At 45.9% G+C, this 144,179-nt stretch overlaps 4 protein-coding genes and 1 long non-coding RNA gene across 5 annotated transcripts; 1 reads left to right on the top strand and 4 right to left on the bottom strand.

Moving 5' to 3' along the window:
• Positions 1 to 4,489: 4,489 nt before the first annotated feature.
• Positions 4,490 to 6,486, bottom strand: LOC140120980 (uncharacterized). The gene is made up of 3 exons (XR_011854007.1): positions 6,407 to 6,486; positions 5,854 to 5,970; positions 4,490 to 4,531 (listed from the first exon to the last, which is right to left on the bottom strand). It is a non-coding gene; the product is annotated as an uncharacterized lncRNA (long non-coding RNA).
• A 3,276-nt stretch (positions 6,487 to 9,762) lies between these two features.
• On the bottom strand, positions 9,763 to 20,541 carry LOC140120803 (calpain-8-like). The gene is made up of 10 exons (XM_072139744.1): positions 20,507 to 20,541; positions 19,688 to 19,762; positions 17,390 to 17,583; positions 17,165 to 17,340; positions 15,535 to 15,546; positions 13,675 to 13,880; positions 12,450 to 12,486; positions 12,085 to 12,147; positions 10,057 to 10,114; positions 9,763 to 9,851 (listed from the first exon to the last, which is right to left on the bottom strand). The coding sequence occupies exons 1-10, from the start codon at positions 20,539 to 20,541 to the stop codon at positions 9,763 to 9,765; spliced, it is 945 nt and encodes a 314-aa protein (XP_071995845.1).
• Positions 20,542 to 23,672: 3,131 nt separating this feature from the next.
• Positions 23,673 to 27,444, bottom strand: LOC140120979 (calpain-8-like). The gene is made up of 4 exons (XM_072140067.1): positions 27,193 to 27,444; positions 25,772 to 25,841; positions 25,059 to 25,177; positions 23,673 to 23,810 (listed from the first exon to the last, which is right to left on the bottom strand). Exons 1-4 carry the CDS (start codon positions 27,427 to 27,429, stop codon positions 23,673 to 23,675), a joined length of 564 nt encoding a protein of 187 aa, XP_071996168.1. The 5' UTR covers positions 27,430 to 27,444.
• A 20,340-nt stretch (positions 27,445 to 47,784) lies between these two features.
• Positions 47,785 to 68,783, bottom strand: LOC140120802 (calpain-8-like). The gene is made up of 21 exons (XM_072139743.1): positions 68,442 to 68,783; positions 67,640 to 67,709; positions 66,903 to 67,021; positions 66,087 to 66,220; positions 63,770 to 63,935; positions 63,306 to 63,386; positions 63,134 to 63,219; positions 62,857 to 62,931; positions 61,188 to 61,345; positions 60,926 to 61,101; positions 59,364 to 59,375; positions 58,434 to 58,639; positions 57,274 to 57,310; positions 56,919 to 56,981; positions 52,824 to 52,881; positions 51,592 to 51,656; positions 50,780 to 50,848; positions 49,887 to 49,965; positions 49,314 to 49,430; positions 48,788 to 48,846; positions 47,785 to 48,582 (listed from the first exon to the last, which is right to left on the bottom strand). Exons 1-21 carry the CDS (start codon positions 68,676 to 68,678, stop codon positions 48,559 to 48,561), a joined length of 2,091 nt encoding a protein of 696 aa, XP_071995844.1. The 5' UTR covers positions 68,679 to 68,783; the 3' UTR covers positions 47,785 to 48,558.
• A 43,533-nt stretch (positions 68,784 to 112,316) lies between these two features.
• On the top strand, positions 112,317 to 134,916 carry LOC140120800 (calpain-8-like). The gene is made up of 21 exons (XM_072139742.1): positions 112,317 to 112,702; positions 113,284 to 113,353; positions 113,977 to 114,095; positions 116,100 to 116,233; positions 117,137 to 117,302; positions 119,801 to 119,881; positions 119,969 to 120,054; positions 122,022 to 122,096; positions 123,858 to 124,015; positions 124,101 to 124,273; positions 124,777 to 124,788; positions 125,659 to 125,864; positions 128,007 to 128,043; positions 128,329 to 128,391; positions 128,887 to 128,944; positions 130,480 to 130,544; positions 131,358 to 131,426; positions 132,626 to 132,704; positions 133,137 to 133,253; positions 134,255 to 134,313; positions 134,451 to 134,916. The coding sequence occupies exons 1-21, from the start codon at positions 112,466 to 112,468 to the stop codon at positions 134,472 to 134,474; spliced, it is 2,088 nt and encodes a 695-aa protein (XP_071995843.1). The 5' UTR covers positions 112,317 to 112,465; the 3' UTR covers positions 134,475 to 134,916.
• Positions 134,917 to 144,179: the final 9,263 nt, after the last annotated feature.

The raw sequence follows: 144,179 nt of genomic DNA, 5'->3' as shown, positions 1-144,179 counted from the left end.
AATTCACCTGCCTGATTCCATGTAGATTTGCTGTTCAGTGCACCCACCCTACAACATACACATTACCCTACACACCCCCTCCCGAATTCAAAAATCCTTCATATTGCCCCTGGATGGGGGTAGTGATCCTCTCTGGATGGGGGTAGTGTTCCTCACTGGATGGGGGTAGTGATCCTCACTGGATGGAGGTAGTGATCCTCTCTGGATGGGGGTAGTGTTCCTCACTGGATGGGGGTAGTGCTCCTCACTGGATGGGGGTAGTGCTCCTCACTGGATGGGGGTAGTGCTCCTCACTGGATGGGGGTAGTGCTCCTCACTGGATGGGGGTAGTGCTCCTCACCGGATGGGGGTAGTGTTCCTCTCTGGATGGGGGTAGTGTTCCTCTCTGGATGGGGGTAGTGTTCCTCGCTGGATGGGGGTAGTGTTCCTCTCTGGATGGGGGTAGTGTTCCCCGCTGGATGGGGGTAGTGTTCCTCGCTGGATGGGGGTAGTGCCCCTCACTGGATGGGGGTAGTGCCCCTCACTGGATGGGGGTAGTGCCCCTCACTGTATGGGGGTAGTGTCCCTCACTGGATGGGGGTAGTGTTCCTCACTGGATGGGGGTAGTGTTCCTCAGTGGATGGGGGTAGTATTCTCCGCTGTACTTGCTCCTGCTTTGTGATATAGTTGCTGATGTTGGTCTTTCTATGGTGGTCTGTTCATTATCAGTATGGTGGTATTTATCTTGTTGTACTGGTAATGGTCATCATGTAGCAGTATTATATGTCCCTTATAGAGTGGTATGGTGTGATTTTAGGCTAAATAGACATGTTGGCACTTTGCGATGATTACATGGACTTTGGTTTGGAGTTTGGGCACTCGGTCTCTAAAAGGTTCGCCATCACTGTTCTAGAGGCTTCCCCAGGAAGCCTGGCTTAGAGAAGGTCATGTGACCACAACTCTTACACCTATACAATTATGCCAGTAGGTGGCAGCATAGAGCAAACATTAACTGAATCACATAATACAAATCCTCAACCACCCGACAACTATATTATCTAGTAGCTGGGATGAGGTACTGGGACGCTACACCAGGGGCGGGATGAGGGGTAGGCGGGGGAAGACAGTTGCGCTACCCTCGCCTCCCATCCTGGGACACTGTCCCGGCCCCCAGTAGCAATCAGCAATATGTGTATCCATAAGATACACATATAGCTGGTTGTTTTGCCCAACCGACACCCTCTATGAACCAGATGCACGGCTGCCAATCATTGCTCAGGCCGAAGCCACCTGGGTCATAGAGTGAGAGGATGCAGGCGCAGTGTGACAAACAATGCTATATACAATACAGGGGTGGCAGGCTGGCTATATAAACTACAGGGGAGGCGGCTTGGTTATATACATCACTAGCCCCAAATCAAATAGAGAAGGGGCGGGGGACTGTAGGGGGATTTTATTTAATTTTAATGAATGCAGAAGGAGGCGATTGGCCCCTCTTTTTGGGCAGTAACTAAAGGAGGTGGGGGGCCGGCTTGCAGAGCCCACCCCATGGTTTTAAAAGCATTGGGGGCACGTGGGGGGGTCCTCTTTCCTTCTGCCTGGACCAAGCGGCGAGAAGTCAGGACCCTCCTAGCAGTGCGCTCTTTTTGCCTACCCTCAAGATGGCATCTTTGGAGGCCCAGGTGCTGGAAAGAGTGGATTCGGAGGGGTATGCATGGCTGGATGCCCTGCTTCAGAAACGCGCGGCTGCATCAGCCCCTCTCCTGCAGCGCGCCCCAGAAGACCACGCATCCGATATGCCGGCCGCTACCCTGTCCATCCAGCCCACCCAGTGCTCCTCACCTCACACCATAGAAGAATCTCCGGCTGAAGATGAAGAAGTGATCCCATGCAGTGTGCCAGCCCTTGGAGAAGAAGAGGAGCAGCTGGATGCCGAGCGCGGGAGGCCCGTGCGAAGAATCCGAGCACCAGACCGTCTCAGCCCAGGATCTCCTCCATCCAGCAGGCGGCGCGGCCCGGCACAGAAGAAGAAGACTGCAACCCCGGCGCTGAGCCCAGCAACAAGGCCGAAGACCACAAGGGATCAGCGTGGGACGGACCCCGATGCTTCCCCAGGTAAGCGGCGCAGGATGGTCTTACAGACAGTTGATCCCCAACGTCTTACAGACCTCACTCCAAAAACTCACAGATGCAAATTAGACCCCTTGATCTAAACATTGGGGCAGATTTACTTACCCGGTCCATTCGCGATCCAGCGGCGCGTTCTCTGCGGTGGATTCGGGTCCGGCCGGGATTCACAAAGGTAGTTCCTCCGACATCCACCAGGTGATGCTGCTGCGCTGAAGTTCCCCGAGGCCCGCCTAAATGCACTCAAGTTCACCGGCCTATTCCTAGTGAAGGTAAGTGCAAGTTCCGCAACACTTTTTTTTTTTAATGTGGCGGTTTTTACGAATCCGTCGAGTTTTCGTTCGGGCACGTCCCCCGATTTCCGTCGTGTGCATGCCAGCGCCTTTGGCGCCACAATCCGATCACATGCCCAAAATACCGGGGCAATTCAGGGAAAATCGGCGCAAATCGAAAATATTCGGGTAACACGAATCGGGCCCTTAGTAAATGACCCCCATTGTCAACGAAAAGAGTGGACACTTCCTTGGCATTCGGTAACTTATCCAGCGGAAAGAAATGACACATTATAGAGATGAGGTCAACGACCTCGCAAATTAATGTCACTCAGAAGGAGAAGAAGGAGGCAGATTTGGGACAAAATTCATACATACCCATGTCCATGGCTCAGACTGAATGGGCAAGGGGTCAGATGATTTCACAGATTCAGAATTTTTGCAAGTGGCATAAACCATGACGGACGGACTTGATGTCAGTAACCAGCACCCGGTGTCTTGTATTGCAATATAAGACACCGGGTGCTGGTTACAGAACACATGCCTTTTCGTAGAAATGCATTTAGATTGCGTTTAGAGTACAAATGCCACTTGATGAAAGTAGGTCTGATGACATATGAGTTTCCATTGAGCCTCATGCTGTAGAATGCAACCTAACTAGGGGTATTAGATGCAATTAAAGGGATCCTGAGTGTGAATGAGGCTCTAAATATCTGGATTACCTTGAGTTGGGAATTTTGTGTAACACAAAACAGGCATTTTCTGACAATTCCTTTAGATAAATGTGTAATGATGGGTTTTATAGGATTATTTCAGCCCAATACCCAGACACACAATATACAGGATAAGGCTTTTTTATTGAAATAATACATAATACATAATACAAGCATAACGTGCGCCCTCCCCACCCTCTCCTGTAATGTACCGCCCTCTCTCATAAAATTCTATAACACAATATTGAAGAAGTAGAGAAAATACATGTGTGAGATGTTGTACTACACATGAACATATAACACATAAATATTTTTGGGGTGCGGAGTGAGTCTTCTGTCTTTCAGTGATAACCTATGGAAAAATTACTTTGATAAGCGAATGATTTTGATTACAAGCAATGGCGAATCTTCATATAGGTGGAATAGATTGGGCCTTCAGCTCTATGAAGATTACCAGGTTAAAAATAACCTGCTATACTCACTCCCGTCTTCTTCTCCCCACAGCTCAGTCTTCTCCTCTTCCGGACCAGGCACGTACACTATGATGTGGTGGGGTGGCGGCGCGTGATGTCATAGTGTTGCACGCGGGCCAGAAGAGGAGAACACGGAGCCGTGGGAAGAAGAAGCCTGAGGTGAGTATAGCGTTATTTTTCAAGGGGGATCAATGTGGACATTTCTGTAAAAGGAGGGCCCCTTCTGTGGAAATTTCATAAAATGGGGGCTCTGCTATGGCCATTTCATTTAAGGGGGCTCTGCTATGGACATTTCTGTAAAGGGGGGCTCTGCTGAAGGACATTTCTGTAAAGGGGGGCTCTGCTGTGGACATTCCGTAAGGGAATTAGGCCTCGGGGCACAAGGTTAGTTTGGACGTTGGAGGGGCCCTAATCCTGTGAACAGCCCAGGGCCCAGGGGACACTTAATCCGCCACTGATTACAAGCATGTCCCTGGAGCGATTGTGCTTGTGATCCAACGTCTCCTTGTCCTTGGGCTCTGTTTCACAGGAGTGTGAATGGAGCGTAGATGAGCGTGGATCCCTGTCGCTACATTTAAAGTCTATAGCTCTGATGCAGAAAGCCAGGTCTGGGCTCCAAATCTTCTCCAAATTTCTTTCTCCTCTAAATCAATCCGGCACAGACCCACTACAGAGAGAGGAGAGAAGATCACATCACAAGGCTGGACAAAGACCATTAGCAGTGTCTTGGTACCATATGGCACAGGTTCTCCTGTAACTGTGTCCCGGAAGTCCAATCACCAGCAATCACATATTTATCCCCCATTGTGTCGATAAAAGTTACATTAACCTCTTATAGATTCCAAAACCCCTCTGGCCATCATGGTATATGACCCCGGTGTGACACTACCCTATAGGCAGATACTTACATCTGCTAATGTTAGAGAGATTTTTCCATCTTTATCCATATCCAGAATGTTAAACATTTCTGCAGAGAGAAGGAAATGATTACAGCGACACATAGTAACAATGTGACACATACTCAATGCCAGTCTGCAGCTGCCTGGTGTAAAGCCATCATACACATTCAACTAAAGCCGGTGGCACATTTTGACTTTATTCACTGAATCCTGTTTTTTTTTAAATTTCTTTAAGCATTTTTTCAGCAAATTAGCTTTGCCCATCACTTACTCCAAATCTCATTTATATTACAGACATTTTTTCCAAAAATTTACATATGGCCTTATTACTGCTGCATAGCTCCCATCCATCCCGGATTCGGCGGGACAGTCCATTTTTTTAGGTGATATCCCACCGTCCCGGACTGTGGGAAGATTGTCCTGTGCTGCCCCTCACTCTCCTGGGTTTTCCCGCCTCCTGGTCCCCGCCCCAGCTCACCAGAGCTGCAGAAACGGGACCAGGACACAGCATCAGCTGCTGAAGCCTCCACAAGTATCTGTGTGGTGGCAGCTCCTCCCCTGGCTGGCCCCTCCCCACTCCTCTAAGAGCTGCTGGGACTGCAGAGGAGGAAGCAGGACTGTGGTGAAATGAGGAAAATGTAAAGCAAAGTTTTTTTTTTAATTTAATACCCAGGAACAGGGGACAACAGGAGGCCACTATATGGAGGGAAGATGGAGGAGGACAGGAGGTCACTATATGGGGGGTCGGAGGAGGACAGAAGGCCACAAAAGCAAAGGGAAAATAAAATTAGGGGGTATTATATGTTGCATTAGGGAGCATTATATGGGTCCTCAAGTGGGGTAGGGGGTTAAGCCATTATATTATGTGGGGGCTTTTAAGGTCAATATTATACCATGTTTGGGCGGGACAATGGGTGTGGTTTTTGAAAAAGGGAGGGGCTTTTTGTCCCTCTTTCTCTATCCCAAAAGTTGGTAGGTATCCTGCTGTGAAAATTGGTAATATAAGTTTCAGCACAAATATTTTGGCATTTCCTTATTCAGCAGTAGCCTTTCTTTTTTAAAAGTGAAAACAGGAAGTGCAGCCATATTGGTTCTTATCTATAAATAGTTAGATAATTAAAAGGTTCTACTTTAACAAAGAACATTGTTGTTTGGGGCAACAGGAAACTACCTGATTTAGAGGCTACTTGGGTGTATTTCCTTAGGGTTAGTGGAGGATGAGCCCATTAGACTAACGCAGATACATTACCATCTGTAGCTGAATAAATAGCACCAGAGTCATAACCAAAAAGGTTTTAGAAACTGTTTTTAAAAGCTCAACCAAAACCATAAAGTCACTGGTCTAGTGCCCCCAAGATCTGTGGTCCATGTAGTTTTGTTTAGTACTTACTGAACAGGGTCTCCAATCGCATCATACATGCAATGAAATCCTCAAAGTTAATAGCCCGGTTACCAGTGATGTATCGCCGGATAATGACATCGTGAATCCGGTTACCAAGGCAAAAACCTGAAAAACAAACAAACAGGTAAATCGTCAATGTATCTGCCAATCCCCTAGAATCAGTGGAACATTGTAATTTTCTCTTTCTATATTAAGTCAAATTACATATTTCCTTCATTAGTGAAATCTTAAATCCAGACCAATGGGATCTTCAAGCAATAAAAGTCATGTGACTGCCCCTTTTAAAGGCCCTCCCCTATCCCTACATAGAGCGAGAAAGGACATTAGTGTTAAATAAGTTTCTTTATGATATTAATTAAGTTTAAAATCTTTAACGTTTATTTATCTGTTAAAAAGCATTCCGTTTTAGGGGGAGGAGCTCTTGTGTCATGCTCCGCCTCCTCCATATCTGCACTATATAGTAAGAGTTGCAGTAGTATTGCTTGCTCTGTAGATAGTAATCACACAGCTAGAACCATCACACACTCATCGGTTCGGTCACCTGCTTTGTGTAGGGCATTTCGCATTTCATGGGCATCAATGTTTCCGGAGACGTTGGTGTCGACTTCCACAAAAAGTCTCTGTAGAGAACATCACAGAGTAACCAGATTTACTACAAGAACACATCAGGTATTATAACACAGGTATTATAACACAGCCTGGGTGGACCCGCTCTGCTACTCAACTAGTTTGTATCAGAGATATTACCCAAGGACCCTCTTGCTCAGGCACCTGAGCATTAGGGTAAGGTACCTTGAATAAAACTTGGTTACATGGGACGCACAATATAAAGTGGAGATAATGGGGACCCACAGGATGAGGGGTCCACAATATGGGAGATAGATAAGGGACCACAATATGAGGGGAAGATGAGAGGAGCCACACTATGAGGGTGAGATTAGAGGCCACAATATGAGGGGGAAATGAGAGGAGCCACAATATGAGGGGAAGATGAGAGGCCACAATATAAGGGGGAGATGAGGAGCCACAATATGAGGGAGAGATGAGAGGCCACAATATGAGGGTGAGATGAGAGGCCACAATATGAGGGGAAGATGAGAGGAGCCACACTATGAGGGTGAGATGAGAGGAGCCACACTATGAGGGTGAGATGAGAGGAGCCACACTATGAGGGTGAGATTAGAGGCCACAATAAGAGGGTGAGATGAGAGGCCACAATATGAGGGGAAGATGAGAGGAGCCACAATATGAGGGTGAGATGAGAGGCCACAATATGAGGGTGAGATGAGAGGCCACAATATGAGGGTGAGATGAGAGGAGCCACACTATGAGGGTGAGATGAGAGGCCACAATATGAGGGGGAAATGAGAGGAGCCACACTATGAGGGGAAAACGATAGGCCACAATATGAGGGTGAGATGAGAGGCCACAATATGAGGGAGAGATGAGAGGCCACAATATGAGGGGGAGACGAGAGGCCACAATATGAGGGGGAGATGAGAGGCCACAATATGAGGGGGAGATGAGAGGCCACAATATGAGGGGGAGATGACAGGCCACAATATGAGGGAGAGATGAGAGGCCACAATATGAGGGAGAGGTGAGGGGCCACAATATGAGGGAGAGATGAGAGGAGCCACAAAATGAGGGGAAGATGAGAGGCCACAATATGAGGGGGACATGAGAAGAGCCACACTATGAGGGGAAAACGATAGGCCACAATATGAGGGTGAGATGAGAGGCCACAATATGAGGGAGAGATGAGAGGCCACAATATGAGGGGGAGACGAGAGGCCACAATATGAGGGGGAGACGAGAGGCCACAATATGAGGGGGAGATGAGAGGCCACAATATGAGGGGGAGATGACAGGCCACAATATGAGGGAGAGATGAGAGGCCACAATATGAGGGAGAGGTGAGGGGCCACAATATGAGGGAGAGATGAGAGGAGCCACAAAATGAGGGGAAGATGAGAGGCCACAATATGAGGGAGAGATGAGAGGCCACAATATGAGGGAGAGGTGAGGGGCCACAATATGAGGGAGAGATGAGAGGAGCCACAAAATGAGGGGAAGATGAGAGGCCACAATATGAGGGGGACATGAGAAGAGCCACACTATGAGGGGAAGATGAGAGGCCACAATATGAGGGAGAGGTGAGGGGCCACAATATGAGGGAGAGATGAGAGGAGCCACAAAATGAGGGGAAGGTGAGAGGCCACAATATGAGGGGGAGATGAAGGGCCACAATATGAGGGTGAGATGAGAAGAGCCACCCTATGAGGGGAAGATGAGAGGCCACAATATAAGGGGCAAACCGCAAGTGCATGTTCACATGAGGGTTTTAAATTAACTTCAAGTGCATCTAGAGAATCTCCTCCCAGAGCGTATAAGTGATTAGACCTAAATACTAGAAAGAAAGTTATGCTTTAAACACAGAGGGGAGATTCTCTAGTGGATTTTAAAATGCAATTCAATATTATCTTGTGAACATGGTCATAGATAGCGTCCTCCCTCTGGGCCAGATGTATAAAAAGTGCTGCTATCGTCCTATGGGCAGTTTGCCTCATTCAATACTGGTGGATGCCAGTAGTTGGTGGACCCCAGGAACTATTGCACTGGTGAGCTCTAGGACCCCCTGACCGCCACTGCTTTTCCGCTTGGGCTCCATGAGCCGGTCCAAGTCATGTCAGAGGTGGCCCTTAAATAGACAAGGTATCAGCAGGTCTCATAGTATAAATATAGCCCTACCCCATAGAACTGCAGCTTGTCGCAGAGTTTCTTAAAAGTTGCTTTCCTCAGTGTCCCAGTGTTGTCGTCCTGTGAGGTTGTGGTTAAGGTGATTGCAGTTTTATATCGCTATCAGAAATTTCCACTTTAGGGAACATCAGTGATCTCTCCGAGCTTTCAAGAACTTTCTATTGTGAGACACTATGGGGCTCATTTACTAATTTACTCATTTACTGACGATTTCCAATTTGCGCTGAATTGCTGCAGGATTTTGGCGCACGTGATTGAATTTTGGCGCATTGGTGCCGGCTTGCACGCAAGTGTGTGGCAAGATCAAGCACTTACATGCACCAGGAAGAAGAAGGTGAACTCCGGCGGACCTCGGCCCAGCAGCGACACCTGCAGGAACTCGGGAGCACGATCTTAGTGAATCGCGCCGGACCCGAATCCTCATCGGACAACGTAGCGCGGGATCACGATGGGACCGGGTAAGTAAATCTGTCCCTATATGTATCATTATGCACCAGCATATGATCCAAACACTTTCCGTCGTACTTATATACGGCAGCATAGCCGGTTGTCGAATGGATAGTCTATAATCCTGCCTGGCGTAGAACTGACCTTTAGTCTGTGCCCAAATTTGGTGTAGGCTATAGCTAGTGTGTAGTCTCCACTGCACAGTCTATCACCATCCCCACCCCACCCCAACCAGCATCGGGAGAAGAGTAGTCCCCATTTCTGGCCCTGTGGCGGAAATTTCCGCTAAATAACATATTTTACACCGTTATACAGGTCTACAAACCGTGATATTCATATCCATTTTCAACTACTTTTGAAATACCCACTTAATACTGAGTTGATTTTCACTTCAAAATTCTGCCCAATATATGTAATAAGGAAGCACCAAGAGCATTTTCATGAATGACAAAATTCTATCTTCTAACATCAACCACTAGGGGGAGCTCTCACAGTGTATATATATATATACAGCTAGTAATGAAGTGAATAGGAGCCATATAAATCAGTGTGCAGTGACAGCCCCCATCACCTCTATAGTAGATACATGATTGGTTCTAAAGGAAGACAAGCGAAAAACAATAGTCAGCAAATAGGGAATTCCTTCCACAGTTGGAAGACACAAAAGTTTAACTCTTCACTTAATGAATATCAGGGACATTTATAAAAGGATACATCCAGGGAATCAATCATTTCTTTACATGTTTTCAGACAGAATCCGTCTGACTTTACATTTTTACCTGGAAACACAGGAAAGAAATATGGAGAGATATAAATAGGCAACAAATAAAATTTATATCATATTTGTAATAGACATTAGATAATTACGTAAATATTTAAGAGGTGTCCAAAATACATGAACAACATATATAGATAGACATTTGATATGAACAAATAAGGTATGAGATGTATGTGATAGATATGAGATAGATAAATCGCTCTTACATTTGGATAACAACTTATTTAGGACATCTCTTAGATCCTCAGCATTGTATTCATCTTTCTAGAAAAAAATGTAAATAAATATTATGATTATTATTGTGAAGTTTCTAATTACATCCACCACCGTTGTCTATATTACAGCCAAATATGTCACTGGATTGTCATCCGCGCATGGACCTAGTACCATGTGCAATGTCCTCGCACCAGGGCCTGAAGTTTCGGTGTGGGGTCAGCTGTATTTCCCTGGTACCTGCGTGGCTGCCTTTAGCACAGCCTAGCCCTAGACTGGTCACGGGTAGGTTGGTCCAGGTGGACCACACCGGGCAGGGCCAGCAAGGAGATAGAGGCTGCGATAAGATGGAAGGTTCCCCCTGGGCCACTCCTGTCGTACATGATGGTAGATGGTAGATGTGAGGCCTGTGATGTTAGCAGCAGCCAGGGATCACATGTGGAGATAGGGTGAAGAACATAAACTCACAGAATAAACTCACAGTTTATTCCAATATTCTGGAAGCAGAAATGATTACAAGCTGATGAGGTGTCCTATCTGCCAGGTCCGAGGTTGATGCAGTCTGTTAGAATCTCACAGCCCAGGTCCTATAGGCTAGGGGCTACAGAAAAAGTAGAAGGCTGCTGGGCAACAAGTTGGGCAGGCTCTGTTGGGATGCATTGCTGCAGGCCTGAAGGAGGGGATAGTCCTCAGTTAGCAGGCAGGCCATGTGTCTGGTTAGGACTTTCAGAAGCAACTCACTGGAACTCCAGCCAGAGGTAGTATATATCACCTCCAACTCCCAGGGGAACTCCAGCCAGAGGTAGTATATATCACCTCCAACTCCCAGGGGAACTCCAGCCAGAGGTAGTATATATCACCTCCAACTCCCAGGGGAACTCCAGCCAGAGGTAGTATATATCACCTCCAACTCCCAGGGGAACTCCAGCCAGAGGTAGTATATATCACCTCCAACTCCCAGGGGAACTCCAGCCAGAGGTAGTATACATCACCTCCAACTCCCAGGGGAACTCCAGCCAGAGGTAGTATATATCACCTCCAACTCACTGGGGAACTCCAGCCAGAGGTAGTATACATCACCTCCAACTCCCAGGGGAACTCCAGCCAGAGGTAGTATATATCACCTCCAACTCCCAGGCGAACTCCAGCCAGAGGTAGTATATATCACCTCCAACTCCCAGGGGAACTCCAGCCAGAGGTAGTATATATCACCTCCAACTCCCAGGGGAACTCCAGCCAGAGGTAGTAAATATCACCTCCAACTCCCAGGGGAACTCCAGCCAGAGGTAGTATATATCACCTCCAACTCACAGGGGAACTCCAGCCAGAGGTAGTATATATCACCTCCAACTCCCAGGGGAACTCCAGCCAGAGGTAGTATATATCACCTCCAACTCCCAGGGGAACTCCAGCCAGAGGTAGTATATATCACCTCCAACTCCCAGGGGAACTCCAGCCAGAGGTAGTATATATCACCTCCAACTCCCAGGGGAACTCCAGCCAGAGGTAGTATATATCACCTCCAACTCCCAGGGGAACTCCAGCCAGAGGTAGTATATATCACCTCCAACTCCCAGGGGAACTCCAGCCAGAGGTAGTATATATCACCTCCAACTCCCAGGGGAACTCCAGCCAGAGGTAGTATATATCACCTCCAACTCACAGGGGAACTCCAGCCAGAGGTAGTATATATCACCTCCAACTCCCAGGGGAACTCCAGCCAGAGGTAGTATATATCACCTCCAACTCACAGGGGAACTCCAGGCATCGAACCAATGACGGACCCTGGTGCAGAAAAGGTCTAACAATAATAAAACTTTGCTTGCAATTGGTGAACAAATTAAATCCTCCTCTTCCAGGCAGATAAAATATACAGCCGCATTCCCAGTTATGGGCAGTAGATGGAATTGCCCCATAGAGGTGATCAGACTCTGTGTGGAGCATGAATAAGACCTATTGAGAGGTCCATTACACATGGATGTGTCCTTATGATACCCGCCCATACAGGACATATCAATTACCTCCTCATCCAATGGCTCTGACCCATAAAGAATGACTGTATCCGGCTTTCCATTCACTGAAGGCTACAAGGGGTAAAAGAAGAAGAAGAATCAGCACAAACATTCCTTAATACACAAATGTAATAGACACTAGACGGGGGGTAGGTATAGGGGGCGCTAGTGGCCTTAGGAGCCCAAACACCCCCCTGCCACGTAAGATGACAAAAATATTATACATTAGATGAATAGTACATGGCAGGTGGTGGGGTGGGGGCTGGGTTTGATTTACACCCCCACTTGTTGTTCTTATTGTATCACTTTTCTTTCTTTCATCGTTAAATATTCTAGAATAGATGGGTTGATGATCCCCAATATTCATGCCTTACCTCATAAACAGCAGCGTACACCGCGTACCCCAGTTCTCTACAATACAAAAAAATAACAAATATTATAATAATAATAATAATATTTATTTATATGGCACCATCATATTCTGTAGCAATGTACAGGTTCTGGATATATCCAAATAAAATAAGACATTACAGAGTAAAAAACATAGTCATATGGAACAATAAGAGTGAGGGTCCTGCTCACAAGGGCTTATAGTCTATGAGGATGAAGCGGGGGATGGCAAAAGAGCCTGGAGCCTGGTATCTATCTGGTGTTTGCTGGATAACAGATAGGAGGAGGTCATAGGATGGATAAGTAAAAAGAGAGTTGTAGAATCATGTAGTTATGGAATGTGATAGGCTACCTAAAGAGATGGGTTTTAAGAGCATGTTTGAAGATTTGTAGGTTAGGTGTTAGCCTGATAGAACGGGGTAGGGCATTCCAGAGAATTGGAGCACCTCTGGAGAAGTCCTGGAGACATGAATGGGAATAATCTAAGGTCACTGGCAGATGGAAGAACCCAGTTTGATGATAGACTGATGTGAGAGAGGAGAGGTAGGAAGGTGCGGCATTGTGCAGAGCTTTGTGGATGAGGGTGATTATTTTAAACTGTATTTGGGAGGAGACTGGCAACCAGTGCAGTGATTGGCACAGACTGGAGGCATCTTTGTAGCATATGGTGAAAGATGAGCCTTGCTTCTGCATTAAGAATAGATTGTAGAGGAGAGAGTTTAGTGAGTGGAAGACGATTAGTAGGGAGCTCCGGATGTCTGGAGGATTAGCATTTCGGAGGTTTTAATTGTAAGAAATGGGTGGATTCTGGAAATGTTTTTGAGATTTGATTGGCAGGAGAGAGCAAGTAATTGAATATGTGGTGCAAAGTAGAGGTCGGAGTCCAGCACAACCACAAGACATCGGCCTGCTGCCTCGGGGTAATGGTGATCCCACAGACTGAGATGGAGAAGTCAGGGTTGGGTCGGTTAGTAGATGATGGAAAGACAAGAAGTTCCGCTTTGGAAAGATCAATTTTCGAGAAGATAGATGCCATGATGTTAGCGACGGCAGAGAGACAGTCACTAGTTTCCTGGAGTAAGGCAGAGGTATATAGCTGGGTATCATCAGCATATTATACATATATAAACCATAATATACACAAACACAGGGAACAGTCGCCCCGGACAACCGCAGCCCAAGCAGCCGACTTCCAAAACTCTTACTTACAGAGCTTGAGCTTTCTTCTCCGTGTATACACGTAGCAAGAAATCAGCCTCTTCAAAAGGAGCAAAAGTCGAAGGGACAATCACGTAGTTTCCAACCGGAAGCTGGAAACGTCCAAACACTTCGCGTAGGTTTATGAAGGCGCCTGCACGAGCAACTGCTCTGTATTTCATGAAGAAATCGTGGCCCAGGTGAACATTAGGTGGCATCTTAAAAAGAGAGAAATGGTAATTCATATTGAACGTGCGGTGCCGCTCCCTATTTCTTGAATGTGACGCTTCCCCGCTCAGGTCCGCCGGAGTTCACCTTCTTCTTCCCTGTGCATGTGAGTGCTGATCTTGCGACACAATGGGGGTCATTTACTAAGGGCCCGATTTGCGTTTTCCCGACGTATTACACGAATATTTCCGATTTGCGCCGATTGTACCTGAATTGCCCCGGGATTTTGGCGCATGCGATCGGATTGTGGCGCATCGGCGCCGGCATGCGCGCGACAGAAATCGGGGGGCGTGGCCGAACGAAAACCCGACGTATTCGGAAAAACCGCCGCATTTAAAAACCGAAAAAGTGTCGCTTAGGAAGCGCTTACCTTCACCTGGTCCGAGGTGGTGTATTCCGGCGCATTGAGATGATTTTCAGCGCAGCAGCGCCACCTGGTGGACGGCGGAGGAACTACCTTCATAAGTCCCGTCCGGACCCGAATCCTGTGCAGAGAACGCGCCGCTGGATCGCGAATGGGCCGGGTAAGTAAATCTGCCCCAATGTGAATTGTACGAATCAGTCGGGTTGACCGACGGCCACGCCCTCCGATTTGTGTCGCATGAAATCCGATCGCGTGCGCCAAAAACTCGGGGCAATTCAGGGCAAATCGGAAATATTCATCCATGCTGTAAGTGAATCGTTAGACATTCTGGATTGGCAGCGTCAAAGGGACGGGTCAGTAAATGTGCCCCATTGAGTGAGAAGAAGGTTGGATAGGAGGTCCGTTTTATTTTTGGCACTGGATATGTTAAAGGGATTATCCCACCAATGTTACTTGAGAGATGGACCAAAATCCCTAGGGAATGGCCATCGCTGTGCCAAATTCAGTTACCTTCTGCGGCTCTTCCAAGAGTCTTTCACAGTCATAGGCATAAATGGAGAATTGATCACTGGCACTTCAATTACATAGAGGCTTATGATCCGAATTTCTCCTGGGATCCAATAGTTGTGTTATATCAGTGGACCTTTTACCATCTCACACATGTAGATATTAACTACACAGCTACACAGATTCAGGGGTACTTGGAATTTTCCTTCTAGCCCCCAAGGTTGTTGAGATATCTGTCCCACTATTTGGCCATTATAATCCTCAACGCTGAGGAGGAGCTGGGGCGGAGGAAGGGGTGTGTGTTATGCTAACATTCTCTAAAAGTGACACGCTGAGAAGATCATATCACATGACCCCTCCTCCTCCTCTGCTCCAGCTCCTTCTTTCTGATAGTGGAGAGGATTAAAATGGTCAGATATTGGGACTGATATCTCAGCAACAGTGTGGGCTAGAAAGCAAATTCAAAGTGCACTTGAATCTGTACAGCAGTCCCTACATTATATGTAGTTAATGTAGTTAATAACTACATGTGTGAAGTGGTGAAAGGTCTTTCAGCTGAGAACTTAAATTAGTAAAAAGAAATCGAACAATCCTCTGTGCCTGTGCAGAGTATTTGGAATACAATGGCCCAGATACTGTCCCTATTGTGGCCAAGGTGTAATGGCATAGTACAGTACAGATACACAAGTCATTGCTATATAGGAACCATTACACATCATATAATAGTAGAGAATGAGGGAGGAGCCTCCAGGGTCTTCATTAAGCCTACGTACCTCTTTGGGGGCCTGCAAAAGAGAAAAGTAGAATAGTTATATAACCTGATATCAGTCTCCAGTAAGTATCCCCCTACCACTGCCCTATATGTATCATCTGGCAGCCACCATTATAAGGAGTCTATAGAGGACGGATATACACTCACCGGCCACTTTATTAGGTACACCTGCTCATTAACACTTAATTTCTAATCAGCCAAGCACATGGTGGCAACTCAGTGCATTTAGGCATGTAGACATGGTCAAGACAATCTCCTGCAGTTCAAACCGAGCATCAGTATGGGGAAGAAAGGTGATTTGTGGCCTTTGAACGTGGCATGGTTGTTGGTGCCAGAAGGGCTGGTCTGAGTATTTCAGAAACTGCTGATCTACTGGGATTTTCACGCACAACCATCTCTAGGGTTTACAGAGAATGGTCCGAAAAAGAAAAAAAAATCCAGTAAGCGGCAGTTCTGTGGGCGGAAATGCCTTGTTGATGCTAGAGGTCAGAGGAGAATGGGCAGACTGGTTCGAGCTGATAGAAAGGCAACAGTGACTCAAATCGCCCCCCGTTACAACCAAGGTAGGCAGAAGAGCATCTCTGAACGCACAGTACGTAAAACTTTGAGGCAGATGGGCTACAGCAGCAGAAGACCACACCGGGTGCCACTCCTTTCAGCTAAGAACAGGAAACTGAGGCTCCAATTTGCACAAGCTCATCGAAATTGTACAGTAGAAGATTGGGAAAACGTTGCCTGGTCTGATGAGTCTCGATTTCTGCTGCGACATTCGGATGGTAGGGTCAGAATTTGGCGTCAGCAACATGAAAGCATGGATCCATCCTGCCTTGTATCAGCGGGTCAGGCTGGTGCTGGTGGTGTCATGGATCCATCCTGCCTTGTATCAGCGGGTCAGGCTGGTGGTGGTGGTGTCATGGTGTCTTTGGGCCCCTTGGTACAACGCCACAGCCTACCTGAGTGTTGTTGCTGACCATGTCCATCCCTTTATGAGCACAATGTACCCTGTAACATCTGATGGCTACTTTCAGCAGGATAATGCGCCATGTCATAAAGCTGGAATCATCTCAGACTGGTTTCTTGAACATGACAATGAGGTCACTGGACACAAATGGCTCCACAGTCACCAGATCTCAATCCAATAGAGCATCTTTGGGATGTGGTGGAACGGGAGATTTGCATCATGGATGTGCAGCCGACAAATCTGCGGCAACTGTGTGATACCATCATGTCAATATGGAACAAAATCTCTGAGGAGCTTCCAGCACCTTGTTGTATCTATGCCACGAAGAATTGAGGCAGTTCTGAAGGCAAAAGGGGGTCCAACCCGTTACTAGCATGGTGGACCTAATAAAGTGGCCGGTGAGTGTATATTGTCAGGGGTGTAACAGGAACACGTACACAATGGATCATCATTATCTTATCAATGGGGTCCGATACTTAGCACCTTTACCAATCAGCTCATTCCAGATGCCCCGAGCACAAGAATTAACAAATAGAATAGAGTCAGTGTAGTGGACAGTCTGTGTAACTGCAGTAACAAATAAATAGTATAGTCTATATTCACTATGTGATGTGAATATGATTCCACCTCTTGGCTGTGTATATACATTATACATCATTCTGATTCTTACCTCGTAGATAGTGAAGCCAATGCTTAATAACTGCCCTCCATCGATCTTCTTTCTTCTATGATGTTTCTGCATTAGGCAGACAATGACTGTGGACAGAGGTGTCTCAGCGTTCTCCGGTTGGTCCACATCAGGTTCCTCTAGTTTGATCCAGAACTGAGGATTGGTCCAGAATGTCGCTAATTTTGAAACAAAGAAATTACAAGTTGAAATTTTTACATAATTCACCAGGATTCCTCGACTCCAGAATACGGCTTCTCTTACGGTAGTTTGTGCAGCCTCCAGCAGTGGATCCGGAGGTCCAAGAACCTGAGAATTCGGACAGGCACCAGGTTAGATCTTCTCTGCTGTGGACGTAGTCTGGATTCAGATGACATATATCCACTCGACAATATTCAACCAAAAAGGAAGAAAATGGTATCCTAAAGAAAATAGAGGATAGAAAGAAACTTCTTAGTGGATCCCATTCAGTCGCTAAATCTTTGCCTCCCTTCAGCAGGACCTACAGCAGGAATCCTCATTGCCTTGAATGTCATACAAGAACCTTCTCTCTTTCCCACTATTCCATAAAGAGCTCCCTGCTATTCCCACTGAAGCTTCGCTCTTTCTTGGTACTCCCAATGAGAAACCTCTTTACTGGTGCTCTACACTATAGTTGTCAGGAGCAAAGCCTCAGCTTTGGGAATTGGGGCCAATAAATATCCAAGAAAATACTTGAACCAAGAAAATACTTGTCCTCAAACAAGGTGCTTGGCCTCGGGGACCTTGTTTGAGGATCTCACGTTTCCTGCTACTCAGTCTGCTCTAGGGACAAAATGTCTGCGACCCAGATCTGAGGAAGTAAAAGGACATTGGGCATTCCCAGTCATATCTGGGCTAGTTCCCAATCTGCTCCCAACGAGGCTTTTCGCTCCATCCTTCTCAGTACTCCCAATGGGATGTCCCTGCTCCTCAAAATGAGGCTTTTTCTCCCCTCTTGATAGGATTGTTTTACTAATATTTGATAGAACATTATACTCGCAGATAAAAATGTTACAGCCCTGGGGCTTCCAACTTTCCTGTAATTGCAGTGGAGTGTATGTCTTTCCTGGTGCTCACTATGGAGTGCCCCTCTTTCCTGGTGGTCACTATGGAGTGTCCCTCTATCCTGGTGGTCACTATGGAGTGTTCCTATTTTCTGGTGGTCACTATGAAGTGTCCCGCTTTCCTGGTGGTCACTATGGAGTGTTCCTATTTCCTGGTGGTCACTATGGAGTGTCCCTCTATCCTGGTGGTCACTATGGAGTGTTCCTATTTCCTGTTGGTCACTACGAGGTGTCCGTCTTTCCTGGTGGTCACTATGAAGTATCCGTCTTTCCTGTTTTCCTGGTGGTCACTATGGAGTGTCCGTCTTTCCTGGTGCTCACTATGGAGTGCCCCTCTTTCCTGGTGGTCACTATGGAGTGTCCGTCTTTCTTGGTGGTCAATATGGAGTGTCCCTCTTTCCTGGTGGTCACTATGGAGTGTCCCTCTTTCCTGGTGGTCACTATGGAGTGTCCCTCTTTCCTGGTGCTCACTATGGAGTGTCCCTCTTTCCTGGTGGTCACTATGGAGTGTCCCTCTTTCCTGGTGCTCACTATGGAGTGTCCCTCTTTCCTGGTGGTCACTATGGAGTGTCCCTCTTTCCTGGTGGTCACTATGGAGTGTCCGTCTTTCCTGTTTTCCTGGTGGTCACTATGGAGTGTCCCTCTTTCCTGGTGCTCACTATGGAGTGTCCCTCTTTCCTGGTGCTCACTATGGAGTGTCCCTCTTTCCTGGTGGTCACTATGGAGTGTCCGTCTTTCCTGGTGCTCACTATGGAGTGTTCATCTTTCTGAATACTCAAACAAGGCTTCATTCTTTCTTGATACTTCTAATGGGGCTTTTCCCTCCCTCTTGACCATGATCTTTTTACTAGCCTATGTCACTATATTTCACCAGCTCATAGAATCATATACAATGTTACAGCCCTGGGGAATTTTATGTGTTCTGAGGCTTTTTTGACCAATCCCACCAATCCTGATACCGGAGGAGACCATGTTATTACAGGGAGAAGCCATTAGATAAAGTTTGGCGCACAAGACACAATGGGGCAGATTTACTTACCCGGCCCATTCTCGATCCAGCGGCGCGTTCTCTGAACAGGATTCGGGTCCGGACGGGATTTATGAAGGTAGTTCCTCCGCCGTCCACCAGGTGGCGCTGCTGCGCTGAAAATCAACTGAACGCGCCGGAATACACCGAGCTGGACCAGGTGAAGGTAAGCGCGTCCCAAGCGACACAATTTCGGTTTTTAAATGCGGCGGTTTTTCCGAATAACGTTTTCGTTCGGCCACGCCCCCCGATTTCCGTCGCGTGCATGGCAGCGCCGATGCGCCACAATCCATCCCCCGCGTGCGCCAAAATCCCGGGGCAATTCAGGTACAATCGGCGCAAATCGGAAATATTCGGGTAACACGTCGGGAAAACGCGAATCGGCCCTTAGTAAATGACCCCCAATGTACTCACCAGGTTTCACCGTCCTCAGAAACAACTCTAAGACTTTCTCTTACTGTATTGTCCACTTCATCCCATTCTGGTGCCCTGTGGGAGGGGAAATAATACCAAAGAATACAAATGATTATAGAACTGGCCACCGCAAACAGATCGTACAGAGACTGCACATGTGCCATCACTTTTTTTAACTGAACTGATGCAAACAAGCAATTTTGATGTAAAACAATTCATCAGATAAAATGCGGCAATAGTTTACTGATAAAAATCCTTCAAAATATAGCAAACAACTAAATTTATCTCAGATTGGTAAAAAGGAGTTCTGTATATGCTGCCTGCAGATAGGACACTATGTACAATTTACTCAGCTCCTCCTTCTGTATATGCTGCCTGCAGATAGGACAGTATGTAAAATGTGCTCAGCTCCTCCTGCTCTATAACCTGCTGCCTGCAGATATGACACTATGTAAAATGTGCTCAGCTCCTCCTGCTCTATAACATGCTGCCTGCAGATAGGACACTATGAATAATCTGCTCAGCTCCTCCTGCTCTATAACATGCTGCCTGCAGATAGGACACTATGTACAATCTGCTCAGCTCCTCCTTCTGTATATGCTGCCTGCAGATAGGACACTATGTACAATCTGCTCTGCTCCTCCTGCTCTATAACTTGCTGCCTGCAGATAGGACACTATGAATAATCTGCTCAGCTCCTCCTGCTCTATAACATTGGACAAGCAACAAATAAGAGACATGGAAGTCTCACCGGAGAGGCACGGATACAGGAACAACGAGGAAGAAATTCTACGGCATTGAGCAATTCACTATCGTCACAGACTGGCGCTGGCGCGTTTCCAGCTATCTGCCATGACTATGATTAAGAGCAAATAGCTCAAAACGCGTCTGTATGTGACTTTTTTTTTGCTTTAATAATGTTTTGAATTTTTACTTAATAGACTCAGTGCCGGGGGATCTTTTTCCTTGTTGTTCAAAACATCGGATTAAGATGTTAACGGAAGTGTTGCAGTGATTGAGCTTACAACCACTAACATGACAACAAAATGCCCAAATGCAGCTCTAACACCCAAATCCTTCCCAATTTACCGTATATACTCGAGTATAAGCCGACCCAAGTATAAGCCGAGGGCCCTAATTTTACCACAAAAACCTGGTAAAACCTATATTTTTTTTTACTCGAGTATAAGCCGAGTTTGGGTTTTCAGCACATTTTTTTGTGCTGAAAAACTAGGCTTATACTCGAGTATATATATGGTATTACCAAATTATTACCACTCTCATAGATGCACCTAAGGAAACTATCCAAGCGACGCTTCCTTAAGTAGACTCGGACAACTCTGGGTCCATGTACGATGCATCATACAAGTAGAGAGAAATTTACCCTCATTCCAAGACATTTGCTATAATAACACAACAAGGGATTTAGTAGAGGATATAAAGGGATATTACTATTATTTCCTTCATTCCAATTAGGGACATCAAAATGCATTGACCGCCAGGAGATAAAAAGGAAATGATTGTATCTTTGATATTTCACACTTTATTGGCTGCTAAAAATGTACCCACAAAGATCCAACCTTTACTGGAGAAGAGGCACCGAGAGAGGTCCTCTGTTCCATGTTTGGTGGAAGTGTAAACTTATTCAATGACAATGGAATCTACTATATACTATATAAGTATCACCTTACAAATTCAAGTATAAGCCGACCCGAGTATAAGCCAAAGCACCTAATTTTACCACAAAAGATTGAGAAAAGCTATTGACTCGAGTATAAGCCTAGGGTGGGAAATGCATTGGTCACAGCCTCTCCCCGGGCTCAATGGCCAGTCAGCGATCGAGAACAATACACAACTACAATCCGCCTCTCTCTTCTGTCCAATCACAGGATCCCTAGTAATGGCTATTGCGCCGATCCCTAGCTGTCACGATAACCCTGGCTCGCATCCAGTCAGGAGCCATTCATCTCATGCAGCACATGAAGGTATTGCATTCTAACTATATCTTGTTTCTAGCCTCGCATGGTACTGCACCGCATATAAACAATCCCAGAAAAACAGGAAAAACAGGTTCTTTGACACATTTACTGTTAAGAGGCAGTACGCTATATGTAACCCATTTTCTTATATTAGTTTTACCAGTGAGCTCCTGGTAGAATATAGCCAGACAGCGCTTTGTAGTATATAACCAGCCCCTGTAGTATATTGCCAACCCCCTGTAGTATATAGCCAGCCCCCTGTAGTATATAACCAGCCAGCATCCTGTAGTATATAGATAGCCCACATTAGTATATAGCCAGCTCCCTGTAGTATATAGCCAGCCAGCCCCTTGTAGAATATAGCCAGCCAACTAGATAGTACATAGACAGCCCCCTGTAGTATTTAGCCAGTGAGCCCCCTCCAAATATAGCCATAATATATAGCCAGCCCCATAGTATATTACCAGCTATCCCCCCGTAGTATATAGTCAGCCCCCTGTAGGATATAGCCTGCCTTTCCCTTGTAGTATATAGCTAGCCCTCTGTAGTATATAGCCAGCCCCCTGTAGTACATAGTCAGCCTTCCCCCTGTAGTATATAGCCATCCAACCCCCAGTATGCCCAGCACATAAAATAATAAACTGATAATAAAATAATAAACCTTTCCAACATTTCATATTGTTTCAAAGAGATCTTATGTGACTTTAAGATCAATATTCTAATTTCTGATGTACAACCAGTGATTTTTCCCTAGGGCAATGTATGTTCACTAGATACTTTATTCCAGAGAGGGGTAAGAACTCAGTGCCCCCAGGACATTCCATGATTAACTTATGTTCCATAGGTTTAAAAGTTATATAACTTGAAATGATTGAAGAAACTGTTATAAATTTCTATATTTGAGATTACAACAAAGACTAGTTAGCCTTTCCAAGGTTATAAACATGGAGAAGCACTGGCTCTATGCTAAGGACAGGACAGGAAACGATGGACGGTTCTACACTGGATATGCAGTGGTCAGTGGCACATAAGAGGCTGTGAAAGCAGAACCACTCCCTTCACACATTTCAGAAGAGGAGGTTGTGTTGATGCCACTTATTGGGGCACTAAAATTGGGAACCGATAAAAGAGAGTCAACATCTACAACGACTCTAGGTATGCCTTTGGGTTGGCACGTTACTATGGCCCCATGTGGCAGGGGAACTCATGAACTGTCTGTTATTACCCCAAGAAATGGGTATAATTTCAGTAGAGGAGGTTGAGTTGATGGCACTTATTGGAGCACTAAAATTGGCAACCGATAAGAGTGTCAACATCTACATTGACTCTAGGTATGCCTTTGGGTTGGTACATTACTATGGTTCCATGTGGCAGGGGAACTCATGCACGGTCTCCATTTATCCAAAGAAATGGGTGTCACTTTAGTAGAGGAGGTTGAGTTGAGGGCACTTATTGAAGCACTAAAATTGACAACCAATAAGAGAGTCAACATCTACAACGACTCTAGGTATGCCTTTGGGTTGGCACATTACTATGGTCTCATGTAGCAGGGGAACTCATGCACTTTCTCTATTTACTGAAAGAAATGGGTGTCACAAAAGTTAAAGCACACCCAGGCCTCAGTCTACATCAATCACGACAGGAACAACTACTCATTTAAAAAGAGGTTCTCCTCATAAGGAGACCTCCACCTCAACATAGGTAGAGATAGAACAGACTCCTTATAGATACTCCTTTAAGATACTATGGTCTTCCCGTTTGTTCAAGTAAATCACATGTTTACAGATAGTACTACCTCCTAGTCTTCACCAACATGAAGATAGAATATTATTGCTTCCGCAAATACCTCTCCTAACAGGGTCAGTACAGACAGTACTACCTCCTCCACTCTACTTGGAAATAATCTTACATAGGACTGGACATCTGCTATGGTGGACACGAATAGCTTTCCAATTTTACATGAGATCATTGGGTGATCCGAGACATAGATCTGAACATGTTATTACTCACTTGGCGTAGGCCTTCTCCAGCAGGGCGCTCCAGAACTCATTCGCAGCTGTAGACTTGACAAATACCAGCTTCCCTCTCTTATAAGGCAGGCGATCATCCACTACGACATCCACCCACTCTCCGTACTGCCAGAACTGGGGGCGACAGATTGTAGGTCAACACAAAGGTGAAGGTGCTATTTTTACACCCAACATATGAGACATGTATCTTGTCATAGATATCGATGATAACCTTCTACGTTGTCTTGTCATGGTAACAAGCATTTGCTAATGGGTTCGTTTACTATGACTAAACATCTCATCTGCAATTTACATCCAATGCAGAACCTGCTGTCATCATCCATACAATTCTTAAACACCCCCTGCAGCCACCAGAGGGAGCTTAACCGCTTTATGTTTCATTGGTGGGGTCCACCAGCTGAGATCCCCAAGTGCCTTAGATTGATGGTGGTCTTAGCTCTTAACGAGCACAGATGGCTTTCCCCTTTTACATGAGATCATTGGGCGATCCTAGACTTGGATCTGATCATGTGGTCACCCTTGCCAGGGTACAGAATTTGCTTAAAGAGTCCATAATTTTTATAGATTTAATAACTTGAAATAATATAGGATTGAAGCATTAGTTTGCAGATAAGAACAGCAACCCACAGTTACGTGAGTTTTGGTCCACCATGGACCTTCTTCAGACACCGATTGCTGGAGGGAGAATAGCCTAGAATGAAAGGCTGCACGACATGAAGATTATATGAAGCCGGAAGAAAAAGCTCCTTTTCTACTAGTGGTATATACACCGCCGTACACCAGAGGAAGACGAGAAGATAAAAGCTGCTCTTTAATTCAGTTGAAACAAAAAAAGGAAGAAGAAAGGGGTCCACTGTGTAAAGTGGAGATGGAAACCCAAATCTGGAAGTGCTGGAGCATTTTACAAATTAAGTGATTGCAAGGTCAAGGATTCAAAGGGGACCCAATAGAAAATCTAAAAATACATATTAAAAAAATGTGCCTATTAAATTGCTTTATTATGTGAGATATCTATCCCAAATAAAAAGTAGATAAAAATGTTAAAAACTTTAAAAAGCAGCTGCTTGAAAATGTTACCACCAAAAATATCAAATCAGACAAAAAACAAGCCCCAAGTACAGCTGCATTGTCTCAAAATTAAGGTATGAATAAAATGTGGGCGTTTCAAAAGTCAAAATGGGTTCTTTTTGGCTTAGTTTCTTTTAAATTACAATATTTAAGCTAACTTTGTCCACCACTAGGGGGAGCTCAATCACTGTGTGCAATAAGCTCCCCCTAGTGGTGATAAACTTTTCTTTTTTAAATTAATTAAAGTATTTGGAGTCCAGTCTAATTTTAGACTTCTCCAAAACTTTGTATTACCTTAAAGTGAAAGATTCCGGCATAATCGGTGTCAAAATGCTGTTCTATAGGGACAACACGGAAGAGACATTCTTCATTCAGGGTCAGAGATGCTACAGAACATAGAAACCAGCAGTTACCTGTGGAAAACATAACCTGCTGTTACTGGGAAGTCATAAAATAAACGACTATTAGAATCAGAGACTCTCCATCCATTGATCACCATTGTCTTTAGGAGACTCGTTATATATCGAGTGACCAAAAAGTGCACACGAGAATTGGCTAAGGAGTCAACAAGGCAAAGGCTGGTAATGGTAGATGTGAGGAGGTGTCCATTCATATCCTATTGTCGCATCACCAGCAATAATATCTGTATGGAAGGTATGAGACAATAGGAACAGGTTTTAGATTTACTTGTCAGCTTTACTGTATAGACTGGGACAGATTGAGCAGAGCCAGGGAGCAGCAAAGATCCCCTATTCATCCCCCTTAACCATAATAAAAAATTTTGCAGCATAAAGCTGTTCCATGACCTTAACAACATAGAAGTACTCAGTTACTTAGTTTAGGCCAAATGTAATTTTTTTATTATAAAACTTTCACACTCACAGGGGTCATCATTGGAAAGTCTCTTGACAGGTCTCCAACACTTGTATATCCAATACACATTTATACAATATAATGGTCATAAGAAGTTTGGATTAGGGGCAAGAAGGGCGAATGTGACCACTTACCCAGCATTCCTTGCAGAACATCATCACGGCACGCCCCTTCTGTAATAAATTGGGGATTTGGATTTATCTCCTGTAAGATAAGGGCAGATACATTGTAACACTTGAAATAAGCATTGACAATCAATATCCATTAATGCCCCTTGCCCAGGGCCACATCTGCCATGAGGCAAGATGGAAATCTTGCTTCAGGCGGCAGATAACAGCTCCCGGAGGGAGGCGGCACTACAGTGTACAGGCTAACCATCTCAGCCAAACGTACACTCTCCGCCCTCTCTATTTCTGGAGTTTGAGTAAATGCTGAACTGGGTCTGAACTAAGATCCTCGTCCTGCCTCCCCCACATTATGCTTCCACCAACTGCAGGAGCGCCGTGTATGGGGTAAGCAGTATTGCCCTCCACTATGAGCTCTTGCTGCCCTGACTGCTCCTGACATGAAAGCTGGATCCTAAGTATCCGCTGCTACTTATTACGTTCCCTTTCACTCAATACCAGACACTTTTGTCTTTCCCCCTATTCAGAATCCTAGTACCCCCTTAGGGTACAGTCACACCAGGTGTAGGGAACCTATGGCTCGGGAGCCAGATTTGGCTCTTCTAATGGCTGCGCTGCATCTGGCTCGCAGACAGATCATTGATTAATAGCAATGGCCTTGCTTAGGTGACAGCACCTGTGTCATAGAGTAGAGCGGTATCCACTCCTCTATATTACCAAGGCGCCATTGCCTAAGCAACACCGTCACTACCTATCTACTGCAAGGCATGTGTTTTGACTACCTATCTACTGGGGCCTGTGGGCATGTCATGGGGCTACCTGTCTACTGGGAGGTATTTACTGTGGCTACCTCTCTACTGGGGGCATGTGCTATGACTACCTATCTACCTTGAGCATGTGCTGTGGCTACCTATTTACTGGGGGGCATGTGCTGTGGCTACCTATCTACTCATGGCTTGTGTCTGAGCTACCTTTCTACTGGGGGCATGTGCCATGGCTACCTATTTACTGGGGGCCGTGTGATGTGGCTACCTAATTACTGGGGGCATGTGCTGGGGCTACCTATCTACTGTGGGCAATGTACTGGGGCTACCTATCTACTGGGGGCATGTGCATTTTAAATTATGTGCAGTTCATGGCTCTCTCAGCCAAAAAGGTTCCCGACCCCTAAGTTACAAGGTGTGTTTTTGGTCTGTTATTGATTCCTTTTTAAATGCACTGATAACATATGTGTTTTTGCAGGTTTCCCATGCTGTCTGGTTTGAATCTGTTTTCCTCATTTTTGGAAGTGTAAGCAGTTGTATTAACATTTTCACAGCAGCTTACACTTCCAAAAACGGAAGAAAAACAGATTCAAACCTGCAAACGCAGGAACCCAGATGTGAATTGGTCGTCAAATATATTTTTCCATATACATACATTTTCCTCACCTTGGGTCTCTTCCAGACGAGTCCTTGCACGATGTCGGAATCGGGTCCTAGTTCATTATTTCCTAGAGACGACTGAGCAGCAGGAAATGTTGGGTCCTCAAACAAGGTCCCCGAGGCCAAGCAATGTGCCCTCAGCTCCTCAAAGTCTTGGTTCAAGTATTTTTTTGGGTTGTCATGGGTTCCATAACCAAGAGGACCAGCTTGGTTCCTGGCCACGATAGCAGCTACACTCGCCATGGTGCTGAACTTGTATCTGCAGGAGCTGAAGGCTACAGCTTCTTATATAATCAGAAGAACAGGTGTGAGGACTGACCCGAGGACAAAGAGTGGGAGAAACGATGGAGGAATTCCTGAAGAGCCGGATGTAGAGCAGGTAACCGTGCGCCTCACTCGTAACAACAGTCTCGTACCTGCATGTAAAAAACTGAGAAAATTTCCCCTAAAGGTTTTTTCTTCTTCCTTAATCAAGACATCCATCTGATAAGCCTCCCAGCTAGTGTGTAGGTGGTAGAGGATATAAACACAGAGGGGACGAGGCTAAAAAATATACAAAAACTTTTCTTACACAAGGGTCACATTCAGCTCCTTCAGAAGGTCTAAGGGTGATAAAAAGCTGAGGTCCGCTGGGGGTCCCTAAAGAGAGAATCACAAATCACATCCCATACACTATTAGTTACAGGGGCCCCTCTCTTATCAGATAAATGGAGCTCATTGACTAATAGGCGCCCCTCTTTTATCAACTACTAGGACTTCTTTGATCCCCCAGACATCAGCAACTGAGGGTCTTCTCCCTTATTTTTTACAGTCTCTTCCTGTTCAGTTTGTCTGTCTTAACTGGAGGAGGACCCTGCAACACCCTGATGAATTTCTTGGGTTGAAGCTGGTCACCCAACAAAAGAAATGACTATTGGCTACTGTAGGCCACCGTACTATTGACTGGTGGACCCCAGATAACGTTGATAACCGCACATGGAAGCCCTTCCCTTCCCCCCCTTATGATAAAGTGGTGATGCAGTGAATATGGACTCTATGTACTATTGCATGATAATGGATGATGGTGTCGGTGGAGTAAGGTTATCTCACTATCACACTCCTCCCTATCTGCCCTTCAAAGGGCAATTGTGAAAACTGGTGAATTATTTCCTTCACCAGATTCAGCCTGACCTAGCTCTCTCCAGGCAAGGTGACACAGGGCTGGATTATTAGAAGGTCTCCAGGGGCGCCCACCCCGGGGCCACCACCAGAGCTGCAGTTTTGGATTAAAAATCCTGCCGAACATGTAGCATCCAGGGACCTGAGGTTGAAATAGGTCCTACTACAGCATAACAGACCGGATGGTTACAGTCCACCATGTTATCTTGTGTATGAGTTTGGGGATATGGTAGCAGGTGTTGGAACATTCCTATAATTATCATAATTAACACAAGGCTTCTGCTCCCCATCAAGTCAGTGATTATGGATTATGTTGTCTGTGGGAGCGTGGGCCTGGAATCCAAGCAGCTCCAGTATGAGTCCATTTTAATTTACCCACATAACCCCTGCACCCAGTAACTCCCAACCAGTAACTCCCACATACACCGATGTCACCTCCTGTACCCTTCATCTACAAGCCAACCACCGGTAACTAAGCTCCTACAAGTAAAGTGTCCCTTAGTGACTTGTGACGTACTGTATTAGTATGTAACGAGTCCTTAATGGGAGGGTGTAGAGGGTTCCCAGGCTGATCCCTCTACATACAAGCCACGTGTTTGCTGCATATTGCAGTAAACACCCACCGATAACTTCCGTGATTGGAGCTTGTTAAGGAGCAGGCATAAACGGGAAAACAGTCGCAATTCCTGGCTTGTACATCAGGTTTCAGGAGTACAAGCCCTAATAAAATTGTCCCTATATCAGGTACATTTTATATTTTCAATCAACTCCTTATTTTGGGCCCTATGTTTATGTGACCGTTTGGTGTCTGAGGAGCGAGGTGGTTGCAGACAGATATGCAGTTTAGGGAGACACAGTAACCACAGCTGAAAAAAATATTAACATTATGGAGGCCTCCACCAGATTTTGTGCCCAGAGGCCTCCATCGACCTTAATCCAGCCCCGGGGTCACATGTCCATCCTGGCCAATCACATTCAAGTACAGGACAATAGGGCTGAAAACTGCTCAGTTGTCAATCAACCAGCCTCCCATGTTTTCCCAATCACAAACCCCAAACATCTGACTGACATTCCAATGTTTGGTATGGGCTCCAATTTGGGTCTTCATGTTTACTTCAAATGCACCTACCACCAGAAAGAAGGACTGTATGCAAATCAGCCTGGGGGCCTCCAGGTGTTAATGGAGCCCCTGGAGCCCCTCAGGCTCATTTGCATACAGTCATTTATTTTGGTGGTACAAATATTAGGTAATATCATTTAAAAACTTCATTCTCTTCATCTGGTCATCTATCCTCCTACACACATTCTACTGTCATGTCCTGAAGTTATATATCTTCCCGCTTTTTCCCTGCAGAGCAACTCAAACCAAAATTCATACCTCCCACTCACCTCCCACTCTCATTGCCTCTGGTGCTTAGTCTTCTCCACCATCCAGGTCCTTATCTACTATTACACTTCCTTGCTTTGGTTAGATACATGTGTGCATCTTGTGTCATCATTCCTAGTAGTTTGTTGTCCATTGCTTCCTCAAGTTTGTAGATGGAGATAAAACAGGCCTCAATTCAAAACATAAAATGTAATAACGACATATAAAACATAAAAGTACAATAAAAGATGACAGTAAACATAGTCCCACATTGAGGAGATTTCGGAACCTTTTCCTGCTACCACCTCGGATATAGACAACGGCCTAAGGCCGAAGACTCCCTTCATTGACCAATGGACAAAAACGAGTGCTTGGGCTTGGGCAGACGCTCTTCTCTGTACACTGCTTTTCCTTTGATTATGAGAGAAGTCTTATGGTCATCTACTGCCGAGTAGTGAGGAGCAGGTCCGAACTCTCATATTCAGGTCTGTACCGAATTTCATCCGCATCATGGTAGATGTCCTGTGATGGTCCGCTGTCCATATCCTCCAGCCCAAGTTATGCTTAGAGCTGGAGGGGTTTCACACTCGTTGTCGGAGGATATCCGATTTGTGCGTGGTGGTGGGAAAGAAGAGAAGAAACAGCGCTACCTCGTAAAGAACGTAATGTCACGGGGGAAAGGGTATGGGTCACTCACCAATTCACTCACCAAGGTCACTCACCAATTCACATATGCAATTAGCACATGTAGGATGCAATTCCAGCAGCCAGTGGTCTCCTGTAGATCGACAGTGCCCAGGCCAGATCCTGGGGCTGAAGAGAATCAATGTGCAAAACCCAAGGGAGGACAGGAGTATCGGCGCTCAGAAAATCCTCAAGGATCCAATGGAGTTAGCTCATTCAGAGCGATGAATTTATTTCTTACAAGTTTTAAAAATTTTACATTTTTAACTGTTTTTTGTTTTTTAAAACTTGTAAGAAATAAATTCATCGCTCTGAATGAGCTAACTCCATTGGATCCTTGAGGATTTTCTGAGAGCTGATACTCCTGTCCTCTCTTGGATTTTGCACATCCAACCCAAGTTAGGCATCTGGGAACTCTATGTGGCACATTTACTTACCTGGTCCAGTCGCGATCCCGCTGCGCATTTTCCGACGCTGATTCGGGTCTGCCGGGATTCACTAAGGTCCGTGCGCCCGATATCCACCAGATGTCGCTGCTGCGCTGAGGTCCGCCGGAGTTCACCTTCTTCTTCCCGGTGCATGTGAGTGCTGATCTTGCGACACAAATTCTTTTTAAAATTCCTCGTTTTTTCCGAATCCGTCGGGTTGTCCGACGGCCACGCCGATTTCTGTGGCGTGAAAGCCAACGCCAATGCGCCACAATCCGATCATGTGCGGCAAAATCCCAGGGCAATTCAGGGCAAAACAGAAATATTCGGGAATCCCGACGAAAGTGCGCCACTCGGTCCATTAGTAAACGATCCCCTATGTCCGCAACTGGGGCAGGTGGACGCCCATGAAATCCCAGCAAGGTGAGTTATCATAGAGTATTAGTGACTGCTCTATGACTTGAAGCTTGAGACGTTCTTCCTCTTATGAATGGGGGGTGAGGGCTCACAAATAGGTGGTGCGGGTTGAAGACAAACCAATGGAACTTGAGGGACTCTTTGCGATGTAATCTACCAATGCCTCAACTTTGTCTGGTTGCTCCATTCTGCGAGCGTTTTTGTGGCCTACAAGAATAAACTGCAAACCCTGATGCCTACCACAGGACGGTGTAACAGGCACAATGTAACAGGTCCTCCTGCAGCACCAGAACCTCCACCACCACCAACAGCACCACCACCACCACGTCCCTGTCCCTTATTCCTTCATTTTAATACACTCCCAGTTCTTGTAAGATGTTCCGAGTACACACCCTCAGTGGCTGCTCTATAAGAAGGTCTGGCAGTGCACACTCAGTACTTACCTTGAAAACTCCAATTATTTAAAGTTTATAGCTGCCCTCCCTGTCATTGTAGCTGCCTCCTTTTCGATGAACAGTGCTCGTGGGTCTCCTCATCTCTACCCATACAGCATTTCATTTTTTTAACTAATTTTTTAAATTATTATTTAGTTTAAAAAAATTTTTTTTTATCATATGTTATTATGCTAAGTACTTTCCCTAGGGCAACTACCCAGTTACTACCCACATTTTACCCCCCAGAGCTAAATAAGATGATGGTGCAGAGAGCTATCCGCATCAGAACCTCAGCATGTGATCACAATTCAAGCCATTTGAATGCGTCAAAAACGCAGCTAAAAATGTGACGTAACGCATTGTGGGGCACATTTACTAAGGGTCCGAATCGCGCATTTCCGATTCCCGAAAACCCGACGGATTCTGAAAAAAACGCAGAATTTAAAACCTCGGCGCAGTAGCGACACCTGGTGGAAGTCGGACGAACGAGCTTGCTGAATCGCCGGAAGACCCGAATCCTTGTCGGAGAACGCGTCGCTGGATCGTGACAGGACCGGGTAAGTAAATGAGTCCCAATGTGTGAACTTGGCTCCAGTTACGGTCACACATGACATTTGTGCTGTTTTCACTTCCAGCAATGTAGAACAAAGCTTTCCAACCAGCCAGCATAGTAAGATGTAAAACGCATTGCAAACGCCACGTCTGACCGCACCCTTAAGAGTCGCCATCTTCCTGGGGTGTGGCTACAGTGCTTAAAAATGCAGGCCACGGCTTCAAATACATATGTCCAAAATTTAGAGTAGTTGTCCACAAGAGCGGATAAGACCACCATGGGCCCTGGGCTGTAGGAATATTATAGGCACTACAAGTCTGGAGTAACTTCCTACATCTGGTACTAGAATCAGCTTCTTGTCAGTGTCCCTTCTGCTGCTCTCACTCTGCGGTTTCAGGACCCTTGGATGACTTTCAAAGGTCCTGAAATGGCTCTTGTGTACATGTGTATTGAGTACAGTATGAACACATGTATGAGGATTTCATAGGTGAAGGTCCTTCTCAGAATAAAATTTGGTGGGTGGTTTGGGTGTCCATAGGCCACCTAGAAGGCTTGGGCCCCGGGCTGCCGCCCAAACCACCCATATTGTAATCCATAACTGGTTGTCCACTCCTGCACATAACCAACGCACGTGGCTTGCGTTCATGTCGATTTGAGAAATTTGCAACAAAAAGTCTAAAAGAAAAACACAAAAATTTCTACCTGCCAGGACAAGAAAAACTAAAAATGTAACACAGGAGAAAAAAATACATACAATGAACATACAACATAAAATGAACATACATAAGACACAAAAATAAAAGTCTCAATTATACCACACAAAAAAAACCTACAAAGATACATGTCCCCCATTGTGTGAATGTGGCCTAAAAATGTACAGGTAATATTTCCATGTGGCAGTAGGTGGGCCCCTAGAATCTGGTCGCCCCCAGTCCTGTGTGTGAGGTAACATAGTATTTTGTCTTCTGCACCCACACTCGTTGCCTCTGGCTCCTCATCTTCTATATCATCCAGGTTCATCAATATTTTACATTCCTTTTCTAGTATTACTTCATTGCTTTGGTTATTTATACTGTATATATATATATATATATATATATATGTATACAGAGCCCTGCGAAAGTATTCAGCCCCCCTTGAACTTTTCTACCTTTTGCCACAATTCAGGCTTCAAACACAAAGGGGCAGATTTACTTACCCGGTCCATTCGCGATCCCGCGACGCGTTGTCCGCCGTGGATTCGCGTCCTGCCGGGATTCACTAAGATCGTGCGCCCGTCGTCCACCAGGTGTCGCTGCTCCGCCAAGGTCCACCGAAGTTCACCATCCTCTTCCTGGTGCATGTAAGTGCGTGTCAAGCGACACAATTTTTTTTAAAAAAAACCTGGTTTTTCAGAATCCGTCGGGTTTTCCGACGGCCACGCCCCCCATTTCCGTCGCATGAAACACGGCACCGATGCGACACAATCCGATCGAGTGCGCCAAAAAACCAGGGCAAAAAGGTGCAAAACGGTAATTTTCGGGAAACCCGACGAAAAGGAGCGATTTGGCCCCTTAGTAAATGAGCCATAAGAGATAAAATTATAATTTTTTTTGGTAAAGAATCAACAATTGTGACAAAATTGTGAAGTGGAACGAAATTTATTGGATATTTTAAACTTTTGTAAATATAAACTTTTTTAATATTATTCGGCCTCTTTACTTTCGGTGCAGCAAACTCCCTCCATGTTCAGTCTCTGAATGATCCAGCGTCGTCCTAAATGACTGATGATGAGAAATATAACCCACCTGTGTCATCAGGTCTCCGTATAAATCCACCTGCTCTGTGAGAGTTTCCGGGTTCTGCATCATGAAGGAACACACCAGGCAGGTCCGGGATACTGTTGTGGAGAAGTATAAAGCTGAATTTGGATACAAAAAGATTTCAGAAACTTCAGCATCCCACAGAGCCGTGTAAGAGCCTCATATTGTACTTGACCCTAAAAAATCTACCAAGACCCGGCCGTCCCTCTAACCTTCATCTCATACAACGAGAAGACTGATCAGAGATGCAGCCAAGAGGCCCCTGATCCCTCTGGATGATCTGCAGAGATCTACAGCCGCGGGGGGAGAGTCTGTCCATAGGGGAACAATCAGTCACTGCACAAACCTGACCTTTATGGAAGAGGCAAGAAGAAGCCATTTCTCACAGAGATCCAGAAAAGGCCAACGGGGAGACAACTCACATGTAGAAGAAGGTGTTCTGGTGAGATGACACCAAAGTCCAACTTTTTGAGGCAGGCACTGTATATATGCGAGGCTGGCGCTGTATATATGTGAGGCTGGCACTGTATATATGCGAGGCTGGCGCTGTATATATGTGAGGCTGGCACTGTATATATGTGAGGCTGGCGCTGTATATATGTGAGGCTGGTGCTGTATATATGTGAGGCTGGCACTGTATATATGTGAGGCTGACACTGTATATATGTGAGGCTGGCGCTGTATATATGTGAGGCTGGCACTGTCTATACGTGAGGCTGGCACTGTATATATGTGAGGCTGACACTGTATATATGTGAGGCTGGCACTGTATATATGTGAGGCTGGCACTGTCTATAAGTGAGGCTGGCACTGTATATATGTGAGGCTGGCACTGTATATATGTGAGGCTGGCGCTGTATATATGTGAGGCTGGCACTGTCTATATGTGAGGCTGGTGCTGTATATATGTGAGGCTGGCACTGTATATATGTGAGGCTGGCACTGTATATATGTGAGGCTGGCGCTGTATATATGTGAGGCTGGCACTGTATATATGTGAGGCTGGCACTGTCTATATGTGAGGCTGGCACTGTATATATGTGAGGCTGGCGCTGTATATATGTGAGGCTGGCACTGTATATATGTGAGGCTGGCGCTGTCTATATGTGAGGCTGGCGCTGTCTATATGTGAGGCTGGTGCTGTATATATGTGAGGCTGGCACTGTATATATGTGAGGCTGGTGCTGTATATATGTGAGGCTGGCACTGTATATATGTGAGGCTGGCGCTGTATATATGTGAGGCTGGCACTGTATATATGTGAGGCTGGCGCTGTATATATGTGAGGCTGGCGCTGTATATATGTGAGGCTGGCACTGTATATATGTGAGGCTGGCACTGTATATATGTGAGGCTGGCGCTGTATATATGCGAGGCTGACGCTGTCTATATGTGGGGCTGGTGCTGTATATATGTGAGGCTGGCACTGTCTATATGTGAGGCTGGCACTGTATATATGTGAGGCTGGCACTGTATATATGTGAGGCTGGCACTGTATATATGTGAGGCTGGCGCTGTATATATGTGAGGCTGGCACTGTATATATGTGAGGCTGGCGCTGTCTATATGTGAGGCTGGCGCTGTATATATGTGAGGCTGGCGCTGTATATATGTGAGGCTGGCACTGTATATATGTGAGGCTGGCGCTGTATATATGTGAGGCTGGCACTGTATATATGTGAGGCTGGCGCTGTCTATATGTGAGGCTGGCGCTGTATATATGTGAGGCTGGCGCTGTATATATGTGAGGCTGGCACTGTATATATGTGAGGCTGGCGCTGTCTATATGTGAGGCTGGCGCTGTATATATGTGAGGCTGGCGCTGTCTATATGTGAGGCTGGCGCTGTCTATATGTGAGGCTGGCACTGTCTATATGTGAGGCTGGCACTGTATATATGCGAGGCTGGCGCTGTATATATGTGAGGCTGGCACTGTATATATGTGAGGCTGGCGCTGTATATATGTGAGGCTGGCGCTGTATATATGTGAGGCTGGCACTGTCTATATGCGAGGCTGGCACTGTATATATGTGAGGCTGGCACTGTATATATGTGAGGCTGGCACTGTCTATATGCGAGGCTGGCATTGTATATGTGTGTATATACACTCACCGGCCACTTTATTAGGTACACCTGTCCAACTGTTTGTTAACACTTAATTTCTAATCAGCCAATCACATGGCGGCAGTGCATTTAGGCATGTAGACATGGTCAAGACAATCTCCTGCAGTTCTCCCGAGCATCAGTATGGGGAAGAAAGGTGATTTGTGGCCTCTGAACGTGGCATGGTTGTTGGTGCCAGAAGGGCTGGTCTGAGTATTTCAGAAACTGCTGATCTACTGGGATTTTCACGCACAACCATCTCTAGGGTTTACAGAGAATGGTCCGAAAAAGAAAAAACATCCAGTGAGCGGCAGTTCTGTGGGCGGAAATGCCTTGTTGATGCCAGAGGTCAGGAGAGAATGGGCAGACTGGTGCGAGCTGATAGAAAGGCAACAGTGACTCAAATCGCCTCCCGTTACAAGCAAGGTAGGCAGAAGAGCATCTCTGAACGCACAGTACCGCAAACTTTGAGGCAGATGGGCTACAGCAGCAGAAGACCACACTGGGTGCCACTCCTTTCAGCTAAGAACAGGAAATTGAGGCTACAATTTGCACAAGCTCATCGAAATTGGACAGTAGAAGATTGGAAAAACGTTGCCTGGTCTGATGAGTCTCGATTTCTGCTGCAACATTTGGATGGTAGGGTCAGAATTTGGCGTCAACAACATGAAAGCATGGATCCATCCTGCCTTGTATCAACGGTTCAGGCTGGTGGTGGTGGTGTCATGGATCCATCCTGCCTTGTATCAGCGGTTCAGGCTGGTGGTGGTGGTGTCATGATGTGGGGAATATTTTCTTGGCACTCTTTGGGCCCCTTGGTACAACGCCACAGCCTACCTGAGTAATGTTGCTGCCCATGTCCATCCCTTTATGAGCACAATGTACCCTGTAACATCTGATGGCTACTTTCAGCAGGATAATGCGCCATGTCATAAAGCTGGAATCATCTCAGACTGGTTTCTTGAACATGACAATGAGGTCACTGGACACAAATGGCTCCACAGTCACCAGATCTCAATCCAATAGAGCATCTTTGGGATGTGGTGGTACGGGAGATTCGCATCATGGATGTGCAGCCGACAAATCTGCGGCAACTGTGTGATGCCATCATGTCAATATGGACCAAAATCTCTGAGGAGCTTCCAGCACCTTGTTGTATCTATGCCACGAAGAATTGAGGCAGTTCTGAAGGCAAAAGGGGGTCCAACCCGTTACTAGCATGGTGTACCTAATAAAGTGGCCGGTGAGTGTATATATATATATGTATCCATCCTAGACAATTCTTATATGTTTTTTGTTCAATTTGTAGATTGAGATAAAATAAACCTCAATTAAAAAAAATACAAATATCATAAACAGAACAATAAAAGTTACCCGGAAAACGTTTTTCTTTGTACACGGCTTTTCCTTTGGTTGGTTTATAAAGTACCTTCAGTGCCAGGAGAGAAGTCTTATGGTCATCTACTGCCGAGTAGTGGTGAGCGGTACTGAATCATCAAGTCCTGCACCCACAACCCCCAAAGCCGACCAGCTGCCAATGTTCTTGTTTCAGGTTTTCAGAAACCGATGAGCAGCCAATCAACCATCTTGGAGCCCCTTAGCGACCACAGTCATGTCCGCTGTGGGCAATGTTGTGATTGGCCAGACAGGACATGTGACTCTGCAATGTGAGACCCCATTACAAGCAGGAGACAGAACTTGGGAGAGGTTGCTGCTACATAGGGACAGTCAGTTAGAGACTTCTCAAATACCAACAATTTCCCTTTTCAGGGGACAGGAGGGTCCTGTGATTAGGGACAGGTGGAAATGTGTAATACTTGCCCTTTTTAGGGCACAGTCAATAACTGCATTAAGCTATCAAGCTCCAGCAATATTTTAAAGGCAAATTTTCAGTACAGTTTTCAGTTCCGGCATCAGGGAACAATATATTAAAGGTGGAGTCACAGTAAAGTTTCCAGCATCATCCAGTGATATCTTAAAGATAAATTCTCTGTACAATTTGTAGTTCCTACATCATACAGTCTTAAGTTAAAATACCAGTCTGAGACCTATTTCCATCAGTCTAACCATACAGTGCTAGTCCTTTGTGCAGGTTTTAAAGTCTTTGCATCAGTGGTAACTAAGACTAACAGTCTAGGACAGTGATGGCGAACCTTTTAGAGACTGAGTGCCCAAACTACAACAAAGACCCGCTTATTTATCGCAAAGTGCCAACACAGAAATTCTATTTGTGATTTATACTCCCTTCTCTGTCACAGTTTTCATTGATACCAGCACCTGAGGCACCAATAAAGCAGAAAATAGTCCCAGGTAGAGCTGTCACTTTAAAATAGCTCTGTGCATAGCAAGTCCTGGGCTGTCTGGGACTGCAGGAATATACCTGGAGTCATCTCTGGTGATGCCCTGAGTGCCCACAGAAAGGGCTCTGAGTGCCACCTCTGGCACCAGTGCCATAGGTTCGCCATCACTGGTCTAGGATCTATTTGCATGAGTGTTAACTCACATTACCAGTTTTACAAGCATTTGCAGCGGTGTTAACTTACATTTTCAGTCTTAGACCTATTTTCATAAAAAACGGAAGTGAACTCATGTCAGTTCGAGCAGATCCGAGCAGCAGATTCGAGCAGCACACGTTGCGAGTGTGATGCGAGTTCATAGCATCACATTCGCGAGTGTAGAAGGGGCCTAAGCCCCCCAATCTGTCTCTTTCTACTTATTGGTTCCCCCCTTAAACGTAGGCCAATGTTTGGGGGACGTTCCCTCCCTAGATAAGGTGTGAACATGTTACAATACAGACAGACAAACACAATAAGGCAAGGTATACAATCCGGGCCTGCAACAGCCGGAGTAACAATAAGCAAATCTTAATCCAAAGAGAATAGTCAAGACACAGGCAAGAGATCAGAAACCAGAAAATACAAGAGAAGAGCTGTGGACACAGCAAGATAGCAGTGTGACCAGCCAGGAGTCCTGGATACTTATAGAGAACCTAGGCCCTGCCACAGCAGATGGCCACGCATGCGCGTTCTACTCCATTAGTCTGAGGAGCGGCGAGGAGGTGGTCGGACCCCTCGTTTTCGCAATCTGCGGGGGTCTCAGCACTGAGACTCCCACTGATCAGCAAGTTAGGCCCTATCCCATGGAAAGGGCCTAACTTGCCTTCATGGGAAAACCCCTTTAACTGATGACGAACCCGGTCCGGGCATCGAAATGCGACTCATATCCACGCCTTTTTAACAAGTTTTTAGTTATATGTATCTTTTTTATACATAGAAATTTTTTTAAAGTAAAAACGATTTTTTTCCATGATTTTTCCATGAATATAAAGCTCGAAACTCTTTCTTGGATATAAAATAAAAAATATACTCTAGAGTTACTCTATCTTCACTGCTGCCCAGATCCCATCATCATACGATATACTAGAATTATTCTGCTATCTTCACTGCTGCCCGGATCCCATCATCATACACTATACTAGAATTATTCACTAGTATACACAGAAAGCGCCGCTGGATCGTGAATGGGCCGGGTCAGTAAATCTGCCCCATTGTGATGGCATCATGGCCGACAGGTTCACCGAGGCCAGGACTATACTCCTATTGAAACCTTATAAAAACCCTGACTCTCTTAAATCCTACCGCCCCAAAAACTTAGCTTAATAACGATTATAAAACTCATGACATCCATTCTGGCCTCTCGTCTGCAATCTATTCTACCTCATATATTACACCCGACCCAGGCAGGATTACAAAGGGGCGCCACTCATCCAAAAACATTCGGCGTGTGATAGCAGGACTAGAAAACGAGGGCCAGGTCTCGATGCTGTTAGGGCTTGATGCGGAGAAAGCCTTTGATTCGGTCTCCTGGCCTTTCTTACAAGCAACATTGGGCCAAAGGAACTTTAGTAGACGCTTCCAAAATTTAATCGACTTGTTATATACATGGTATCGCAAGCCCCACCAATACTAATGCTAAATAAATACACAACAACGACTTTTTGGAACAATTTTGGCCGCGGCGTTTATTATGGGTTACATAAATAACTTAATAAATAATCAATTCATAAATCCTCATTTAAATAAATAAATAATCAATTAAATAAATATTCTTTAAAAACCACCATAACAATTCCAACTCATGTAATAACTCTCAAGTTAAAATTAATAAACCAGTCCACCCAGCAATGACTGGGTGACTAAATCCCACTAGTAGACGCCAGCGACAAATTACATAATACGTAAAATAAAGGGAGGGGGGGCGGGACGATAACTGTTTCTTCTTTTCTAGCTGGACTTGAAGAACTTCTCTCTCCAGCTTCACCTGATGAACTGCTTGACCAGCCAGAACTCCTTTCATTTATCACCTTCTGTGTTTCCCGCCTAAAAACAGCAGCCAATCAGCTGTTCAGTTCCAGATGTTTTGCCCAGCAACTGGAAGCTTCCAGAGAAGACTGTACCAACTACTGGACTAGGGAAATAAAACTTCACATTTACCACAGCAACAGCACATACCATTCTTATACTATCTCTATTAACCCTATACATACCTAACTCCTACAAATCACTAAAGCTATAACTCACATACACTAACTAATGACAGAAGGGGGAAGGGGGGGGGGCTGTGATACCATGCGTCCCCCAGCTTACAACTGGGGGGCCCCTATCAGGATCCCACACTACGATCACGGTTAACAAAAGGAACACTCCACAGATTGATATATTTAGAGAAACCAGAAAGGGCTGCCCAATATCCCCTCTTCTCTTCAATATCTCTCTAGACCCCCTGCTCCACGACTTACACACCACCTCCAGCTTCAGGGCATACAACTGGGAACCAGAAATATCGGAGTCTCTGCTTGTGCAGATGATTTATTGTCTTGTCTTCTCAGGCATATATCTAAGTGGTTTTGCCAGCAGCTCCACCTGCTGATAGGTTCTTGTATTGCAGCCTCATTTATTCTGCCTCATGTTTCCCTGCAGACTAACCTTTTCCTACTTAGGCTTCCTTACTTTCCCATCATGCCTTTCTCTAGCCTGGCCCCATGCCTCTGCAGCAGCCATCTTGCTCCATAGAAGCAGCACATGCTAATGTCTCTCTCTTGGACAGTTAGTTTATCTGTTGTTTTCCTCATCATAGAACAGTCAGTGAGTTATTATATAATTCATGTGTCTTACAGAATGTGATGTACTGATATATGCCGTGAATCTTGTACTGAATGCTGTTATTTTCTTGTAGTTTTACACTGATCCTATTAATAAAAGTTGAGAAGGACCCCCTGCGTCCAGCGCAATGCATTGATAGGAAAAGAGTTTAGCTGTCTGACAAACTCGTTCACAGGGACGGATTGAGGGTGTCAGAACAGTAAAACGACTACTATATAACGGGGTTGAAGCACAGATACTGGGGGTCATTTACTAAGGGCCCGATTCGCGTTTTCCCGACGTGTTACCCGAATATTTCCGATTTGCGCCGATTTCCCCTGTATTGCCCCGGGATTTTGGCGCATGAGATCGGATTTTGGCGCATCGGCGCTGGCATGCACGCGACGGAAATTGGGGGGCGTGGCCGAACGAAAACCTGACGGATTCGGAAAAACCACCGCATTTAAAAAAACAAAAAGTGTCGCGGAGCTTGCACTTACCTTCACTAGGAATAGGCCGGTGAACTTGAGTGCATTTCAGTGGACTTCAGCGCAGCAGCGCCACCTGGTGGACGTCGGAGGAACTGCCTTAGTGAATCCCGGCCGGACCCGAATCCACCGCAGAGAACGCGCCGTTGGATCGTGAATGGACCGGGTAAGTAAATCTGCCCCACTGTCTTCTATCAACAAGCAGTCAAGTAGCATATAGCCACAATGTCAGACAGAGGATCTGCTGCACGGTCCCATGTCGGCTCAGCAGCTTCCAGGACCTCTAAGAGCAGCCTCGCAGCTGCAACCGCCAGGGTGAAGGCAGAAGCCGCCAAAGTGAGAGCTGCCTTTACTGAAAAGGAATTGAAATTAAAGAAGGAAAAGGCACACCTAGAAGCCGATCTTGCAAAACTTGCTGCGGACATGGAAGCTGAGGCGCAGGCTTTAGAAGCAGCAGTATGTGGCACTTGTGAAGGAGCCAGCATAAAACTCGGACCTGAACTTGGTCATCAGGATATCTCTTAGAGCACTTCAGATTACGTGCTACAGCAAGCCCAGTTAGACCAGTACCTACATCCACTTCAAAGAGTGAGATCAAACTCTGCTGATGATCTAAGACAACATCCTGTCATTCAGTCAACAACCCTCACACACCACCATAAGCACGAAGGTAATTCTGTCTACCAATCACCCTGCATGCAACCTGCATCCAGACCGATGAATCCCCACCACTCAGTGACCGCTTTCAAGAAAGAAGGTGCTGACTATTACTACCGTGACAGCAATGCATTCTATGACAATTACTCAACTAATCCTCAGCACAGCTATGCTCATCCAGATCACCCTCTCAGAGACCAAGAGCCACCACCTTTCCTTCAGTTCTTTGCACGCCGTGAGCTGCTCACCAAAGGTCTCTCAAAATGTAACGACCGGCCTGAAAGTTACAGAGCACGGAGAGCTTCTTTCAGGACTGCCACAGCAGGCCTTGACCTCTCTGCAAGCGAAGAGTTGGACCTGTTAGTGAAGTGGCTAAGAGACGAGTTGACAGAGCACGCAAAACGCATTAGGGATATTAACATCAACTACCCGAGCAGAGGCTTGGACATGTTATGGGAGAGGCTCAATGAGTGCTACGGCTCCTCAGAGATGATAGAAGAATCCCTCTTTAAAAGGTTACAGGACTTTCCTAAAATCTCAAACAAAAGCTTTCACAAGCTAAGAGAATTGAGCGACCTCTGGACAGAACTACAAGTTGCCAAGTCTTAAGGAGACCTGCTAGGCCTCACATCCTTAGATACAGCTAGAGGCATCAAATTCATAGTGCAGAAGCTACCTTACAGTTTACAGGAGAAATGGATGAACCCGGGGCTCAGAGTACAAAGAAAGACACAATGGGGCAGATTTACTTACCCGGTCCATTCGCGATCCAGCGGCGCGTTCTCTGCGGTGGATTCGGGTCCGGCCGGGATTCACTAAGGTAGTTCCTCCGCCGTCCACCAGGTGGCACTGCTGCGCTGAAGTTCCATGATGCTCGCTGGAATGCCCTGAAGTTCACCGGCCTATACCTGGTGAAGGTAAGCGCAAGTCCCGCGACACTTTTTTTTTAAAAATGCGGTGGTTTTTCCGAATCCGTCGGGTTTTCGTTCGGCCACGCCCCCGATTTCCGTCGCGTGCATGCCAGCGTCGATGCGCCACAATCCGATCGGGGCAATTCAGGGGAAATCGTCGCAAATCGGAAATATTCGGGTAACGCGTCAGGAAAACGTGAATCGGGCCCTTAGTAAATTACCCCCAATGTGCAGCTCCCACCATTCTTCTTTTTTGTAGATTTCGTACATCAACAGGTGAAGATCAGGAATGATCCTAGTTTTGACCTTTCCACCGTAGACTTCGGCAACCAAGGTACAGGTATCCTGCTTTAATGCGTAACCCCAGAGGCACACCTATCACCGTACACAAAACAAATGTATCTCCTGCCGATTTATCATATAAGACTGATAGTATACCAGAAACCAGTGGGACACTAATAAAAGACCCAAACACTGAGTGCCCCTTACATAAAAAGCCTCACTCATTGCAGAACTGTAGAAGTTTTAGGAACAAATCTCTCAACCCCTTAACGCTCTGCGCAGTAGCTCTACGGCGCAGAGGTATGAGGGATGTATGAAGAGGGCTCACAGGCTGAGTCCTCTTCATACAGAGGTGGGGGTTTTTGCATTTTGCAGAAAACCCCCACCGCTAATAACCGTGGTCGGTGCTTGCACCGATCGCGGCTATTAACCCTGTCATCACCGAGCCCCCGAACGTCATCGGGGGGCGGCGATCGGTTGCCATGGTAGCCTCGGGTCTTCGTTTGACCCGAGACTATCTGGCTTCTGCAGATTCGTTACAATGAGCCAGTGGCTCATTGTAATGAATGAGCTGCAAAAATGCCATATATTGCAATACAGAAGTATATGGTAGGAGCGATCTGACCATCTAGGGTTAATGTACCCTTAGATGGTCTAAGAAATAGTGGGAAAAAAAAAGTTAAAAAAAAAAAAAATAATAATAAAATATTAAAAGTTCAAATCACCCCCCTTTCCCTAGAACGGATATAAAACATAATAAACAGTAAAAATCACAGACACATTAGGTATCGCCGCGTCCCAAAATGCCCGATCTATCAAAATATAAAAACGGTTACGGCCGGCGGTGACCTCCGAGGCGGGAAATGGCGCCCAAATTTACGAAATGCGACTTTTAGACCTTTTTACATCACGTAAAAAATGAAATAAAAAATGATCAAAATGTCGCACAGACCTCAAAATGGCAGCAATGAAAACGTCGCCTCATTTCGCAAAAAATGACCCCCCACACATCTCCGTGCGCCAAAGTATGAAAAAGTTATTAGCGTCAGAAGATGGCAAAAATTTTTTTTCTTTTTTGTACACATTCGTTTAATTTTTGAAAATGTATTAAAACACAATAAAACCTATATAAATTTGGTATCACCGCGATCGCACGAACCAAAGAATAAAGCTGAGGTGTTATTTTGAGTGCACAGTCAAAGTCGAAAAAACTGAGCCCACAAGAACGTGACGTTTTTTTTTTTCCAATTTTTCCACATTTGGAATTTTTTTTCAGCTTCGCAGTAAACGGCATGTTAAAATAAATAACATTACGGGAAAGTAAAATTTGTTACGCACAAAATAAGCCCTCACACAGGTCTGTACACGTAAAAATGAAAAAGTTATGGATTTTTGAAGTTGGAGAGCGAGAAATGAGGGGAAAAACCCTGCGTTCTTAAGGGGTTAAGGACCACAGAACTTTCCTCAAAGAGAATGACATATGTTATAGGTGTTGTGCATCTACATCGCACTTAGCCAGAGATTGCAACGCCAGTATTTCTTGCTCCGAGTGCAACAGCCAAGAACACATTACGGCTCTACACCCAGGGCCAGCGCCACAGATTCCCTCACCCTCAGACAGTACTTCAGAGCACGGCGGGGAGAGGATAGACAGTGCACCCCCTGATGTGTCACCTCTGTGTACTCAAGTTTGTGGAGAAGGTCTAGGTAACTAATCTTGCTCAAAGATCTGTTGTAGTTTACCCTATTGGTGACAAAGAAAGAGCAGTGTAACTGTACTAGAAACTAGACTTAGGATGGGTCATCATAGGGGATGTTAACCGAGAGAAGCTCCCCAACCCAGCACACCTGAATACCAGAGAGGTCAGGCATGCCACCAATTACCTGTGTGATAGAGATGTGATCACCAAAAGGTTCCCATCTTCATTTTATGGAAAGGACTCCGCCAATGTCTGTCAGTGCCACAATGAAGCCAACTGTGACCACATCACTCATCAGTGCACACGAAGAACAGGATTCACAGGTAAACATTGCAAACAGAAATGTCTGCCAGAGACTTTCGGATATGACCGCCGTCAGATGTGTCCGTGTCTATACAATGCAACCAGTGACCATGTTACTGGAACCTGTTATTGCAACCCTTGTTTCAAGGGCATCCACTGTGATCAAGCTACACTACAGATGGAGGAACTAAACCCTTACACCAAGATCAGCCCTGTGCATGGCTCTGAGAGACACTCTGCAAGTGCCATTATCGGTGTCATTGTCCGGCTGATCATAATGACCTTACTGGGGCTACCAACAAAGGCAAAAGGACAAAGACCACGACATGCTGAACGTGTCTTTTTCCCCAGCAATGTGCAGGATAAATACGGATTACTCTCTCTCAGGTGCATGTTGTGTGGAAAGAAGACAGAACACACACACGATGGAAATTGGCTTCAAAGATTGTATGAAAGAGTCAGATTGCAGCTCCAGCACCTCCTCTCTGAGCACCACTGAGAACCCTCCGGCGCAGCAGTCCAAACACGAGAACGGTTACGTGGAAACGACACTCAGCCTTCTTCAGGACACCCAACAACAGATCCCAAACTACATGAAGAAACCTTGCGACCTGCCAAGGAACAGCCACATCCCCAGCCACTACGACTACCTGCCTATCCGGCACGGTCCTTTGCATGGGACATTTTGGGACAAGCAAAATGGAAAGCTGTTTCTTAGACCTGTTTTTGAACTTGTTCTATTTCTCTCTAGTTAAAATGTTCATGTTGTATCCCTTGGAAACCAGACGGGGATGGTCATGCCTTCTTAGGCATATATCTAAGTGGTTTTGCCACCTGCTGATAGGTTCTTGTATTGCAGCCTCATTTATTCTGCCTCATGTTTCCCTGCAGACTAACCTTTTCCTACTTAGGCTTCCTTACTTTCCCATCATGCCTTTCTCTAGCCTGGCCCCATGCCTCTTCAGCAGCCATCTTGCTCCATAGAAGCTGCACATACTAATGTCTGTCTTTTGGACAGTTAGTTTATCTGTTGTTTTCCTCATCATAGAACAGTCGGTGAGTTATTATATAATTCAGGTGACCTTGTGACGGAGGTGGTACAGGGTGGACCACCTGAAGCAGCAGGGGAAGCCCTAGATGTTTACAGACTTTTTTGGTGTCTTAGCCACGGCAGCTCATGTTTACTCTGCAGATGATATATGACGCTCTCAGGTTGTTATGGCTTTGGCCGCGCTTTATCGAGTGGTGGCACAGCCTGAAAATGCAAATGACACTTGTTCAGTCTTATGTATTCAGTGAGAAAAAATCCTTGATGCAGACTCCCTGTGGGACGACAGGACGATGTGGCTACGGGCTGATTGCTGCACCCTGTGGCCCTTTCACTTGCTCTGTTTGCTGCCCGTGGCCAGTACCTCTTCCACCAAAGTATCACTGCCTTGCATCCACGTTGGGTCTAGGACCTCATCATCACCCCTCGCTTCTTCTACCACCGAACCCTCACCGCTACACAGTGCCAGTGGCCAAACTAACGGAATTTATTAATCGGGAATAGACACCACATGTTTTGCGTGTAAACTATGCACACAAAGGCTTCGTGTGAATAGGTGTCATTACAGAACGCTAGCCACCGCCTCATAGGGTGCAGTCACACTGGGCGTTTAGATTGTGTGTACAATCCTATTTCCCATGGACAGGGCTCGGTTCGATCACATATGAGTTTCCATTGAGCCGCATGATGTGAAATGCAACCTAACTAGGGGAATTGGATGCAATCCTGGGTATTAATGAGGCCCTAAATATCTGTATTACCTTGTGTCAGGAAATCCAATGGAGTGAGAAGTCCCACTAGATCCCTGGGGCATGAATTCCAGCATTTACTGTAGAAATGGCTCAATTCCAGGACATCGCATCAATAAACTGATGTTTGATGGGAAAACTGAGGCAGCTTTGCGAATCGTAACAATTTTCCCACCGAGTTTGGTCTATGCAGCTCCTATTTGTCTCCATGGTAACAGACTACAAACAACTACGTAGCCAGATCCTGCAGTCACACTCCATTCAGTCTATCCTCTGGTGCATGAAATTATGTGTAACACAAAACAATTCCACTTAGATAAATGTGTAATGATTGGATTTCTAGGATTTTTTCAGCCCAATACAGACACACAATACACAGGATATGGCTTTTTTTATTGAAATAACCAAAGTTTCATAATACAAGCATAAGGTGAGCCCTCCCCACCCTCTCCTGTACTGGACCATCCTCTCTCACAAAATAGTATCACACAATATTGAAGAAGTGGAAGAAACAAGATGTACTACACATGACTAAATCATTTTGGGATGTGGAACCAATCGTCTTTGATTCATTGACTTCCTATGGGAAAACTTACTTTGATATACAAGCATGTTCCTGGAAGGAATTGTGCTTGTGATCCAAGGTATCCCTGTACTAGAATGGGAATCCCCAGGAGCGTGAATGGAGCATGGATAAGTGTGGGGGGAGCACGGATGAGTGTGGGGGAGCACGGATGAGTGTGGGGGGGAGCATGGATGAGTGTGGGGGGGAGCACGGATGAGTGTGGGGGGGAGCACGGATGAGTGTGGGGGGGAGCACGGATGAGTGTGGGGGGGAGCACGGGTGAGTGTGGAGGGGAGCACGGGCGAGTGTGGAGGGGAGCACGGGCGAGTGTGGAGGGGAGCACGGGCGAGTGTGGAGGGGAGCACGGGTGAGTGTGGAGGGAGCACGGGTGACTGTGGGGGGAGCATGGATGAGTGTAAGGGGAGCATGGATGAGTGTGGGGGGAGCATGGATGAGTGTGGGGGGAGCATGGATGAGTGTGCAGGGAGCATAAGAGTGAGCACTGCCGTTACATTTAAAGTCTATAGCACTGATGCAGACAGCCAGGTCTCGGTTCCAAATCTTCTCCAAATTTCTTTTCCCTTCAAATCAATCCGGCACAGACCCACTGCAGAGAGAGGAGAGAAGATCACATCACAAGGCTGGACAAAGACCATTAGCAGTGTCTTGGTACCATATGGCACAGGTTCTCCGGTAACTGTGTCCCGGAAGTCCAATCACCAGCGATCACATATCTATCCCCCATCTTGTCGATAAAGGATTAAAATCTGTATTAACCTGATACAAAACCCAACTGGCCATCATAGACTTACCTCAGATAATGTTAGAGAGATTTTTCCATCTTTATCCGTATCCAGAATGTTAAACATTTCTACAGAGAGAAGGAAATTATTACAGCGACACATAGTAACAATGTGACCAAGGTCTGCTCCTGGTGTCAGTAGGCCCCTGGGCGACAGAGCCGCTTTGTAGTGAGCTCACATGGTGGCATTAATAATTCAGAAACTAAAACTCTCCTTTTCCCTAAAATATTCTCAAATTATCCCAAACAGATCCCTCATGGTTATTTTATATACAGCCCCCTTTACCATCTATGGATTTATTAGATACAGACCACCTCACCCCCAGGGATTCCTTAAGTACAGCCTTTTGTGGGGCCCCCAGCAGTTCTGGGCCCTGGTTCTTGCCCAGGTATGTCCAGTGCTTGCGACGGCCCTGAATGTGACACATACTCAATGCCAATGTGGAGCTGCCTTTCAAAGCCCAACCCAAACCATAAAGTCATTGGTCTATTACCCCCAAGATCCGTAGCCCTTGTAGTTTGGTCTCACTACTTACTGAACAAGGTCTCCAATCGCATCATACATGCAATGAAATCCTCAAAGTTAATAGCCCGGTTACCAGTGATGTATCGCCGGATAATGACATCGTGAATCCGGTTACTAAGGTTAAAACCTGAAAAGTAAAACAAAATACATCGTCAATGTATCTGCCAATCCACGAGAATCAGTGGAACATTGTAATTGTTTCCTTTCTCTATTAATGGGAATTACATATTTAGTTCATTAATGAAATTTCCAGTTCTTAAATCCAGACCAATGGGATCTTCAAGCAATAAAAGTCATGTGACTGCCCCTTTTAAAGACCCTCCCCTATCCCTACATAGAGCATGGAAGGACATTACTGCCAATGGGTTTATCCATGATATAACCTGTTTATATAAAACCTAAATGTATTTTGTGTTTTTTAAACTAGATTTTAAAAGGGTTTCAGTTTTAGGGGGAGGAGCTCTTGTGTCATGCTCCGCCTCCTCCATATCTGCACTATATAGTAAGAGTTGCAGTTTTGTTGCTTGCTCTGTAGATAGTAATCACACAGCTAGAACCATCACACACTCATCGGTTCGGTCACCTGCTTTGTGTAGGGCATTTCGCATTTCATGGGCATCAATGTTTCCGGAGACGTTGGCGTCGACTTCCACAAAAAGTCTCTGTAGAGAACATCACAGAGTAACCAGATTTACTACAAGAACACATCCCTATACACATGGTTACCACAGTAGTTATGTCACGGTCAGGTATTATAACACAGCCTGGGTGGACCCGCTCTGCCACTGAACTGGATTGGCTTAGAGATTCCCCCCCCCCCCAGGGACCCTCTTGCTCAGGCACCTTACCATTAGTACCTTAAATTAGCCTTGGTTAAATGGAATTTACTAGTGGAGATAAAGGGGGTCCACAGGATGAAGGGGCCATAATATGAGATGATAGGGACGATAAGGTGGATATGAGGGGCACCAATATGAGGGTGAGAAGAGAGGGGCAACAATATAAGGGGGCAACGAGAGGGGCGTAAATGTTGGACCTAAATACTTGTGTCCGGTAATAAGCAACCGTTTTTTTCTTTAACACAGCAAAACGTTACTATGCATCAAGATGCCAGAATTTAGCTCTAAATACATCACAGGGAGGAGATTTTCCAGGGGTGTGAAACGCCTTTTAAAAACGCAATTCAATTACTTCTTGTGAACACAGTCCTAGGCTGTGTTAACGCCATGTGTTTGTTAATGCATTTGCAGTGCGTTTCCAAAATGTTATGAGAATAGACGTGTGAACATGGCCATAGACTGTACAGGTAATATTTCCATGTAGCAGTAGGTGGGCCCCCAGGAACTATTTCACTTGGAAGTCCTAGGACCTGTCTGACACTGATTTTATGCATGGGATCTATGAGCCGGTCCGACTCAGATGGCGCTTTAATAGACAAGGTATCAGTCAGGTCTCATAGTATAAATATAGTCCTACCCCATAGAACTGCAGCTTCTTGCAGAGTTTCTTAAATTCTACTTTTCCCAGTGTCCCAGTGTTCTGCTCCTGTGAGGTCCTGGTTAAGGTGATTGCATTTGAAGTTTTGATATAACTGGTCACAAATTTTAACATGTCAAACTTTTAGGGAACATCAGTGATCTCTCAGAGCTCTCAAGAACTTTCAATTGTGAGACGCTATGTAGGGTTGTATCATATACTGGCACATTATGCACCTGCGTATGATCCAAACCCCTGGGCACCCTCATAGATATTTGTCAGTGTAGTCGGTTGGTGGGTGCATAGTGCACCCGGCCTAGTGCTAAGCCAAATCCTGCCTGGTGCAGAACTGAGAAGTCTTGCATCACCCCCTCCCTGCCTGACCCACATAGGGAGCAATGTTGTCACAATTCCCAGTCCTGTGCTGGGAATCGCAGCTAAATAACATTTTATGTTGGCATACAGTGGTACAAACCGTGATAAATCCCACATATTCAGCCACTTATGAAATACCCACTTAATACTCAAGTTGATGTTCACTTCAAAATTCTGCCCAATAAATTTAATGAGGAAGCATCAATAGCATCTATATGAATGACAAAATCCAGACTTCTAACATCAACCACTAGGGGGAGCTCTAAGAGTGAGGATGTATACAGCTAGCAATTAAGTCAATAGGAGTTATATAAATCAATGTGCAGCCACTGCCTCTATAGTAGATACATGGCTTGTTCCGCAGGAAGAACAATAGTCAACAAATTGGAAGACATGAAAGTTTACTCTTCACTTATCAAGAACACATAAAAGGATACATCCAGGGAATCAATCATTTCTTTACACGTTTTCAGACTGAATCCTTCTGACTTTACCTCTTCACCTGGATATAATATTTGTAATAGACATTAGATAATTAGGTAAATATTTAAGAGGCGTTAAATTCCTAAATACATAAAAAAATAATACATAGACATTAGATAGGAACAAATTAGATATGACATAGATAGATACATAGCTATATATGAGATAGATAGATATATATGAGATAGATAGATAGATAGATATGAGATAGATAGATAGATAGATAGATAGATATGAGATAGATAGATATGAGATAGATAGATAGATATGAGATAGATAGATAGATAGATATGAGATAGATAGATATGAGATAGATAGATAGATATGAGATAGATAGATAGATAGATAGATAGGAGATAGATAGATAGATAGATATGAGATAGATAGATAGATAGATAGATAGATAGAGAGATAGATAGGAGATAGATAGATATGAGATAGATAGATATGAGATAGATAGATATGAGATAGATAGATAGATAGATAGATATGAGATAGATAGATAGATAGATAGATAGATAGATAGATAGATAGATAGATAGATAGATAGATAGATAGATATGAGATAGATAGATAGATAGATAGAGATAGATAGATAGATAGATAGATAGATAGATAGATAGAAATGAGATAGATAGATAGATAGATAGATAGATATGAGATAGATAGATAGGAGATAGATAGATAGATAGATATGAGATAGATAGATAGATAGGAGATAGATAGATAGGTAGATAGATAGATATGAGATAGATAGATAGATAGATAGATAGGAGATAGATAGATATGAGATAGATAGATAGATAGATAGATAGAAGATAGATATGAGATAGATAGATATGAGATAGATAGATAAATATGAGATAGATAGATATGAGATAGATAGATAAATATGAGATAGATATGAGATAGATAGATAGATAGATAGATAGATAGATAGGTAGGAGATAGACAGATATGAGATAGATAGATATGAGATAGATAGATAGATAGATAGATATGAGATAGATAGATAGATAGATAGATAGATAGATATGAGATAGATAGATAGATAGATAGATATGAGATAGATAGATAGATAGATAGATAGATAGGAGATAGATAGATAGATAGATAGATAGATAGATAGATATGAGATAGATAGATAGATAGATAGATATGAGATAGATAGATAGATAAATCTTACGTTTGGATAACAAATCATTTAGGACATCTCTGAGATCCCTGGCAGTGAATTCATCTTTCTATAATAAAATGTAAATAAATATTATGATTATTGGTGTGGAGTTTGTAATGACACAGGAATAATTACAGATATGACATCCATTAAAACATCAAGGTCCAGATTTATCACTTGTTTTTTCTGTTGTTTTTGCGCCAGTTTTGCGACTAAACAGCAACGAGCCACGCAGCAAAAGTCACCAGGTTTCCCTCATTTATCCTTCCAATCCAGATGTTTTGCTGCACCTAATAATCAGTCATCATTAGCGACTTTTCATTCAGGCGCAAAAACATTCCGGCCTAAAGGAGGCGTAAAATGAGAGGCAGCAGAGTGTGATAAATGTCCCCCAGCACTGAGCTCTTGTGCAGAGCAGCTCATCCCCAGCAGCAGAGCTCAGCCAGTGATTACACTACAGACACTACAGACAAAACCTGAAGCCTCAGGTCATGACCTTCTAGTTACAAAACAATATGCAGAAGCCTCAGCTCAAAGCAGGAGAGAAGAGAAGTTTGCAGGATTTTGCAGATACTACAGAGAAGTGTCCTGTATAGCAGGATAGAAGAGGAGTGGGAGCAGCAGACAGGACAGAGAAGTGTCCCATGTAGCAGGATAGAAGAGAAGTGAGTGGGAGCTGCAGACAGGACAGAGAAGTGTCCCATGTATCAGGATAGAAGAGAAGTGAGTGGGAGCTGCAGACAGGACAGAGAAGTGTCCCCCGTGTAGCAGGATAGAAGAGAAGTGAGTGGGAGCTGCAGACAGTACAGAAAAGTGTCCCTGTGTAGCAGGATAGAAGAGAAGTGAGTGGGAGCTGTAGACAGGACAGAGAAGTGTCCCCCGTGTAGCAGGATAGAAGAGGAATGAGTGGGAGCTGTAGACAGTACAGAGAAGTGTCCCCTGTGTAGACGCATAGAAGAGAAGTGAGTGGGAGCTGCAGATACTACAGAGAAGTGTCCCATGTAGCAGGATAGAAGAGAAGTGAGTGGGACCTGCAGACAGGACAGAGAAGTGTCCAATGTAGCAGGATAGAAGAGAAGTGAGTGGGAGCTGCAGACAGGACAGAGAAATGTCCCTCGTGTAGCACGATAGAAGAGAAGTGTGTGGGAGCTGCAGACAGGACAGAGAAGTGTCCCATGTAGCAGGATAGAAGAGAAGTGAGTGGGAGCTGCAGACAGGACAGAGAAGTGTCCCCCATGTAGCAGGATAGAAGAGAAGTGAGTGGGAGCTGCAGACAGTACAGAGAAGTGTCCCTGTGTAGCAGGATAGAAGAGAAGTGAGTGGGAGCTGTAGACAGGACAGAGAAGTGTCTCCCGTGTAGCAGGATAGAAGAGGAATGAGTGGGAGCTGCAGACAGGACAGAGAAGTGTCCAATGTAGCAGGATAGAAGAGAAGTGAGTGGGAGCTGCAGACAGGACAGAGAAATGTCCCTCGTGTAGCACGATAGAAGAGAAGTGTGTGGGAGCTGCAGACAGGACAGAGAAGTGTCCCATGTAGCAGGATAGAAGAGAAGTAAGTGGGAGCTGCAGACAGGACAGAGAAGTGTCCCCCATGTAGCAGGATAGAAGAGAAGTGAGTGGGAGCTGCAGACAGTACAGAGAAGTGTCCCTGTGTAGCAGGATAGAAGAGGAGTGAGTGGGAGCTGTAGACAGGACAGAGAAGTGTCTCCCGTGTAGCAGGATAGAAGAGGAATGAGTGGGAGCTGCAGACAGTACAGAGAAGTGTCCCTGTGTAGCAGGATAGAAGAGAAGTGAGTGGGAGCTGTAGACAGGACAGAGAAGTGTCCCGTGTAGCAGGATGACCACACTGGTGTCTGAGGAGGATACTGGGCAGAATTACAGGGGGGCAGTAGGAGACCAGCACTGGGGGATCACCTCCAGGAGAAAGCCACTGCTGAGGAGGTCACTGGGTGCTGGGTGTCACACACCTGGGCTCTGCTGTGGGGGTCATTCTCATGCTGGGGTGCGGGAGAGAAGCAGAGAGGAGTTTGTAAAAACAAATGCCATTTTGCAACTCTTAATAAAAGCTCAATAAAAAGTGATCACAATCCCCAAAATTGTAGCATTGAAAACATCATGATGTCTCGCAAAAAATGAGATCGTACACATATCTGTGCGATGTAGTCTACAGGTATTGGTGTCAGAATATGGCAAAAATTTGTATGTAAGTTGGAACTGTATATTTTATAATTGTAATCCCAGCCAGAATTTTTTTGGTCTCTGTGACAATTGGATTTAAAAAATGTTGGATTCTCATAAGAACCGGGAGTAACAATAAAGCTTCATTACAGACGCCTGTGAGAACTGTTATAGCTGATTATTGTAGCCTAAAGACAGAGCCGGATTAAAGGGGGGGCGCACGGGGCGAGTGCTCCGGGGCCCCCACCACTTCACCCCCTAAAATGGGCCCCCACCAAGTGTGGCGATTCGGGCGGTCCCATTGCCCGGAATCGCCCACTCGGTGCTCCGATATTTATACCGCTTGCCGCACGGTAGCGGCGGCTGCCAGTACATGTGTTACTATGGCAGCCGCCATAAAACACAGCGCACAGGATGTCAGCTTTGCTGTACGGGCGGCGTGGAGTGTGACGTCTGCAGGAGGATGCAGATATCCCGTGCGCTGTGTTTTATGGCGGCTGCCATAGTAACACATGTACTGGCGGCATCCCGAAAGAGGAGCAGGAGGTCGCCGTGCATCGTGGGAACGGGAGGTGAGTACAGATTTATTATTTTACTGGGGACTTGTTATGAATTATGGGGCGCTGTATTTATAACTGCTGGGCTGTATATTCATGGGAGGCTATTGTATATTCATGGGAGGCTACTGTATATTCATGTGGGGGGTGCTGTTTATTGGAGGACTGCTGCATATTATTGGGGGTCTGTACATTCATGGGAGGCTACTGTATATCATTCGGGGACTGTATGTATGACTTGGGCTGTTTATTCATGGGGGGCATGCTGCATATTATTAGGGGTTTATGTATAACTGGGGGGTCTCTATATTTATGGGGGGCTGTAGGTATAACTGGGGGCTGTATATTCATAGGGGGGTGCTTTATACTATTGGGGGGCTGTATGTATAACTGGGGGGCTGTAATTATAACTGTGGGGGCTTTATATATCACAAGAGGGCTGTATAAATAACAGCAGGCTATATATATATATCTCTTGGGGACTGTATATATATATATCTTGGGGACTGTATATATTAATTACTGAGGGATGTATGTTTATGAATTACTCTGGGTTGAATCTATTAATTACTGGGGGCTTTATATCTAATGCTGGGGGATGTATATATTATTACAAGAGACTGTATATCTATTAATTACTGGGGGAATGTATACAATAATTACTGTGGAATGTACATTTATATATTACTGGGGGCTGTAGACATGTCAAATTGTGCGATCATGGACCCATTTACATTTTTGTGCATGATGCCTAAGGGGGAAACGTGTCTTACATGGATTACTGACTAAGGGGGGACCCTACCTATTCTATGGATGCTAAATGTGTACCCTGTCTGGCTATATTCTGTAGAGGGGCCCCCACCAGGTTTTGCGCCCAGGGGCCCCCACCAATCTTAATCCAGCCCTGCCTAAAGATAAAGTACAGTAATTACCAATATCCAGAGGTCCGTTTGTAACTAGGGGTCATCTGTAAGTCAGGTTTTCTTAAGTAGGGGACCGCCTGTACTGATATTTGGTATTTCCATAATACTACCAACCCAAGGAATAAAGGGAAGGTCTCATTTGGAACTAAAAGTGAAAGGCGTAAAGACAGAACCTACAATTTTGCCAATTTCACCACATTTGGAATTTTTTTTCCACTTCCCAGTACACAGCAAGGAATATTTCAAAGAAAAAAGCCCAAACGTCTCTGGACATGGAAAAATAAAAAAAAATATGGATTTTTAAATGTAGGGAGCAAAAAACGGAAACTCAAAAACAACAATGAACCAAGTCATTAAGGGGTTAGAGTGGGACATTACACATGGATGCCCAATATGTGCCCATATTACACCCGTATGATGGTGGCCCACACAGGACATATCAGTTACCTCCTCATGTGACGGTGCTGCCCCATTCAGAATGGCTGCGTCCGGATTTGCATTTATTGCAGGCTGCAGGGGGTAAAAGAAGAGGAAGAATCAGCACAAACATTCATAGACACAAGACGGGGGGTAGGTATAGGGGGCGCTAGTGGCCTTAGGAGTCCAAACACCCCCCCTGCCACGTAAGATGACACAAATATTATACAGTAGATGAATAGTACATGGTAGGCGGGGGCTGGGTTTGATTCAACCCCTTCCTCTAGGGTTCGCTACACTTGTTGCCCCTTATTGTATCAGTTTTCTTTCATCATTCTATCTTCTGTAATAATGGGGGTGATGGTCCCCAAAACTCATGTCTTACCTCATAAATGGCAGCGTGCACCTCGTACCCCAGTTCTCTACAATACAAAAATATGCAATAAATATAATAATAATAATAATGATCTTCATTTATATAGCTACAGCCAATTCTGTTGCACTTTACAGATTTGGTCCTGGAGAGGTGAGTGAGAGATATGAATTGAGGTAGAGATTAATCTAAGATCACTGGCAGATCGAAGAGCACGGGTTGGACGGTAGACTGAGATGAGAGAAGAGAGGTGGGAAGGTGCAGCGTTGTGCAGAGCTTTGTGGATGAGGGTGATTAATTTAAACTGTAAGGAAAAGGGCAACCAGTGCAGTGACTGGCACAGACTGGAGGCATCTGTGTAGCTTCTGGTCTGAAAGACGAGCCTGGCTGCTACATTAGATTAGAGGAGAGGAGAGAGTTTAGTGAGTGGAAGACGATTAGTAAGGAGTTACAGTAGTCTAGAGGAGAGGGAAGCGGAGCAACCATTAGCGTTTTAGAGGTTTCAATTGTAAGAAATGGGCGGATTGTGGAGACGTTTCTGAGATACATCCGGCAAGAGTGAACAAGTGATTGGATATACGGTGCAAAGGAGAGGTCCGTGTCCGGCACAACCCCAAGGCATCGGCATGGAGATGATACTGGTAACCATGTTATCAACAAATGCATAAAATACTTCAATTATAAAAAATTAAAATAATTAGACTAATTAAATAAATAGAATTAAGAAGAAAGATTGATAATCTACACAACTATAGTCAAACGTAAGTCATTTCTTCTTTGCAATGGAGGACATTTATCCCTGTTTCTTGGGGACGAGCCCTGAGCCGACGCAGGTCAGGAATGTATGACTGAAAGGTCGCAGGTTATAGTGCAATTCCTACGTCAGACAGGAACCGGAGTAGGATTATACGCCAGCGCAAGTCACCTGCCGGATACATCAGCAGGCCGGAGCTTCCAGATGTATCCGGAGGGGTGGGAATTTCATCATATACCAGTGCCAGCGTGTGATAAATGTCCCCCAATGTGTCAGAAGTGCTGGACCTCATCTAATGATTTCCAGTCTGAGCCGTCATAAATGTGCATTTCAGAAGTGGCAGCTGCAGGGACTTGCATGGAGCAGTCGCCCCGGAGAACCGCGCCCCAAGCAGCCGACTACCAAAACTCTTACTTACAGAGCCTTAGCTTTCTTCTCTGTGTAGACACGGAGCAAGAATTCACCCTCTTTAAAAGGCTCAAAAGTCGAAGGGACAATCACGTAGTTGCCAATCGGAAGCTGGAAACGTCCGAACACTTCGCGTAGGTTTATGAAGGAATCTGTATGAGCAACAGCTCTGTATTTCATGAAGAATTCATGGCCCAGATGGAAATTATGTGGCATCTAAAAACAGAGAAATGTGACAATTCATAATTGACACTTTCGGAATGTAAAGGAGCCTCCCAGAGAAAGACAACTGGAAGGGTCAGGAAATCTACCTAGTTCTGCCGATACAATAAAAGGGGAGTGGTCCTGATGAATTGGGGAGGAGGGGCTCATTGACAAGAGGAGGAGGTTGTGATGGTAAGGGCACTTCTAATAACTTTTTCCTCCTCCTTGGGACATCCCTCAAAGACTTGGCAAATATATTCTCCAGATTGAAATAGCAACACAGTATATATTATAGGGATAATCTCACCAATGTAACTTGTTCCTAGATAGATAGATATGAGATAGATAGATGATAAGCATCTTCACCCGGACATTCAACCAAGGAGCAATACATCATCTGCCCACAAAAGTCCACATGCAGGGGCCCCCTTTAAGACAGGGGGCCCAGGGAAAATGCCCAGTTTGCCAACACCTTACACCAGCCCTGCTTATGATCCCAATTTCTCATGATCAATGGGGTCCGATGACTTCGGATTGGGGATAAAATATATCAGTGGTGAAAAGAAATCAAACAATCCTCTGTGTAGATGATTTGGAGCTATGTAATACAATGGTCCAGATACTTCCCTATTGTGTCCACAGTGTAATGGCATAGTACAGTACGGATACACAAGTAATAGATATAATAGTAGAGAATGTGGTAGGCGCCTCCAAGGTCTTCAATAAGCCTACGTACCTCTTTGGGGGCCTGCAAAAGAGAAAAGTAGAATAGTTATATAACCTGATATCAGTCTCCAGTAACGAGCCTTGTCTAGGTCTCCATATAGAGATCCCAGACAACATATATTACAATGTGTGCACAGACTACTATCCCCTACCACTGCTCTATATGTATTATCTGGCAGACACCATTATAAGGAGTCTATAGAGGACGGATATATATTATCAGGGGGGGACAGGAACACGTATACAATGGATCATCATTATCTTATGAATGGGGTCCGACACTTAGCGCCTTTACTAATCAGCTCATTCCAGATGCCCCGAACACCAGAATTAACAAATAGAATAGAGACAGAAGAACAGCGCCCTTCCCCGTGTAGTGGACAAACTGCTTTACTACAGCAACACATTTATCTTAGAATGGACCAGCATTAGAGATGAGCGAGCACTAAAATGCTCGGGTACTCGTTATTCGAGATGAACTTTTCCCGATGCTTGAGTGCTCGTCTCGAATAACGAGCCCCATTGAAGTCAATGGGAGACTCGAGCATTTTTCACTGAAAGAACACATTGAAAGAAGAACACTGAAGAAGAACACATTGCAGATGTTTGCAGATGTTTTCACTGAAAGAGCACATTGAAAGAACACAGTGAAGAACACATTGCAGATGTTTCCGTACATCGTCTAACTTATATGAAGACACGCGTGCCGAACGGTGTTCTTCACAATAGTATATGAAGAACAATATGTGTGAAGAACACATTGCAGATGTTTCCATACATCTGCAATGTGTTCTTCACACATTGGGGGTCATTTACTAAGGGCCCGATTTGCGTTTTCCCGACGTGTTACCCGAATATTTCCGATTTGCGCCGATTTTCCCTGTATTGCACCGGGATTTTGGCGCACGTGATGGGATTGTGGCGCATCGGCGCCGGCATGCACACAACAGAAATGGGGGAGTGTGGCCGAGCGAAAACCCGACGGATTCAGAAAAACAGCTGCATTTAAAACAATAAAAGTCACTTGGGACGCGCTTACCTTCACTTGGTCCGGCCCGGTGAACTCGAGTGCGTTCAGATGCTCTTCAGCGCAGCAGCGCCACCTGGTGGACGTCGGAGGAACTACCTTGATGAATCCCGGCCGGACCCGAATCCACCGCAGAGAACGCGCCGCTGGATCGCGAACGGACCGGGTAAGTAAATCTGCCCCATATTGTTCTTCATATACTATTGTGAAGAACACCGTTCGGCGCTCGTGTCTTCGGATAAGTTAGCAGATGTACGTGAACATCCGCAATGTGTTCTTCACTTAAATGATCCTGTGTTTTAATTGTATTCTCCACTGTTCTTCACTGTCTTTTCTAAATTAAATGCTCAATCTCGAGCAGGGGAAATACTCGTCCGAGCAACGAGCCGTTCCAAGTACGCTAATACTCGAACAAGCATCAAGCTCGGACGAGTATACTCGCTCATCTCTAACAGTATATAAAATAATCTGTAGTAACTATGTGATGTGAATATGATTCCACCTCTTGGCTGTGTATATACATTATACATCATTCTGATTCTTACCTCGTAGATAGTGAAGCCAATGCTCAATGACTTCTCTCCATAAATCTTCTTTCTTCTACCATCTTTCTGCATTAGGCTCACAATGACTGTGGACAGAGGTGTCTCAGCGCCATCCGGTTGGTCCACATCAGGTTCCTCTAGTGTGATATGGAACTGAGGATTGGTCCAGAATGTTGCTATTTTTGAAACAAAGAAATTAAAAGTAAAAATTTTTTACATATTTCACCAGGATTCCTCAACTACAGAATACGGCTTCTCTTACGGTAGTTTGTGCAGCCTCCAGCAGTGGATCCAAATTTCCAGGAACCTGAGAATTCGGACAGGCTCCAGGTTAGATTTTCACTGCTGCAAATGTCGTCTGGATGAAGATGACATATATCCACTCGACAATATTCAATCAAAAAGGAAGGAAGTGGTATCCTAAAGAAAATACAGGATAGAAAAAAACTTCTTAGTGGATCCCATTCAGTCGCTAAATATTTGCCTCCTTTCAGCAGGAACTACAGCAGGAATCCATATTCCCCTGAATGTCATACAAGAACCATTTGCTCCTTTCCCCATTGCTCACAGCTTCTCTCTTTCCTCATTGCTTTCCTTCTCTGTCTTTCCCAATATTCCATAGAGACCTTCCTTCCCCCCGCTACTCACACGAAGCTTCCCTCTTTCTCGGTACTCCCAACGAAGCTTCACTCTTTCCGGGTACTCCCAACAAAGCTTCACTCTTTCCAAGTACTCCCAACGAAGCTTCACTCTTTCCCCATACTCCCAACGAAGCTTCACTCTTTCCCGGTACTCCCAGCGAAGCTTCACTCTTTACCAGTACTCTTAACGAATCTTCACTCTTTCCCCATACTCCCAACGAAGCATCACTCTTTCCCGGTACTCCCAACGAAGCTTCACTCTTTCCGGGTACTCCCAACAAAGCTTCACTCTTTCCAAGTACTCCCAACGAAGCTTCACTCTTTCCCCATACTCCCAACGAAGCTTCACTCTTTCCCCATACTCCCAACGAAGCATCACTCTTTCCCCATACTCCCAACGAAGCATCACTCTTTCCCCGTACTCCCAACGAAGCTTAACTCTTTCCCGGTACTCCCAACGAAGCTTCACTCTTTCCCGGTACTCCCAACGAAGCTTCACTCTTCCCGGTACTCCCAGCGAAGCTTCACTCTTTACCAGTACTCTCAACGAAGCTTCACTCTTTCCTGGTACTCCCAATGAAGCTTCACTCTTTCCGGGTACTCCCAACGAATCTTCACTTTTTCCTGGTACTCTCAACGAAACTTCACTCTTTCCGCGTACTCCCAACGAAGCTTCACTCTTTCCTGGTACTCCCAACGAAGCTTCACTCTTTCCGGGTATTCCCACAAAGCTTCACTCTTTCCCAGTACTCCCAACGAAGCTTCACTCTTTCCCAGTACTCCCAACGAAGCTGCACTCTTTCCCAGTACTCCCAACAAAGCTTCACTCTTTCCGGGTACTCCCAACTAAGCTTCACTCTTTCCTGGTACTCCCAACGAAGCTTCACTCTTTCCTGGTACTCCCAACGAAGCTTCACTCTTTCCTGGTACTCCCAACGAAGCTTCACTCTTTACCGGTACTCCCAACGAAGCTTCACTCTTTCCTGGTACTCCCAACGAAGCTTCACTCTTTACCGGTACTCCCAACGAGGTGTCATACTCCATCCTACTCATACTCCTAATGGGGTTTCCCTCTTTCCTACCTCTTCCAACAGGGTGACACTCTTTCCTACTACTTACAACCCGGGCTTTCTCATACTGATACTCCCGATGGGGCTTCCCTCTTTCCTTGTACTCACAGTGGAGTGTCCCTCTTTCCAAATACTCCCAACTGGGGCTTCCTTTTTTCCTAATAGCCCAATATGGCTTTTACCCCAGTGAGGCTAGTTGCAGAAAACAGAATGTACTCACCAGGTTTCGCCGTCCTCAGCAACAACTCTAAGACTGTCTCTTACTGTTTTGTCCACTTCATCCCATTCTGGTGACCTGTGGGAGGGGGGAAAAAAAACCAAAATTATTCTGTATAGTTCTTTATAAGTTCTGTATATCCATTTATATGCTGCCTGCATGTAGGACAATTTGCTCAGATCCTCCTGCTCTATTACATACTACCTGCAGATATGACATTTTGTTTAATCTGTTCAGCTCATCCTGCTCTATATAACATGCAGATCAGGTCTCCACTTACTTATCACTCCAGGGTCCGTTCCACTCTTTACACCCCCATGGATTCCTCACCCTCACAAGTTGGACTTTTTCACCGCGATAGGAGACCTGTTCATGACAATTGAGAATCCAAAGATTATTTGTGTTTGGTCCTTATAACCCAGTCCTATGTCCAGTATATATATATATATTACCTCTTCTGCTCCGGACAGGGTATACGCATGGTTCTTCACCACATTGTGTCTGTCAATATCCTCTTTCCCAGTTGCTGATTGCTGTGAAAATATGAATCTTCTCAGTGACTAGAAACCGGATCATGTCATGAGTTCCATCAATTATTTCTTGTCATTCAGAGCTGGTTGTGAGATGCTCAGTTGTGACCCCATTCACTTCTATAGGACTCCCAGGATGGTCGTCTCCGACATCCAATAGAAGTGAATGCGGAACATGGGGAAGTCAGGGACCTTCCTATTGTGGATATGAAAGCTCACTGGATAATGCTTACAGCCTTGGTGCCAGTACTTTCCAGTTCCTTCTTCTACATCAGCAGGTTATACGCTCCCATGTAACCAGAACATCTGTACTCCTCACAATCTGGGCCTTGATGTCCCTATATACGGTAAGTGGTGGCTCGAATATATAACTCTAATAGACTTACGGTGGCACAGGCGACCAGTGATCCTCGTTTCAAGGAGTTTTGAATGATTTCAAATAAATTCTGCGGAGGATTAAATGAAAAGTAGAATTCTCCAATCCCACCGGTGAAGTCCTCCAGAGCTTCTAATGATATACCCCCAGAGAGAGCTTCATAGGTCCCATTCAACCTGGGAGTGCATGAGGAAAATATGAAAATAGGGTCATGTGCTGGCCACCTTACATAGATTTTACCATCTCAAAAAACCATTGGCAAAAAAACAAAGAAACATGGAAGGATCACCGGATACGGCAAGAACAAGGAAGAAATCATCCGACACCAAGTTTCTTCAGTAACAATTCAATACTTTATTGGACCATAATAAAATCGTAGACTGACGCATTTTGCGATCTCGCTAAGACTATGGTCAAGAGCGAATAGCTCAAAACATGTGATTTTATTATTTAGCATGTATCATTTTGTTATGCTTTAATAAAGTTTTGAATTGTTATTGAAGAGACTCGGTGCCGGAGGATTTCTTCCTTGTTATTTATAAAAACATTGGGTTACGATGGAAACGGACAAACAAAAAAATTGCCCAAATGCAGCTCTCACACCCAAAGCAAGGGGACGTATTTAAACCCAATCTAGAAGGTCAATTTCAATACATCATTATTACCAACTATGAATGAAATAGTTCATGGGGTAAATTACAATTACATAATGGAAGACTTGATTGCGCATCACAACGATTCTATAAACCAGTTTATCAATAAAAGGCCGACTGGGGTCAATAGCTCAACTAAAATAGTCAAGAACAGGATGGCTGACGTGACACTGTCCTCATAATTGAGTCTACAATGGCTTGAATCATTGTTAAAGTTAAAGATTGTTCCTGAATTATCATGTCTGTGGTAGTGGAGCCTCTATACCACCGCAGAAGATTTTCACCAGAGCAGCCGCAAAGCAGGTTGGACTTGTTGCGGCGTGGTACCACCAGGTTGTTCCACAGGCGCGACTTTGTCTGCGGTGGCGGCCAAGCAAAGTACAAAACCGTAAGGCAAACATGTGGTCGCGAACAGGCAGGAGGTCAAGACAGGCAGCACAGGATTGGAGTCAGGGACGTAGCAGAAGGTCAGGACAGGCAGCACGGGATCTGAGTCAATAACGGAACCAGGGTCACAACAAGGAATCAGAACCACAGTAAATCGTATGGAACAGCTTTCTCTGAGGCACTGGGCACAAAGATCCAGCGGTGAATGCTGGGAGAGGCCGGCTTTTATTCATATGCTGGAAATGGCCAGGACCAATCAGCGGTGCGCTGGCTCTTTAAATTCACCAATGCCGGCGTGCGTGCCCTAGGAGGCGGCGATGTGCACGCTGGGCAGCCAGGATGGGAGCAGGAATGCGGAGAGGTGAGTGAAGCCGGGGGTGTGTGGTTCACAGAGAGGGAAACGGGTGCACCTGTGACAGGTCTCATCTAATGTACAGCATGCTACATACATATTACTAGAGTAAACTCTACCGTTTATTGTGCATGTACTATGCAAAAATTTCTGTCCCTGTAACTTGTGTAGGTACAAACCATGTAATTACACAGATTACGGGCTCCTGTAAATAGTATAGGTACAGATAGTACTACCTCCTTGTCACTCTCTAGATGTAATGTATTTATACAGAGTACCGGCTCCTGTAAATAGTATAGGTACAGATAGTACTACCTCCTTGTCACTCTCTACATGTAATGTATTTATACAGAGTACCGGCTCCTGTAAATAGTATAGATATTACTACCTCACTGTCTATATCTGTAGATGCAGACAGTGGCATACCTTTAATCTTTGCTTTATAGTACTAGTCTTCTCGTATGGGAAAATTAAACCTTATGGGCCTTCTAAGCCTCTTGGGCCCAATTGCAACCGCACCCTCTGAACTCCCTCAACGCCCCTGGATGCAGATAGTACTAAATACTCATTGAAAGTAATGTAGAGCACCGGCTCTTGTAAATGGTATAGGTACAGATAGTACTGACTCCTTGTAATGTCCTGCAAAACATTTAGATAAAGATACTACCACCTTCCTGTTTTTTCATGTAAATAACATATAAACAGATAGTACTAGCTCCTTGTCTTCACCAAAAAATTATGAAGATAGAATATTATTGCTTCCGCAAATACCTCTCCTAACAGTGTCAGTACAGACAGTACTACCTCCTCTGCTCTACTTGGAAATATTCTTACAAAGGACTTGACATCTGCTATGGTGGACACGGATGACTTTACCCTTTTACATGAGATCATTGGGTGGTCCCAGGCTCAGATCTGATCATCTGGTCACTCACTTGGCGTAGGCCTTCTCCAGCAGGGCGCTCCAGAACACATTCCTAGTGGCAGACTTGTCAAACACCAGCTTCCCATTCTTATAAGGCAGACGATCATCCACCACGACATCCACCCACTCACCGTACTGCCAGAACTGGGGGCGACAGGTTATAGGTCAACACAAAGGTGAAGGTGCTATTGTTACACCCACAGTCTTGTCGTGGTCACAACTTTTCTGGTTGTGTATTATTAAGCATCTCATCTGCAATTTCTACCCAACCGTCTGTTAGTAACGGATCGATACAGAAGTACTGCAAAATCCCCCTATACTGCAAAACTGTAGTATTGCAGTATATGGTGGGAGTGATCAGACCCCCTTGGGTCCAAGTACCCTAGGGGGTACAAAAATACAGTAAAAAAAATTAAAAAAATAATTCAAATCACCCCCCTAAATCAAAAAATGAAATCATAAACATCTTAGGTATTGCCACAACCCAAAATGACAAATCTATCAAGATACAAAAAACATGGTGAAAAACGAAATGGTAAATGCCACCCAAATGCCTGAATCACAGCATTTTCGCCAATTTGCATCACATGAAATTTTTAATACAAAGTGATCAAAAGTTCGCACAGTTACACTGCTTAAATTTTTGTGTGTATTCCAAAGGTCAAATTACAATATTTTAACTAACTTTGTGCACCACTAGGGGGAGCTCAATCACTGTGTGCAATAAGCTCCCCCTAGTGGTGATAAACTTTTCTTTTTTAAATTAATTAAAGTATTTGGAGTAAGAAATCCAGTCTAATTCTAGTTCTCCAAAATGGTGCATTACCTTAAAGTGAAAGATCCCGGCGTAGTTGGTGTCAAAGTTCTGTTCTTTAGGGATGACACGGTAGAGACATTCTTTATTCAGAGTCAGAGACGCTATAGAACATATAAACCAGCAGTCACCTGTAGAAAATATAATTTACTGTTACTGGGAAGTCAGGAGATAAAAAACTATTAGAATCAGAGACTCTCCATGCAATTATCACCATTGTCTTTAGGAGACTCGTAATATATCGGGTGACCAAAAAGTGCACACGAGCATTGGCTAAAGAGTCTGGTAACGGTAGATGTGAGGATGTGTCCATTCATATCCTATTGTCGCATCACCAGCAATAATATCTGTATGGAAGGTATGAGACAATAGGATAAGGTTTTAGATTTACTTGTCAGCTTTACTCTATAGACTGGGACAGATTGAGCAGAACCCGGGAGCAGGAAGGAACCACTATTCATCCCCTTCACCCTTATTTTTATTTTTTTTAGCAGCCATAAAGCTGTTACACGACCTACACAACAAAGAAATACCTAGTTACTTTGTTTATGCCCAATGTAATGTTTTTTATATAAAACTTTCACATTCACAAGGGTCATCATTGGAAAGTCTCTTGACTGGTCTCCAACACTCGTATATCTAACACTCATGTACATGTCTCCAACACATGTATATACAATTAGATGATCATAATACTTTGGATTGGGGGCAGGAAGGACCAGTAAACATTTATGTATGTGACCACTTACCCAGCATTCCTTGCAGGACATCATCACGACACACCACTTCAGTAATAAATTGGGGATTTGGATTTATCTCCTGTAAGATAAGGGCAGATACATTGTAACATTTGGAATAAGGATGGACAATCGATCTCCATTTATGACCCTTGCCCTATGACCTTTGTTATCTGATGAAAAAGAATCTGTACCAATAATGGAAGGCCGAATGTAAAAAGAAACCATGGACGCTTATGGACACTATTACAAGTTCATTGAAATCAATGGGAAAAAAAATTATGGGGGTCATTTACTAAGAGCCCGATTTGCATTTTCCCGTCGTGTTACCCGAATATTTCCGATTTGCGCTGATTTTCCCTGTATTGCCCCGGGATTTTGGCGCACGCGATGGGATTGTGGCGCATCGGCTCTGGCATGCACGCAACGGATATCAGGGGGCGTGGCCGAACGATAACCCGACGGATTCGGAAAAAACGCCGCATTTAAAAAAAAAAGTGTCGCGGAGCTTGCACTTACCTTCACTAGGAATAGCCCGGTGAACTTGAGTGCATTCCGGGGAACTTCAGCGCAACAGCGCCACCTGGTGGACGTCGGAGGAACTGCCTTAATGAATCCCGTCCGGACCCGAATCCACTGCAGAGAACGCGCCGCTGGATCGCGAATGGACCGGGTAAGTAAATCTGCCCCTATGTGTTACTTATCCATTATTAACGGTGAAGAACTGAAACTGCAAAATGGAAACCAGATTGCAGATGTGGATTGTATCTCAAATTTATTTATAAAAACACAACTATGTAGACATCTTCCTCACCTTGGGTCTCTTCCATTCGAGTCCTTGCACAATGTCAGAATCGGGTCCTAGTTCATTATTTCCTAGAGACGACTGAGCAGCAGGAAACGTGGGGTCTTCAAACAAGGACCTTGCGGCCAAGCACCGCGCTCTCAGCTCCTCAAAGTCTTGGTTTAAGTATTTTTTTGGGTTCTTATTGGTTCCAAGCCCCAGAGAAGCAGCTTGGTCCTTTGCCACGATAGCAGCTACACTCGCCATGGTGCTGAACTTGTATTTGCAGGAGCTGAAGGCTACAGCTTCTTATATAGTCAGGAGAACAGGTGTGAGGACTGACCCGAGGACAAAGAGTGGGAGAAACGATGGAGGAATTCCTGAAGATCCGGATTTACAGCAGGTAACTGTGGTCATCACATGTTAAAAAAACAGTCACATACCTACATGTGAAAAACAGAGAAAATTCACCCTAAAGGCTTCTTCTTCTTCCATAAATCAAGAGAACCATCTGATAAGCCTCCCAGCTAGTGTGTAGGTGGTAACGGTTTTAGACACAGCGGGGCCCTGGGCAACACTGGAGATAGGGGCCCCTCATATGGAACAACTCTTCTCACACAAAGGTCACATTCAGCTACTTCAGAAGGTCTAAGGGTGATAAAAAGCTCAGCACCCCAAGGTCCTTGCATCGACAAAATCAAAAGCCCCAAAGCATTTGATTTGCTGGTTCTGAAGTCTCGTTTTCCAGGTGGTGACCTCTACACTCTGTTGGGGGGTCGGGCACACTATAAACCCCGCCTTGTGTCGGCAAGAACACATCCCTCTTCTTATGCTGCAGTTATGACGTCCATGTTCTTCTCCATTAAGACAGAATATGGATCCAAAGTTTCAACAAATAAGTGTTATAAGTTGTAGGTTTTATTGATCAGAATGGGTGGACAACACTTTTCAGGAATAAACTGTTCTCTTCTTGAGGCCCAAAGAATTACACGCAATGGAAAACATTGTGAAAAAGGTAAAGTACAAAAAAACCCTCTTAAGTCCCTCTTAGACACCTCCCACTGAGAAAGCTTGTCCTTGCCTCTGCACAACCTTACTTACATGAACCCCTCCATGCTCCATTCAATGCCAAGTTGAACGCATAGTCAACAGTGCTCCCCTGCTAGACCCCACTCTAAGGGTAACATAACATCCTGTTTCCACCATTAAAGCATGATAAAAATGAGAGTATATAAGTGCACATGGTGGGGGTAATACTGACAAAGTTCCATCCGACATTGAGGTCTCAGTGGCACCATGAGAAGCAGGAGGAAGTCGCCAAAGTAGCAGCGGCAATAGCAGCATCTTGGAAGAGAGGGTTGGCATGGACACATGTCCATCTCTCCATCACAAGGTGCGGTCCACAGCAGTCTGTAAGTCACCTGTCAACGGCCCCCTGCTACGTTGAATGTTACTCACATTGTTGATGAGTATCTAATGACAAGTCTCTTGGGTGTCACGGCTGCTCCTGCGACCCATATTGCGGGTCGCAGGCTCACCAGTGCTGCAAGCTGCCCGCGGATGCCACGCTCGCGGCACTTACCAGTCCTCGTTCAGGTCCTAGCTCCAGCATCCATTGGAGGTGGGGACAAGCACGCACCGGCACTCAAAGATTTAAAGGGCCAGCGCACCGCTGTTTGGTGCTGGCCCTTTTCAGGAAATGCTCAAACTTCTCCCAGGATCCCCTGCCGGATCTTCGTGCTTTATGCCGTTAAAGAAAGCATGTTCCTTTGCCGTGTACCTGTGCATTGATCTCCCGTTGTGACCCTGTACCTGTTCCAGTTTATGCTCCTCTGCTGCCAGCCCTTCTGCTTTGCCTCTGACCCTGAACCTTTGCCGCTAGCCTTGTCCCCAACCACGATCCTGCCTTCCATTTCTGTACCTCGCCATGGCTGCCACCGCGGACAAAGTCGCACGGTGGTACCATGCTGCAGCAAGTCCTACCGGCTTTGTGGCAGGCTCTGGTGAAAACCGGGTGTTACTTAGACTACAGTCCCAGGCATTGTCCGGGGTGGTTCAGTGGGTCCACTACCTGCCTGACATTGGGTATTGAAAGAGGGGTCCCCCAGTTCAATTTCTGGGTTGGTAAACTGGACAATGGCCAGAGCTTGCCCTCTATACCTTGGAGGTGCTGTCCTGCAGGTGTCCTATCATAGTTTGTATTGAGCACTGCTGGGGGTATGTCATGGGTGGTCCCGCGACCCATATCGCGGGTCGCGGGCTCACCCGTGCTTCTCGCTCCCCGCAGGCGCAGCACCAGCGCTTCCTACCTCTCCCCGCTGTGTGCGTGCGGGCCCCGTGCCTTAGGGCGCGCGCGGCAGCTTTATAAACTTTAAAGGGCCAGTGCTTCATTGATTGGCGCTGGTCATTTCCCATGAGGCTATATTATCTTTGTGCCTCACAGCCTTAGAGAAAGCTCCGTTGTGATTTGCCTGCGTTTCAGTGTCTCCTGCGTTCCAGTGTCTCCTGCGTTCCTGACTCCCTCCGTGTTCCCATGTTACCTGAGTTCCTCCGTGTTCCCGTGTACCAGTGTTCCTCCGTGTTGCTGTCCTGTGTGCTGTGTTCCCGCACCCTTCTGCTTGGACTTCCTGTTGCTGAATCCGGACCGGACTCTGAGATTGCATCTCTGCCGCCTGCCCTGACCTTGTGCTTGGACTTTGACCACGAGATTGTCTACCATCTCTGTACCTCAACCTTGGCCGCCACTGCAGACAAGTCACGCCTGAGGAACGACAAGGTGGTACCACACCGCAGCTTGTATAACCCACCTTGCGGCGGGCTCTGGTGAAAACAGGGTACCACTTAGACTCCGGTCCCAGGTAGTGGCTTGAGTCATTGTCTGCAGTGGTCCAGAGGATCCACACCTGCAAGCCTGACAGTAAGATCCGGCCATGGATCCCATCGAGGTTCCATCTCCCAGCAAGCCAGACCTCGCTACCATAGTGATCCACCAGTCCCGGCAGATGGCGGCACAGCGTGATCAGCTGGAACAAGTCACCGCCATGCTGCAGCAATTACTAGCTAACCAGCAACAGCAACAAATTCTTGAGGCTGTCCCTGCAGTTTCTATTGCTCCAGCTTGTCTTCCTGCTGCTGAATCCAGACTACGGCTGTCCATGCCCAGCATGGCGACTCCAAGATGTGCAGGAGCTTCATTACTCAGTGCTCCCTGCACATAAAACTAATGCCGTCCCAGTTCATCACGGAGTGATCTAAGGTGGCTTTTATAATCAGCCTTCTCTCCGGGAAAGCCCTGGCTTGGGCTACTCCCCTTTGGGACAGAAACGACCCAGTTACGGCTTCTCTTGCGGCCTTTCTGTCTGAATTCCACTCCGTGCTCGAAGAACCAGCCCGGGCCTCCTCAGCCAAGTCTGCCTTGCTGAATTTACGTCAGGAGAATTCATCCAGGGGGGAGTATGCAGTCCAGTTCCGCACTCTGGCTTCGGAACTTTCCTGGAACGACGTGGCCCTGTCTGCAGCTTTCAAAAAGGGTCTCGCCTCTCATGTGAAGGACACTCTGGCCGCTCGTGATCTGCCGTCAACTCTGAGTGGTCTCATCACCTTGGCCACCCGGATAGACGTGCGATTTAGGGAGTGTGCTGAGGAGTCACGCCTCGAGCAACCTCAAGTTCATCCTCGATGCCTGCCTCGCCTGGCCCCAACCTTCCAAAGACCACTCCAGCCGTTGTCGTACCTTATGAAGAGGAGCCTATGGACGTGGATAGAGCTAGACTCTCTTCCCAGGAACGCATCAGAAGACGCCAGGGCAACCTTTACCTTTATTGTGCTAGTCCTGAGCACTTCATCGGGTCCTGTCCTATCCGTCCTCAGCATCCAGGAAATGCCAGCACCTAGGGTTCTTTGGAGAAGCATCCCTAGGTGTCTGCAAAGCTTCTCCACGCCTGATGATTCCGGTGCTTCTCAGCATTGGCGCCAGCCCCCAGATCCAAGTCTCCGCTTTCTTGGACTCCGGTTCTGCAGGGAATTTTGTGGATGCCGCTCTGGTCTCCCGGCATCACATCCCACTGGTTCGCCTCGAGAAGCCGTTGGTCATCTCCTCTGTAAGTGGCCAAATCCTCTCTGACCCGGTCCGGTACCGCACCAAGCCTCTGTTCTTGCAGGTCGTGTGTTGCACAAGGAGAGACTGTCCTTTTATGTGCTACCTCTGTCCATGTCTGGGTCTCTATCCTGTTAGGTCTACCGTGGCTGCAGCACCATGCACCTGGTCTCAACTGGATGACAGGGGAGATCCTTCATTGGGGTCCAGACTTTGCCACCGCATCGACCCTACGATTGTTCTATTGAGTTATTGCCGGGTACTTCTCCTCCCCGAGGTCGGGTGTATCCACTCTCCGTTCCTTAGACCACAGCCATGTTGGAGTATATCCAGGAGAACTTGCAAAGAGGTTTCATACGGAAGTCCTCCTCTCCTGCTGACGCAAGATTCTTCTTTGTTACCAAGAAGGCCGGCTTTTTGCGTCCTTGTCTTAATTATCGTGGACTTAATAAGATCATGATTAAAAACCGCTACCCTCTGCCACTGATCACAGAACTGTTTGACCACCTGCGCGGTTCCAAGATTTTCTCTAAGCTGGACCTTCGCGGGGCCTACAATCTCATTCGTATCCGCAAGGGAGATGAATAGAAGACAGCATTTAACACCCGAGATGGTCATTTCAAGTACCTTGTGATGCCATTTGGACTGTGCAACGCTCCACCTGTCTTCCAAGAGTTTGTCAACGACATCTTCAGAGACCTTCTGTATACTTGTGTAGTGGTCTACCTAGATGACATCTTGGTGTTCTCTCCAGACCCATCAGTCTCACGTACGGCAAGTCCTTGCCCGCCTTTGGGCTAATCGTCCATCAACGTCCATACCTTTTCTTGGCTACATCATCTCCGACAAAGGTCTCCAGGTGGATCCTACCAAATTATCTGCCGTTCTGTAGTGGCAACGTCCAGAGGGCCTTCGTGCTATTCAGAGGTTCCGGGGCTTCGCAAACTACTACCGACAGTTTATTCCACATTTTTCTACTCTAGTCGCTCCCATTGTGGCACTCACCAGGAAAGGCGCTAATCCATGCCTTTGGCCTCCAGCAGCTGAAGAGGCCTTTGCAAAGTTAAAGTCCACCTTTGCCACAGCTCCAGTTCTCTCTAGACCCGATATGGAGAAGCCTTTTATCCTGGAGGTGGACGCATCTTCTGTTGGTGCAGGGGCTGTGCTTACCCAGAAAGGGCCCAGGGGCCGAACACTCACGTGTGGCTTCTTTTCCAAAACTTTTTCTCCTGCAGAGAAGAACTACTCTATTGGAGATAAGGAACTTTTGTCTATCAAGCTTGCCCTTGAAGAATGGCGATATCTGTTGGAGGGAGCTCGCTATCCAGTCTGTGTTTACACAGATCATAAGAACCTCTCGTACCTCCAGACAGCCCAATGTCTTAACCCCAGGCAAGCCCGTTGTTCACTATTCTTCTCCCGCTTCAACTTGATGATCCACTTCCGACCTGCAGAGAAGTATATCAAGGCTGATGCCATCTCCCGTGCCTCAGATGTTTTTGGAGAAGAACCGGTTCCTCAGCATATCATCTCTCCAGAACAGTTGGTTGCAGCCGCTCCTGTGGATCTTCGGCAGCTTCCCCCTGGCACGACGTATGTCCGACCTGCTCTGTGGAAGAGGATTTTGTTTTGGGGACATTCTTCCCGCCTGGCTGGGCACCCTGGGATGCAACACTCCATGGCCCTCATTTTCCGCTACTACTGGTGGCCTGACTTGGTCAAAGATGTTCGGGACTTTTTGGGATCCTGCACCTCCTGTGCTCGTAATAAGCCTTCTCGTCTAAAACCGGCTGGTCTCTTGCTTCCGTTGCTGATACCCAGTCGCCCGCAGTCACATATAGCTATGGACTTTGTCACGGACCTTCCATCCTCCTCGGGCAATACCGTCATCTGGGTGCTGACAGACCAGTTTTCGAAGATGTCTCATTTCGTCCCTCTTCCAGGTCTACCATCTGCTCCACGTCTTGCCAGCCTCTTCTTCCAACATATATTCTGGTTGCATAGTCTCCCTCTGCACATCGTCTCTGATCGTGGAGTCCAGTTTGTTTCTCTCTCTGCAGTCAACTACAGGTGAAGTTGGATTTCTCTTCAGCTTACCACCCTCAGTCCAATGGTCAAGTGGAAAGGGTTAACCAGACTCTAGTCTGCTACCTTCGCCATTTTGTCTCTGCCCGTCAGGATGACTGGTCCACTTTGTTCCCCGGGGCAGAGTTCTCCTATAACTCTCTGAATTCAGAATCTGCTGGCGCAGCTCCATTCTTTGTTGTCTATGGAAGAATTACACACCCACCACTCCCTCTCTCAGTTCACTCGGATGTTCCTGCAGTGGAAGAATTGGTGCAGGACCTCAGTTCTGTCTGGAGACAGACTCGTCTATCTCTACTTCGGGCCTCTGCTCGCACCAAAATCCAGGTCACTCCCCGTGTGCAGCGTTCGGGCCGTGCGTTCCCGGCAGCATGCGTTGCGAGTGTGATGCGAGTTCATCTCCAGGAGAGAAGACGGGAGGAGACAGGCACCTGGGTTGGTGTTGGACTAAGTAAACAAAATACATACACATGTGACAGTGGGTAGCTAGCGCCCTTAAACCCACTGTATAGTAGGGAAAGGTGTGGTGTCATGTCCTGTAATCCACTCCTTGCACCGAGGATTGACTATTTTTTCAAAAACTCTTCTTCCTTGGCGACAAATAGTAATACATTTAAGTACATGCAATACATACAGTACACTTTACCTGCTATCTGAAGGTCTTAACCTATGTGTATGGCATCTAGGTGTTTCTAGGTTGAACACCTCTGGTCCCCTAAAGAGAACGCTCTGCTGGATCGCGAATGGGCCGGGTAAGTAAATCTGCCCCATTAAGTGCAAAATATCACAGAAGCATCTTTTCCTCTGTAGTGGATGGCTAAAAGTCTCTCAGAAGGCTTATGAAACAAAGGTCATCTTCTGGGCACAGCCCTTGATGTGGGAAAAGTGCAGATGAACAAAGGGTCTCCTCTTGATGTGGAGGGACAGAGTCCTTTGTAGAGATCTCTGCATCAGCAGAGGTTGATGCTAACATAGCATATAAAAATAGTGAGCAGTTCAAGGAAAGTCTCTTGACTGAATAATAAATAGGGGGAAGAGTCTCAGGATAGTCTCTGGCTCTATAAGGTAGATGTGGATGCTCAGCCCAACTGGGAGTGGCAGAAAAGAAATATACAATATATATATACAGTTCAGTACCTGTTAAGGGCCACATCCCATCAGAGGTTACTCTGTATCTCCAATTTCAGCAAAAGCAGGATCCGGAATCAGAGCAGGATCCTGTGCAGAAGAATCAACAAGAGCTGGCTGGGGACACCTGGTGGCAGCTTGAGGAATTGCAGCATCCTCAGCATCCTCCTGACATTCAGGGTGAGGGGCGCTGTCCTCTGGGGTGTCGGCTGTTCCAGCCGGGGGTTCAACAGAGACTGGGACCATTGAGGGGTCCAAGAACAAGTAAATAGGAGCCTGTGGCTGTGACGCAGCTTCCTCCAGCTCCAAATCTTCTGGGGCCGGGTCATCACCCCACTGGTAGGCCGCAGCATGATGAGGGTCTTTTGTCTGAGCCCCCAGATAGGGCTCATCCGCAGGATCATTTCCCTCCACTGAGGATCCCTGAGATGCGGGCACACTTGCGGCTGGAGAGGTGGCTGGGGTACTCCCCTGGACCAGCCTGACCCATGGATGGTGATGGGACCCGTGCTAACAATCACAGTAGATGGGGCACTCACTTGGGTCACCGCCTGGGAATTGGCAGGTTGAGGAGTGAACCGCTGGGCCTCCTTCTCTCAGCTTCGCTGGTCAGAGACAGCACTCTGAAATGGCGGCGGAGGGCCTCACCTCTGCCTAGTGGCTGCGGGGTTGCCGGTACTGCAAGCTGTTTCTGCGGAACAGGCTCAGGCTTCACAGGTGGTCGGGCAGGTCCCGGAACTGGAGCAGGAGCAGCCGGAGGATCGGTACCAACAACAGGAATGTAGTATGTGTCCCTGATAGATAGAGGGGGCGCCCGTGATGGTGATAAAGCCATAGCAGGGACCAGACGGAGGCAATGTTGTGTATAAAAGTAACTTACAGTTCTTTATTCGAACCAACAGCAGCAACGAGCCAAACGATTCTGTACAAAGGCAGTACTGGAGTGATCTTGGAGAAGGAACCTCAGGAGTTGGGTCACCAGCCTGGATGGATGCAGGGGCAGGTTGGGATGTAGCTGTGTCCAATGCTGGAAGCTGCAGCTTTGTCCTGGTTGTCCTGTGTCACTCAGTGTAGAGTTGCTGAGGCCTAGGAGACCAGTGCTCTGAGGTGGTGCTTCTCTGTCAGAAGCTGGGTTTGAAGAGAGCTAACTCCTCCCCTGACTAAGGGTTTAGTTAATCCCTGGTCAGGGAACATCATTGGTTGATAAACATTCCACATTCTTCACCCGTTCCTATCCAGGCAGTATCTACCGCTACACAATTACCTCTATATGTACTGGATGGTACAAGGGGCTTATTCGCAACTACTCCTCTGCCCATGCATTGGCAGGGACGTTGCATTATTAAAACATAAAGTAGACACAAGGGGAATGTTATTTAATAACTAATTTGGGTCAAACTGGCTTTATGCCTGGAAAGAGCACAGACATCAATATTCAAAGGCTATTTTTGAATATAGCGGCTGCTGGGGATGTTACTGATCCTGGCTATGTGCTATCACTGGACACCTCTAAGGCATTCGATTCGGTGGAGTGGCCTTACTTATGACTTCTGTTATCGAAAATAGGGATTGGTCCTAGATTCACGGCCTTAGTAAAGTTATTATATCATGAGCCCAAAGCCAGGATCAGAACAAACTTAGATGTCTCTGGGCCCTTCTCTATGGGGAGGGGCACAAGGTAAGGTTTCCCACTGTCCCCTCTCCTGTTTGCCCTTGCAGATGATGCTATTGTCTATTTGCAGGATGTAGGGTCCTCTCTACTATCCCGTTTATCCCTGATTGACAGGTTTGGCTTATTCTTGGGTTAACTGGAGCAAATCTGTGTTACTCCCACTATCTGAAATAAATATATCGTCCATGTCTTTCTTGATCCCCCTGCAGGTAGTCTCTAGTTTTAAGTATTTGGGTGTTTGGGTCTCTAGAGATGTCCGTGCCTACCCGGAACTTAACCTTGAGCCTCTGGTCTTCTGGTCCCACTCTCCCTATTAGGTCATATCAATCTCTATAAAATGATATTCCTCCCCAAATTCTTATATCTTTTTAATGTCTGTCTGGTTTTACTCCCAAGGAGTCTATTTAAGCGCATTGAGAGCATGTTACTCGCATTTTACTGGCAGGGGGGGAATCCCCTCGTTTCAGTCTGGAACTGTTGCAGGCTCCAAAAGAGAGGGGGGGGGGGGGCATGGCAGCTCCAGACATGTATCTGTAATACTTGGCCTCCCAATTAGTCTATGGTAGGTGGTGGATAGATATTGATAGATCAAACGCTGCCACTGCGCTGGCTGGGGCTCTCCTGGGATCATATGAAGCCCTCACTAGCTTACTGTATAGATGCAAGTCATCTACATCTGTCCTTATTCCGTTCAGAGCGGTTGCAGTAAACTGACAATGGGCTCAGGGGTTGGTCCAAACTGCTGCCCCTGCTCCTCTGTCTCTGATAACGCCTCCTTGGCTGAACCCGTGGTTGGTCCACTTCATCTCCCTCCCTGGTTGGACAATGTGTGGCGGTGCAGGAATTAAATTCCTTGGCCAGCTCCTGTCTGCAACTTCTGAGTTTCTCTCTTTCACTGAGCTAAGTGAGCAATTTAGTCTACCGGCAATTGCTTCTTTCCACTACCTTCAGCTGCGCCATGCATTTCAGGCACAGTTTGGTTCCCTTAGCCTGACTGTAGAGTTTACTCCCCTAGAAAAACTACTGAGTGCCCCGGAGCTCTCTAGACCGCTCACCCAATCTTACACTCTTCTACAGTCCACGCGTAGAAGGCCCTTCGATAAGGCCCTCTTGTGTTGGAGGGAAGATATCTCAGACCCCTTGGATGAGGAATGGAAAGAAGTTGAATCATCCTTCTTTGAAAACATTGTGAGCGCTGGGGACTTCCTGGTCCAGACAAAGTTTCTTCATCGTATCTACTATACCCCTGAAAAATTCCACCGCATCGGTGTTATAGGTGATGACACTTGCTTCCGCTGTCAGGCTTCCAGTGGGTCCTTTCTTCACTATGTGTGGTCCTGCAGCAGGGTTCAGCCATTCTGGGCCGCAGTTATGGAATTTTTACACTCTCAATTTGACCTGCCTCGAGTTCTGTCCCCCAAAGTTTGCCTCGTGGGTATAATCAATGAGCACATAAGGTAGTTATGTCATGGACAGAACATGACACCCCCACCATAAAGCGCTGGATCCTATTAATAAACAAGTTTGTACCCCACTATCGTACGATCTACCAACACAGAGGTTGTCCACAAAAATTTGACCTGATTTGGGCAAAGTGGTGCAGCACCCCGCATACTGCTGTGTAGGGGTATTGACTCTTGACTCCACTGTCTCCGATCCTACCTGATGTGTTATGGGGGGAGAGAGCGAATGTATGGTGTTTAGTTGTATGCATGATGTGAGAGTGTGTAGGTAGTATGAGCCTCATCCAACAACAACATACGTGTCAAATTATGATTATAATGTGATAATTATAAAGCCAATACTGATGCTGCAATGCAATGTATGATACTGTATTTTTGGCATAAGTTTGATTGCTGTTATGTTCTTTATAAATGTTTAAAAAAAAAATTCCAAAAATAAACACTTTAAAAAAAAAAAAACTAATTTGGGTGGTAAAACTATCCGTCGGATAGTTAAGCAGCTCCAGATTTTGTGTTTCCGACCGCATGTCCTTCCCGGGCCAATCACAACCAAGTTCATGTAGGGCATTGCTGTGGTTGCTTTGGGGGCTGAAAGCTTGTTGATTGGCTGCTCAGCTGTCAATCAATGAGCATTCAGTGTTTTCCTGAACATGAAGACCAAACACTGACATATGTTGGTGCCAAAGCCGCCATGTTCCATATGGATGGGAATTTGGGGGTTTGGGTTTACTCAACACTAATATAAGGCAATATCATGTAAAAACATAATTTTTTTTATCTGGACATCTATACTCTTTCTCACAGTCTACTGATGTGTTGTTTTTCACTGCTCAGCTATTCAAGCCTCCACACGCATGAGCCTCAGGCGCTGAGTCTTCTCTACCTTCCAGGTCACCAATTATCTTCTTTTCTACTATTACACTTCATTTCACTTTTCCTTCCTCAGAAAACGGATTGCCGGGGGTGAAGTGAAAACATGTGGTGCAGCATCTGATGAAATGCAGCACTGCGGCCAAGGAAAGGATATAGACATGGCCTAAGGCAGTGATGGCAAACCTTTTAGACACTGAGGGGCACATTTACTTACCCGGTCCAGTCGCGATCCAACGGCGGGTTCTCTGACGCAGATTCGGTTCCGGCCGGGATTCACTAAGGTAGTGCGCCCGATGTCCACCAGGTGCTGCTGCTGCGGTGAAGTCCGCCGGAGTTCGCCGGAGTTCACTATCCTATCCTGGGTGCAGGTAAGCGCGACGGCCACGCCCCCTGATTTCCGTCGCATGCATGCTGGTGCCGATGTGACACAATCTGTTCGCGTGCGCCAAAAACCCGGGGCAATTCAGGGAAAAAAGGCGCAAATGGGTAATATTCAGGAAACCCGACGAAAAATAGCGATTCGGGACCTTAGTAAGTGACCCCCTGAGTGCCCAAACTACAACCAAAACCCACATATTTTTAGCGAAGCGCCAATGCGACAATTTAAGCAGTAACTTATTACTCCTTGCTCTGTCACAGGTTTAAATTGTAATAGCACCTGAGGACGCCAATACAGAAGAAAGAAGGAGAAGACGTTTTCGGATTATCATTGTAGCTCCTTCGAGGGTCCTCGGCTGCCTGGGACTACAAGAGGCCTTGAGTCCTGTCTGGTGAACTCTGGCACAGGTCACCATAGAGAGCGCTCTGAGTGCCACATGTGGCACCCATGCCATAGGTTCGCCACCACTGGCCTAAGGCTAAGATTCTGTTGGTCAAACCAAATTTCATCCTCCTCATGGTGGATGTCCTGGGATGGTCCACATCCTCGTCTTCCGACACAAGTTGTTGGGAATCTGGAAACTCTGACCCACATTTATTAAAGTGTCTGCGACAGTTTTGTGACGTGGCTGTACTGGGAGAACCGCGCCACAAAATTCTGCACATAAAGAGGTGGACTGTGTGCCACATTTATTATTACAATGACAGAATTGTGTCGCACTCTCTATGTTAAAGGTGCATCAGGAAAAATGGTGCAGACTTGTGGAGCAGTGCAGGGGACGCCAGATTAACGAAGACCATGACTAATCTGTCCCACCCGGAACACTACACAAACTGCACATAGTACAGACTGCACTAGTTTTGATAAATGTTGGCCTCTATGGGGCTCATTTACTAAGGGTCTGAATTGAGCACTTTCATCGGGTTTCCCGACGATTTCCGATTTGCGCCCAATTGCCCCGGGATTTGGGCGCATGCGACAGAAATGGGGGGGGGGCGTGGCCATTGGACAACCTGACGGATTCGGAAAAACTGCGGAACTTATGGAATTTGTGTCACAAGTTCAGCATACACATGCAACGGGAAGAAGAAGGTCAACTCCGGCGGACCTCGGCTCCGCAGCGACACCTGCTGGATATTGGGCGCACAACCTTAGTGAATCACGGCAGACACGAATCAGCGTCGAAGAACGCGCCGCTGGATCGTGACTGGACCGGGTAAGTAAATGTGCCCCTATGTCTGCATGAAACATACACATACTAGGGCATAACTAGGAGAGCTTGGGCCCCATAGCAGATTTCTGCATTTCTGCGTTTATACAATCACACACATTTACGCACTCATGTACACAAATTTGTATTACACACACACACAAAGGGGCAGATTTACTTACCCGGCCCATTCGCGATTTAGCCGCGCGTTCTCTGCGGTGGATTTGGTTCTTCTGGTAATTCACTAAGGCAGCTCCTCCGACGTCCACCAGATGTCGCTGCTGCGCTGAAGTCCGCCGAGGTCCGCCGGAGTTCACGATCCTATACCTGGTGAAGGTAAGTGCGTGTCCAGCAACACTTTTTTTTTTTATGTGGCGGTTTCTCCGAATCCATCGGGTTTTCGTACGGCCACGGCCCCCGATTTCCGCCGCGTGTATGCCGGCGCCGATGCACCACAATCCGATCGCGTGCGCCAAAATCCCGGGGCAATTCAGAAAAAATCAACGCTAATCGGAAATATTCGGGTAACGCGTCGGGAAAACGTGAATCGGGCCCTTAGTAAATGACCCCCATAAAGTTTTAAACTCATACACTCATTTTTAAATACTCATATACATGTACGGTTTACGCATTTATGCACTCGTACACATTTATACATCAATACATACAGTATATACAAACTCATACAGAATATACACACAGTATTTACAAATCCATACATTTATACACACTGTATATATACACATCAAATTTGCACACCTACTGTCTTCATACATATAGGGGCACATTTACTTACCCGGTCCAGTCGCGATCCAGCGGCGGGTTCTCCGACGCTGATTCGGGTTCTGCTGGGATTCACTAAGGTCCGTGCGCCGATATTCACCAGGTGTCGCTGCTGCGCCGAGGTCCGCTGGAGTTCACCTGCTTTTTTCTGGTGAATGTGAGTGCTTGATCTTGCGACACAAATGGCTTTTTAAATTCTGCGGTTTTTCCGAATCCTTCGGGTTGTCCGGTGGCCACGCCCCCGATTTCTGTCGCGCGAAAGTCGGCGCGATTGCGTGCGCCACAATTCCGTGAAATACAGCGCAAAGAGGAAATAATCGGGAAAAACCCGACGGATTCGCGGCTGCGGACCCTTAACAAAATGTGCCCCATAGTGTATATATACTTATATATACACTATACACCATTTATACACATACATGCAGTATAAAACACACCATATACACACATAGAGGGTCAGTTTTCTTTCTTTACTTCACCATAATAGTCCAATCTGCAGTCATATTTTATGCCATCATATCAAGAACTGGAACCAATCGATGCAAAGTAATCGAGTCCATAGCCACGAGGAATGGGCTTCACTGAACAAACAAGTGCATATTGTGATGTTTTGATGCACAATCTTAGTGAATCGCGGCACAGTGCATTATTGTTGGACAATGCACTTTCAGTGAACTTCAGTGGAAAGGTAAGTAAATGTGTCCCATTGTATTAGAGAAGGACACGTATTCAAATATTCAACAAATCTATGCAAGAACAGTATATCACCCACAATGTAAAGAGATGAGAGGGGCCACAATATAAGGAGGAGATGAGAGGGGCCACAATATGAGGGGGAGATGAGAGGGGCCACAATATGAGGGGGAGATGAGAGGGGCCACAATATGAGGGGGAGATGAGAGGTCACAATATAAGGGGGAGATGAGAGGGGCGATGAAGGGCCACAACATGAGGATAAGATAAGGGGCCACAGTATGAGATATAGGGCCACATTTATCACTTTTGTGCGCCTAAGTGTAGTGGTTGCGCCTAAATTCTGGCGCACTGTTTTGCCAGAATTATCACAAGCTACAACCATCGGTGATAAGTATATTTTCTGCCTCTTATTAATCACTTTACTTTAACACAGTTTAGGCGCAATTTTGGCGCAGTTTAGGCGTAATGTTAGATTCGGGCAGTTACATGTGATCCTGCTACAAGCTCCTCTCTGCTTCTCCCACAGCCCAGAATGAAGATAACAGCAGCACCCAGGTGTGTGACACTCAGCACCCAGTGACCTCCTCAGCAGTGGCTTCTCCTGGAGGGGATCCCCCAGTGCTGGTCTCCTGCTGCACCCCTGTAATTCTGCACAGTATCCCCCCTCAGACACACTGCTGATACTGTGCAGAATTACATGGGGGACACTTGTTTGTAGTATCTGCAAACTTCTGCAAACTTGTGCAAACTTCTCTTGCTCTTGCTGTGAGCTCAGGTTTTGCAGAATATTTTGTAAATAGAAGGTGATGAACTGTAAATAGAGTCTACAGCTCCTGTCTGTAATGTATCTAATGTATCTATTATATGTTCCAGTGTCTGTAATGTATCTAATGTATCTATTATATGTTCCAGTGTCTGTAATGTATCTAATGTATCTATTATATGTTCTAGTGTCTGCAGTGTATCTAATGTATCTATTATATGTTCCAGTGTCTGCAGTGTATCTAATGTATCTTTTATATGTTCTAGTGTCTGTAATGTATCTAATGTATCTATTATATGTTCTAGTGTCTGCAGAGTATCTAATGTATCTATTATATGTTCTAGTGTCTGCAGTGTATCTAATGTATCTATTATATGTTCCAGTGTCTGCAGTGTATCTAATGTATCTATTATATGTTCCAGTGTCTGCAGTGTATCTAATGTATCTATTATATGTTCTAGTGTCTGTAATGTATCTAATGTATCTATTATATGTTCTAGTGTCTGCAGAGTATCTAATGTATCTATTATATGTTCTAGTGTCTGCAGTGTATCTAATGTATCTATTATATGTTCCAGTGTCTGCAGTGTATCTAATGTATCTATTATATGTTCCAGTGTCTGGCTGAGCTCTGCTGCTAGAAATGAGCTGTTCTGCAAAGGGGCTCAGTGCTTTCGCGCCCGTTTTTGCGCCTAAATGCAAAAGTCGCACGTGATGAATATCATTAGGCGCAGCAAAACATCTGGAATTGAACGATAGATGAGGGAAAGGTGGTTATTTGTGCTGCGCGGCTAATTTGACGTTTAACTGCAAAAATGGCGCAAAAACAACAGAAAAAACAAATGATAAATGAGGCCCATAGTGCTAAAACATGTGGGGCCACAATTTGAGGGGGAGATGGAGGGTCACAATATAAGAGAGGGAGATACAGATCCACATCATAAAGGGGGAGATGTACATGGCGACATTATAAGGGGTAGATTAGAGCCCATAATATGAGGGGCCACATAATGAGTGGGAGATGAAGGCCACAACATGAAGGGGGAGATTAAAGGGGCCAGAGTATGAGAGGGAGATGAGAGGTGCCTCAAAATGAGGGGCCACAATATGACTTGGAGATGAGGAGCCACAATATGAGGGGGAGAGGAGAGGGGTTACAATTTGGTGGGGAGAGGACACTATTTCATGGAGAGCTGGAATAGTGGTGCACATTTGTCGGACTTTGAATGTTCTTCTAGGTTTGTGTGCACCAGTGTGTTTCCAATAAGACTGTGTTTTTAAATACATTTCAAGCGCTTTGGGGGAATCTTCTCCACTAGGCATTTAGACCTAAAGGCTTTCATCTGGTAAGTAGCAAAATGTGCAAAAATGCGTTGCTACTTGCTAAACGCTAAAGACATAAACGTCCAGTTAGGAGATATGTTTTTCAAAAACTCAATCAAGCATATCTTATATCACCTGCCTTATATTGCCTTAGGCTCTGTTCACACTATGGGGCACATTTACTAAAAAACTGTGCAATGCGTACTATGTGCAGTGTCCTGTGTAGTGTGCTGGGGATTTCTAGTGCCCTGTCTTTATGAATCTGGGGCTTCCTGCACTGACCCAACTCACTTTTTTTGGTGCACCTTTAACACTTTTGTGACAGCTATTTTGAAGGGATTGTGTCGCACACGATCAGATTTTGCAGCAATCGTGCCAACTTTCAAAAATCAGGGGGGGGGGGAGGGGGTTGGCGGGCCGTCAGATGATCCGACGGATTTGGACTGAGCGCGGTATTTAACTTAAAAATTGTGTTGCAAGCCATGCACTTACATGCACTGGGAACAAGAAGGTGAACTCCGCCGGACCTGAGAAGCAACAGATGATGGAAATCGGGCCCACAATCTTTGTAAATCATGGCAAGGTTCATTCTCGTCGGACAACGCAGAGTGGGGATCACGCAGGAGCGGGTAAGTAAATGTGCCCCTTGGTGTGTGACACAATTATGTCCGACTTTGCATGTCAAATGTGGCGCACGGTCAAGAACTCCCATTTCATTGAGGAAATTTGTGTCATGTAAACACTAGTGCAGCCGCAACGCAAAAGGGTTATATACAATATCATGTGAAAACTTTATTTTCTTTATCCGGATATCTATCCTCCTACGCACATTCTACGATCATATCTTCTATCAGTTATGTTTATTCTCTCTCCACTGCTCAGCTATTCAAACCATTGAATACAATGGGGGTCATTTACTAAGGGCCCGATTCGCGTTTTCCCGATGTGTTACCCGAATATTTCCAATTTGCGCCGATTTTCCCTGAATTGCCCCGGGTTTGTGCCGCACGCGATCGGATTGTGGCGCATCGGCGCTGTCATGCACGCGACGGAAATCGCGGGGCGTGGCCGAACGAAAACCCAAAGGATTCGGAAAAATCGCCGCATTTTTTTTAAAAAAATGGTCGCACGCACATGCACCAGGAAGAGATCAGTGAACTCCGACGCAACTCGGCGGACCTCGGCGCAGCGGCGACACCTGGTGGACATCGGGCGCAGGACCTTCATGAATCGTCGGAAGACCCGAACGCTCGTCCGAGAATCCGCCGCTGGAACGCGAATGGACCGGGTAAGTAAATGTGCCCCCTGTTGCATCATTCTCATTTCCATGTTGTCCATTGCTTCCTCAAGTTTGTAGACACCATTACACACAGGAGACAGAATTAGGGAGAGGTTTCTGCTCTACATAAGGTCAGTCAGGCAGGCAGAGACTTTTCAAGTACCAATTATTGCCCTTTTCAGGGCACTTATGTAGGAGGCTGCTGTGTTTAGGGACTGCTGGAAATCTGAAATAACTGCCCTTTTTAGGACACTGTGAAGAACTTTATTAAAAAGTGTGTAACACCTTCTTGTTTTTGTTTCTTTCATGGTTCAGCGTGGTGGTATCATACAGAAAATAAACTTTTAAGTGAGCGGTAAATTGGTATTATAAAGTCAAAGAGATGGCGGGTTTAAAGGGGTTGTCCGAGTTCTGAAAAAAAAACTAAGGGAGGCCGGGAGGGCACTGCTTAAAAAAATAAAGTCCTACTTACCTTCCGGTGCCCTCTGGTATCCAGCGCTGCAGTCGCTCCAGTCCGGGCGCCATGTAAACAAACATGGCCGCCGGAGCAGTGCTGGACTCAGCTTCCGGCCGGACCCGACAACCTTCCTTCACAATGCAGTGAATAGGCCACGGCCGGCCGGAAGCGGAATCCAGCGCTGCTCCGGCGGCCATGTTTGTTTATATGCCGCCCGGACCGGAGCGACAGCAGCACTGGATACCGGAGGGCACCTGAAGGTAAGTAGGACCTTATTTTTTTAAGCAGCGCCCTCCCGGCCTCCCTTAGTTTTTTTTTCAGAACTCAGACAACCCTTTTAAAGGAAATCTACAACCAGGATCAAGGATTGTAAACCAAGCACACTAACATGCTGATGTGTGCACCCTATGGCAGGATCTACTCTTTTTTTAGCTTCTTATTACCAGCTTTATCAACTCCTCAGCCTACTCATCAGAGCTGTTGAGAAACAGAGGTGGATAATCAGAGGCTTGAACTATCGATCACAAGGGTCAGAGTGCTCTCCCTTGAGCGAAGCTGCACAGCGAGGACTCCCTGCACCCAGCAGAGGTCAAGCCGAGACCAGACTCCTGGTACCAGTAACCCCTGTCACTTGCGCCACTTCCCCTTTAACCCCCATAGCATCTTGTCTCATCCAAACTGCAATGTATCAGTGCTGGAAGTGAGGGGATACTTTGTATCCGGTAGCTCGGGGATGTCAGTCAGGCATCTTAATGTTACCTCAGCAGCAATGGACAGTGTCTGTTCTAGCCGACGCTGGTTTCACAGCTACCAAGAACGCTGCAGTATCTGTATGTAACCTGCGGTATTGTCTTAGAATTGCATTTGTCTATATTGTGTGTATGTAACTATGTAAATAAAAACATAGTTTTTGCTGGTATCACTGAAAAATTATCTCTCTACACAGACGGTCTGCTGGTCTACCTGGCTGACCCGGGCCCCTCGCTTGATGCCTTACTGACAGTGGTGAATGAGTTTGGGGGATTTTCCAGGGCTAAAGGTCAACTGGCACAAAAACTACCAGTCCTAGACCTATTTGCATCAGTGTTAACTTATACTACCAGTTTTAAAAGTATTAGCCTTAGATGTATTTGCATCAGTGGTAACTTACATTACCAGTATTATAAGTACTGTATATACTCGTGTACAAGCCGAGTTTTTCAAAAAATGGGCTGAAAAACCTCACCTCGGCTTATACACGAGTTAATAAAAAAAAAAAAACTTATATACTCAGCCTCCGCGGCCCCGATGCTGGACGCAGCTCCTCTTCTGTCCTCCCTGCGGCTCCTTTTCTTTCTTCGGTCTTCTGTAACAGCCGGCAGAGACGCGACCATGTTATCTGATGGCCGGCACATAATATGATGTCATCAGTGGCCGCAGCATAGTATGAATGAATCATCACTGTGTTGTCCCTGACAGGCAGAAGTAATCAATCTCTACACCATCCCCCAGCCACTGTGTATGAATCATCCAGTTTAGGTTGATTAGTCCTGTCTGGACAGTTCAGGAATCCCGGTGTAATGTGTTTATGTAGGCAAAAAAAAACCCACATCATTTCCTTTTTTAATATTATAACCCTATTCAGATACAAAACATATAAAAAAACATTAGTATACTAAAATCAAATAGTTTCTGACTTCATGCCATATGGTAAAACACTGTTCAATACTAAAATCCCGAAACCTTCCCTATTCAAAAGACATCGGGGCAGATTTACTTACCCGGCCCATTCGCGATCCAGCGGCGCGTTCTCTGCACAGGATTCGGGTCCGGACGGGATTTATGAAGGTAGTACCTCCGCTGTCCACCAGGTGGCGCTGCTGCGCTGAAAAGCATCTGAACGCGCCGGAATACACCAGCTCGGACCAAGAGAAGGTAAGCGCGTCCCAAGCGACACATTTTCTGTTTTTAAATGCGGCTGTTTTTCCGAATACGTTCGGCCACACCCCCTGATTTCCGGCGCGCGCATGCCGGCGCCGATGCGCCACAATCCAATCGCGTGCGCCACAATCCCAGGGCAATTCAGGTACAATCGGCGCAAATCGGAACAAACGCGAATCGGGCCCTTAGTAAATGACCCCCATCTTCTTTTGTCTCCACCTCTTGGTGGGAAAGACACCCTTTCAATGCCGGAAAATTTTGATCCCACAGTCTCCCCATGGTGAATGGTACGGAAACGATGTGTGGCACTGGATACGTTTTTTTTAAATTTGCAATTTGTAATATCATCTATGTGTTCAGCAATGCGTTTTTTAAATTTGCATGCTGTACATCCAATATAAGATACATTGCAAATTGTACAGTCAATTTTATAAACTACATTGCATGTGTCACAAATGATAAAAGTCTTCACAGGGAATACACTACCATCGATTGTAGATGTAACACTTTTAATTTCAGTGGCATAATAGCATACCGTGCACCGTGGTTGGCCACATCTGAAAAAACCCACAAGGTCTAGCCACGTATTCCTTCTTGGATATTGTTTAGTACGGGCAGTCCCCGGGTTACGTACGGGATAGGCTCTGTAGGTTTGTTCTTAAGTTGAATTTGTATGTAAGTTGGAACTGTATATTTTACAATTGTAGCCCAAGCCAAATTTTTTTGGGTCTTTGTGACAATTGGATTTTAAAAATTACTTTACGGCAGGTTCAGTCACTCTTGGGCTTGTTGGTCTTCGCTTGCAGGATTATGCCAATGGGTAGTGTTTTTACCAGGCATCTTTCCCCGGCTACAGTGGGGGTCCAGTCCCTGATTCATAGGGTTAGAATTACGAGTAGCATCAGGGAGGATTTGAGGGTGTGGGACTTCCTCCTATCCTCCTATAATGGCCATGCGTGTTGGCGGGAGAATGCTGTGTCCAGTCCTGATCTTCATTTGTTCTCTGATGCTTCTGGGAGCCTCAGGTTTTGGAGTTTTGTTCGGTTCTGCTTGTTGTGTGGAGACATGGCCGCCTCAGTGGCGTGAAAGGGGTTGGTGTGGGAATATGACTTTTTTGGAGTTAATTCCCATAGTGGTGGCAGTGGAATTGTGGGGTTCAGCAATGGCCAATAAGACAATAGTGTTAAGGACGGATAATATGAGTGTGGTTCAGGTAGTGAATAAGCTGTCATCTTCTTCTTCTCCCGCCCTCTCTTTGCTATGTTGCTTGTTTTTGCGGTGTTTGCAGTGTAACATCTCTTTCCAAGCCCATCATATACTGGGCATGGACAATTCTATAGCTGATGCAATCTCTCATTTCAACTGGCAGGTCTTTCGGAGGCTATGTCCTTTGGCGGACGCAGAGGGGACCCCATGCCCAGGCTCCCCTTGGTCCACCCTGGAAGCCAGCTATACCCACTGATTCACTCCTCTGTTGCCCTTTCTACATGGAGTGCTCACGGTAAAGCCTGGGGAGAGTGGTGTGAGATAGCTGGGGCTAGGTCTTGGGGCTCTGATGCTGGTCCGCAGCATGCGATTACTCTTAACTATCTGACTATCTGGAGAGCTTGAAAGCTGGGGGTGTGCTTGGTGTCTGTGCTCAATGCCGCTCAGTAGAGGGTCTCCTTTTTCTTAGCTGTATGGTTGGAGTGATGTTACACAAGTTTTTATCGTTCCCCAAGTGCTGAAGGTGTGAAAGAAGGGCTCAATCCGGCGGGAGTCATGCCGCCGGGTTTCCTTTAAGATCCTGCTACGCCTGCTATCGCTGTTGCCTTCTATGTATTGTGACCCGTTTGAATCCTTATTGTTCCGAGCAGCCTTTGTTTCCTCTTTCTTTGGCGCTCTTAGCATATCTGAATTAATCCCGCCCAATGGTACTTGTCCAAGGGCGGTTGATGTTTGAGGATGTGTCGGTATCTTCTGCTGGCTTATGTTTCCGAATTTGGCGCTCCAAGAATGGCATCTTTGGGTAAAGGTGTTGGGTGGCCCTACACACTATTGGGGGGCCAGGCTTGTCCCGTTGCTGCAGCGTCCGATTTCTTGAAGGTGCATGTGGGGGGTGCTCAGTTCTTTGCTCATGCAAACAGCTACAATAATGAGCCAGGTTGGGGCTGACAGATTCCGCAGTGCAGGGCGCTGGCACTCACATTGCTTTGCAGGTTATATTCGCCTTGACTTGATCATTGACTGATTGTTTTTCTCCTTGATTTACGTCACACAGAATGGATCCTGGGACACTCCTATGTGTATTGGGCAGAGCAGCGAGCCATGATTCGTCCCGGTGGGAGGTCGCTGGAATTCTTCAATGCAGACGTCCGTTGGCGAGGGATCCAGGGTCTGCGCTGGGTGCAGGCCTTGCCAGAGCGCGTTCACATCAGTCGCTATGCTGAGTCGCCGTCTGTGCTAATCCTGCACCTGGGGGGCCTGGGACGATGTGGCTATCAAGAGTGTCCCGCTTCGTGTGCGAAAGAGGAGGGGTGGTTATGCGGCACAGGAAGTTGCAGGGTGACAATAGGGGTTTGTTGTTTCTAGACAGGGTCCATATCACAAATATTAGCCTGGATATTTTCCTGTCCAGGTTTCAGGACCGTATTGAACAAGCTTTGTAACTCTTGGCTGGAGGTCGGTGTGCCATGTAGGTCGGTATACATGTCATCCTCCATAGCAATCTTTTTATTGGGCTTCTGACCTACATGCCCTCTAACCAGGCCGGCATACCGGTGCCCATGCTGTATATCAGAATTCTTCAGTTACTACTCTATGGGTGGAGGTTATTGTTTAAAACAGATTTAATAAAGCTGTGGTCGACTCCCAGTTTGTCATACCACAGAGTTAACTTAATTTTGTGTCTGAGTATTATTTGTATAAATAAAGGGGAGGTTTGGGGTAAAGGGTAAAGTTTACGATGGTGTGGGGTTATGGTATGCAGGCAGTCCTGGCGTACATTGCACTGTTAGGGAGTAACTATTCAGCTTGAACAGTCGCGAGTTGTGGAGATTGTGCAGACTCAGAGCAGGAACTTCCCGCAACGTCCCCCACCCCGCCACCGGCTCTGCCCCCCTTGACACCCCTCTACATTCACAACGTCAATGTCCCACTCCATTGAGACAGAATGTGGATCTGACTAGGTGGACAATTGAATGGCATTCATTGAATGGGTGGACAATGCTTTGCAGGAACCAACTATTCTCTTCGTTACGTCCAAAGTATTACAAACACTGAAAAACACTGTGAAAGCGGTAAAGTGCATAGAATTGAAAAACAAATTGTAAGGGTAATACATAAAATACACATAACATATGTGACCTGGTGAATCTACCCCACACTCTTACCTAATTATAACCCTCAGTATTAAGTAGCCATTTCATTGTTAATGTAATAAGTTTGATCTCTGGGTGCAGTTCTTCTGCTGCACCCTTTTCTCTCTGTCCATCTCCATGGTTCCTATCCAGAGATTTATAGTTGTACAGGCAGTCCCCGGGTTACGTACAAGATAGGGTCCGGAGGTTTGTTCTTAAGTTGAATTTGTATGTAAGTCAAATCTGTATATTTTATAATCGTAGATCCAGACACCTGAATAGAGACACTGCTCTCACCCCTGTTATATCCTTTCCCAAACACATGTTTGTTTTCATTCTCTACATTTCACTATGATACTTACCTGTACATTTCCAAATCTTTACTTCCCTTCACTTGCACAATACTACAGTAGTAATGTGTAGGAGTGTCATGTAAAAACTTAATTCTCTTTATCTGGTCATCTATCCTCCTACTCACATTCTACTGTCATATCAGGTATCAGTTATGTATTTTCTCTCTACTCAGATATTCCGACCGTTGAATATGAAGCTACTCACCTCCCACACTCACTGGCCTCTGACACTTCTTCTCTACCATCCAGGTCCAACAATATTATTAACTCCTTTTTTTGTATTATTTGTTTTTGCTTTGCTTTTTCACTGCTTTTGCAAAAGGTCTTTCCCTTTGGAGGACCCCGTTGTCTGCTTGTATGCAGGGTCAGCTCAAGGTATCAGTAGGCCCCTTGGCCCCTGGGGTCCCACGCGCACGTCCCCGCCTCCTAGTGCCAGTGTGCACCGCTTCTGCGAGGTTTCAAGGGCTAGCGCGCCACTGATTGGTGCTGCTGGCTGCCTGACCTGATAAGTAGCCAGTCCCCTCCTTTGACCCTTGCTGGATCTTTGTGCCACACTATGCTCCGGACCTTGATAGCTTACCGCCTGTCTTGACCTTCTGCTACATCCCCAACTCAGATCCTCTGCCACCTATCCCGACCTCCTGCCTGACCTTGACTTCGATCCTGCCTGCTGATTCTGTACCTCACCTTGGCCACCACCGCGAGCGAAGTCGTGCCATTGGAGTAACCTGGTGGCATCCCGCCACAGTAAGTCCAACCCACTTTGCGGCAGGCTCTGGTGAATACCGGCAGCTACTTAGACTCCACTCCCAGGTGTCGGCTTACGTCATCACTTGCGGTGGTAAAGTGGGTCCACTACCCCTGATCCTGACAGTAAGATCAGGCCATGGGTCCCACCAAGGTTCCACTACCTGAGCTAGCTGATCTCACTACCACCGTGATCCAGCAATCCCAACAGATTGCCACGCAAGGCCACCAACTTGGAAAACTCACAACCATCTTACAGCAACTGTTGGCGACCCAGCACCAGCGTCCAGTTCCTGTGGTACCTTCCGCTACTATGGCTGTTTACTGCTGAACCCAGTCTGTGACTCTCCATACCCACCAAGTATGACAAAGAGGCCAAGTTATGCAGGAGCTTCATTACCCAGTGCTCCTTGCATATCGAATTGATGGCTTCACAGTTCGCCACAGAATGGGCTGAGGTTGATTTTGTTATCAGTTTTCTCTCCGTGAAAGCCCTGTCATGGGCCCCCCCTCTGGGACAGGAACGGCCTGGTCATGGCTAGTCTCACCACATTCCTTGCTGAATTCCATTCCATCTTCGAGGAACCAGCTCGGGCTTCATCTGCTGAAATGGAACTGCTGAACTTACGCCAAGGGTACTCGTCTGTTGGTGAATACGCAGTTCAGTTCCGCACCCTAGCTTTTGAGCTTGCTTAGAATGAAGCATTCTTGGTCGCCACCTTTAAAAAAGGACTTTCTGGACAAATTAATGACGCCCTGTCTGCACGAGATCTGCCGTCCTCTCCGAGTGGTCTCATCTCCCTGGCCACTGGGATTGATATATGTTTCTCAGAGTGCTTGGAGGAACAGCGTCTTGAACAAGCGAAAACTAGCATCCAACTGCCCCGCTTTGCACCAGTCTTTAAATGGCCACCGCAGCCATCCTCTTTCTCTGCTCCAGAGGAGGTCATGCAGGTGGTTACAGCCTGTCTGTTTCCCCAAGAATGTTCCAGACGTTGTCAGGAGAATCTGCACCTGCAAATCGGGGCATTGCACAAAGAGAGACTGTCGTTCTATGTGCTCCCCCGTCCATGTCTTCCGTCCTTCTGCGTCTCCCTGGAGGTGTCTTCTCGGAGAAGCAAGCAGAGACTTTGCTGCCACACTGACCCTATGACTGCCTTATAGACTTGATACCGGGCACGTCTCCGCCACGGGGTCGGATATATCCATTGTCGGTGCCTGAAACCGTTGCTATGTCAGCTTATGTGAAGGAGAATCTACAGAAGGGGTTCATACGCAAATCCTCCTCCCCTGCTGGTGCTGGATTCTTCTTCGTATCCAAGAAGGATGGCTTTCTCTGCCCATGTATTGACTATCTCAGTTTTAATAAAGTTATGGTGAAGAACTGCTATCCACTACCTCTGATCACGGAACTCTTCGACTGTTTTTGTGGTGCCAAGCTTTTTACCAAGTTGGACCTACAGGGGGCATATAATCTCATCCACATCCGTGAAGGCGATGAATGGAAGACCACCTTCAATACTCGTGATGGGCACTTTGAGTATTTGGTCATGCCCTTTGGGCTCTGTAAGGCACCTGCTGTGTTTCAAGAGTTTGTTAATTACATTTTTAGAGACTTGCTTTATACCTGTGTCGTGGTCTACTTGGACGATATCTTGCTCGAGAAGTGTCAGTTCCACCAAAAGAGTCTTCCATTCCTCAAGTACATTGGGGCAGATTTACTTACCCGGTCCGTTCACGATCCAGCGGCGCGTTCTCTGCGCTGGATTCGGGTCCGGCCAGGATTCATCAAGGCAGTTCCTCCGACGTCCACCAGGTGGCGCTGCTGAGCTGAAGTTCCCTGAAATGCACGGAAGTTCACGATCCTATCCTGGATGAAGGTGAGTGCAATCTCTGCGACACAATTTCCTTTTTTAAATGCGGCGGTGTTTCCGAATCCGTCAGGTTTTCGTTCAGCCATGCCCCCCCGATTTCCTTTGCGTGCATGCCGGTGCCGTTGCGCCACAATCCGATCGCGTGCGCCAAAAACCCGGGGCAATTCGGGTACAATCGGCGCAAATCAGAAATATTCGGGTAACACGTCGTGAAAACGTGAATCGGGCCCTTAGTAAATGACCCCCATTATCTCCAACAAGGGACTACAGAAGGGATCCTTAAAAGTTGTCTGCGGTACTTCAGTGGCCTCGCCCAGTAGGACTTTGGCTATCCAGAGATTCCTGGGCTCCGCTAATTACTACCAGCAGTTCATTCTGCATTTTTCCTCCCTTGTGTCTCCCATTGTGGCGCTGAGAAAGAAAAACGCCAATCCTCAGCTGTGCCCTCCAGCGGCAAAAGCAGCTTTCTCCAAGCTGAAGTCTGCCTTTGCCTCTGCTCCCGTTCTCACCTGGCTCGATACTGAGAAACCGTTCCTCCTAGAGGTTGATGCCTACTCAATTTGTGCTGGAGCCGTTCTCACCCAGAAAGGGCCCAAAGGTTGAACCCTCATGTGCGGCTTCTTTTCGAAGACCTATTCAGCAGCAGAGAGGAACTACTCTATTGGTGTTCGGGAGCTTCTGGCCATAAAGCTTGCTTTGGAAGAGTGGCGTTATGTTCTGGAGGGAATGCGTCATCCAGTCAGTGTCTATACTGATCACAAAAACATCCTGTATCTCCAGACTGCTCAGCGCCTCAATCCATGACAGGCTCGTTGGTCCCTCTTCTTCTCTCTCTTCAATTTCCTGATACATTTCCAGAGAAGAATGCTAAGGCCGATACCCTCTCTCGTGCCCCAGATGTCATTCGGGAAGAACCTGCTCCTCAACATTTTCGGGGTCATTTACTAAGGGCCCGATTCGCGTTTTCCCGACGTGTTACCCGAATATTTCCGATTTGTGCCGATTTTCCCTGTATTGCCCCGGGATTTTGGCGCAAGCGATCGGATTGTGGCGCTTCGGCGCCGGCATGCATGCGACGGAAATCGCGGGGGTGTGGCCAAACGAAAACCCGATGGATTTGGAAAAACCGCCGCATTTAAAAAGAAAAAATGTGTCGCGGAGCTTGCACTTACCTTCACTAGGAATAGGCCAGTGAACTTGAGTGCGTTCCGATGGTCTTCAGCGCAGCAGCGCCACCTGGTGGACGTCGGAGGAACGGCCTTAATGAATCCCGGCCGGACCCGAATCCACCGCAGAGAACGCGCCGCTGGATCGCGAATGGACCGGGAAAGTAAATCTGCCCCATTGTTCCACCTGAACGCTTAGTTCTCGCTGCTCCTGTGGATCTACGGCAGCTTCCTCCTGGCAAGACCTACGCCCGGCCAGCTCTTCGGAAGAGGATACTAACTTGGGGATATTGCTTTCGTGTGGCTGGGCACCCTGGGGTGCAGAGATTTATCGCTCTCATATCTTTTTTCTACTGGTGGCCAGATCTGGTCAATGATGTACAAGATTTTGTGAGGTCCTGCACTTTGTGTGCACCTAAAAAGTCATCACACCTTAAACCTGCAGGTCTGCTCCTGCCATTGCCGATACCCAGTTGCCCGTGGACTCACCTTGCCATGGACTTTTTTATGGATCATCTGCCATCTTCTGGTAATACCATCATCTGGGTGGTTACAGACCGGTTTCCTAAGATGTCCCACTTCATTCCTCTGCCTGGTCTGCTGTCTTCTCCTCGTCTTAGCAGCTTGTTCTTCCTCCTCACCTTCCAGCTTCATGGTCTCCCTCTACATATTGTGTCTGACCAGGTGCCAGTTTGTTTCTCGGTTCTGGCGTTCCTTCTGCAGCCAACTCCAAGTTAAGCTAGATTTCTCCTCTGCTACCATGGACAAGTGGAGAGAGTTAATCAGACTCTGGGATGCTATTTACGTCATTTTGAGTCTGCCCGATGGAACGACTGGTCCATCCTGTTACCATGGGCAGAATTTTCCTACAACTCATTGGACTCTGAATCTGCCAGCTCCGCTCCCTTCTTCAGCGTTTATGGACAACATCCATGTCCACCTCTCCCACTTGCTGTGTGCTTTGATGATCATGCTGTGGAAGAATTGGTCCGAGATCTCAAGTCCATCTGGGAGCAAACACGTCAGTCTCCACTCCGGGCATTTGCCCGCACCAACACCCAGGCTGACAAGAGACGCAGGCCTCTTGCAGTCTTTTCTTTGGGTGACAAAGTGTGGCTGTCCTCCAAGTATGTCCGGCTGAAAATTCCCAGCTACAAACTACATCCCCGTTTCCTTGGCCCATTTGAGCTACTAAAACGCATCAACGCTGTGGATTATAAGCTTCGTCTTCCTCAATTATGCGCATCCCAAACTCCTTCCACGTCTCTCTTCTAAAGCCTATCATCCTGAACTGTTCCTCCCTGCAAGTAAATCCTCCTGCTCTTGAGGCTGATTCCACCAATGTCTTTGAGGTAAAGGAGATCCACGACATGAAGTCAGAGGGAAGCAGTTCTTTCTTATCGACTGGAAAAGGTTCGGGCCAGAAGAGAGGTCCTGGGAGCCTGAAGACTATATTGTGGACCGTGCTGTTTTTCAAAGATATCTTCAGGCCAAAAAGAAGGGAAGGCCGAAGGAGGGGCATAATGTCAATTATTGCCGTGCTGGCCCTTTAAATCTCAAGAAGCCGGCGCGGGTGCCATAGAAAGCAGGGACGTGCGCACCGGCCTGTCGGAGTCAGTTCTGTATTGTGGAGAGGTGAGAGCCGTGACTGGGGCCGGGGGGCACACGGAGGAGCACAGGTGTGACCCGAGTCATGGGTCGCAGGAGCACCCGTGAAAGTATGCCCCCCCTTCGGCCTCCCCCTCTTCTTGGACCGGATGAATTTCTGTAGAAGACCATGTTCCAAGGTTTCAGCAGGGAGACATGGAAGGAATTCGGGATGCACATGGGGGAGAAAGACGTAACTTGTTAGCGTTTCAATACTTCGAATGGACCCAAGAAGCAAGGACCAAGCTTGTAGCCACACTTTATCCCCCGGAGAGACGGAGAGAAAATCGGAGGGGGCCTGCACTTTTTATCCACCTGCATTTTGGTTTAGGCAGACGCCTGAAGTAGGGAGAGAAGAGTCTACTCCCAGATGGAGCTCTGACCAATTCCTCCACAGCAGGAACGTCAGAAGCCACAGTCAGAGGGAGAGGTGGATGAGGATGCTGTCCATAGACAATTAGGAAGAGGCGGATACGGAAGATTCGGAATCCAAGGAATTATAAGAGAATTCTGCACACAGCAACAGAGCGGACCAGTCATCTTGATGGGCAGAAACAAAATGACGGAGGTAACATCCCAGAGTCTGGTTAACCCTCTCTACTTGTCCATTGGACTGAGGGTGGTACGCTGAGGAGAAATCCAACTTTGCTTGTAGTTGACTGCAGTAAGAACGCCAGAAGTGGGAAACAAACTGGAACCCCCGATCAGAGATGATGTGCGCAGGAAGTCCATGTAGCCAAAAGATGTGGGTGAAGAAGAGGCTGGCAAGACGAGGGGCTGATGGCAGACCTGGCAGAGGCACAAAATGGGACATCTTTTACCACCCAAAAGACAGTATTCCCAGAGGAAGATGGAAGATCTGTGATGAAGTCCATGGCCACGTGAGACCACGGGCAGCTGGGTATTGGTAACAGCAGTAGTAGACCTGCTGGTTTGAGGCAAGATGACTTATTACTAGCACAAGAAGTGCAGGAGCCAACAAAATCCCATACATCTTTCACCAGATAAGGCCACCAGTAGAAACAGGAAATAAGGGCTACAGAGTTTTGCACTCCAGGGTGCCCAGCCCCATGAGAGCAGTATCCTCAAGTCAATATCCTCTTTCAGGTCGGACATAGGTCTTGCCAGAAGGAAGCTGCCGAAGATACACTGGAGCAGCAACGACCAGTTGTTCGGGAGGAATGATATGCCAAGGAGTCTGTTCTTCCCCAATGACATCAGAGGTACGAGAGAGGGCATAAGCTTTGACATTCTTCTCAGCAGGATGGCAGTGAATCAAGAGATTAAACCGTCAAAAGAAGAGTGACCAGCAGGCTTGCCAAGGATTGAAGCGCTGAGCAGTCTGGAGATAAAGTAGATTCTTATGATCTGTATACATGCAGAAACTCTGTATAGTTAGCACCCAGACAGGTAGGATATTGTTTGTTTTGATGCCTGAATGTGAAGGCTGTTTTATTTTGTTCCTGCTGACGAAATAAACGCAGGCAAGACCTGTTTTGGACTGTACCTTGGTGTCACTGTCTTGAACTGCATCACAAAGCCCCGCTACCTCAGACTCTACTGGGCCAAGTCTCCCACATATGGTGGAGGATGACGGCGACCGAGGACATGGAGGCGTATCTCACTGTGTTCGAGAGAGTAGCTGAGCGAGAGGAGTTACCAGCTGAGCAGTGGGCAGTTGTCCTGGCCCCGTTCCTGACAGGCGAATCGCAGAAGGCTTACTACGAACTGAGTGAAACGGAGGCCCGTGAGTACCCCCTGCTAAAGGCTGAGATTCTGGCTTGACTTGGGGTCACCATTCAAAGTCGTTCCAGCCGGGTCCACCAGTGGGCATACTCAGAAAAACTACCCCCGCGCTCCCAAATGCATGACCTGATCCATCTTGTCCGGAAGTGGCTACAACCGGAGGACTGCACCCAGCACAGATGGTCGAGAGAGTGGTTCTTGACAAGTTCACCCGTTCTCTGCCCTCTCGGTTCCAGCGATGGGTTGGACAGGCCGGTCCCACAAATGCAGAGGAACTCGTCCCTAGTAGAGAGATATCGGGCTATGGAGGATCTTCTACTTACCTTTCCCTCACGAAGCAGTACCAGTGACAAGGCCACTAAACCATCTGGTAAGACTGCTTCTGCAGAAAAGGGGAAACAAGTCAGGTTGGGAGGGGGTTCATTGGGGGGCTCAGATACACAGAAACCCAACGAGGCTCGTGACAGAGGTCATAGCTGTATCCAGTGCTGGCAATGCCATGAAATAGGCCATATTGCTGCCAACTGTCCCCTATCAGTGGAGCCAATGGATTGCAACCAGACCCGACGAATGTCACTGTTTGCTTGGCCGGTTCTGGCAGTCGAGTCGGTCACGGATGCAGAACCCCAAGTGTGTATGGTCACAATTGGTGGTCACACGGTGCAAGCCTTGCTAGACTCAGGGAGTCTGGTCACCCTGGTGCGGGGAACTTTGGTTGATCCTGGACTGTACAGTGGGCGTAAAGTGGGAGTGTTATGTATACATGGGGACACTCGCAAATATCCCACTGCCGTCATCAACCTACAAACACCTTGTGGTACTATCACTCATGAAGTGGGGGTGGTGGGGACCCTGTTTCATGAGGCAATTATCGGCAGAGACTTACCGGTGTTTTGGGATCTCTGGAGACGAAGACCCACCTCAGGTGCTATTGCAGATAATGGACATCATGTCCGGCCTTGGCCCCTGAACCCTTTGAGGCCAATGTACCCACACTAGCAGTAGGGGTAACCCCAGGTGATGAATTCTCTCCCCTAGAGGTCCTAGCTGGTGAGGTCGAGGGCCACGAGGAGGTAGCCGACATGCCGGACCTTGACATTTCCCGTGAAAATTTTGGGGCTGCACAGCTACAGGACCCTACCTTATTTAAAGCACGGGAGAATGTTAAAGTGATAAATGGGGTACTCCAAATACCAGGGGCTGACAAAATATACCCCCGAATGGTGATTGTTGGGGAACTGTTGTACAGGGTTGACCAGATACGGGTTGAGGAGGTTGAGCAACTTGTAGTACCCCAATCTCACCATAGGCTGGTGCTAGATTTGGCACACAAACATGTGCTGGGAGGGCACTTAGGTGCTGAGAAGCGTCAGTAATGCCCCTTGTAAAGGAGCACATGACAAGGGCACAAGAGGCCCAGTCTAGGGTCTACAATAGATCAGCCAGACTCTCCATATGAGGTCATGGAGAAAGTGGGGGAGGTTAACTACAAGGTATATCAGCCGGGGAGGAGGAAACCCGAACAGGTATACCACGTGAACCTCCTAAAGCCATGGAGGGAAAGAGAGTCCCTGATGGCCTTGGGAGTAGAAAAAGCGTCTGTCCCCAAGAAGGTGACACCCGAGGTAGGTGTACCCGATGCCAAGGTGTCTGAAGTATGGATCTCGGTGTCCCTCTCCAGGGCCCAGATTCAGGAAGCGAAGGAGTTTGTGCTCCGAAACGCTGATGTGTTCTCTAAGTTACCGGGTCGTACTTCAGTCATCAAGCATGACATCATAACCGAACCCCACATCCGGGTACACCAAAAACCCTACCGGGTCCCTGAAGCACGCCGGCAAGCCATATCCGAAGAAGTCGGGCAGATGTTAGACCTGGGGGTTATCGAGGAGTCTAAAAGTGACTGGTCGAGTCCTATTGTATTGATTCCCAAGCCTGATGGTTCCCTACGGTTCTGCAATGACTTTAGGAAGTTGAATGAGGTATCTAAATTTGATTCCTACCCTATGCCCAGAGTTGACGAGTTGATAGAACGGCTGGGACAGGCTAGGTTCTTCTCCACCCTTGACCTGACGAAAGGGTATTGGCAGGTACCCCTCACTGACAGGGCTAAAGAGAAGACAGCTTTTGTTACTCCTGATGGGCTATTTCAGTATGTGGTACTTCCCTTTGGGCTACATGGGGCTCCTGCCACGTTTCAGAGGTTAATGGATCTTGTGTTAAAACCTCACCGTAGATATGCCTCGGCCTACCTGGATGACATCATAGTCTATAGTAACGATTGGGAGAGTCATCTAGCCAAGGTACAGGCAGTGATAGACTCCCTGAAGGCAGCAGGGTTGACGGCGAACCCCCAAAAATGTGCACTTGGTCTGGAAGAGGCCCGTTAACTGGGGTACCGTATTGGGCAAGGTGTCCTCAAACCCCAAGTAAATAAAGTGTGAGCAAGAAGCAAGTGAGGGCTTTCCTAGGCATAGTGGGCTATTATCGCCGATTTGTTCCTGATTTTGCAACAATAGCGGCACCCCTGACTGACCTGACGAAGGGTAACCGGTCTGTGATGGTAAAATGGAGTGAACAGGCTGAGGGGGTGTTTCAGCGACTTAAAACTGTTTTGTGTGAGGGTCTGGTACTGATCACCCCTAACTTCACCAAGACCTTTATTGTGCAGACTGACGCTTCTGACGTGGGCTTAGGGGCTGTCCTGTCCCAAGTAGTGGTGGGTGAGGAACATCCCGTGACATTCCTGAGCTGCAAACTCACACCCCCTGAGAAGAACTATAGTATAGTTGAGAGGGAGTGCTTGGCGATAAAATGGGCTCTGGAATCCCTGAGATATTACTTGGTAGGGCGACAGTTTATGGTAGTAACCGATCACTCTCTGCTCACCTGGATGAGTCAGGCTAAAGAGAGGGTCACAATGTGGTTCAGGATTTGCAGAATTTCAAATTCACAGTAGAACACAGAGCAGGGAAACTACATGGTAATGCCGATGCCCTGTCTCGTACCCACTGTCTGATGGCCAAAGGTGTTCGCCCCCACAGGGTCAAACAGAGGGGGAGGGTATGTGAGACACTGAAGGGGTTAACTGTGGATGGGCGGTATGTTTCCCCTAGGTTTTCATACTCTGCAAGGCCTTAAGCCCCTTCCACACTGGCGTTTTTCACGCGCGAGTTCTGCGCGTGCATTTGACGCGCAGAACTTGCATTGCACTCTGTCCCATTGTATTCAATGGGTCTTTCTTCATTAGCGTTGGTTTTCACCAAAATCGCAGCATGCTCTACTTTTGCGTGTCACGCGTGTTTTTCACGCCCCATTCAAGTCTATGGAGATGCATCAAGAACGCATTGCACTCGCAATCATTGCAAGTGCAATGCGAGTGCAATGCGTTTTAAACGTAAGGGTTGCTAGGTGACCAGAATAACAGTATTTCCCCTGCTCGCGATCGAGCATTTAGTTAAAAAAACACAATGAAGAACAGTGAAGAATAGAATAAAAACATTGAACACAGTGAACACAGTGACCACAGGATCATTTAAGAGAAAAACACAGTAAAGAACACAGTGCAGAATAGATTACAGATGTTCGGCACATCTGCTTACTTGTCGGGAGATACGCGCGGAACGGTGCGCCCAAAATAGCATGTGAAGAACAATATATGTGTGTGTGAAGAACACATTGCAGATGTTTAAATACATCTGCAATGTGTTCTTCACACATATATAGTGTTCTTCACATGCTATTTTGGCCGCACCGTTCCGCGCGTATCTCCCGACAAGTAAGCAGATGTGCCGAACATCTGTAATCTATTCTGCACTGTGTTCTGCACTGTGTTTTTATCTTAAATGATCCTGTGGTCACTGTGTTCAATGTTTTTATTCTATTCTTCACTGTTCTTCACATCTGCTAACTTGTCGGGAGATAATATACACGCGGAACAGTGAAGAATAGATCGCAGATGTTTGCAACTTATCAGAAGACATTATTTTTCAATTAAATAACACATTTTAATCCCAAACCATGGTCCCTTTGAAAAATGCTCGAGTCTCCCATTGAATCGCGCGTGAAAAACGCGCCGAAAACGCAAAAAAACGCTAACAACACGCGCATGAAAAACGCAAAAACGCTAATTACTCCAAGGAAAAATGGAACAAAAACGCAGCCAAAAACGTCAGTTTTTCACGCATTGCACCCTGACGTGAAATGCAACGCTAGTGTGGAAGGGGCCTTAGTGCTGAGTTTGTGTTGTCCAGCACCTTGGACACAGGTGGTGGGAGCAGCCTAATCTATGTCCGACAATCGGACCGCTATGTCCTGGAGTGTTTCCTAGTTTTTCGGTATGTTCCAAGCTACAGGCATCAGTAGGGAATCACTGAACCGCGAATGTGAAGAAAGAAGCCAATGTGAAAGAGCCCTTACTCAGCACGTAGCCATTTTATTGTTAGTTTAATAACTTTATGTTTGATCTCTATTATTTTAGGTGTTGTTTCTCTGCTGCACCCACCTCTCTCTGTCCATCTTCCACTTTTGTTCCATAATTTTGATATTTTTCTATCCAAAGATTTGTAGTTGAATTCGACTATTTATTATTTTCACTTGACCAGCGACATTGCGCTCACCCCAGTTATATTCTTCCTAATAAACTTGTTTATATTCATTTTGCACCAATACTTACCTGTACATTTCCAAATATTTACTTTCCCTCACTTGCACAATTCTACAGAAGTAATATGAGCCAATCTCATGTACAAACTTCATTCTCTTTATCTGGTCATCTATCCTCCTACTCACATTCTACTGTCATGTCCTGCAGTTATGTATCTTTTTCACTACTCAGCAACTTAAACCGAATTCACACATCCCACACTCACTGGCCTCTGGCACTTAGTCTACTCTACCATCCAGGTCCAACAATATTATTATTGATCTACTATTACACTTCATTGCTTTGGTTTTACTGAATATTCTGTGCATTCTGTCCATCCTGTCTCATCACTACTTCTTTGTTTGTTGTCCATTTGTTCATCAACTTTGTAGATGGAGATGAAATAGACCTAAACTTTAAAAAAAAAAAAAAAACATGAAATGAGAAATATAATAACAACAAAAACACTGCAAACAACAAAAGAGGATAAACAATAAACACAGCCCCACATTCAAGAGACATCAAAATCCTTTGTCTGCTACCACCCCGAATGTACAAGAGATTCTCAATAAATGACAATATCGGCATAAAGTTATTTTATTTGCAGTCATTCAATTCAAAAAGTGAAATGTACACATTATATTGTGTCATTACAAAAAGAGGGAACTTTATGTTAATATTGATGATTACGCCTGGCAGCCAAGGAAAACCCAATAGTCACTGTGGGGCATTTATCAATTTTGACACAGGGGGGCACATTTACTAAGGGTCCAAACGTCGTACTTTCGTTGTGTTTCGCTGTTATTTACGTTTTGGGCCGATTTGCCCCTGGGTTTTTGGCGCACGCGATCGGATTGTGGCACATCGGCGGCGGCTTGCATGCGACTGAAATCGGCGGGCGTGGCCGTTGGACAACCAGACGGATTCGGACAAACCACGGAATCTAAAAACGTAATTGTGTCGCAAGATCAAGCACTCACATGCACCAGGAAGAAGCAGGTGAACTCTGGTGGACCTTAGCGTGGAAGAGACACCTGCAGGAACTCGGGTGCACGATCTTAGTGAATTGCGGCAGACCCAAATCCTCGTCGGACAACGCACCGTGGGATCGCTAGAGGACAGGGTAAGTAAATCTGCCCCAGGATCCGTGTTTTTGGTGCACCAATTGTGCTATAATTTCCACTGGGATGTTAGGTTTTAACACAGGCGGTTAATGAATTTGCGCACAACCGAAAAAGTTTAGAACTGTCTCCATACTCATGAAGGTGAAATAGAACTCCAGCTTTTTGTAGCTCCTAATGTGTGCCAAAAATTGCACAAAAAAAAGTGGCATGAAAAGTTTCAGATTTACAAGTGCGTGCCCAAAAGAATTTGTGAGTGTTGGAAAAGAACCAATACTGGTCCCTTATTATCTTTACATATTCCCAGGGGGAATAAGGTTGGTGGGGGTCCCACCAAAATCTGCAAAATCTGTTGGTCGGATCCCATGGCACCAATTATGTATATATATATTTTTATGATAAATAAACTCCAGTTGCCCCCTTAAAGCTTTTTGCCCTGTCCCTAGCTCTCTCCTGGATGTAATGGCTCTTATACAGTAGGTTCAAATGTCCCTCCTTGCCAATCACAGCCATGTTCATACAGGGCATGGCTATGGTCGCTATAGGGCTGAAAACTGCTTGATTGGCTGCTCCACAGACAGTCAACCAACTTGACATGTTTTCCTGAAGTAGAAACCCATTCGGCTTTGGGATCATGGGTGCAGAAACCTGCCATGTCCGATACGGACCTCTACTTGGCTGTTCGGGTCCACTCTACACTAGTGACAGGTCCAGATGGAGAAAGAGCAGTTGGAGGTGCACCTGGTGGTGAACGTCAAAGAGGCACAACGTGAAAATTGCAGCAAGCAGCTATAGCTAACACCCGTGATCGTGCTGGTACCAATCGGGGATGTCAACCAGTTAAATGCCTCTAGCACCACCGGCACGCGGGCATAACCATGACAACCTGAAGTCTATATAAGACATGTTAGATATCACCACTTCCCAGAAGTCCAAAAATATCAAAATATAAGAAAGCCGTTATTCCAGGTGATGTACCACAATTGTTCGAATTACCACTTTCCGCCATTTTGCAACACATAAAAAATGTAAATCGTTGGGTCAAACAGTCCCCAAAATGTTAGTAATGAAACAACATCACATCCTGCCAAAAAAGACGCCATTCGTAGCTCTGTACGAGTCATACTACACAGTAGTATGAAAAAGTTATTGGGGACAGAATATGGCAAACAATTTTATTCGTACTAAAAGTTTTAGTAATTTGATATCCCCATGATCCTACCAACGAGAAGAGTATGGCAGAGATATCATTTGAAGCAGACAGTGACAAAAAAGTAGTTGTACAAATGCGTTTTATGTCAATTTCAGCGCATTAAGATTTTTTCCCCGCTTTCCAGTATATGCCATGTATTATTAAACACTATCAAGTAAAAGTTTCTACGCAGAAATCAAGCCTCATAAAGCGCTGTACACAGAAAAATGAAAAAGTAATGGATTTTTAAAGTAGGGGAGTGAAAACTGCAGCGTGAGAAGAAGAATGTGTTACTGTCGGCACCAGGCCAGGTTTATAGAGTCCCCATCCCCAAAACAGAGTGTAGAGGTCACCGCATGGACAGGGAGACATCAGAACCAGCAACCAGGCCACAAGCTAATGAACTTTATTGGCACGATTGATTGGATGGAGTGACTCCGGATCAGGGCGTAAGTTGAAGCTAATAAGTTGAAGCAAAGCCTTGCCAGGCCCGCCCCCCCCCCCCCGAGTATAATGTATGGATTATAGAGCTAGCCTTCTCATATGGGATAATGGCACCTTATAAGCCCCCTAAGCCTTTTGGGCCCAGTTGCAACCGTAACCCTCAAGTTACACCCCTACTCCAGATTTAACCACCTTGAAATTTATTAAGGAGTTGCGAAATCTTCCTTCTATTAAAGTAGACAAACTGAACCAGAAGAAACACTGAACAATAAGGGTGGAATCTCTGAAATCCACCCCAGCCATGTCTTGCCCCGGCTCTTAAGTGCTATTATCAACATCATCCAGGAGCTCATTCATTGTGTGGTGCCCAGAGGGGACTTGGTGTTATGGTACAAGGGTTTGCTGGAGCTTATAGTACATGTGTTACAGGCGTCGTGGTGCGGTGCTCTCCCAGTGTCCCTCACAATGAGCCTATACAGAATCTTGGAGTGAGACACCGGTTATACCTGGAATCTTTCCTAACAGATAAAAGACTATAATCCGTTACACATTACAGGGTACATACTTGCCAGAGAGGGGATCCGAGTGTTGGTCACATTCCCTTTTTCACATAATCTTCACCAGCTTTAATATTGGCAATGGAGACATAACTTGTTGGGTATTTTATAGCAGGTTGCTACTGACAATGGGAACAGTCCAGTCCTATATTACTCTGCCATGGATGGACATACACAGTTTGGCTCACTGTGGGAAATAATTTTAGGACATTCGTACTCACGGAAGTCACTGGCAGGTTCCCTATTGCAGGGTGTACAGTGATAGATGGAGGTTCCGTAGGCGTATGGTGCTGGCTGAACCATTACAGGCGCTAAGTGGAGCAGAAGAGCCTTGTACAGCGCTCTCTCTTCTGGAATATGAGGTTATAGATGAGGACGCTCTCTCTTCTGCTATATGAGGTTATAGATGAGGACGCTCTCTCTTCTGGTATATGAGGTTACAGATGAGGACGCTCTCTCTTCTGGTATATGAGGTTACAGATGAGGACGCTCTCTCTTCTGGAATATGAGGTTACAGATGAGGACGCTCTCTCTTCTGGTATATGAGGTTACAGATGAGGACGCTCTCTCTTCTGGTATATGAGGTTACAGATGAGGACGCTCTCTCTTCTGGTATATGAGGTTACAGATGAGGACGCTCTCTCTTCTGGTATATGAGGTTATAGATGAGGACGCTCTCTCTTCTGGTATATGAGGTTATAGATGAGGACGCTCTCTCTTCTGGTATATGAGGTTATAGATGAGGACGCTCTCTCTTCTGGTATATGAGGTTACAGATGAGGACGCTCTCTCTTCTGGTATATGAGGTTACAGATGAGGACGCTCTCTCTTCTGGTATATGAGGTTACAGATGAGGACGCTCTCTCTTCTGGTATATGAGGTTACAGATGAGGAGGCTCTCTCTTCTGGTATATGAGGTTATAGATGAGGACGCTCTCTCTTCTGGTAAATGAGGTTACAGATGAGGAGGCTCTCTCTTCTGGTATATGAGGTTATAGATGAGGACGCTCTCTCTTCTGGTATATGAGGTTACAGATGAGGACGCTCTTTCTTCTGGTATATGAGGGTATAGATGAGGACGCTCTTTCTTCTGGTATATGAGGTTACAGATGAGGACGCTCTCTCTTCTGGTATATGAGGTTATAGATGAGGACGCTCTCTCTTCTGGTATATGAGTTACAGATGAGGACGCTCTTTCTTCTGGTATATGAGGGTATAGATGAGGACGCTCTCTCTTCTGGTATATGAGGTTACAGATGAGGAAGCTCTCTCTTCTGGTATATGAGGTTACAGATGAGGACGCTCTCTCTTCTGGTATATGAGGTTACCGATGAGGACGCTCTCTCTTCTGGTATATGAGGTTACAGATGAGGACGCTCTCTCTTCTGGTATATGAGGTTACAGATGAGGACGCTCTCTCTTCTGGTAAATGAGGTTATAGATGAGGACGCTCTCTCTTCTGGTATATGAGTTACAGATGAGGACGCTCTTTCTTCTGGTATATGAGGGTATAGATGAGGACGCTCTCTCTTCTGGTATATGAGGTTACAGATGAGGAAGCTCTCTCTTCTGGTATATGAGGTTACAGATGAGGACGCTCTCTCTTCTGGTATATGAGGTTACAGATGAGGACGCTATCTCTTCTGGTATATGAGGTTACAGATGAGGACGCTCTCTCTTCTGGTATATGAGGTTACAGATGAGGACGCTCTCTCTTCTGGTAAATGAGGTTACAGATGAGGACGCTCTCTCTTCTGGTATATGAGGTTACAGATGAGGACGCTCTCTCTTCTGGTAAATGAGGTTACAGATGAGGACGCTCTCTCTTCTGGTAAATGAGGTTACAGATGAGGACGCTCTCTCTTCTGGTATATGAGGTTATAGATGAGGACGCTCTCTCTTCTGGTATATGAGGTTATAGAGGAGGACGCTCTCTCTTCTGGTATATGAGGTTATAGATGAGGACACTTTCTCTTCTGGTATATGAGGGTATAGATGAGGACGCTCTCTCTTCTGGTATATGAGGTTACAGATGAGGACGCTCTCTCTTCTGGTATATGAGGTATAGATGTGGGCGCTCTCTCTTCTGGTATATGAGGTTATAGATGAGGACGCTCTCTCTTCTGGTATATGAGGTCACAGATGAGGACGCTCTCTCTTCTGGTATATGAGGGTATAGATGAGGAAGCTCTCTCTTCTGGTATATGAGGTTACAAATGAGGACGCTCTCTCTTCTGGTATATGAGGTTATAGATGAGGACGTTCTCTCTTCTGGTATATGAGGTTATAGATGAGGACGCTCTCTCTTCTGGTATATGAGGTTATAGATGAGGACGCTCTCTCTTCTGGTATATGAGGTTATAGATGAGGACGTTCTCTCTTCTGGTATATGAGGTTATAGATGAGGACGCTCTTTCTTTTGGTATATGAGGTTATAGATGAGGACGCTCTCTCTTCTGGTATATGAGGTTATAGATAAGGGAGCTCTCTCTTCTGGTATATGAGGTTACAGATGAGGACGCTCTCTTCTGGTATATGAGGTTATAGATGAGGACCCTCTCTCTTCTGATATATGAGGTTATAGATGAGGACGCTCTCTCTTCTGATATATGAGGTTATAGATGAGGACGCTCTCTCTTCTGATATATGAGGTTATAGATGAGGACGCTATCTCTTCTGGTATATGAGGTTATAGATGAGGACGCTCTCTCTTCTGGTATATGAGGTTATAGATGAGGACGTTCTCTCTTCTGGTATATGAGGTTATAGATAAGGGAGCTCTCTCTTCTGGTATATGAGGTTACAGATGAGGACGCTCTCTTCTGGTATATGAGGTTATAGATGAGGACGCTCTCTCTTCTGGTATATGAGGTTATAGATGAGGACGTTCTCTCTTCTGGTATATGAGGTTATAGATAAGGGAGCTCTCTCTTCTGGTATATGAGGTTACAGATGAGGACGCTCTCTTCTGGTATATGAGGTTATAGATGAGGACGCTCTCTCTTCTGATATATGAGGTTATAGATGAGGACGCTCTCTCTTCTGATATATGAGGTTATAGATGAGGACGCTCTCTCTTCTGATATATGAGGTTATAGATGAGGACGCTCTCTCTTCTGATATATGAGGTTATAGATGAGGACGCTCTCTCTTCTGATATATGAGGTTATAGATGAGGACGCTCTCTCTTCTGATATATGAGGTTATAGATGAGGACGCTCTCTCTTCTGGTACATGAGGTTATAGATGAGGACGCTCTCTCTTCTGGTATATGAGGTTATAGATGAGGACGCTTTCTCTTCTGGTATATTAGGTTACAGATGAGGACGCTCTCTCTTCTGGTATATGAGGGTATAGATGAGGACGCTCTCTCTTCTGGTATATGAGGGTATAGAGGAGGACGCCTTCCTGGTATGGACTGTAAGCAGTGTTCTGAGGTAAATCTTTCACGGTGCCGTGATGACCGCGGCTCCAATGCTGGGAATGGATGTTGGTGTTTAATACAGATCTCTATCTAGATCAAGTAATTGGAAGCTGGGGCCTAAGCTGAGTGTGAAGAGAAGCCTAAAGAGCTGTATACTTAAATCCTGACTGAAATTCTCCTCAGCATCCAGTCACAACTGGCTCCTCCTTTTGGTTCACAGGTAACTCTCAGGAGACTCCTCCCTCAGAAGATTCTAGAGGCTTCCCGCAGGAAGCTTGGCTGAGGGAAGGTCATGTGACCACAACTCTTACACCTATACAATTATGCCAGTAGGTGGCAGCATAGAGCAAACATTAACTGAATCACATAATACAAATCCTCAACCACCCGACAACTATATAATCCAGTAGCTGGGATGAGGTACTGGGACACTATAATTGCCTTTTACTGGCTGGATAAAAACACATGGCCTGGGGCTCCTCATTAGCTCCTCAGTAGCCGATAATACAGATGGCCTTCAGTAATGCAGAGTCGGGGGGCACCCCAAATGACAATAGCATGGTCGCCTACTTTAGCCAGGTTGGGTGATTCTGGCTTCAACCCCCCTGAAATTTATCAGGGAGTTGCAAGGTCTTCCTCCTATTAAGGCTGGATTCACACTACCGTTGCCCGCCGTACCATAGCATGGCGGGTACACGGCAGCGCGCAGGGAGAGGAGGAGGGCTCTGCTCACCCCCGCCCCTCTCCATAGGGATACATGGCACAAGGTGCCATATGTCGTGAAAAAATAGGACATGTCCTATTTGTTCACGGGGTACGGAGCGGTACAGTGCCGCACGTGTGTTGCACCGTACCGCTCGCTTAGGGAGCCGTGCGCCCATTGCCGTCAATGGGGGACGTATATCGGCCGTACATACGTCCCCCATGTGGCAGTGTGAATGAGGCCTAAAACAGACAGAACGGGAAGAAATCCTAAGAAATAAGGAAGGTAGTCCCCAGTAGTTGATAAAGGATGGGCCCCCCTGTAGCCAATAGTCTGGGGGGCCCCCAGTAATGTGCAGTGATGCAGATGCACATACACCCTCACATAAAACTAGCGTTTTCTGTCCATACTTTCTGACAACTACCTTTGGATCAGATCAGAACTTTTTGAAAAAACCATTATTGAACCGGCCGAAAAAAAATCTCTAGTAGTAAGATTTGGCCCTTGTAATATTATTTGATAAGCATATAGTTATTTTATCAAAAGCTTTGGGACTTGTGATTCTCTCTTTAGAGACCCCCAACGATGCGAGGACCTTGTGGAGCTCGGCTTTTTATCACTGAAAGAGCTGAATGTGATCGTTGTGTGAGAACAGTTTTTTGTATGAGGGCCCCTGTCACCACTGGGTCTAAAACCGTTACCACCTACACACTAGCCGGGAGGCTTTTCAGATGAATTTCTTGATTAAGGTAGAAGAAGAAGCCTTAAGGGGGAATTTTTCTGTTTTTCACATTGCAGGTATGAGACTGTTTTTTCACTAGTGAGGCGCACAGTTACCTGCTGTAAATCCGGCTCTTCAGGAATTCCTCCATCGTTTCTCCCACTCTTTGTCCTCGGGTCAGTCCTCACACCTGTTCTCCTGACTATATAAGAAGCCGTAGCCTTCAGCTCCTGCAAATACAAGTTCAGCACCATGGCGAGTGTAGCTGCTATCGTTGCCAAGGACCAAGCTGCTTCTCTGGGGATTGGAACCAATAAGAACCCGAAAAAATACTTAAACCAAGACTTTAAGGAGCTGAGAGCGCGGTGCTTGGCCGCAGGGTCCTTGTTTGAGGACCCCACGTTTCCTGCTGCTCAGTCGTCTCTAGGGACAAATGAACTGGGACCCGATTCTCACACTGTGCAAGGACTTGAATGGAAGAGACCCAAGGTGAGGAAATGTGTCCATAAATGTGTTTTTTATTTTATAAATATATTTGAGGTCCAATTCATATCTGTGTTCCAGGCTCCATTTTGCATTTTTTGGGAGGGTTTTTTACGTTAATACTGAATGCTTTTTCCCATTGGTTTCGAGGGATTTGTGATGGTGTCCATAAGTGTCCATTGGACCTTCAAGCTTCTCCGCTCCTGTGTTTCATGTACTTTTTCCACCCTGCAGTTCCCGAGGCAGGACCCTACACATGTGGCTTCCAGCTCTTATCAATTCCTGATTCTGCCATCACGGGAGTTGTAGTTTTGCAAAGTCTTAAAAGTCACATGTTACAGACAAGACTGGGGTCACATGTGTTCTTCAAGCTGCGACTATCCATTTGTAATTTAGCAGCATAAAGTTATGGCTCCTTGGGGAGGGGGGGGGGGGACCTCAGATTGACCATCAAGAAGTATATCAAATTTCCCTTTATTATGGTCAAGAGTCTCTTTCATCAGATAACAAAAGGTCATGGGACTGAATGGAGATTATAACATTTGGAATAAGGATGGAAAATCAATGTATCTGCCCTTCTCTTACAGGAGATAAATCCAAATCCCCACTTTATTACTGCAGAGGTGTGTCGTAATGACGTCCGGCAAGGAATGCTGGGTAAGTGGTCACATAAATAAATGTTTACTGGTCCTTCCTGCCCCTAATCCAACTTCTTATGACCATTACATGGTATACACAGAATGTTGGAGACATGTACATGTGTGTTGTATATACGAGTGTTGGAAACCTGTCAAGAGACTTTCTAATGATGATCCTTGTGAATATGGAAGTTTAATAATAAAAAAAATTACATTTGGCATAAACTAGTAACTAAGTACTTCTTTGTTGTGTAGGTCTTGTAACAGCTTTATGGCTGCTGCAAAAAATAAAATTATGGAATAGTGGTTCCTTCCTGCTCCCTGGCTCTGCTTAAAGTGTCCCAGTCTATACAGTAAAGCTGACAAGTAAATCTAAAACCTGTTCCTATTGTCTCATACCTTTCATACAGATATTATTGCTGGTGATGAGACAATAGGATATGAATGGACACCTCCTCACATCTACCATTACCAGCCTTTGCCTTGTTGACTCTTTAGCCAATTCTCGTGTGCACTTTTTGGTCACCCTATATATATTACGAGTCTACTAAAGACAATGGTGATGGATGGATGGAGAGTCTCTGATTCTATTAGTTTTTTATCTTCTGACTTCCCAGTAACAGTAGATTATGTTTTCTACAGGTGACTGCTGGTTTATATGTTCTATAGCGTCTCTGACCCTGAATAAAGAATGTCTCTACCGTGTCATCCCTAAAGAACAGAACTTTGACACCGACTATGCCGGAATCTTTCACTTTAAGGTAATGCACCGTTTTGGAATTAGACTGGATGTCCGGTCTCAGAGTCTGTGGACCCTCTGGACCACTGTGGGAGATGGTACTAGCCGACACCTGGGACCAGAGTCTAAGTGGCACCTGGTTTTCACCAGAGCCCGCCGCAAAGTGGGATGGGCTTGCTGCGGCGGGGTACCACCAGGTCTTTCCACAGGTGCGACTAGCCCGTGGTGGCTGCCAAGGTAGTAATGCAGGAGACAGTTTGTACCCGGGGAGACAGCGGGATAACAGCACAGGAAGGCACACTAGGACTCACGTCAGGAACACAGGAGCTGGCACACGGATCAGGAACACAGCAACAGACTGGCACACAGATCAGGAACACAGGAACGGACTGGCACAAGGGACAGCAGGATACACAGGAACGCAGGATACATAGGATACACAGGAACGCAGGATACATAGGATACACAGGAACGCTGGATACACAGGAACGCAGGACACACAGGAACGCAGGACACACAGGAACGCAGGACACACAGGAACGCAGGACACACAGGAACGCAGGACACACAGGATACACAGGATACACAGGAACGCAGGATACACAGGATACACAGGAACGCAGGATACACAGGATACACAGGAACGCAGGATACACAGGGGATCTTTCTCTTCAGGAAATGGCTGGAAGATCCAGCAGCGGTCACAGGAAGGGGCAGGAATTTATGTGGGAAGACGGCAGGCCAGTGGCAATTATGGTTGGGGCTTAATTTTGCCTGATTTGATAATTTCGCTAGTAACATTTTTAGGCAAATGCTTTTTAATCTTTTTTAACATTTATTTGCAATTGATAACAAAACTCTATTGTAAAGTCTTACATAATAAAGCAATTTAATGGGCAGATTATTTTTTAAGAATATATTTTTATGTCTTCTTTTGAGTCTCCTTTTGAGTCTCATTAGTAACCTTGACTTTGCAAACACTTAGGCTACAGTCACACGAATGTATGGGGGATGTATATACAGCATATATACGTCCCCCATACACCAAAATGGCCTCACGGTGCCGTATGGGAGTGGTACAGTGCCGCACATGTGCGGCACCGTACCGTCCTGTAGATAGATAGTACATGTCACTCTATGAAGAGGGGTAGGGGTGAGAGGCGCTCTCCCCCTCCTCCTCTCCCCGGAGACGGGCATACATCAGGTGAATGTAGCCTTAATTTGTAAAATGCTCCAGCACTTCCAGACTTGGGTTTCCATCCACACTTTATATTACGGGGCCCTCTCTTCCACCTTTCGTTGTTTAAACTGAATTAAAGAGCATCTCATCTTCTCGTCTTCCTCTGGTGTACGGCGGTGTATATACCACTAGCAGAAAAGGAGCTTTTTCTTCTAGCTTTATATAATCTTCACGCGGTGCAGTCTTCCATTCTAGGCTATTCTACCTATACTGACCCTTTCTCCCTCCAGCATTTCTGATGAAGGTCCATGGTGGACCAAAACGTCACATAACTCTGGATTGCTATTCTTATCTGACACTGGCAAGCCTATTCATTGGAAAAGAAGTTATATCTAAATAGGTGGGGGTTCTAGGGCTGGTGTTAGGGGGCGGAAAACTGGGTATTTGTCGAGGGCTCCCTGTTGTAATGGGGCCCCTGCATGTGGACTTTTGTGGGCAGAGGATGTATTACTCTTTTAATACCCCTTGGCTGAATGCCTGGTGAAGATGCTTATCATCTCCTGATCTTCTATCTATTATCTATTCATCTATCAATCGATCTTCTATCTTTCTTCGACTGTATCTACGTTTTAGAATTGTAGGGATGATGACAGTAGGTTCTGCACTGAGTGGAGATTATAAATGGGATGCTTAGTCATAGTAAAATGCACAACCATGAAAGTCTTGTTACGGCTGCAAGTCTACATAGAATATTAATAAGCGATCTGTGATAAGATTGTGACTAATAAATTGGTTGTAACTATAGCACCTTCACCTTTGTGTTGACCTATAACCTGTTGCCCCCAGTTCTGGCAGTACGGCGAGTGGGTGGATGTCGTGGTGGATGATCGTCTACCTTATAAGAACGGGAAGCTGGTGTTTGACCAGACTACCACTAAGAATGAGTTCTGGAGCGCCCTGCTGGAGAAGGCCTACGCCAAGTGAGTAATAACATGATCAGATCTGAGCCTGGGACCACCCAATGATCTCACGTAAAAGGGGAAAGCCATCTGTGCCCACTGTGGCAGATATAAGTCCTTTGGAGCATTATTTCCAAGGAAAGCAGAGGACATAGTACTGTCTGTATTGACACTGTTGTGGGTATATGGGGAAACAATATAAGAAGTTACTTAGGGCCAGGCTGGGGCGGGCTATTTAAAAATAATAAACGTGCCACTGATATCCCGCGCCGTGGTCCGTCTGACCGCGCACAGATAGCTTCCGGCCGGCTCCTCCCATCCGTCCCTATCTCTCAGCATTGTAGGGAGCTGGGAGATGGTGTCGGATGGGAGCTTCCGGACAGCTGGAAACAAACCGGTGCACGGATCAGACGGACCACAGGACATCAGCAGCGCCGAAAAAGGTAAGTACACATTTATTATTTTTAAATAGCCCGTCCCAGCCTGGCCCTAAATTATTCCAAAACTCAGATAATCCCACAAACCCCACTATCCACTGTCCATAGTGGTCTCAGCAATGTCCGAAGGGGTCCCAGGTACCTCAGTCGGACCCTTTGTCGTTCCCAGAGAGCAAGAAATCCCCCGGGTCTCTTCAGTAACAAGTTAATACTTTGTGGAGCATAAAAAAATCACATCTGACGCATTTAAAGCTCTTAATCACAGTCAGAGCGGATAGCTCAAAATGCGTCAGTCTGCGACTCGTGAATAGCTGAAGAGATGGAAGAGACTGAAATCCTCTGACACTGAATCAGTGCCGGAGAATTTCTTCCTAGTTGTTCCTGTATTCACGCCTCTCCAATGAGCCATCACATGACACGTTTCTTATTTGCGGATAAGTTGGATCGGGCCTTGGATTCACCAACAGTTTTTCTCATGTAATCACAGGTTGAATGGGTCATATGAAGCTCTCTCGGGAGGTTATACAATAGAAGCTCTGGAGGACTTCACCGGTGGGATTGGAGAATATTATTATTTAGATAGACCTCCACACAATTTGTTTCAAATCATCCAAGGCGCCTTGAAACGGGGATCACTGCTCGCCTGTGGCACAGTAAGTCTAATAGGGTTATATATTGGAGCCACCACTTACATAGGGTCAGTAAGGAACAGCCGGTGAGGTGTACAGATGTTCTGGTTACATGGGATGTATAACGAACCGGCGTAGAAAAGGAAAATTTTAACACCTGAATAGATATATCTTCTTCACTTTCATAACGTCACCTGTTGCCCCCTCTTAAGTGGCAGCTGACCGAGCAGGTCAAGAGGGCTGAGAATCAGTAAAACTCGTCAGATTATGGTTAGGTGCCAGTTGTGAAAAGGGATTGGCTGGGGCATTTAAATATTTGGTATAAGAGGTATGCGTGCCCTACAGAAATATGAGGGTCAATGAGGGATTGAAGGCTGTAAGCATTAGCCAGTGTGCAATGGCAGATCTTCATATTAGCTTGCGGGGGGCCCACCCATACCCGGGCCCTGTATGAAGATTCGCCATCAGTCTTAAAAAAAAAAAAAATCTACTCTCCCAGCTTTTTCTCCCCGGCCCACAGCTCCGTCTTCTGCTCTTCGACTCAGACACATCAATATGACATGTGTCATATGTGTCATATGACAAGTGTCACGACAGGTGACAGGTGTCACGGCTGCGTGACGTCATAGTGTATGCGCCACACGGATACTTGTATGCTTGTTTTAAAGATTAAGCCATGCATGTCTAAGTACTGACTATTCTTTACGGTGAAACTGTGAATGGCTCATTAAATCAGTTATGGTTAGGACCTTACACTATGACATCACGCAGCCGCGACACCGTGCCGCTTGGAAGAGAGAAGACTGAGACACGGGGCCAAGGAGAAGGTTTTTTATTTCAGGTTTTTTATTTCAAGAGGGCCCTGCTGTGGTCATTACATTAAAAGAGGGCATCTGGGTAGACATTTTATTAAAGGAGGCATCTGGGGAGGACATTTCTGTTCTATAACGGTAGTCGGGTGTAGGGCTTTATGCAGTTAGGGAATGTGATTGGCTTTCCTAGATAGATGGGTTGTAAGAGCAGGTTTGAAGTTCGTGAAATTACTTTTATGAACAGTACAAGATTAAGGATATAGACTATACAGAGGATGTAGAGTAGTACTTACCGTATATACTCGAGTATAAGCCGACCCGAGTATAAGCCGAGACCCCTAAGTTTAACACAAAAATTGGAAAAACCTATTGATTAGAGCATAAGCCGAGGGCTGGAAATGCATTGGCCATACCCTCCCCAGTATATAGCCAGCAAGCCCCCTGTAGTATACAGCCTACCAGCCCCTTATAGTATATAGCCTGCCAGCCACCTGTATTATATAGCCTTTCAGCCCCTGTAGTATATAGCCTTCCAGCCCCCTGTAGTATATAGCCTTCCAGCCCCCTGTAGTATATAGCCTTCCAGCCCCCTGTAGTATATAGCCTTCCAGCCCCCTGTAGTATATAGCCTACCAGCCCCTTATAGTATATAGCCTGCCAGCCACCTGTAGAATATAGCCTGCCAGCCACCTGTATTATATAGCCTTTCAGCCCCTGTAGTATATAGCCTTCCACCCCCCTGTAGTATATAGCCTTCCAGCCCCCTGTAGTATATAGCCTTCCAGCCCCCTGTAGTATATAGCCTTCCACCCCCCTGTAGTATATAGCCTTCCACCCCCCTGTAGTATATAGCCTTCCACCCCCCTGTAGTATATAGCCTTCCACCCCCCTGTAGTATATAGCCTTCCACCCCCCTGTAGTATATAGCCTTCCACCCCCCTGTAGTATATAGCCTTCCACCCCCCTGTAGTATATAGCCTTCCACCCCCCTGTAGTATATAGCCTTCCACCCCCCTGTAGTATATAGCCTTCCAGCCCCCTGTAGTATATAGCCTTCCAGCCCCCTGTAGTATATAGCCTTCCACCCCCCTGTAGTATATAGCCTTCCACCCCCCTGTAGTATATAGCCTTCCAGCCCCCTGTAGTATATAGCCTTCCAGCCCCATCCGTCGCAGGCACCATGACATCAGCCGCTTGCTGACATCATAGTGTGTGCCGATGCTGGCGCACATAGTAGGATGTGAGCGAGCGGCTGATATCACAATCCTTGCAATGGACAGCACACGGACACGGAGCCAATGCCGGAGTATCGTTGTATAGAAGAGGACCTGCCTGGGGGGACCTGCCTCGAGTATAAGCTGAAAAACTCAGCTTATACTCGAGTATATACAGTAACTCCTAACTTCTGGGCACATGTTGGTTTGGACGCTGGGGGGCCCTAGTCATGTGATTAGCCCGGGGCCCATTATACTCTTGATCCACCACTGCCAGTGTGTGATGTTTCATATCCACAATAGCAAGGTCCCTGACTTCCCCATGTTCCTCTTTCACTTCTATTGGACTGTCGGAGACGACCATCCTGGGGTCCTGTAGAAGTGAATGGGGTCACGTCTGAGCATCTCACGACCAGCTCTGAATGACAACTAATAAATGATGGATCTCATGACATGATCCGGGTTCTAGTCACTGAGAAGATTCATATTTTCACAGCAATCAGCAACTGGAAAAGAGGATATTGACAAACGCAATGTGGTGATGAACCATGCGTATACCCTGTCCGGAGCAGAAGAGGTAATATATATATATATACTGGACATAGGACTGGGTTATAAGGAACCAAACACAAATAATCACTGGATTCTCAATTGTCTTGAACAGGTCTCCTATCGCGGTGAAAAAGTCCAACTTGTGAGGGTGAGGAATCCATGGGGGTGTAAAGAGTGGAACGGACCCTGGAGTGATAAGTAAGTGGCCCCTGAGAGGAGACCTTTTTATATGTAATCTGATCTGCATGTTATAGAGCAGGAGGAGCTGAGCAGATTGTACATAGTGTCCTATCTGCAGGCAGCATGTTATAGAGCAGGAGGAGCTGAGCAGATTGTACATAGTGTCCTATCTGCAGGCAGCATGTTATAGAGCAGGAGGAGCTGAGAAGATTGTACATAGTGTCCTGTCTGCAGGCAGCATGTTATAGAGCAGGAGGAGCTGAGAAGATTGTACATAGTGTCCTGTCTGCAGGCAGCATGTTATAGAGCAGGAGGAGCTGAGCAGATTGTACATAGTGTCCTATCTGCAGGCAGCATGTTATAGAGCAGAAGGAGCTGAGCAGATTGTACATAGTGTCCTATCTGCAGGCATCATGTTATAGAGCAGGAGGAGCTGAGCAGATTGTACATAGTGTCCTATCTGCAGGCATCATGTTATAGAGCAGGAGGAGCTGAGCAGATTGTACATAGTGTCCTATCTGCAGGCAGCATGTTATAAAGCAGGAGGAGCTGAGCAGATTATACATAGTGTCCTATCTGCAGGCAGCATGTTATAGAGCAGGAGGAGGTGAGCAGATTGTACATAGTGTCCTATCTGCAGGCAGCATGTTATAGAGCAAGAGGAGCTGAGCAGATTGTACATAGTGTCCTATCTGCAGGCAGCATGTTATAGAGCAAGAGGAGCTGAGCAGACTGTACATAGTGTCCTGTCTGCAGGCAGCATGTTATAGAGCAGGAGGAGGGCTGTTTGGTGTAGCATGAAGGGAAAGTACCTAGGGACCACATGTTACACACAATACATTTTTTACCTGGTTGTTCTTTGGAAATAGAAGATTTGAGTTATGATAAGAGCAGCATTTCCTTGTGCTGCTGTCATTTTACCACCTGTAGAGCGGACTTGGGCCCCTTGGAGATTGGTGTTGTGGGTCAGCGTAGGGATTAACCCTTTCTGACTAGGGCTGGCTCCCAGTGGATGGATAGAGGAGGAGGTCACTTGCCTGTTCCTAATTGCGGCGTCCTAAGCATGGACTCTCATACATGCAATGGACTCTCAGGGCCGCCTTGGTGAGCGGCCTCTCCTCAGCCTGACACTTGTCAGGACATCTTTCTCCTCACAGACATTACACTGTGGAGTTTCCTCATCTTCTTGGCTCCTCACACTAGTCTCAGGCCTGTCTGTCTCCCTCAGACCTTTCTCACTAACTCCTAACTCCTCCTTTCTCCTTCCCAGAATCCCCCTGTCTTGCACTGGTTTCCTTGGTAGCCGGCCCCTTCTTTTATGAAACACAAATCAATAAAAGTTATATACACAGTACATTGCCATTGCTGTAGGACCCGACATTTTACACAAAGTATAGGGTGTACCTATACTGGAACTTTTCTTCACTTCTGTTACTTTCTACTTTCTCCCTTTACAGCCTCTTTACATGTTATCACCTCTCGTACTTATCACTGCTCACAGGATCGGGCCTAAGTCACTGATCTGTGGGGGTCTCAGGAGGAGATCTAAAGTACAGGGGTCCGATGCATTTCCTCCAGACCCCACGTCGGTCCTGAGATGAGCGGAGCAGACGGTAGACGGCCCCGTTCATTTCTGTGGAGCTGATGGAGATTGCAGGGGTACATCGGACCCCATAGGACCCCCTGTTCTCGTGATCTGAGGATACTTGTTTCATGGGAAAACCCCTTTAATGGAAAAACTCAAGTCGCCCGAGGCATATACAGATCTAATTTTTACCAATTTTGCTCTTTGCTATATTTTGAAGGGTTTTTATCAGTAAACTATTACGACATTTTATCTGATGAATCGTTTTATATCAAAATAGCTTGTTTGCTTCAGCTCAATAAAATGTAATTGCACACTTGCAGGGAGTCTCTGTACAACCTGTTTGCAGTGGCCAGTTTTATAATCATTTGTAATTTTTGGATTTTTTCCCCTCCCGCAGGTCACCAGAATGGGATGAAGTGGATAAATCAGTAAGAGACAGTCTTAGAGTTGTGGCTGAGGATGGGGAAACTTGGTGAGTACATTGGGGCTCATTTACTAAGGGTCCGAACGCCGCACTTTCGTCGGGTTTCCCAAATATTTCCGTTTTGCGACGAATTGCCCCGGGATCTGCGAACGGATTGTGGCGCATCAGCGCCGGCTTTCACATGACAGAAATCGGGGAGCGTGGCCGTCGGACAGCCCGACGGATTCGGAAAAACCGCAGAATTTAAAAAAGGTTAGTGAATCGCGCCGGACCTGAATCCTCGTCGGACAATGGTCAGTAAACCTGATCCATTGTGTCTTGTGCCCCAAACCTTATTTACTGTAGTTTGCCCGCTGCACCCGTGTGATCGGATGTAATACATAACCTCAATGTCCTACAACCACCGGAGTTGAAGAAAGAATTGGAGTCACAGGCGCAGATATATTAATAGTTAGGCAGTAAGGTACTAAGTGCAGCCTGCCTAACTAATGTGCAGAGTAAGGCAGATTATCAAAGACGAGCGCATGGTCAATAATCTTGTGCGCCCTGCACGCGCCAATCATGTGCACCAGTGTGCACCAGGTTTTTTTTGGTGCTGGAACGCCCCTTCATGTGCATAGTTTTCTTTTTTGCAGCAGACACAGAACAGCCGCGACACAAAACTGGTGCAAACACATCATAAAGACATGATCAAGCAATTTACACATGTATTTATATGCAAAGACAGACAGAAAACTAGTGTAGACAGTTTAATAAATCTGGGCTATAGTGTGGCAGTGTAAAGGTGGTCTCCTTCCTGTAATAATATGGTCTCCTCCAGTATCAGGATTGGTAACATGGTATTGGTCAATAAATGCTCAACATAAAATTCCCCAGGGCTGCAACATTGTATATGAGGGAAGCCATGATAAGAGTAATAGGAAAGACAGAGAGGGAAGCCCCATTGGGAGCACCAGGAAAGAGGGAATGGGAAGCCCCATTGGGAACACCAGGAAAGAGGGAATGGGAAGCCCCATTGGGAGCACCAGGAAAGAGAGAATGGGAAGTCCTGTTAGGAGTAGCGTGAAAAAGGAAAGCCCAAGGGCTGCATCATTTTTCTATGAGCAGATATAATGTACTGTCATATGATATATGTCATATGATCCTATCAAGAGGGAAGAAAAAGCCTCATTGTGAGGAGTAGGAAGAGGGACGCCCCATTGGAAATACAAGGAAAGATGGAGTGGGACAGAACGTTGTACCATAAAAGTGGGATGTTCTGCTTTGAGTACCAGGAAACAGGAAAGTGGACTGCTCCGAAAGGAGTGCCAGGAAAGAGGGAAGCCCCAGGGCTGCAACATTTTATATGGTTCTATGAGCAGGTGCAATGTACTGAGGGGAGAGAGACCCCAATTGGGAGCACCAGGAAAGAGGAAAGCCCCAGTTGGGAGTATTTGGAAAGAAGGACACTCCGCTTTGAGTACCAGGAAAGTGGAATGTGAAGCCCAGTTTTGAGTACCAGGAAGAAGTGAAGCCCCATGGGAAGTGCTAGGAAGAGGGAAGCCCCATTAGGAGTATGAGAAGGATGTAGCGTGAAGCCTCGTTGGGAGTATTGGGAAAGAGTGAAGCTTTGTGTGAGTAGCGGAGAGAAGGAAGCTCTCTAAGTAATACTGGGAAAGAGTGTGAGCACTAGGGAAAGGAGCAAATGGTTCTTCTATGACATTCAGGGGAATGAGGATTCCTGCTGTAGGTCCTGGTGAAAGGCAGCAAATATTTAGCAACTGAATGGGATCCACTAAGAAGTTTCTTTCTATTCTCCAATTTCTTTAGGATACCATTTCCTTCCTTTTTGGTTGAATATTGTGAAGTGGATATATGTCATCTTCATCCGGACGACATTTGCAACAGTGAAAATCTAACCTGGAGCCTGTCCGAATTCTCAGGTTCCTGGACCTCCGGATCCACTGCTGGAGGCTGCCCGAACTACCGTAAGAGAAGCCGTATTCTGGAGTCAAGGAATCCTGGTGAAATATATCAAAATTGTAACTTTTAATTTCTTTGTTTCAAAAATAGCGACATTCTGGACCAATCCTCAGTTCCATATCACACTAGAGGAACCTGATGTGGACCAACCGGATGGCGCTGAGACACCTCTGTCCACAGTCATTGTCTGCCTAATGCAGAAAGATATTAGAAGAAAGACGGGTGGAACAAATTTTCAGAACATTGGCTTCACTATCTACGAGGTAAGAATCAGAATGATGTATAATGTATATACACAGCCAAGAGGTGGAATCATATCCACAGCACATAGTTACTACAGATTATTTTATATACTGGTTGATTCTAAAATAAATTGTGTTACTGTAGTAAAGCAGTTTGTCCACTACACGGGGAAGGGCGCTGTTCTTCTGACTCTATTCTATTTGTTAATTCTGGTGCTCGGGGCATCTGGAATGAGCTGATTGTAAAGGCACTAAGTGTCGGACCCCACTGATCAGATAATGATGATCCATTGCATACTTGTTCCTGTTCCCCCCTGACAATATATATCCATCCTTTATAGACTCCTTCTAATGGTGGCTGCCACATGATATATATAGAGCAGTGGTAGGGGGATAGTAGTCTGTGCACACATTGTAATATATGACATTATCAGGTCTGGGATCTCTTTATGGAGACCTAGACAAGGCTTCTTACTGGAGACTGATATCAGGTTATATAACTATTCTACTTTTCTCTTTTGCAGGCCCCCAAAGAGGTACGTAGGCTTAATGAAGACCCTGGAGGCTCCTCCCCTGTTCTCTACTATTATATGATGTGTAATGGTTCCTATATAGCAATGACTTGTGTATATGTACTGTACTATGCCATTACACTATGGACACAATAGGGATAGTAGAGATAGACCATGTACCATGACACATGTAGGGGCACTTTGAATTTTCTTTCTAGACCTCACGGTTACTGAGATATAAGTCCCGGTATCTGACCATTGTGAATCTTTCCAGTATCATAGAGAAGGAGCTGGAGCAGAGGAGGAGGTGGAGGGGTCATATGTTGCCATCTTCTCAGTGTCAGAGAAGATTATCATAACACAAAGCCCCGTCCAAGCTCCTCCTTTTTGTATTAGCAGTACAAAGTAGATTTCCTGGCTCTTCCAGTTGTCTTTCTCTGAGAGCCTTTCGATAGAGTTGGTAATTCGGATGTATAAAGTTTGTGCATTAAGCTCACTGGCTCTTCTGGGCTCCATGTAACTACACTTTAACACTGGGCTCCTAGGGGGGATTTATCGTACACTGAAGCATGGTATCCGCGGTATGAAGCGGCTCTGGCTGGGCTACTCTATATTAGTTCCTGGCCCAGGCTATAGGCAGGAACGCCCAGCACTGGCCCACTCTACCACCGGGGCCCACCCCCTTCACACCGCTCTAGGCCCACTTGGCTTTCGAGTTTGCGTCTCAACATAAAGGGTGGAAACAAGTTTGATCATTACCCCCTATCCACTCCCATTAATGTTCACTCTACCTGCTTCTTCTCAATTAGTTCGAAAGGGACTTACAAAGGGGCTCCTTAAAATCACCGTCATATCCTCTCAGACAATTATGAATGATCATTTTTCTGTTTTAAGATGCCACATCATTTCCATCTGGGCCATGAATTCTTCATGAGATACAAACAAGTTGCTACTTCAAACCCCTTCGAACCCCTACGTGATGTGTTTGGACGTTTCCAGCTTCCGATTGGCAACTACGTGATTGTCCCGTCAACTTTTGAGCCTTTTAAAGAGGGTGAATTCTTGCTTCGTGTCTACACAGAGAAGAAAGCTAAGTCTCTGTAAGTTAGAGTTTTGGTAGTCGGCTGCTTGGGGCGTGGTTCTCCAGGGCAACTGCTCCATGCAAGTCCCTGCAGCTGCCACTTCTGAAATGCACGGCTCACACTGGAGATTAGATGAGGTCCAGCACTTGTGACACAATGGGGGACATTTATCACACGCTGGCACTGGTATATGATGAAATTCCCGCCCCTCTGGATACATCTGGAAGCTCCGGCCTCCTGATGTATCCGGCGGTTGGCTTGTGCTGGCGTATGATCCTACACCGGTTCTGTTCCCTTAAAAGGAATGGCTGGACAATTATACAAGCTCTTATACCTTGTGTCCCTCCCTTATCCTCATAGACTGTAAGCTCTTGTGTCACCCCCTCATCCTCATAGACTGTAAGCTCTTGTGTCGCCCCCTCATCCTCATAGACTGTAAGCTCTTGTGTCACCCCCTCATCCTCATAGACTGTAAGCTCTTGTGAAACACCCTAATCCTCATAGACTGTAAGCTCTTGTGTCACCCCCTCATCCTCACAGACTGTAAGCTCTTGTGTCACCCCTTCATCCTCATAGACTGTAAGCTCTTGTGTCACACCCTCATCCTCATAGACTGTAAGCTCTTGTGTCACCCCCTCATCCTCATAGACTGTAAGCTCTTGTGTCACCCCTCATCCTCATAGACTGTAAGCTCTTGTGTCACCCCCTCATCCTCATAGACTGTAAGCTCTTGTGTCACCCCCTCATCCTCATAGACTGTAAGCTCTTGTGTCACTCCCTCATCCTCATAGACTGTAAGCTCTTGTGTCACCCCCCATCCTCACAGACTGTAAGCTCTTGTGTCACCCCCTCATCCTCATAGACTGTAAGCTCTTGTGTCACCCCCTCATCCTCATAGACTGTAAGCTCTTGTGTCACCCCCTCATCCTCATAGACTGTAAGCTCTTGTGTCATCCTCTCATCCTCATAGACTGTAAGCTCATGTGTCACCCCCTCATCCTCATAGACTGTAAGCTCTTGTGTCACCCCCTCATCCTCATAGACTGTAAGCTCTTGTGTCACCCCCTCATTTTCATAGACTGTAAGCTCTTGTGTCACCCCCTCATCCTCATAGACTGTAAGCTCTTGTGCCCCCCCTCATCCTCATAGACTGTAAGCTCTTGTGTCACCCCCTCATCCTCATAGACTGTAAGCTCTTGTGTCACCCCCTCATCCTCATAGACTGTAAGCTCTTGTGTCACCCCCTCATCCTCATAGACCAGCGATGGCAAACCTTTTAGAGACCGAGTGCCCAAACTACAACCAAGTCCCACTTATTTATCGCAAAGTGCCAACACAGAAATGTAATTTGTGATTTATACTTCTCTGTCACAGCTTTCATTGATACTGGCACCGAGGGACCAATAAAGCAGAAAATAGAAGAAATTTGGATGATCATTGTAGTTTCCCACCAGGGTCCCATAATCAGGAAGAATAGTCAGGGCCGGAGCTCTAATGATAATCCAGATCTGCCCCCCCCCCCCCCCCCCCCCACTCCTCCAGTGGTCCCAGGTAGCACTGTCACTTTAAAATAGCACTGAGCACAGCAAGTCCTGGGCTGTCTGGGACTGCAGGAAGATACCTGGAGTCCTCTCTGGTGAAGGACTGAGTGCCCACAGAAAGGGCTCCGAGTGCCACCTCTGGCACCAGTGCCATAGGTTCGCCACCACTGTCATAGACTGTAAGCTCTTGTGCCACCCCCTCATCCTCATAGACTGTAAGCTCTTGTGTCACCCCTCATCCTCATAGACTGTAAGCTCTTGTGTCACCCCTCATCCTCATAGACTGTAAGCTCTTGTGTCACCCCCTCATCCTCATAGACTGTAAGCTCTTGTGTCACCCCTCATCCTCATAGACTGTAAGCTCTTGTGTCCCCCCCTCATCCTCATAGACTGTAAGCTCTTGTGTCCCCCCCTCATCCTCATAGACTGTAAGCTCTTGTGTCACCCCTCATCCTCATAGACTGTAAGCTCTTGTGTCCCCCCTCATCCTCATGGACTGCAAGCTCTGTAATGTCTTGTTACATTTGGATATGCCCATAACCTGTATATTGCTACACAATATGATGGTTCTATATAAGATCATTATTATAATATTTGTTGTATACTTTTTGTATTGTAGAGAACTGGGGTACGCGGTGCACGCTGCTGTGTATGAGGTAAGACATGAGTATTGGGGATCATCACCCCCATTATTACAGAAGATAGAATGATGAAAGAAAACTGATACAATAAGAGGCAACAAGTGTAGCGAGCCCTAGAGACCCGGGGAGGAAGGGGTTACATCTACTGTATAATATTTGTGTCATCTTACGTGGCAGGGGGTGTGTTTGGGCTCCTAAGGCCACTAGCGCCCCCTATACCTACCCCCCGTCTTGTGTCTATTACATTTGTGTATTGCTGAATGTTTGTGCTGATTCTTCCTCTTCTTTTACCCCCTGCAGCCGGCAATAAATGCAAATCTGGATGCAGCCATTCTGAATGGGGCAGCACCGTCACATGAGGAGGTAACTGATATGTCCTGTGTGGGCCACCATCATACGGGTGTAATACAGGCAGTGGCCTAACTTGAAGCTGATGGGCCCCAGTGCAAAGTCTGTGCCAGGCCCGTGACTATAATGTATGGTATATAGTACTAGTCTTCTCTGCACACCCTCAGGTTACGCCCCTGAATACGGCTACATATTGGCATCCATAGTACTATGCCCAGACAAGCTGTCATTGTGTGTAATCACTCCAGATTAGTAAAACAGGAGGTGACATATTCTGCTGTAATATCAACAAAGCAAACTCTATGCATTATGGGTAGAGCAGCCACGACATATACCAGAGGGAAGTACAACTATCTATAGGACCTGATGTCTCTGTGTACAGATAGGATCCAGTGCACTGAGTAATGGACGTCATATCTGTAATTATTCCTCTGTCACTACAAACCTCACAATAATAATCATAATATTTATTTATATGATTATAAATATTTTTGGGTTATTTTATTATAGAAAGATGAATACAATGCCGGGGATCTCAGAGATGTCCTAAATGATTTGTTATCCAAACGTAAGAGCGATTTATCTATCTCATATCTATCTCATATCTATCTATCTATCTATCTATCTATCTATCTATCTATCTATCTATCTATCTCATATCTATCTATCTCATATCTATCTATCTATCTATCTATCTCATATCTATCTATCTATCTATCTATCTATCTATCTATCTATCTATCTATCTATCTATCTATCTCCTATCTATCTATCTATCTATCTCATATCTATCTATCTCATATCTATCTATCTATCTATCTATCTATCTCCTATCTATCTATCTATCTATCTATCTATCTATCTATCTATCTCCTATCTATCTATCTATCTATCTATCTATCTATCTATCTCCTATCTATCTATCTATCTATCTATCTCATATCTATCTATCTATCTCATATCTATCTATCTATCTATCTATTTATCTATCTATCTATCTATCTATCTATCTATCTATCTCCTATCTATCTAACTATCTATCTATCTATCTATCTCCTATCTATCTATCTATCTATCTATCTATCTATCTCCTATCTATCTATCTATCTATCTATCTCCTATCTATCTATCTATCTATCTATCTATCTATCTATCTATCTCATATCTATCTATCTATCTCCTATCTATCTATCTATCTATCTATCTATCTATCTTCTATCTATCTATCTATCTATCTATCTATCTATCTATCTATCTATCTCATATCTATCTATCTATCTATCTATCCATCTATCTCATATCTATCTATCTATCTCCTATCTAATATCTATCTCCTATCTATCTATCTATCTCATATATATCTATCTATCTATCTATCTATCTATCTATCTATCTCCTATCTATCTATCTATCTATCTATCTCATATCTATCTATCTATCTATCTATCTATCTATCTCCTATCTATCTATCTATCTATCTATCTATCTATCTATCTCATATCTATCTATCTATCTATCTATCTATCTATCTATCTATCTCATATCTATCTATCTCATATCTATCTCATATCTATCTCATATCTATCTATCTATCTATCTATCTCATATCTATCTATCTATCTATCTATCTCATATCTATCTATCTCATATCTATCTCATATCTATCTCATATCTATCTCATATCTATCTCATATCTATCTATCTATCTATCTATCTATCTATCTATCTATCTATCTATCCATCTATCTATCTTCTATCTCATATCTATCTATCTATCTTCTATCTCATATCTATCTATCTCATATCTATCTATCTATCTATCTCATAACTATCTCCTATCTATCTATCTATCTATCTATCTCCTATCTATCTATCTATCTATCTCATATCTATCTATCTATCTTCTATCTATCTATCTATCTATCTCCTATCTATCTCATATATATTTTTGTCATATCTAATTTGTTCCTATCTAGTGTCTATGTATTATTTATTTTATGTAGTTAGAAATTTACTGCATCTTACATTTTTATCTAAGGTCTATTACATATATGATATCAATTTTATCTCTTGCCTATTTATATTTCTTTCCTGTGTTTCCAGGTGAAGAGGTAAAGTCAGAAGGATTCACTCTGAAAACTTGTAAAGAAATGATTGATTCCCTGGATGTATCCTTTTATATTTGTTCTTGATATTCATTAAGTGAAGAGTAAACTTTTGTGTCTCCCAAGTCATGTATCTACTATAGCGGCAGCAATCACTGCACACCGATTTATATGGCTCCCATTGACTTCATTCCTAGCTGTATACATCTACACTCTGAGAGCTCCCCCTGGTGGTTGCTGTCAGCAGACAGAAGTTTGTCATTCATGAACATGTTCTTGGTGCTTCCATATTAAATCCACAATTTTGGTATTAAAGGGGTTTTCCCACAAAACGATATTGAATCTGATTGTTGGGGTTCTCAGAGATGGGACCCCCACATGTCACAAGAATGAGGGGTCCGTTGTACTCTAGTCAGGCCCTTCAGTGCTCCCCAAGATGAGCGGAGCAGCAGGACGTGCATGTCTGGGTTGCCTTGTTCATCTCTATGTAGCTGACGGAGCAAGCTCCGTTAGCTCCAGCGAAGGGTTGGGAATTGCGTCTACTCTGCTCCCTATGTGGGTTGGGCAGGATGGAGACCATAGGGACTGTGCAGTGGAGGGTACACACTAGCTATAGCCTGCACCAGGTTTGGGCACAGACTAAAGCTCAGTTCTATGCCTGGCAGGATTTGGCACAGGACTGGGCCGGGCGCACTATGCACCCACCAACCGGCTACGCTGCTGGATATCTATAAGGGTGCCCAGGGGTTTGGATCATACGCTGGTGCGTAGTGTCTCACAATGTAAAGTTCTTGGGAGATCAATGATGTTCCCAAAAAGTTTGAAAACCAGTGGTATCTAACTTCAAATGCAATCACCTTAACCAGAACCTCACAGGAGCAGAACACTGGGACATTGGGAAAAGTAGAATTTAAGAAACTCTGCAAGAAGCTGCAGTTCTACGGGGTAGGACTATATTCATACTACGAGACCTGACTGACACCTTGTCTATTAAAGCGCCACCCCACATATTGTTGCCCCTCATCTCCCCCCACATATTGTGGACCCTCTCATCTCCCTTATATATTGTCACCCCTAATCTCCCCCCTCATATTGTGGCCTCTCATCCCCCCCTCATATTGTGGCCCCTCACCCCCCCCCCCCCCCTCATATTGTGGCTCCCTCATCTCCTCCCTCATATTGTGGCCCCCTCATCTCCCCCCTCATATTGTGGCCCATCATCTTCTCCTCATATTGTGGCCTCTCATCTCCCCCCTCATATTGTGGCCCCTCTCATCCTCCCCCCTCATATTTTGGCCCCTCACTCCCCCCCCTCATATTGTGGCCACCTCATCTCCCCCCTCATATTGTGGCCCATCATCTTCTCCTCATATTGTGGTCTCTCATCTCCCCCCTCATATTGTGGCCCATCATCTTCTCCTCATATTGTGGCCTCTCATCTCCCCCCTCATATTGTGGCCCCTCTTATCACCCCCCCCCCCCTCATACTGTGGCCCCTATCATCCCCCCCTCATATTGTGGCCTCTTATCTCCCCCTCACATTGAGTACTTTGGTGTCCGATCCCACCAAAAAGTATTACATATCAATAGGTCAGCATTTCATTACTGAGCTGAGCTCATACTTTATATCTGAACAATCTGACCCCTCAATATTTCTGGCCCTGTGCAGAAAACTCTCCATTTGACATCCAATTGCACTGATAAATTATAAGAATAAAAGTTTATTGTGTTTCTGAAATAGGAATCTATATTTTGGTTCTTCATGCTTCTATCCTTCATTATATGTAGTGCAAAAAATTATAAAATGGGAACCTAGAGAAGATTCTCCACAAGGAAACTTAAAGTCATCACTGGAGGTGACAATCTGTCTACAGTAATGAGCTCAGAGCAGAAAGTGATTGGTTTGTCTCTTAAAGCCCCTCCAACTCCACCAACCAATCCCATGTAACCAGGGTTTATTTAAGGTACTTACCCCTTTGGGAAGTTGCCTGAGTAAGAGAGCTCCTGGGTAGTATCTCTAAGCCAAACCAGTTGAGTAGCAGAGCGGGTCCACCCAGGCTGCGTTATAATACCTGACTGTGACATCATGTGTATAGGGATGTGTTCTTGTAGTAAATCTGGTTACTCTGTGATGTTCTCTACAGAGACTTTTTGTGGAAGTCGACGCCAACGTCTCCGGAAACATTGATGCCCATGAAATGCGAAATGCCCTACACAAAGCAGGTGACCGAACCGATGAGTGTGTGATGGTTCTAGCTGTGTGGTTAAAACCTACAGAACAAGCAATAAAATTGGATCTCTTACTATATAGTGCAAATTGGAAGGAGGCGGAGCATGACACAAGAGCTCCTCCCCCTAAAACTGAAACTCTTTTAACTGATAAATAGATTAAAATGCAAAATACATTAGAAAATTCTAGAAGGTTTTAATTAAACAATTATAAACAATTGATATCATAGGGAAACTCATTGGCAGTAATGTCCTTCCAAGCTCTACGTAGGAATAGGGGAGGGTCTTAAAAGCCATGTGACTGCCCCTTTTAATTCCTGCTAGATCCCATTGGTTTGGAGTTAAGAGCTGGAAATTTCAGTAATGAACTAAATAAGTATCTGGATTGACAGATACATTGACGATGTATTTTGTTTTACTTTTCAGGTTTTAACCTTAGTAATCGGATTCACGATGTCATTATCCGGCGATACATCACTGGTAACCGGGCTATTAACTTTGAGGATTTCATTGCATGCATGATGCGATTGGAGACCCTTTTCAGTAAGTAGTGAGACCAAAATACATGGGCTACGGATCTTGGGTCTTAATAGATCAATGACTTCATGGCTTGGCTTGAGTTTTGAAAAATTGTTTTGTAAAACTTTTTGGGTTGTGACTCTTGTGCTTCTTACTAAGCTACATATGGTAACCCATCAGTGTTAGTGTAATGGCCCCACCCTCCACTAACCTTAGAAAATACACCCTAGCAGTAGGGCATTATAATATCGGCAGTTTGGGAGGAAGCTCGAGGCCCAAGCCTTTAGGGAGACCATGGCCACCTAACCGCCCACCAAATGTTATACTGAGAAGGACCTTCACCTATGAACAGTTCCTGTTCTCAATAATACACAAGTACATTTCAGGACCTTAGAAGGACCTCCAAAGGACCTCAAACTGCAGATTGAATGCAGACAGAAGGGTAGCTGCTTCTAGTACGACTTGTAGGGGCTATAATATTCATACAGTCCAGGGCCTCTAGCAGTATTAATCTGCCCCTGCACCCTGGTAGCTTGTCGGACCTCTTGGGGCCTTGATTACAGCTTTGTCCCACTGCAGTATCCTCTGATGGGCTGGTATAACAATGCTCTTTGTTACTGACAGAACCAAATCACAATTGACTATTTATGGGTGAGAACCAATATGGCCGCACTTCCTGTTTTCACTTTTGAAAAAAAAGCTGTTGCTGAATATGGAAATACAAAAATCTCTTAATAAAAATTTTTTAAAAAGTGCTGAAACTTGTATTATCAATTCCCAAGATGCAACAAAGCAATAAGGCCATAAGCAAATTGTGGGGAAAAAATGTCTGTTGTACAAAAGAGATTTGGAGGGAGTGATGGGTGAAGCTAAAAAATACTTTAAAAAAGAGAATAAAGCCAAAATGTGCCACCGGCTTTTATCGAATTTGTATGATGGCTTTACATCGGGCAGCTTTAGACTGGCATTGAGTATGTGTCACACTGTTACTATGTGTCTCTGTAATCATTTCCTTCTCTCTGTAGAAATGTTTAACATTCTGGATACGGACAAAGATGGAAAAATCTCTCTATCATTATCTGAGGTAAGTCTCTTGCTACAGGGTAGCGTTACACCGGGGTCACATACCAGTTACAGGAGAACCTGTGCCATATGGTACCAAGACACTGCTAATGGTCTATGTCCAGCCTTGTGATGTGATCTTCTCTCCTCTCTCTGTAGTGGGTCTGTGCCGGATTGATTTAAAGGAGAAAGAAATTTGGAGAAGATTTGGAACCCAGACCTGGCAATCTGCATCAGTGCTATAGACTTTAAATGTAGCGACAGGGATCCACTCTCATCTACGCTCCCCCCATATTACTCTCTGCTCCCTCCCTACTGCTTCACTTCACCCACGCTCATCTATTCTCCCTCCACAACCATTCTAGTACAGGGGGACCTTGGGATACCGGCCCAGTCCATTTCGGGGACATACTTGTAATCCAAATTGCTTGTATACCAAAGTAAGTTTTCTCATAGGAAATCACTGAAACCCAGACGATTCGTTCTACACCCCAAAAATATTTAGTCATGTGTAATCCAACATCTCGCCGCTTCATTACATTACAGGAGAGGGTGGGGAGGGCTCATGTTATGCTTGTATTACGAAAAGTTTAGCTATCTCAATAAAAAAATGACATATCCTGTGTATTGTGTGTCTGTGTATTGGGCTGAAACAATCCTAGAAAACCAATCATTACACATTTATCTAATTGGAATTATCCGAAATTACCTGTTTTGTGTTACACATAATTTCATGCACTACATCTTGCTTCCCGCTAGGAAGAACCACAGTATAGACTGAATGGAGTGTGACTACAGGAATTGGATACAAAGTTGTTTGTAGTCTGTTGCCATGGAGCTGCATAGACTAAACTTAGCAGGGTATGTTTGTGATTCGTGAAGCTGACATATTTTTCCTGTCCAAGATCAGTTTGCCAAATTTGGGCAATTTCTACAATAAATGCTGTAATTCTTGCCCCAAGGATTTACCATAGTGGGACTGTTCACACAATTTGGTCTCCCAACTCAAGGTAATACAGATGTTTAGGGCCTCGTTCTTACTCAGAATCCTTTTAATTGCACCCAAAACCCCTGGTTATGCTGCATTTCACAGCATTCGGTTCAATGGACTCAATAGCAATGGCATTTGCACTGCATTTTTAAACACCCCATGTGACCGCACCCTATGAGGACGGTGGTTAGCGTTCTGTAGAGACACCTATTCACACACGGCGTTTGTGTGCATTGTTTACATGCATAACTTGTGGTGCCGGAACCTGATGGATAAATTCCATTATTTCCTCCATTGACATTTCTAGTTGGCTGGAAAACCTCCTAAGAAATACTCCCAGCTACCTCCAGGACTCTACTGACCACCATGGCCACCATAGATAATGGAGTTCTTGTACACAAACTTTCCCCACAAAGATGGAATAGCAGCATGTCATGTAGAACTTGGAGAATCATAACCCACCAACAGACCTGATCAGCCAATAAAACAGTTCACAGCTGGATAAGTACCACAGGCATGTCCTATGTAGGTATGCATCTGATTGATAAGGTTGGACAAGTGACTCTGAAGAGCCGGCTCACATGTCCAGATGCCATTACAAATAGGAAACAGAGCTAGGGAGAGGTTGCTGCACATCATAGGGTCAGTCAGACAGGAAGGGACTTGGGAAAAACCAGCAACAGCCTTAGGTGTATAGAGGAGGTGGAAATCTGAAATAAATGCCCTTGTTAGGGCACTTTGAAGAACGACATTAGTCTACTAATAGGCTGCTATAGTGCAGAAATATTCTTACTGATTATAGAGTATTATACAGCAATACTTGGAAAGACCAGACCGGAATATTAGCATTTACTGAATCACCCAGCAAGATCCTGGAGGTCCTGTCTTTGTATAGTATTTTTGTATAAAATCATAAATAATCATCAATGATCCCTTCATTGTAAAGTTGCTCCTGTTAGTGAATAGCGCCATGTAATACTTTGATAGTGAAGTTGCTGTCACAGTATATAGTTTGGTAGTTCTTCTGTTGTAAGTAGGCACCAGGGTGTGCAGCATGTACTGGAAGGGCCCAATACGCCACACAAAGTTGGGGCATAGGTCAATTACATGGTAGACCTCTAGGCAACCTGGGCCACATATATGTGCAGTGACCCAGAGTCATCCCCCTGATGGTAGCAGGTTCTGAGCCAAAGACTATATTGGATCCACCTTATTCCAGTTTGCTAGGCTTCAACTAGACCTAGGTTTAGAGGACATTTACCACCAGGATCGTGTTAATTGCTTAACCAATACAATTGTCCGATGCAACCAAAAAGTGAGACATGGGGGGTCATTTACTAAGGACCCGAATCGCGTTTTTCCGACGGGTTACACGAATATTTCCGATTTGCGATGATTTTCCCTGAATCGCCCTGGGATTTTGGCGCACGCGATCGGATTCGGAAAAACCGACAGTGAACTCCGATGCAATCCGACGGACTTCAGCGCAGCAGCACCACCTGGTGGACATCGGGCGCAGTGCCATAGTGAATCGCCGGAAGACCCGAATCCGCCGCAGAGAACCCGCCGCTGGATCGTGAATGGCCCGGGTAAGTAAATGACCCCCATGGTTTCCTGTTGTTCAACCATGTTTTGGGGTTTCTTGTTCTTTGATTTAGTTTGCTCTCCTTTGGGCAACTATCCTGTAGTGTGTAGGGGATTGATAATTCTCTCCTCGGAGATCTGACCAGTGAAAGATTGTATACTCCTCACCTAGTATACAGGAGTACATGCTGTAAGAAGGTTCTCCTCCAATATTCTTAGGAACCAGAAGTCACATCCTCCAGGTTACTCAGATTTCATTGCTGCTAAGATGATGATGGAAACTGCAGGAAAAGTGTCACAACTATTAACCCTCTGCGTCCCTGTTTTAATATTAGCAAAAAAGAAAAGGAATAGGGAATGTAGGGGAAGGAAAAGGTGTGAGTGTGTCTTAAAAATTAACTTTTATTTATTACTTAAAATTCTTGAGTGAGTATTCTTGCTCATGTATAACAAATTTTAGCATAGCAGTATAGTGAACTGCTTTACTATTATCCAAGTCACTGGGGTGGTATGTATACACCCCGGGATTACACTCGGGTATGGGTGCCCTTATATTATGTTATACCCTCCCAAGTTTAGTATTTCTCCCACTTATTTCTATTGTGGGTATCAGAAAATAAGGGACAGAGGTTAAGAATAAGTATGTTTCGAGTGTTCTCTTGCAGCCTAGAGCGCTGCTATGATATTAATGTTAGTTGTCACTGTCAGGAGAGCGATCGCGATGTGTGGTAGGATTTGTCGCTCCCTGACTAGTGGCAATGTGTCGCGCCAGCGGTAGATTTCAATAGTAGGATCGCGGCCATGAGGAACATATGTCGCGTCTCCCTCACTGCTGTGGCGCAGACACAATCGCCTCGGCTTGCGTGCGTCCACACCGCCGGGACTAGCAGTTATTTAGTACACTGGTAACTGGTTACATTATAATGATTAATGTATGAAATAACTAGATAAAGGCTGGGATGGGATCCTTGTGAGCTGCTCCAACAGGTAGTGGCGACAGGACTAGTGACACAGACCTGATGACAGGTGTCCTTTAACACATGGGGGCACATTTTCTAAAATCAGTGCATTCTGTATTATGTGCAGTGTCCTGTGTATAGTGCAGGGGGCGCCAGATTCAGGATTTCTGGTGAATCTGGTGCCCCCTGCCCTGCTCCGACGGAGTGCACCAACTTTTTTGGTGCATCTTTAACACATTTCTGTCGGACATTTCATGATAAATGTGGCACATGGTTTGACTCTGCACTGGAACAGCCATTTCTATTGGCCTCTAGGGGCAACACTGTGGCTAATGTAAGCAACACTGTAACTACTGGAGGCAACACTGTAACTACTGGAGGCAACACTGTAACTACTGGAGGCAACACTGTGGCTAATGTAGGCAACACTGTAACTACTGGAGGCAACACTGTAACTACTGGAGGCAACACTGTGGCTAATGTAAGCAACACTGTAACTACTGGAGGCAACACTGTAACTACTGGAGGCAACACTGTGGCTAATGTAGGCAACACTGTAACTACTGGAGGCAACACTGTAACTACTGGAGGCAACACTGTGGCTAATGTAAGCAACACTGTAACTACTGGAGGCAACACTGTAACTACTGGAGGTAACACTGTAACTACTGGAGGTAACACTGTAACTACTGGAGGCAACACTGTGGCTAATGTAAGCAACACTGTAACTACTGGAGGCAACACTGTAACTACTGGAGGCAACACTGTAACTACTGGAGGCAACACTGTGGCTAATGTAGGCAACACTGTAACTACTGGAGGCAACACTGTGGCTAATGTAAGCAACACTGTAACTACTGGAGGCAACACTGTAACTACTGGAGGCAACACTGTGGCTAATGTAGGCAACACTGTAACTACTGGAGGCAATACTGTAACTACTGGAGGCAACACTGTAACTACTGGAGGCAATACTGTAACTACTGGAGGCAACACTGTGGCTAATGTAGGCAACACTGTGACTAATGTAGGCAATACTGTAACTACTGGAGGCAACACTGTGGCTAATGTAGGCAACACTGTAACTACCGGATGCAACACTGTAACTACTGGCGGCAACAATGTAACTACTGGAGGGAACATTGTAACTACTGGAGGGAACATTGTAACTACTAGCACAGGAGCTGCAGAAAACGGTAGCGATGTCTTTAGAGTCTTAAGTCAGTGTGTGGTCCGAATAGAGTTAATAAAGTTTTGTACAATTTCTCATTCTCTTTTATTATCTCCAGGTCAAGAAATGGGATCTCACTGCCTCCCATTGATAGTAAATTCTAAATTAGGTGTATTATTATTCATGTACAATTTAACATTTTCCAATTTTTTTTTGGTCTCATACTTTTTATAGTTTTTTTTCCATTTTAAACAACAAGTGCAGTGATATACAACCAGACATCAATCATCAGGACAATTATATATTACACAATGTTTTTCCATTCCTGAACAGTGCCTTGCCACAATATAACTCTATCATCAAGTTTTCTTTATAAGGATTAATATTAAAAATGAATTTCTATCAACTATCAATAAATTCTACCGGATACTGAACCTATCCCTGCTAGCATGGGACGCCCTGGCGGAGATTTTCTTATGTATTTTGGGCACAAAGTATATAGTCAGGATTTTTGTATATTTTATATACCAACAGTCCCCAGGTTACGTACAAGATAGGCTCCTTGGGTTTGTACTTAAATTGAATTTGTATGTAAGTCGGAACTGTATATTTTACAATTATAACAGTGACAATTGGATTTTCAAAATTTTTTGTTGTAAGTGGACCAAGGATTATCACTAAAGCTTCATTACAGACACTTGATCATTGCAGCCTGGGACCCAGCTTCACCGAGGGTCACAAGGGGCAGAGGGGTCCGTCTGTAACTAGGGGTCGTCTGTAAGTTGTGTGTCCTTAAGTAGGGGACCGCCTGTATATGAGTATTCAGATTCCTTTTTTAGTAATGATAACGATTTAATTTGCTTTATTCAGAATGGATTCCAATCCTCATTTAGTTCTCTATGTCGTGTTACTTCTCAACTTTTGGAACCTCATTTGGTCAGAAAGTTACCAGTTCATTTCATTAAAACATTAATCCCTCTCCATAAATTACTGCCCCCCTCCCCCATATCAGCCAGGTTTTATTATTATTGATTGATCTTTTATTACATCACTTCTTTAGATTTTCTACTTTTATTTATTGTTATCTTTTCAAGTTTTTCTGTTACTACCTTTTTAGTATTAATCTAATCATTTTCAGGAATACTCGGAACAAAACTAGATTTTTTCCTTTCAGGACACTAGAAATAAATTTCTTATGTTTAGGATTCTTTGTTTCGTATGGATGCAGCATAAAATATTTTTTTCTAATTAATATTTAATATTTTAATTCTGTAGATCGATGTATACAATAAATGTATTTAATTTTTGATCTGGAATATATTTTAAATAGAGATGAGCGAACATACTCGTTCGAGCATTAGCGTACTCGAAACTGCTCGTTGCTCGGACGAATATTTCGCCCGCTCGAGAAAATGGCATCTCACGGCGTTTTGCTTTTTGGCGGCAAGAAACAGAGCCAATCACAAGCCAGGAGACTCTGCACTCCACCCAGCATGACGTGGTACCCTTACACGTCGATAGCAGTGGTTGGCTGGCCAGATCAGGTGACCCTGGGATAGACTAGCCGCTGCCCGCGCTGCTCGGATCATTCTGTGTCTGGATGCCGCTAGGGAGAGAGCTGCTGCTGGTCAGGGAAAGCGTTAGGGTGTTCTATTAGCTTACTGTTAGGCAGGAGTGATTCTCCAAGAACCCAACAGCCCTTCTTAGGGCTAGAGTATTTTTTTTTCTTTGCTTGTGGCTGGGCTTGCTGGCACTAGTAGTGCAGCTACTGCACTACTTTTGCAGGAAGACGTGCGATTTGCAAGTTGCACACGTTCATTTTGGCTATTAGTGACACACAGCTAGCTAAGTGGGACAATTTATTGGGGGTTTGATAGAATTAGGCACAGTCTTTTTTTTTGTCCCCAAAGTGAAAGTCACACAGCACAAAATCCTTTTGTGTGCTGTCAGTGTTGGTTGAACTAGCCATAGCAATCATCTTCTGAGGTTGCTGTGCTGTCTGATTTCTTCTGGATGTTGTTTTCTATTAAAAAATAAATAAAATAAAAATTTTTTACAGTTTATATTTCTGTTTTGTCTATAAAAGAAACTTATTTGCAAAATGTTGAACCCAAGGGCTATGTTTAGAGGACGAGGGCGGGGACGTGGGCGTCCAACTACTGCAGGGGTCAGAGGCCGTGGTCCTGGGCGGGGTGAGACACCACCTGCTGATGAGGGAGCAGGGGAACGCCGCAGAGCTACACTCCCTAGGTTCATGTCTGAAGTTACTGGGACTCGTGGTAGAGCACTGTTGAGGCCAGAACAGTGCGAACAGGTGATGTCGTGGATTGCGGACAATGCTTCTAGCCATTTGTCCACCAGTCAGTCTTCCACGCAGTCCACCCATGTCACCGAAATCAGCACTCCTCCAGCTCCTGCACCTCAGCCTCCTCCCCCCCAGTCTGCCCCCTCCCAGGAAAATTTGGCATTTGAACCGGCATACTCTGAGGAACTGTTTTCTGGACCCTTCCCAGAGTCACAAACCACTTGTCCGGTTGCTGCTGAGCAATTTTCCGATGCCCAGGTTTTCCACCGGTCACAGTCTGTGGGTGATGATGACATTGTTGACGTAGTGGAAGAAGTGTGTAAAGAGGTGTCCGACGATGAGGAGACACGGTTGTCAGACAGTGGTGAAGTTGTTGTCAGGGCAGGAAGTCCGAGGGGGGAGCAGACTGAGGGATCGGAGGATGATGAGGTGACAGACCCAAGCTGGGTTGATAGGCCGGGTGAAGACAGTGCTTCTGAGACGGAGGCGAGTCCTCGACGAGAACAGGTTGGAAGAGGCAGTGGTGGGGCCAGACGGAGAGGCAGGGCCAGAGCTGGTGCATCAGCGCCAAATGTTTCACGTAGTCAAGCTCCCGTGGTGAGGGCTAGATTTTCGGAAGTCTGGAGGTTCTTTAAAGAAACATCGGATGACCAACGGACAGTGGTGTGCAACCTGTGCCAAACCAGGATCAGCAGGGGTTCCACCACTTCTAGCTTAACTACCACCAGTATGCGCAGGCATATGAATGCTAAACACCCCACTCAATGGAACCAAGGCCGCTCACCTCCGGCCGGGCACACCACTGCTCCTTCCCCTGTGTCATCTGCTGCGTCTGCTAGTCAGCCCCCTGCCCAGGACCCCGGCCCAATCACCTCCCGTACAAAAACCACACTTTCGCCTCCACGATCCTCCACAGCATCCACCATTGTCTCCATGCGCAGCGTTCAGCTCTCCATACTCCAGACGCTGGAGCGCAAGAGGAAATACAGTGCAACCCACCCACACGCCCAAACCCTCAACGTCCACATCTCCAAATTACTCAGCCTGGAGATGCTGCCCTATAGGCTGGTAGGGACCGAGGCCTTTCGCAAACCTCATGGCGGCGGCCGCCCCTCTGTATTCAGTCCCCAGCCGCCACTACTTTTCCCGATGTGCCGTCCCAGCCCTGCACAAGCACGTGTCAGACAACATCATCCGTGCCCTGACCAACGCCGTTTCTGACAAGGTCCACCTGAACACGGACACGTGGACGAGTGCTGTCGGGCAGGGCCACTAGTTATCGCTGACGGCACATTGGGTTAACTTGGTGGAGGCTGGGACCGAGTCTGATCCTGGGGCTATTAATATACTGCCGACGCCAAGGATTGCAAGGCCTACCTCGGTCCAGGTCTCTCAGACCTACTATGCCTCCTCCTCCTCCCACCCCTCCTCCACCTCCTCCTCCGAATTACCATCCGTGGGCATGGCGCCATCAGTTGGTAGCTCTAGGCACAGCAGCAGTGCCGTCGCTAAGCGACAGCAGGTGGTGCTCAAACTGCTGAGCCTAGGCGATAAAAGGCACACCGCCCAAGAGCTATTACAGGGCATCACGGCGCAGACTGATCTGTGGCTGGGACCGCTGAACCTGAAGCCAGGCATGGTTGTGTGTAACAACGGCCGTAACCTGGTGGCGGCTCTGCAACTCGGCAGACTGACACATGTGCCATGCCTGGCCTATTTGTGTTAAATCTCATAGTTCAGCGTTTCCTCAAGACATACCCCAATCTGTCTGATTTGCTCACGAAGGTGCGCCGCATCTGTGCGCATTTCAGGAAGTCCAGCACAGATGCTGCCACTCTCAGGGCAGCGCAGCGCCGCCTCCAACTGCCCGCTCACCGACTGTTGTGCGACGTGCCCACGAGGTGGAATTCAACATTAACCGTGTTATCCAGAGTTTACCAGCAGCGCAGAGCGATTGTAGACTGCCAGATGTCAACTTCCACCAGAAGGTAGTCAGGTCAGTCAGCTTCCTCAAGTCTACAATGAGGAGTGGACGTGGATGTCTGATATCTGTCAGGTGCTGAGTAACTTTGAGGAGTCAACACAGATGGTCAGTGGCGATGCCGCCATCATCAGCCTCACCATCCCGCTGCTTGGTCTGTTGAAAAACTCTCTGGTCAGCATGAAGTCGGAAGCTTTGGGCTCGTCACAAGAGACAGGGGAAGAAGATTCCCTTGTTGATAGCCAAAGCACCCTCAGGTCTGTTTCTCAGCGCATATCGGAGGAGGTGGGGGAGGATGAGGAGGAAGAGGAGGAGAATGTTGGCGAGACACAAGAGGGGACCATTGTTGAGTCCTTCACTGTTCAGCGATTATGGGCAGAAGAAGAGGAGTTGGAGGAGGAGGAGGAAATGGACAGTCAGGCCAGTGAGGGGAGTGAATTCTTGCGCGTTGGGACTCTGGCGCATATGGCAGATTTCATGCTAGGCTGCCTATCCCGTGACCCTCGCGTTCAAAGAATTTATTCCAGCACCGATTACTGGGTATTCACTCTCCTGGACCCACGGTACAAGCATGAATACCAGCAGGCCCTGGTGCACAAGCTGAAACAGTATTTCCCTTCTGACAGTGCTAGCGGCAGAGTGCGTACTTCTGCGGGACAAGTAGCGAGGCAGAGTAGGCGAGCAGGCAGCTTGTCCAGCACTGGCAGGGGTACGCTTTACAAGGCCTATGCCATTTTCTGAGGTTTCCAGGTGTTTGGCCAAGCTTCCCTGTGCAGAGCCTTGGTCCCCTTGAAAAATGCTCGAGTCTCCCATTGACTTCAATTGGGCTCGTTATTGGAGTTGAGCACTCGAGCATCGGGAAAAGTTCGTCTCGAATAACGAGCACCCGAGCATTTT

The sequence above is a fragment of the Engystomops pustulosus genome, chromosome 3, assembly GCF_040894005.1.
Source record: "Engystomops pustulosus chromosome 3, aEngPut4.maternal, whole genome shotgun sequence".
Taxonomy (NCBI): domain Eukaryota; kingdom Metazoa; phylum Chordata; class Amphibia; order Anura; family Leptodactylidae; genus Engystomops; species Engystomops pustulosus.
This window is presented reverse-complemented; position numbering and strand designations above follow the sequence as displayed.

Coding starts and splice junctions, on each gene's coding strand:
- LOC140120803 (XM_072139744.1), bottom strand. CDS start 20,541: ATGGCAGATAGCTGGAAACGCGCCAGCGCCAGTCT. Junction 17,584..19,687: donor TCTGAGGACGGTGAAACCTG/GTGAGTACATTG, acceptor TATTTTCTTTAG/GATACCATTTTCTTCCTTTT. Junction 9,852..10,056: donor AAATAAGTTGTTATCCAAAT/GTAAGAGCGATT, acceptor CTGTGTTTCCAG/GTAAAAATGTAAAGTCAGAC.
- LOC140120979 (XM_072140067.1), bottom strand. CDS start 27,429: ATGGCGAGTGTAGCTGCTATCGTGGCCAGGAACCAAGCTGGTCCTCTT. Junction 25,842..27,192: donor TCGTCTGGAAGAGACCCAAG/GTGAGGAAAATG, acceptor CTTATCTTACAG/GAGATAAATCCAAATCCCCA. Junction 23,811..25,058: donor CCGGAATCTTTCACTTTAAG/GTAATACAAAGT, acceptor TGTCGCCCCCAG/TTCTGGCAGTACGGAGAGTG.
- LOC140120802 (XM_072139743.1), bottom strand. CDS start 68,678: ATGGCGAGTGTAGCTGCTATCGTGGCAAAGGACCAAGCTGCTTCTCTG. Junction 61,346..62,856: donor GCTGAGGACGGCGAAACCTG/GTGAGTACATTC, acceptor TATTTTCTTTAG/GATACCACTTCCTTCCTTTT. Junction 50,849..51,591: donor AAATGATTGATTCCCTGGAT/GTATCCTTTTAT, acceptor AGGACCTCACAG/GAGCAGAACACTGGGACACT.
- LOC140120800 (XM_072139742.1), top strand. CDS start 112,466: ATGGCGAGTGTAGCTGCTATCGTTGCCAAGGACCAAGCTGCTTCTCTG. Junction 125,865..128,006: donor GAGAAGAAAGCTAAGTCTCT/GTAAGTTAGAGT, acceptor TTTGTATTGTAG/AGAACTGGGGTACGCGGTGC. Junction 132,705..133,136: donor AAATGCCCTACACAAAGCAG/GTGACCGAACCG, acceptor TTTACTTTTCAG/GTTTTAACCTTAGTAATCGG.